Consider the following 143057-nt stretch of genomic DNA (forward strand, 5'->3'; position numbering starts at 1 on the left):
CCTCAGTCTGCATCGAGACCTCCCCGGGATCTGCGGGCCCCTGCACTGTACCCGCCATCACCCGGAGCCGCCCTGGGAGGCCCCTGAGGCCAGGCCAGCCCAGGGTCTTCTCCTCGGCCTCAGCCCGGCCGCCTCCGCCCTTCGCTGCCAGGGGCTGGCGGGGGGCAGCGGCCCGCGGCGGCGGCAGGAAGGAAAGGTGCTAAGGGGGGTCGGGCGGCGGGGACAGCCGTGCGGAACCCGGACTACAGTTCCCGGCGTGCCGCTGGCGGCCGCGGGGCGGTGCCAGGGGAAGGGAAGGAAAGGGCAGGGCGCCGCGGTGGGGGACATAACATGGGCGTCTGAAGCCGGGGTGAAGGTAGGGGTGGGCTGTTGGCTGGGTTGGTGGGGTGTTGCGGGCGGTGTTTGGCCTGTGGGGCGAGGTGCTGGGCGGGTTGTGCCTGGCCCTGCCGGAGGGCGAGGGCCGGGGGACTGGGGCGGCGGCCGAGCGCGGCCGGGGCTGGGCACCCCGCCCCGCTGCCGCCGGGGGTGGCTACCTGTGGCCCGGCGCCTCTCAGCCCCTCTCCCGCGCAGTCGGCTGTAGGCGCTGAGGAAGGCTGAGCCGAGCCCGCTCCGCCGGACGTGGCCCGGCGGCCGAGCAGGAGGCGGTGAGGGGACGGGACGGGGACATGGCGGAGACCGGCTCCGTGCACGCCACCAGGTTCGAGGCGGCCGTGAAGGTGATCCAGAGCCTGCCCAAGAATGGTGAGTGCGGTCTGGGGAGGGGGCGACGGGGGAAGCCCGGCGGCCTCGGCGCGGGGCCTGGCCGGCAGCTGGGGCCCACCGGGCGGCCCGGGCCGGGGCAGTAGGGCCGCCCGCCCTCAGCCGCCCCGGTCCGGCCGCCCGTCAGCAGGCGGCGGCTGGAGAACCGCTTGGAAACCTCGGTTTTGGTGCTGCCGTCCGCTTCTCCTCGAAGACACCCCGCTTCGGGGGCTTCCGGAACTCCTCAGGCCGGTGCTGGGAGGAGGGGGCCGGTCGGCTCCTCCCGGCCGGCGGCGCCGTGCGGAGAACGGCGGGGAAGGGCCTCGGCCGCTCCGCAATCGCGGAGCCGGTGTGGCGGCTGCGGAGCTGTCATCGTGAGTTCCCTCTGCTGAAACAGTTAATGGAAAAGCAAAAAAAATCAGAACGTGTCTTTTTGATAAGAGTAATAAAACCAGAAAAGTTGGTTATTACATTAAATCTGTGTACGTAAAATTCTGGTGTAAGTAAAACTGGGTTTGTTGAGGGGCTAAGATACTGTCAACTTTTCCTAATGACGAGAATCGAACCTTAAAGTTTTTGATTTATCGGACTGCTTATGAATCTTCCCTGACAGCTGTTATGGTTTTGTAAACATTTCCTACCTCTAGGGAAGTGTGTTCCACAAGGAAGAAGAGAAAAGAAAAACAGGAGAAACAGTGAAACTGTTATTGAAAGTGTTGTCAAATACCCAAAGTAAACAAAAACGGTGCAGAAAGCTGTGTTTTGGGTTTGTTGTGTTAGTTTTATGTGGGGGGCGTTGTGTTCTTTTTTTGGGTGGGTAGCTTTGTTTAATTCTGGAGTCTGTCAATAAGTTACTGTTTGTAACAGTAAAGTGACTTGCAAGATACTTTGTTTACTAGGAGCTAAAACCATTCCTTTAAACTAGAGTGAAAGGATGCTTGCTTTGTTACTCATTATTTTTTTTTTATTTAAAATGTGGAGTCTGACCTTAGTAGTAAAGGTTATAGTCCCTTAAACTCAATCTGAAACTTGCTGTTTGTAAAGTAAATATTGTCAATGGTGCTGGTTCATGGTAGATGAAGTGAAGATATTCTCCATTGACTTTAATTGTACTGCTGTGAATCGGGCTGTAACAAACTGCAGGCTATTTTCTCACAGAAATACTAAGCTTGTAAAATACTTGTTAATATTCTCAGTCACAATTTAATTGTATTTTAAAATGCTTTCACTAGGTTCATTCCAGCCAACGAATGAAATGATGCTCAAGTTCTATAGCTTTTATAAGCAAGCAACCCAAGGACCCTGTAACATTCCACGACCTGGCTTTTGGGATCCAATTGGTAGATATAAATGGTAACTTTTAATGAGTTGTTCTATTGGCTTTGGGGTTTTTGTTGTTGTTGTTGTAGTTTTTGGGTTTTTTTTATGCTTGGAGTGGAGATGTTTAGAAGAGTGGCGCTCGGAGAAAGAGTTTATTGAGTTTATTTCTCTTTCCAAAAAAAAGAACATTCACAACGTTTGATGCTTGAATTGGTTTTCAGTTTTATGTTCCAACTTTCTATCTCAGATAATCTGTAACTTCTCAGAGTTGCAGGTGAAAACATTCCCTCGGGTTTTGCAGGTGGGCAGGTTTTTCTTGGGCAAGCACCTTCATGGTACCTCTGTAGTGTTTATCCCATGTTGTAGAACAAAATTGTAGGTGCTCTGCAGAATGAGTGATGTGGATGAGTGTCTGGGATTCTTCTGTATCAAGTTTTCATGTATGATGTGAGCCTGAAGTAAAAAAGTGCTCACAGACAGCCATTGATATAGCTTCAAGCTCTTGGGGAGAGGTCTGGTTTATGTGTTTTTCTGGTTTGTCTGCTTAGTGGCGGGGCTTCCCAATGTCTGTATTTTCCTTGTGCTGGGAAGATTTCTGATTCACCAAGTTGCTAACATCTAACAAATTGCTTTGCTTATTAGATTTCAATAATGACTTGTCCTGAAGAATAAGTATTATTGCTGTCTTTATGGTCATGGTCTTCTTATGATCTGTGAAATTATTCCTTTGACCTTCCCCCCCCATCCCCCCGGCCCCGTCCCTCTAAGTCAGGGTGAAGGGGGGGTATGTTTGCAGAGGACTAGGGCAGTAAGTTTCCACCCTCCTGGTTGGTTGTAGCTGAAATGTGAGCCACCAGCCTTGGGGTTTTGCTGTAAGTGGGACAAATACGCTGGCAAGGGGAAGGGACAGTGTCAAGTCAAGTGCAAGACTGTGTAAGGAAATGTTTTATTACACTCTGTGTTCTGACAGATTCCTTGTGTAATGCTGATAAATTTGATTGGACTTTTCTGTCTTGCAGAGTTGTAGGGGGGAGACTTTTTTAGGTCAGAAGTAGCTCCTGTGGTAACGGGGTGATGATAGAACTATTTCCCTACTAGACTGATGTGTCTTTCCCCAGTTGCTAAACTCAAAAATGACAGATTTTTCTTGTAGCCTGTTCTAACTTGCTGACAACTGTTTGTAAGTGCTGTCTGAAGTGTCTGTGCCTGCTCTTTTTCTGCAGCAGAGGGTCATTAAAAAATCAGTCTAATCAAAAGGGAAATGTGTGTGTCTCATATCCGGGCTTGTTAACAACTTACCAGGTACAAGATCATAGCTGGTCAGTGAGGAACTCTTCAGTCCCTGGGCTATTCAGTTTGTTGCTTCTTTGTTGATGTTCCACTATGTGATTATCCTAGCAAATTATATATTTGGACTTCAAAAAAAAAAAAAAAAAAAAGGTTGTGAATTGTTGTTGCACTTTATTTGTATCAGAGAAACGTTGGGCATTACATAACTAACCTACTTAATGCCAGGCTGAAAAAAATCAAGTAGGCCTTGAAGATACTGAAAATATATGTGACTTTCCTAGGGATGCTTGGAGTGCCTTGGGAGACATGTCCAAAGAAGAAGCCATGATAGCCTATGTTGAAGAAATGAAAAAGGTAAGTTTACTCATGAGAGGAGGGCATCTTCTAGAATAAATGTTCCAGAAATAAATTAAGGAACATGAGGAGGTTCTTGCTGACTACTACTGCTAAAGCTACAAAGGAGTTATTCCATATGTGAACTGTTAGATTTCAGTACTATGCCATTTGGCCTGTGGGGAGAAGAAAATTTTGTAGTTCCTTCCAAAGCTATAGAATTTGAGTTGTTTTCGGAGAAACATGAGAGCTCTGGTTGATATGAAGTTTAAATGACAGAGCTAAAGAGAGTGAAGTATTGAAATCATGTAAAGGGGGCAATGGGGAAAACACTGGAATTTAAAGTACAACCAAAGAAAACCTGGTTTACTGCAAACTGCCTCAGTTCTCAGAGTTCAGAGAGGTAAGTGACCCTAATCTTGGAAAGGGGAAAATAACCCTCCAGAAGGACTTCAGGAGGAAGAGTCTCACTTTTATGATGGGAGACATGAGTATAATCAAATATGTAAGTTTAATCATCTTTGATTTTTCAAGAAGAACTCAGCAACCTGAATTTTCTGTATTTGTCATTAAAATATTCCCTGTATATTATAGTTGCAGTCAAACAGTTAGAATTGAGTCATTTGATCTGTCTTTTTTGGAATAGATGTGGAACTTGGAAACAGTCATAGTTACTATATTGAGCAGGAATTGGAGCATTAACTAAAGTAAACATTCATAATTGAAGTTTCTAGTCTCTTATTAACTAACCCTTTTCACTGCGGTCTTTTCACTGAAGCTCTTCTAGGTGGTCTTTCCAGTTAAAAGATTATTTACTGTCAATCTGGATAAAAGTATAATTGTAATCTATTACTATTATGAGGTTAGCATCAAGGAAAGAAAATATAAGTTGTACTCCAAATACACTTGCTTTTTTCCTAGGCCACTATCTTGACATTGAACTCTTAATAAGTTTAATGATTGATACAACAAAAACTCTTACTAGGCAAGGAGCTGGAGTCTGACTACTGTTCTTTTTCCTATCTGCAATTTTGGTAATTTAGTTACTGTTGGTATTACTGTAGCTGCTTTAAAATGAAAAAAAACTAACTCCAAAAGCCACAGGAGGCCAAATATTCATTTGGTGGAAAAAAATCACACTGAATTTTAAAATTCCTTTTCCATGCATACCCTGAGATTTAGTGCTTCATTTAAAATCTTGAGTTCAAAATGTGTTAATATTTCAGTAGTACCTTATTTATTTTTTTTCAGTGCAGTAATTGGATTGGTTAGGATACTAAAACTACGTGAAACTGCAATGTTTGTTCTAAAAAAATTCTAGTAAGTCTCCTGTGAGGAAGTCTAATTACTTGACCCTAATGAAGCACAAATATTCTGCCTCTGTACAGATTACATGTAGGGATTGGAGAGCAAATGACTTCTTTCCTTGCTCAGCTTTGAAACTGGGGAATCTGTTTACCCTGCTTTGGTGCTGTTTCAGCTCTCACATTTGAAATATTAGCTTCAGCTTTTCCAACCCAATTGATTCTGCTTGAAATGTCAATTGGAAGTGCATTTCAAATGGATTCACCGGGTTGTTCTATCAGCACATACTGCACTAATCCTTGTGGTGTTCCTGTGGGCATTCCGCTGTTGCTGCATGGGTATCCATGTCTAGGGGGGCAAAAACCCCACTTGATTACTGATATCACAGGACTGTGTTTATGGGTGTATAAGACTGTCATATCCTCCCCCCGCCTCGAGGGTGTGTCCCTAGCATTTGCATATAGTGTTTGGGCTACACATGCATCAAATGACCCTGTCACAGGATACTTTTACTGTAAACTCATTTGGTATTTTTTTTTTCCTCTTTGTGTGGTAGCCTTGAAACTCGCAGCTGTTGAGGAATGTGTCTGGATAAGGTTTTGAGGTGCTGGTGGGAGATGACCAAATTTGTTCTAGTCTTAGCTAAGATGAATCTGAGCTCAGGTGCCTTTTGTTTAAGGTTAATTTAACTTCCAAGTAGGCTTTCTGAATTTTTATGTTGCAATACTGTATAGACTAATTTACTTGCACTTCAGATTTATTGTTTTGTTATACATTAGGAATGAGTCATACCTTAGCATAAAGAGGTGTTAACACTACATGGTGTTTCTAATTTAAAACAAGAGTGTTCATATATTAATTGTCTGATATCCAGAGAAAACAGTAATTCAGGATACATAATATTTTGCACTTTCAAATTTTAAGGCTGCAATTTATGTCTAGTGGCTGTATAAGTAAGCATTTGATTTTGTTTGTGGAAGTATTTGCTCTTTTCTTGCTCAACTAAAAGCCAGCAGTTACAAAACTCTGACAGAAGCTGCGGTAAGATTCTAAGAATTGCTTCAAGTTGCAGAGAGTATATTGAGGTCTGTTTAGAACAGATGAAGAGCAGTTATGTGCAGACATAATACAAATGGACGTATGAAACAGTTTACAGTGCAGACTATAGAAGTAAATATATATCAAATACAAGTGTTATTCTAGAATAGGTTTCTTGTTTCTCTCAATGCTATTGAAGTTAAACAAAAGTGGAAGAAAAAAAAAAATGACACAACCGTCCTGTCTCTGATTCATTTACTGCTCTGTATCTGAGCACTGAGTATTTCTCTCTAACGAATATGAAATGAATTATAACCACTGAATAGATCAGAGAAGCGGCAATGAAACTGCAGTTTGATAGGATTGTTGTCTTTTGGTATCCTTGATTGGTTTGCAGGTGTTGACTTGTTACCTGCTAGCCTGCCTGGAGCTCCTGCTTTGTGAAGTAACGCTATAGCTTTTGCTTCTACTACTTAGTGATGTGCTTGGGGCTTTTGAGCAGCGTGTTCTGTGGCAACTTGTACCTCCATCTGTTGCTTTCTTGGTGCTCTTCTGGAGGCAGAGGTGTACTGTAGCTAATGGTTTGCTTCTACCTGAGTCTTTTCCTATAGCTATTACCTCCTTTAAAAAATAAATAAGTAGAAGATGAAAGAAGAACAAAGCTATTGGCAAAAAACTTGGTTGAAAGGACTTAAACTAGAATGGGACAATAATATATCTTATGCTTTTAAAATAATATTCAATTATTGAATCTCTTCTGTTCAATCTATTTTGAATTTAAGATTTTTGCACTCCTATCAGATGATCAAAGGTATTGTTTTTGTAACTTAAAATTAAGACATTTTCATAAATGGAAGAGCTTTAAATGACTTCAGGACCATAATATGGTTCTAGTTTGCTCTGCTAAGTATGTCCTTGCCCTGTCCCAGTTCTGCTGTATTCTGTCCATTTTGTTGTTTGGGTTTAGATGGATACAGCAGGGCACTTCTGATCTGCCCCTTACGTTCCATTAAGGATGGCAGGGTTTGACAAATACACAGAATCCTCTAAGAAAAAAAGTCTTTCGGTTTCACTTTCTCTGTGGACAGACTTGTCTATAAAATAAATTGTATCAGATAACAGCAGCCCGTTGAACTTTGAGTTGGTTTAGTTTGAAATTGCTGAAATAATGGATTTCAAGTTCTATTAATACTGTGCTGAGGCAGTCCTTTGCTGATGGTAAATGCATTAGCTTTAAAAATCAGAAGTGACTTAGTGAAATGTTACTGAGTTTACAATGACCAGCAATTTCTAAAATAATTTGAAATGAATGAATCATTGAAATGCTGTTTCATAAGATGCTTCATATTTTGGACTTGTGCAGATTCTTGAGAGTATGCCAATGACGGACAAAGTTGAAGAATTACTACAAGTTATAGGCCCGTTCTATGAAATAGTAGAAGATAAAAAGAACAGAGGATCTGACCTAACCTCAGGTTCGGACAAATAACTTCCTTTATAATACTAATAACCACAACTCTAGATTTTTTTGGTGGCTTGTCTTCTGTAAATGATTTTTTTAAAGCTAAATATTGCATCTCTCTGTTCATTCTCCTTACCGTATGGCAGTTCGAGTGGAGAAAGTCTCTAAGTATTTGGAAGGTAGGAATAATAAATCATGTGTAAGTCCATCTTTTCCATTGTTTTGGTGCTGTAGTAACTTCCACTTCTGGGCTTGCCACCTCATTAGGCTGGATTTTGGTTTGTTTTCTTTTTTCTTTTGAGGTAAAAAACAAAGTTAGACCTGGGAAGTTGCATGTTTAGTCTTGTCTACAGGCTTTTTGAGCTGCTTAAGGAAGCCTTTACCTGAAAAAAGGAGAGTATTTAAAACAAACAACTCCCCCAACCAAATCTAGTTTCTGCCTTTCCATTAATAAAAGGAACAACTATTTGAAATGGGTACTTCTACATCCTGGTGTAGCTGTGGGTTATCAAACTGCATGCAGAGCTGGTAATCCATCTCTCACCTGATCTAAAAATAAAATCCACAATCAAAATCCATGCTTTTCTAAATTGTGATTTCTCTAATACATACAGAAGCTAAGATGGGTTTGAAGTGAAAGTGAAATTTGAAAGTGAAACTTTCAAATTAAGTTTTCTGAGGTTCAAGTTCATCAAGGGAATATCTATTTAAACATTTTAAACCTCTGGCAAGTGGCAAACCTAGTGGTGTCATAGCTGCATAAAAATCAGTGTGGTGATTTCTATTGAGCAATACCATTGTGAGAATGTTTTGATAATAACAGTTGTTATTTTACAGGTAATGTGTTCATAAGGTTGTAATATAAGGCTTACAGTTGTTTAAATCTGGCTTAAAATTACAGTTAAGTTTTGCCCTGTTGCACTTCAAATTTTGAAATAACTTTTAAAAAAAAGCAAACCATTGCACAAATTAGTTGGTTTAATATGTTCAAGAAGTAGGAGTCAGCTTGTTAAGTTGCCTTTTGTGTGTGGCTTTTTTCCCCCCCACCTTAAAGGAACATAGTTTTGGTATCAAGTCTCAGAGAAACAGAAATAGTTTTTCATTGTTTTTGAGGAAAGATAATGGTAGAAGTTTTTAAATGTCCATTTTGAAAGCTGTAAGACTTTTTTCTCAACTAAAACAGTGTATGCTTCGTATCGCATTTAATGAGCTTGCCTGACAGCTGGATTGAAGGGCAAGATTGTAAGAGTATCAGTAGATTCAGGTCAGTGATCTATGTAATAAGGATTTACTTGGACTTGGTGTCTATGGCATAGTGCCAAAAGCCACTTCTTAAAAAAAGTTACTTATCTAGGCAAACGGAGAATCATGGAAGTTAAACTATACCTGTTTCAATAACAAATTTAGCATACTTGTTTTTTAAAGAGGCAGCTTAAATATAAGGTAATGTGAATAAAACAGATTTCAGCTTTATGTTGTTCTGTCAGTGTTGCAATAAATCTGGTGACATGTTATCACTCATATGGCTTAAAGCTGCAACATCTAATTATGCCACAGTGGATTAAGGCAGCATTTTCACAAAGTCGTATGTCATAATTTTACCATTGCATTTAAGACTTCGAAACCCTTTCCTCAGTGCTCTTACCACTTCTCCAATTAAAAGTGAAGCTGGAAATAATTATTATTGTTTATAGTATAGGTCTCAAAATATTTCATAGAAGTATGGAAGCATGAGTACCTTCAATCTTCTAGATACACACTAAAGAATAGAACCAATCTGCCCAAGTCTGTGAGATACTGTAGACACTGGTGACAATGTGGTTAAAAATTTACATGTGTTTATGTTTTGTGGTAGTTCCTCCAGTCCTGTTTCTTCCCCTGCCTCCAAGCCCCTACTCTTTGTAGCTTCTGTTATAAAATATTTTTTTTTTTTGGTCATGGGCAGGCAATTGGTACATTCTGGTTACTGGAACCCTTCTCTTGAGTCTCTTACTGTACTCCCCATGTCTTTTGGCCCATTCTGTTTTGAATTCACCTTCCATTCTTCCATCAGATTTTAATCTGTATGAAGATAATTATCTAATTGTGTAAGAATTGCATGCCAGTTCCCCGAAATCAGCAGTATTTTTGAATTAGTTGAAGAGATTGTCTGGAAGATTAGTGTATATCAGCTATGGCTGATGTATTGTCTCTAGCAGATTGGCCTCAACAGAAAAGTGTAGCCTTTTAAAATTGAATTTCTACTCCTTGTGGTTTCCTTGAAAACGTTAAATACAAACAACTAAAATACTGTCGTCTTGAATCAATAGAGTTTGTGTCTCTCCTTAATAAAGAACACTGAAGCCTGAGAAGCCAGCATTAAAATTACTTGTAACATCTACTAGACAACTAGGACAAACTTGCCGGATCCATGGGTTACAAATGGTGGTGGTGAAGAAAGGGAAACAGAAAATTCTCTCCAACAGTCTGAGCGAATCTGAGGCGTATTTCAAAAGCGTGTAACCTGGGTAGTGTTTTGAAAGCTCATCCTGCAGCTGTGTGAGATGCTTTGATTCTCTGGAAAGTTCAGTCAGTAGTCTCTTTCTGACAGGTATGAAGTACTTCCTTATAGAGAAAATTATTGACAAATTATTTTCAGGTACATAAAATACTAGACATCAAAGAAGAAAGTGGGCTCTTAGCTGTCATAGCACTGCAGAACAGAATAGATAACTGTTCCAGTGTTACAGAAGGACCCTTTTGTTTGCATCTACTGGAAGAGTAGAGGGAGGACTGTTGGGTAGAGGTAGGGGGATGCTTTACAAGAACAACCTTTTAACTTTTTGCACTTGCTGATAAACGTACAAGAAATCTGATGTCCAAGTTAACGCTAAAAAAACCAAAGAAGCTTCAAAATATCATTGCTCAGTGAATTTGACATTTTCAGAACGGGCATTCAAGACTTCTTGTTGTGCTATACCTGAAGAAGCCAAAGGTGGGCTAGAATTGGCACCCTACTGATCTGATACTGGGTGAACTCATCCTTCTGAATGGTTCCTTGGGAACGTTTGTGGATGTTGTCTTTTTTCTTAATGTGAGTAAATCCAAAGAGTGGCAGGAAATCCTTACCTGACAGGCCCACGCTAAGTTATCTCAACAACTAAGCAAAGTATCTGGAGATCGTTCACAAGTTCTTCAGTAGAATTTTCCTGTGTATTCTTTCTGCTTTGTGACAAGGCATTTAATATGTTTTAAAATCCTACTAAATAAAGATGACCCTTTGCCTTTATGCTGAGTGGTAGTACTCTTTAAAAGCCTTTGTGAAGGCTAAATGTTGCCTCCAGTAATGACAAGCGAGGCATTGCAGAGGCTGTGGAAAATTTCATCCTTGTAATACTCTTAAACTTTGTCATCCTAATGAGTGTTTCTCTCCTGAAAACTTTGCTCCCAGCTCTATTGCAATTGCACCAGATAAAGCCCTGTCGAATCAAGGTGACTCATATTGCTGTGTATGCTGGCTTTGGGCAGCGCTGATTGCAGCGCAGTGTGTCTGCTCTAGAAGCCCACACAGGGCACTGCTTTAGTAGCAACTTGTGTGAATGGCAGAAGTTGGCCTGGCTCACAGGCAGATACAGCTATTTAACAGTGTCTTTCTGCATCAGATATGGGAGCTAGGCTTAAAAGACAATATTCACTGAGGTCTATGTGCTATTAGAACAAGTGAATACGTGTAAACACTTCTATTTCAAAGGCAGTAGTTAGTACAGGACATAGGTAAACTTGGAATGGATTGCACTTAAAAAAAAAAAGTGAGTCTGTTTTTAATTATTACTTTCCAGGTAGAAACATTTATTCTTGCTCTTAAAATGCAGTATATTTTCCAACTGTGCTTCTGTAGATTGCATATTATTAGTTTCTCTTTTCTAATAGTTTTATTTTCTCAAAGAACTGATGTTATTTTCAACATCTTTGCTTTGCAATGGAGCATTTGGTGGCGCGCTCTTTCTGCTTGTGTGTGGGGCTCTTTTGTGAAATACCCTCTGTTTGCTTGATAAGCTCACTTTTTTATTTTGGTTTGACTTCAAATATACTTGCTAAAATGCTTTCCTTCCTTCTCCTTCCTCTTCCTCGCTATGATTTTTTTTTTTTAAGGAATTCAATGGCTGTGCATTTTCTTGATGCTTTGTAAGAACAGGGAAAAGGGATAAAATCTCTATTACTCTTAAATTGCTGTGCTTTAGTAGGATATGTTAAATGGGTGGCAGAACCACAGCTAGGAGGTTCGTTGAGGCAGAGCACACGGGGGGCAGAGGAGCTGGTGGGTAGGTGAGAGATGTGTTTAAAATTCCGTCCTTTAAACTTTTTCTCCACTTCTAGTTTCCAATGATAAACTAACAGCCATAATCAAGGTTACAGATTATATTCAGGGAGGCTAGTGTGAAACTTACTGTACAAATATTTTTGTTAATATCTCAGTAGTTTAATAGTTTACCTTCAGAAGCATCTAGAACATTCTCTGCAGCATTTGCTGCAGGATGGGATTATTATGGGATTAAGGGCTGGGCCAGCAAGTGCCAAAGTCAGTGGAGAGTCTCAATGAGATGTGTATCAGTGTCTCAACAAGCTGTGGTTTGTTCTATTGCAATACATACCTGCTTCAGGCTTTCCAGTTCAAATCTGAGCCTACTTTGTGATTTGACTTCAAACAGATGTTTTTATGCCAGTGCTGTCTAGCAATGTTGGAAATTAGGGCAGAGCATCAGGATAGCTCAAGCCTGAGGATATCAACAGCTCCTCTCATACAGAGTAGTAGAGAATATATCTCCACTGGGTAAGCAGTAGAGTATCCAAATGTGAAAATAAAAAAAATAAATAAAAATTATATCTTTCAAAGTGGAGGAAGCTAAGAGAAGCTTTCTTCCATAAAAAAAAAAGCCTGTCTGTATTCTGCTTCATGGTGAATTGAGTCAACAGAAAGAGAGTTTGTGCATAATTGGTCGTTGCACCTGGATTTTTTTCTTCCAGCCAGTCAACAGTTCCCTGCAAAAGGGAAAATAAGTTGTCAAAAGCTCTTCATGTTTTGAGAATCTAGCAGGTGTACCCACTTGCTATAAAATGTTGGTGTCTTACATTTTAGAGGTCTCACTTGTAGTTAAGATCTTGTGATGAGAGAACTGAAATCCAGATTTCTCACAGCTCTCTTCTACAAAGTAGTAGTAGACAGTGATATGGGAGACTGGGGAAGAACAAATGTAGGTAGCTGTATCTTGATTGCTCTCAGAAAATCAGTAGGCATGGGCTGGTGTTTCATGCATAACTTTGTTGTAGCAAAAATAATTACTTTAGTCATAGACTCTAAGATGTATGGAAAAGCCATCTGTGTTATCTGTGAGGCTGTGTTTAATATGGGCATTGTAAAAGGCTGTTCAACTGGTAGGCTTGGAGTAGGTGGCAGGAGAATATAATCTTAATGTTATTTCCTGTTTGTTTGTTTGTTGGGTTTTTTTCTTGTAGAGGGCAAAACAATTTTTTGATTTAGGCTACAATATTATAGACCAGAGTTTCTGGACCATAGGTGACTCAGCAATATGGTTTTCTGTTGCTTTCAAGCATAATTAATTTTCTTCATGGGGTTCTGGGTTTACTAAGTTCATGTTTTGCATTTTCTGGGACAAAACTCAAGACTCTAATGCTCCTCTCTACTTGCCATGCAAAGTAAAAGTTCTAAATGTTGACTATCTGTTCCACACAGAAGAGACCTTAGCAAGCCCTGCTCATTCTCCCAGAGGGAAGTAGTACCAGACATGGGGACATCCTGGATCCTGGAATGATCTTACTGTTCTTGCAAGTTACTATAAATATCTAAGAAGCAGTTATTCTTCGTGTTCATTCTCACATGTGATGGTTGGCTAAGGTGTTGCCAGGAAGTTGGTAAAGCCTGGATTCATTGGTCTCACTGCACATGCACCATGTAACTGAGCAGCATGTGCTTGGTGGCCCTGTACTCTGGATGTCCAGTGTCCTTCGTGGAATTACCTGCCAGTGCTGAGGATGCCCATGAGGCAGCTGCTGTTCTCCCTGAGCTGCCCTCTGTCTGGACATCCCAGGCAGGTTGCCTCTACTGGCAGAAGGCTCAGGCGTGACAGGGAAGAGGGAAATGTATCTAAGTCAACCCAAAAACTTGGTAACTTTTATTTATATGGAAAATATTCTGAAAATTCAAGGGAACAGGTGCTGATGATATGGATGGAGATGAGAAACTCCATAGATATTAAAGAGAAAAGTGTGAAGGTCCAGGATGACTAGTCAGTAATCCTAAATACCGTACTTGCAAGTTAATATAAATATCTGAGAAGTTGCTATTGTTTGTGTTTGTTCTTATCCATAAACTATTGTTTTGATGTTTATAAATAGTAAATAAAGACATGAATATTGTTGATTAAATTGTATGAAATACAGTGGCATCCCTTTGAGTGTAACACAAAGAGCATAAAGCACATAAACAGGGAGGAATGCTGACAAAACAAGGCTTTAGTCTTTTGGAGTATATTAAAAGAAAAATAAAAAGGAGGGGAGGCTTCTTTTCCTGTTATAGTAAAGTTTAGGAAGACAAAACAACAAAAAAAGAAAACTGTATAGAGGAAGATCTGGCTGCCATGATCTGTGTGCTCAGGGAATGCATTTTTCAGAGAACTTACACTTAATGCACTTAAAATTAAAAGTGATAAAACAGTGGTAGTTAAACTAAGGAATTTTATATTTTGTCTCTATTTTTGACAGACCCTTCTAAAATCTCTTTTTGTTTGTGATGGCAGCTCATTTGAGTATTGTAGAACAGATGTTACAGAGCAGGCTGGGCCCCTGGAAATTTTCTTTGTAGTGTGCTATATTAAAAAGAATGGAAGGAAATGAGGGTTATAGAAATCTTGCTCTTCTAGCTGAAGAGCTTATTGGTCCCAGATGCTTGCATGTACCCCTCCCTCTCGCTGCAATCAATCCTTGCAGTATTTGGATACATCAGTTTCAAAAAGGAGGTGGAGATTTGTGTAACTGAGTGTATTGGATATGCAGAATGTGGTTGCATAAACTTGGAATTGAAGCAGGGAGCCTGCTTGGATCCGTAACAAAAATGAAACATCAGGTTGTGATGGCAAGAAAAGAATTCTGTTACCTAATTATCAAAACAATTTTGTACAGCATATAGGTGTCTCTGAGACTTAACATAAAAATTTTGACAAAGTTTGAGCTTACTTAAATGTAGGAGTTCAAAGAGATCCCTATATAAGGTGTAGGTCATGGAAATAATCTTTTAGTGGCTAAGATTTTGCTGCTCTGGAGCAGATAGTAAAGTTATGGTATTTTACAAAAGCACATAACTTTTATTAAATGACGAGGGCCTACACAGCTAGTTAAATGGTTTTTGATGCTTTACCTGCTGTCGTCGACTGTCTCCTGATCACTGGTATTTGCAAAGGGTGAAAGTGGCTGTAGGACTTGTGTGAGGATACTGCGTTTTTCTGAGCCAACCATCCATACAGCTCCAGCAGTGCATGTTAATTTTGTGTAAGAATTGTGTGCCTGTTCAGAAAACCAAAAATACAAGGTATTTGGGAAAAACATGCTAGGCTAAGTTTTCTTTGTAAAATGACTCTTGAGTTGGGGCAGATTCACAGAGGCATTTAAGTTCCTAACTCCCACCTGAGTAACAAAAATCCTTGAAATATGTGCGGAGTTAGAAATCAAATACATATTTTTTGAGAAACTTGGCCCGTTATACAGGTTATTGAGAAGAATTTTAGTGCTGCCTTTAAAGACATATACTTAGAATTGCTCTTAGAAAATCTCTTAATAGAGCTGACCCAAGAAAACAAACATCAAGTGAAAGCTTGTAGAGAGCTGCGTGTCTGTTCTTCGCATCCTTTCCATCTTTCTGTTTTCTCTTGTTAATCCTTCTTCCCTCTGTTTGCATGTTGTTACTGCTAAACAGCTCTTATTATATAGCATTAATAAAAAAAAAAACAATCCAGGCTTTTACAGAATATAACTCCTTGTATGGCTATGGAGCAGTACAGCTTTGATTTAGAAAACTCTGTCACAAATCTCACACTTTGGTATTGTAGGCAGGGAGATGAAAATCATAACCCAAGAGGGATTCTATAGCGTCTAAACCAGAGCAACAGAAAAAGCTGCTAACATTTTGCCTGCAGGTGAAGTGGGTAAACAGAAAGAATAAAGGGGTGGGTGGCTGGGTGGGATTAAAACAAAGCAAATAAGGTTTTAAAAGCTTGCTTGGCTTGTTTCATTCGTATTAGAAGATACATTTCCCAGGGAGCAGCCATTAACCTACCAACAGGGACCGTACAAGTCACTACTAGTTGGCTCTTTAACCCTATCACCCCCAGTATTAGTCATTGCTGGTTTCTAGCAGATACTCAGAGCAACAAGGAGGATGGCAGCAAACTGTTTTTACCATGTAGTAAAAGCAATTGGGGATGGGCCTGAGGAGGATAGCAGTGTAAGGGTTCTGAGGAAAGGTACACCATTAAACGTGGTATTTCAAGTGGCCAAAACTCTGTACAGTGTTCTGTTCTTCAGAGCCTGCATCAAAGCGACACTTCTTCATGGTCTTTAGGAGCACTGTTCCTAAGAATGACTTTGTGGAAGAAATACAATCCTGATGGATTTCAGTTTTTCAGGTGTCCCATGGCATGATACCATAAATCTGTTACTGTTGATACTTCCTCTCAGTTCCACCTCTTTGTTTAAATATATAGAATTAATGCTCTCCTTACTGAAATTAAGCAGAGAGAGAACATGCTTGAATGTTCAAAGACCTTCCCTTCAAAAGGAAAAAAAATTAAATCTTAAGAAAAAAGCTTATGATATAGCTGGGGCTTTTTACAATATCCTTGGTAGGGTGAGGAGGTTTACAGTTTTAATTTGCCTTCCTTCACAGCTAAGTGTTCCTCCTAGTCTTGTCTTTCCTGTTTACTCCCACGACTGGGTAGGACACATGGATGATTGTGCCCCCACTCCCTTTTTGTTCCAAAGGGAAGGGTGATGTGTGCCTTACCATGCCAAGGGAGCTGTGTCTGTGCTTAATGCTCATGCTGTGAGGACTGAACTGCTACCTTGTCCTCCTCACACTGCTGCTTCTCAGAAAAACACCTCAAGAATTGGGTTTCACAGTAAAAGAAACATGCTTATGAGAAATAAACTAAGAATATGGTGGGATTTTTCTTTTGTGAAACAATTTTCCTTGCAAATAAGGAGCGTTATTCAGTGAGGAGGAAATGAGCATGTGATTGCTTATATTCTTGTAGTCTACAAGAAAGACAATAGCTTATCCAGTTGTCTTTTACAATAAAGAAGCATTTTTTAAAATACTCAGATGAAATTTGGATTAAATCAATCCAAAACAGTGATGCAGGGTGCCCACAGAAATGTGACCTTGCAGTAAAACTAAGGTGAACAGGATATTTAACATATTCAATATTTCTATATGATAAGTTAAGTTATTTTGCCTTTTTTTTTTCCTAAAAAAGCACTATGGATAAGCTTTGAAACTAGAGGAATGTGGGAAGGCTCTTCATTGCAAGATTAAAGCAGAAAGCCCTTAGCTCTAAATTACCATGCAGGAAAGAAAGTAGCGGAGCTGGTTTGTCAACTGCAGTATAATTGGATATTATTTTGCTGTTTAATGTTAAGCCTAAATGTAAGAATTAATCTTTCAAGATTCTGACAAGGGAACGTAGAAATTATGCAAATGGAATGCTGTGGTGACAATTAAAACAGTCAGAATGCAGCCTTGGAGTCAATATGTAAACTGTGCTGGTGTCTCTCAGAAACTGTCCCCTCTTTGTACCTTAATCACTCTGTCCTAACATAGTAGGCTTAAATGATCATCAGGATGTATTTAATCATATATTTTTTACAGGACGTGGTAGAATTGTCCCTTAAATCCTCAATATTTTTTTAAGAATCTCTGTCTTGTAATTTTTTGTACAGTCAGAGTAAATTGTTTGTGATCCTTGGAGTGATCAAAGATGTGGAAAACAAGGATTTAGCAGTTACTTTGACTATTTCAAGATTTTTTTTTTTTAATATTTATATAATTAGACATGCAAAGAAATGCTTGGTGTATTTATTTTATCATTCTTTTCACTGAAATCAGAGAATTTATATCCGTATTCCCTTTGCTAGATAAAGATCTATGTAAACTTGAGTCTTCTTACCACATTTTGCATCTGCTTAAATTGCTGCAGCAGAAGATACGTGGTATATTGTATTTATCTTCTTCAGAATCCTGTTCCTCACATAATTGAATAGAATGTTTCAAAATTTGACTTTGAATGGAGAGCAGTTTTGAAGCATTTCAGCCCAAAACGGAACGTCTATAAAAATGCTGGCTTCTGGGTTTAAAAGAACATGTCCACATCAGTCCAAGATAAAAAGTTACTGAAGCTATAACATAAATATGGGTAATAGCCTTGGTCTGACACTCGGTGGTGAAAGTGGCCTGCTGTGGCTTTCCAGTAGGCTTTCTCGGAATCATTGAGAATCTCTTCACCAGTAGCCAGGCACTCTGTGGTGAGCCACAAGAGAGAAACATTAAACCAATTAAGGAAGAGCTTACAGAAAGAAAGCTGGCATTATTTGGTACATCTAATATGGAAATACTTTCCTAGAACAACTATGCCTAAGAGTTGGGGGGGGGGGGGGTTGTATGTTTGTTTCTTTTAAAATACATCTTTTTTTCCTTTTTGGATTTTTTCTTAGACCTTAGTAATGTCATGAATTCCACTCCAAATATAAAGGCTGTGAATGGAAAAGCTGAAAGTAGTGATAGTGGAGCAGAATCGGAAGAAGAAGGGCTTCGTGAAGAGGAGGAAAAAGAACTGCAGCTAAATGGAAAGGGTATGTTTTCTGCGCTTGGACAATTGTCTCTTCCAAAGTTATTCTTAACCACCTAAGTGCCAGAAAATCCCAAAGGATCGTGAATGCCGTACTTCTTCAGGAAAATTAGATGCAACTACATGTGGATGCGTGTGTTAAAAACAGCAGTTTCTCAACCTGGTTTACAAGATTTAGAACTAGTACAAATTTGTGAGCTATGCCATATAATTTTTGACTTAGCTAGAAAGTTCTGTACCCTGTATTGTTTTGGTTTTTTTGTTGCCAGTGCTGTTTGTAAAAGCTGTGAATGGCTACATGTAACAGTAGAATTGAAAATTACTTTTTTCTCTTCAGAGAAAATTAAACAGAACTTTCAGTGAGATTCATTTAGGGGGTCTATAAAGAGTTTTGAGAAATACCAGCATCAAGTGAAAACCAAATGAAATTACGTATTTAGAATTTTATACAGGTTTTTTCCTCTAAGGACATTAGGATAATTATTTAACTTATCAGAGAGACCTACATTGGATTTGCTTACTTATGTTTTAAATATCATCTGCTCTTTATGCAAATTACATTTTATATTTACAATTTTTACAAGAACAGAACAATCCCTGCGAATGTGAATCTAGGAGCATTTATATATTTTGTTCTGCAGATACATTATGCATATAGTCTATTAGAAAGTTAGCTACTTGAAGAAATATGTTTTGAGCTATTAGGTGCTTAGTTTTCTATTTGCAAAGTTTTCTTGTTCTTTTACAGACTATAAGAATGTGAAACCAGAATCAGCAGCTGCTAAGGATTTGGAAGGTATTGTTACTAATGGCAGTTACACGGAGAGCTTTATCCCAGATATGCAGAATGGCATCCAGACCAAATCTGCCCTGAATGGCTTGAACCCAGAGGAAGAAATAAAGAAAACAGAGCCAAGCATAGAAATAGCTAATAACGATGCTCACCAAGGTATTGTCCTTGCAAGACCATGTTTTCATTTGCACATGTTTTTCATGGAAAATATTTCTTTTCTTGCAAGCTTAATCCTGGGATTCAGAGACTAGCAATGGTGTCTTTCAGTTATAGAAACCTGAAGAAAGAATACTAAAAAAAAATCAAATTTAATACCAGTTTAAAATAAGCCTTTCTTTTAGGATCTCCTCCAGAAAGAGAGATGAATTCAGAGTCAGAGAGGCCCAAAACCACAGAAATATAATTGTTTTATTTTAAAATCATTATACTATCTATGCAAATACTGTTTGCCTTTGAAAGCTAATTCATAGTGAAATGAAAATCACTAATATTTTATTTGTCATTCTCAAAGGCTGAACATACTATAAATGCCAGTTTGTTGAAACTGATGTCTAAATATATAATTTTAAAACTAACATAACTTTAGGCAAGACTGCTTTATAATGAGCTTAGATAGGAGAGTGAAATGAACCAGGTAAAATTAAAATTATCAACTTATAATGCAGAAATGCCAATATGATGTATAGTTGTGCCTTGGTAAAAGTTTTATATAATTCCTATATTAATGTAACCTCTTTATTTAGAATCTAAGTTTAAGATGACAGTTGTAGATAAAAGGGCCATGAGTTGAAGCTCACCTAGACATTTTAACTCATTGCTTTACTCTTTGCCAGGATTGGCTCATGTTTACAAAACATGTGTGTGTATCTCCTTTCCATACAGGTGTAAATGAAGAGAATACTGAAGAGTTCTCAGCAACTCAGCACTTAACCAGTGATTCAGACAGTGAAGTTTATTGTGACTCTATGGAGCAACTTGGACTAGAAGAGGTAGAGGCTTAGTATTCCTAGGTGTATTTTGAAACTGGTATGCTTATTTTTAAATAAGTTCCTATCTGTCAGGTGAACCTGGACATGCAGAGGTGAATGAAGTAACTCATGCATACCTTTCTCCTGTTTGGACTATCGGTTTTTTGTTCTTTTTGTTGTCAGTCTTTTACAACTTGGTTACTACTGATCCAAAAGCCCCTGGAGAATTTATGTGAGGGGAAGGTATTGAAAACAACAGTACAAAGAAACAACTGTCGAAAACAACAGTACAAAGAAACTAAGGGCTGTGTCCACAAATGAATTTAGGATCTCATAACATATGTAGAGACCAGAATCCAGCTATCTCTAAGAAGCAGAGGGTGTCATTGTGACAAGGAGGTTTTTGTGTGATCTTTTTCTGGAGTGATGAATCCTGCATTTGTTTCTTAGAATAAATAAAGAGTAAGCCTTAGCAGGTGGCCTGTAGGCCAGTGCCTGAAAGTGGCCTAAGGTCTAAAGAAGTGTGAGACAACAATGATTTCTGGATTCTCTTTTAGCCTCTTCAGCCGTAATGTACATCTCTGACTTTCATATGAAAGGTGGGCACCAACTGTGCTGGCTTAGTTTTGACTGAATTTGTGTTCCTGCTCATTGTATTAACTGTAATCTTAGTTGACTTACTGGCTTGGACCTCCTTCAGAGATCCATTTAGGTGTGGACTTTGTAGATTGTACTCAAACACCTGGTTTCCTGGTTCTGGGGAGGAATATATGAATGATGCATGGGATCAGAAAGATTAGTAAGCACTCTAATATTGCATCATTCTCTTTTACAGCTGTTTCTTGAGGACCTAGAGAATTCCTTTTGGCAAATAAAAATTTTACCCAGTAATGAAGCATGTTGAGAAAGGTGATTTAGTAGACACGCTGAAGCTCTTTTATCTAGGTGGTTTCCCAATCATCTTGTGCATCGTTCGAGCTTGTTTGAGGTTCTTTAATTGAAGTGGGTGGATAATTTGTCAGAATTTCACAACCTGCACGAGAAAAGTTCTAGTTTTTAAGAAAATAACAAATGTTCAGGTATATGTAAATGAATACACAAGTAGAACTACGGATGGATCAGTTCAAACTGGAAGCGGTTCATTTACAGAATTAAATACAGCTTTTTATTGGAAAAGATATAGCAAACACTCTGTCTTCAGTTCTGATGATACAGGTTTATGAACTGCTATTTGACAGTATTTGGCAGCAGTTTCCATTTCTTTGCCCCTTCTTTTGGTTATTTTGGCTTTTTCATGGAGTTATTTTTCAGCTAGGTGAGGTCCCCAGTCTGCTTCAGCATAAACTAGTCCAAGTGCTTGTCCTTACACTGAAAAAACGGTTGCTTGAACCACCTTAAGACAATCCTCTTGCAGAACATGTAATTGTGACCTGATCAACACGTGTTTCATCCATTTTTAACATCTTGCTACAGTACCACCAATTTTGAGTGAGAAGTTGATAGAATAATGTGCCCTTCTTTCATTTGATGAGAGGTACGGGGTGCAGCCAAGCTGTTTTGAACAGGTTGATAATAAACAACGTGACCTCTTTGCCACGAGTGTAAACACTGCCTACTCATGGTTGCTACCAGCACGTGACTTGACAGTGTGGCGCACGAATCCAAGTTAGGATACCACTTCACTGTGATGATACCACAGTTAGGATACCACTAGGAAGCAAAGCCAATTTTACAAGGGAAAACTGAATGTTTTCAGATCTTAATGTTCTGAGTATTACTGTATGTTGGAAATGTCTAAAGTAATTCCAAGTGGTATAGCTGTTTTGAGAATATTTGCCTCAAATGCCTTTTCAATCTGAAAAGGACATTAAGACAATAGTAAGCACAGCCTACAGGAAAACAGCTTCTCCTGTTAAAAGAAAAGTCTTAATTCTGGGTGAACCATTTTCTTAAAGTGAAAGTAGAGATGATGCTTCTTCCTTTTTATTAGTTAACTGTCACATTTTACAGAATTTAATTACTTGCTAATGTTAATTTGTAGCCCTTGGAGATCATCACATCAGCTAAAGGATCTTTAAAGCATTCATCCCATTTCTTGGATGTAGATCACAGTCTTCTGTTAGAAAATACGGATTTTCCAAGGAACACTTGCATGACTTATAGGAATGTCCAGCCTGGAAATACTGTAGAGGGAGCAGCTCTAGAACAAGGCGAAGTCAAGTGTGGAGGAGAGGATGGCAAGGCCAGTAATGGGGGCCCTCACAAAGAGAAGAAAGGTGGAGAAAAGGCGGATTTCTACAATGTCAGAAGAGGGAGAGGTACTGTGCATGCTGCTTTTGTTTTCCCCACTCTCCTGACTGACATAAGTCACTGGTACGCTTGTCAATATTGTTCAGTAAGATAGTCATGCCTTATAGTGCTTCTGTCCTTCACAATAAAAATAAATAACAAAATCCTAATTACAGTGGGTAGCAATCAGTTTTGTCTTCAGAGTATTTATTTCATTCGTAGTAAGTATTACAAAATTATTTTCTTACGCTACAGAGGTCTTGTATAAGCATATTGGCTTCTTCTGTTTTGGCTTACCTTAAAATTCAGTTGCTGTTTATGGCACCTGTCTTTTTAGAAATGTAATCTTCAAAACCTGTCTATGCATGAGAAGAGTTTCCTTACAAGTTACATATTTATTTTTAAATGCATGTGCATTTATACCTCTGTGGTGTCCTATTTGAAACCATGGAACATCTTGGAAAGGTATCAGTGACGTGTTGTTTTCTATATAATTGGAGTGTTAGCCACACCTTTGAGTGATTCCGATGCTATCTATTATGATTCTTAAAACTTAATGATTCTTAATCACGTTAGTCCAGATGTTCAATTTATGTTGGACCTCTGCTCTTTTTAATTCCATAATACTTCTAATATTGTCACCTAGGAGCAGCACTATATTCCAGTGGTATGGTCTGTAAAGTCAAGGATAAAGCTTATTTTTCTTGTACTAAAAAAAAAAAAAAGTCAGAAAGTATTTATATATAGCGTGCCTTTTTGTATGGCATCTATATGTGATCAGATGTTGCGGCAACCTCCCAGTGCTTTCAAACTGTCTGAATATAGCCTATGGTCTGGAGCACTACACTCACTTTGGGAGGGAGAGAATCGAACAGTTAAAATCAATCATTTTCAATAGAGTTGGTAGCCCATTCAGTGTTTTATGTATCTATTTCTTCTCCCTCAACATAGGGCATAGACTTCAGCCTCTAGGAGACGGTTCCCAAGGCGGACAGATGGGTAGTGGAGGGGACGGAGAGCGCTGGGGATCAGACAGAGGACCCAGGGGTAGCCTCAACGAACAGATTGCAGTAGTGCTGATGCGGTTGCAAGAAGACATGCAGAATGTCCTTCAGAGGTTGCATATGCTGGAGGCAGTTACAGCATCACAGGTATTATTCATTGAACTTATCTGATTACCTTTTTAAAATCTCCTTGGATATTTATATGTTTTTTCAGATTAAAAAATCAGACAATATTTTCTTAAACTGTAAAGGCATTTCATTTATATTCTGTAGTTTATTCCAACTTAAAATTTCTTATTGGTACGTACTCTCAGAAACACAATTCAGGACTCTTGTACATGTGAGAAAAATGTGCATTTTGACCTAAAAATTAACCATGTGTTATTTTACTGATTTGTGATCAGACTGATCTTAGCCATCATTATTGATACATATTACACAGTTGCTATATGGAGATTCCATAGTTAATTTTAGTAATACACGATCACACATAATTTCTTCATCAGTAGATCTCAAAGGATTTGCAAAGGAAGTAAGGAATTATCTCAGTCTTCCAGATCGGTAAATGTTTGCAGGCAGAACTTCTGATTCCATTTTTCAGTTAGCAGAAGACTGATTCTTCATAGCATTCTTTCCCCACAAAGTAATCCAGCTTTCTTGGATTTTCACATCATGTATACAAGATAGGCAAAAGAAGTCTTAAGAAAGTGTAGATATTTATTGATGTAGTGCTTCTTTTTCCTTCTGTTTCAATGGAAATATCGTATATTCGGGAGAATAGAATATGCTGTGAATATAGTTGAACCAGCAAGCTAAAAATGTTTGGTTTTGTTTGAGTTGCTTATGTATTTTGGTCTACCTGACAATGAGAGAACTGTACAAGTAGTATCCTATGGGATGCACGTACTCCAAATCTAAGGCAGACAGGCAAAAGGATTTATTAAAACTATGATTTCGCTCCGTCACAGCTGCTCAAAAATCTGATGTGTGGGTACAGATTGATTTTCTTTTTTTGCCTGAGCAATAGATGAAGAAATAGTAAAAGATTCTTCCCCAGCAGTTCATGCTGTGCTTGCTACCCTTACCTGAAGAGAAACAGAAGCTTCTGTTTCACACTTACATAAATTAAGAAAGACCTAGAAAACCGACTGCTTTGTTTTTGTGGAAGCACCACAACAGTGTATGGGAATAGTCTTGAAAAGTTTCTGGTACTACTTATGTTCTGGATAGCCTGGAAGATTTGGAACAGAATATTCTCTTTCCTTTATGCTGTTAGACGTGCCTGTAGCTATGGCTCAGGGCAGACTAAAACAGTGCTTTTTGCCTTTGTATAGACTAGTGTCAAAACATGTAATCATGCAAATTAATCTGCTGGGATTTCTACTCTGGGTTACAACTGCTAGGACTTGACCAGAGTTGAGGAAGTTCTGATGACAAGTTGGGCAGGGGGGGCCTTGTAAACAGGTCCAGTAAGTGACACTGATTCATTTTTTTAATACACGGAGATGTGATAAAAATGCTATGAAGAGCAATGGAAACATGAGAGGTAAATTGGAAACTAAGTGGTGAAAGGGGGTTGCACGGGGGTGATTCTGTTCCTTAAATTTCATATATACAGATTGCAAAGCCTTCACAAGATGAGAAACTTCATATTCTTATTTTGTGAAGCGGAAAAATTTTAATTGCAGTTTCCTTTTTTTATACTCACCAGCTTTTGTTTGTATTTAAAGGCAAAATCTGCAACACTACAGTCAAATTATCAACCTGCCTCCTCTGAGAAGGTAAAATATGTTTCTTTTCTATTTGTAAAAAGCAGTGTGAATGGTGAAAAAAGATGAGATGAATATTTTATATCTAGCTCTTAGTATGTTCTTTTCGTATCATCCCTCACTTGACTGGGAGATAAAAAAAATCTCTGTCTGAAGAAGTTATTTGATAGATTAATCTTTTTTTCTGGTCTTACTCGTATATTCTATTTTGATACTGTGGCATTTGAAGTGATTTGAGAAGTATACATGTGGTATTCAATAAGTGCACACAGATTGCTGACTATGTGTTTTTTCTGTTTTCCTTAGAAACCATCATGGTGGCCCTTTGAAATTTCTCCTGGTGTTTTAGCTTTTGCTATTGTTTGGCCATTTATTGCCCAGTGGTTGGTACATGTGTATCTTCAAAGAAAGCGAAGGTAAAGACGTGCATTCAATAGGGCATATATACTGCATTTCATCTGTTTAAACCAATACGTAGTATATCGTGTTACTTAGGATATAAAATACTGCCTTCATGCATAAGAAGAACGCAAGGGTACGCTCTTGATAAGGCTTTAACAGTGTGTCTGAAACATCAGGTCAGTATCAGGGAACTTCATAATAATTGCTTTGATAAATGCTGTTTCCTTGAGGTCTTTGTTTCAAGATGTCTTGCTTAATGTTCCATTGCATGTATCAGTGACTCACAGCTCTGAAGATACCGGGCTAAATCAGATTGTACATAGAGTCCTTGGTATGGTTATGGCAGGAAGGTGCGTGTTTTAGTCCCAAGAACTCAAGCCAAATGCGCAACAAGAAATTCTGGAAGCTAGTAGGAGTGCTGCCCTTCCCTTAGCTGGGAATTCTAGGAAGAGACACGCATAGTTTTCTTTGCCTTGAAAGTTTCTCAGCGTAAGAAAGTATTGGTTAATTTGACTTTATATGCGGTATGCTGTATATGTGGCAATTTAGGTTAAATCCATGAAATGTGATGCAGGATAAATCATTTCAGTGAGTGTACACACGTGGGTGAGGCTGGATAGCTTGGAAGTGTCTCCGCAGCATTCTTTGACCCTCTTGCTCTCAATATCCTCTTGAGCTTCTAGACTCCCTAGTCCCCTCGTGCCTTGAGAAGATTTTTTCCTATCAAATCCTTTGCAGAGTCCCATCTGTCACCTATTTCTTATTTTTTTATTATTATTTACTTATTTTTTATTATTACTTACTAGCACCTTACTATGATATCTAAACTAGATATGAGGGGGGAAGGGGAGATAACTGGGCCTGTCAAGAGTAAACCCAAGGGAAGTATGCCAGGGCTTGAAGGATGGTGGACTAGTGAGGACTCTCGCTCTGCCATTTCATTTGAGAGAAGGGATAGACGTTTAGAAATCATGGAAGCACCTGAGAAGGGTCTGGTAGGAAATGGGGCCCATACTCACAAAAAGGTGTTGGAATTATTAGCTCATCTGAAGTGCATCTATACCAATGCATGCAGTATGAGCAACAAACAGGGGGAGCTTGAAGCCATGATGCACCAGGAAAACAATGACATAGTGGCTATCACAGAAACGTGGTGGGATGTCTCACACGACCGGAGTGCCACAATCGATGGCTACAAGCTCTTGAGGAGGGATAGACAGGAAAGGAGAGGTGGTGGAGTGGCCCTGTGTATTAGAGAATGCTATGAGAGCTCGGAAATCAAGTATAGTGATGATGGGGTTGAGAGCGTTTGGATTAGGTTAAGGGCCAATAAAGCTGATATCGCTGTGGGAGTCTGCTATAGACCTCCCAACCAAAGCGGTGAGGTGGATGAAGCTTTCTATAAGCAGCTGGGGGAAATCTCGCAGTCACTTGTCGTTGTTCTTGTGGGGGACTTTAACCTCCTGGATATCTGCTGGGAATACAACACAGCAGAGAGGGAACAATCCAGGACGTTCCTGGAATGTGTGGAGGATAACTTCCTCACACAGCTGATAAGTGAGAAGACGAGGGAAGGTGCCCTCCTGGACCTGCTTCTTGTGAACAGGGAAGAACTTGTGGGGGAAGTAAAGGTTGGTGGCCGCCTAGGGCACAGTGATCGTGAGATGATTGAGTTTTTGATTCTTGGAGAAACAAGGAGAGGGGTTAGTAAAACTGCCACCTTAGACTTCCAGAGGGCAAACTTTGACCTGTTCAGAAGACTGCTGGACAAAATGCCTTGGGAGGCTGCCCTGAAGCATATAGGAGCCCAGGAAGGCTGGACATACTTCAAGAGAGAAGTCTTAAAGGCACAGGAGCAGGCTGTCCCCGTGTGCTGAAAAACAAGGAGACGGGGAAGGAGACCGGCATGGCTAAATAGGGACCTTTGGTTGGAACTCAAGAACAAAAGGAGAGCCTATGACCTTTGGAAGAGGGGGCAGGTCTCTCATGAAGACTCTAAAGATGTAGTGAAGCTATGCAGGGAGAAAATTAGGAGAGCCAAAGCACAGCTAGAGCTCAACCTAGCTACAGCCGTTAAGGATAACAAAAAATGTTTCTATAAATTCATTAACAACAAAAGGAGGATTAGGGAAAATCTCCCTCCCTTATTGGATGCAGAGGGAAACATAGTCACAAAGGATGAGGAAAAGGCTGAGGTGCTCAATGCCTACTTTGCCTCGGTCTTTAGCAGTGGAACTAGCTGTTCCCTGGACACCCAGCCTCGTGAGCTAGGAGACAGGGAGGGGAAGCTGGACGAGGTCATCACAATTAAAGAGGAAGTGATCAGTGACCTGCTACACCGCTTGGATGTGCACAAGTCTATGGGACCAGATGGGTTACATTCAGGAGTGCTGAAAGAGTTGGCAGATGTGCTCGCCAAGCCACTTTCCATTATTTACCTGAAGTCATGGCTAACTGGGGAGGTCCCAATGGACTGGAGGGTAGCAAAAGTAGCACCCATCTACAAGAAAGGCAGAAAGGAGGATCTGGGAAACTATAGACCTGTCAGTCTGACCTCGGTACCAGGGAAGGTCATGGAGCAGATCATCTTGAGTGCCATTACGAGCCATATAATGGACAACCAGGGGATCAGGCCCAGTCAGCAGGGGTTTATGAAAGGCAGGTCCTGCCTGATGAACCTGATCTCCTTCTATGACAAGATGACTCGATTATTGGGCAAGGGAAAGGCTGTGGCATTGCATACCTAGACTTTCAAAAAGCATTTGACACTGTTCCCCATAGAATTCTCATGGAAAAAAATGACAGCTCATGGCTGGATCTGCTGGATCAAGCACTGGCCGCATGGGCAGTCCCGAAGAGTGTGGTGGTCAATGGAGTTAAATCCAGCTGGCGGCCGGTCACAAGTGGTGTTCCTCAGGGCTCAGTGTTGGGACCACTTCTGTTTAACATCTTTATTGATGATCTTGATAAGGACATGGAGAGTATCATCAGTAAGTTTGCAGATGCCACGAAGTTTAGCAGGAGTGTTGATCTGCATGAAGATAGGGAGGCTCTACAGAGAGACTTGGATAGATTGGACTGATGGGCCAACGCTAATGGAATGAGCTTCAACAAGGCCAAATGCTGGGTCCTGCACTTGGGCCACAGCAACCCCATGCATCGCTACAGGCTTGGGGAAGTGTGGCTGGAGAGCTGCCTGGCAGAAAAGGATCTGGGGGTTCTAATTGACAAGCGGCTGAATATGAGCGAGCAGTGTGCCCAGGTGGCCAAGAAAGCCAATGGCATCCTGGCTTGTATTAGAAATAGTGTGAACAGCAGAAGCAGGGAGGTGATTGTCCTCTTGTACCCAACACTGGTGAGGCCGCACCTTGAGTATTGTGTCCAGTTCTGGGCACCTCAATACAAGAGAGATATTGAGGTGCTGGAGCGAGTACAGAGGAGGGCAACGAAGCTGGTGAAGGGCCTGCAGAATAAATCTTATGAGGAGCGACTGAAGGAGCTGCGACTGTTTAGTTTGAGGAAGAGGAGGCTGAGGGGAGACCTCATCACTCTCTACAACTACTTGAAAGGACATTGTAGAGACGTTGGTTCTGGTCTCTTCTCACAGGTAATTAGCGATAGAACAAGAGGGAATGGCTTTAAGCTGCAACAGGGTAGGCTTAGGCTGGACATTAGGAAAAAATTCTTCACAGAAAGAGTGGTCAGACACTGGAATAGGCTGCCCAGGGAGGTGGTGGAGTCACCATCCCTGAATGTGTTTAAGAGTCGTTTAGATGTGGTGTTAGGGGACATGGTGTAGGGGAGAACTTTGTAGCGTGGGGTTGATGGTTGGGCTCGATGATCCCAAGGGTCTTTTTCAACCTAAATGATTCTATGATATTTTTGTAACGTCTACTTTGACTTCCTTCAGCTAAAGGACAGTTGTACTCTCATCTTACCTTTTCTCAGTTCTCTAAGCATCAGAAGATCAAGTGAATGTTCTCTAGTTGATACCTACTTAACTCAGCCTCACACCTGACTTTGTTAGCTTAGTATGCGCTTACCTTTTAAGCTTTTTCCTCTCTGTCAGTCTGCAGAGAGTCTGCATGCGTGTAGATCTTACTAGAATTAGCTTTAATTGCTCTAGCTTTTTAATGTTGGACAGTTTTCATGGTATAGTTTTCTCTCATACGGTAAAGCACAGAAACACAGAATGGCTGAGGTTGGAAGGCAGCTCTGGAGGCCATGTGGTCCAAGCTGCCAGCTCAAGCAGGGATACCTAGAGCTGGTTGCCCAGGACTGTATCCAGACGACTTTTGAATATCGCCAAAGAGGGAGACTCCACAACCTCTCTGGGCAACCTGTTCCAGTGTTCATCTCTCCTCATAGGACAGATGATCCAGTCCCTTAACCATCTTTGTGGCCCTTTGTTGGACTGTCTCCAGTATGTCCATGACTCTCTTTTACCCAGAACTGGACACAGCACTCCAGCTGTGGCCCCTCCAGTGCGGAGTAGAGGTGAAGCATCACCTCCCTTGACCTGCTGGGAGGGATAACGCAGCCCACAACACCATTGGCCTTCTTTGCTGCAAGGCCGCGGTGCTGGCTCATGTTCAACTTGGTGTCTACCAGGACCCCCAGGTCCTTTTCTACTTCGCAGCTGGGCAGGCCCCAGTGTGTACTGGTGTCTGGGATTGTTCCTCCCCAGGTGCTGGACTTGGCACTTCCCCTTGTTGTGTGAGATTCCTGTCAGCCCATTTTTCCATCCTGTTGAGATCCCTCTGGATGGCAGCACAACCCTCTGGCGTATATTTGTGTAATCTGCAAACTTGCTGAGGCTGCGCTCTGCCCCATCATCTAGGTGATGAATAAAGATGTTAAGCAGGACTGGACCCAGTACTGACCCCTGGCATACACCGCTAACTACCGGCCTCCAATTAAGACTTCTGTCACTGATCACCACCCTCCGGGCCCAGCCCATGGCGTTGTAAACAATGCGGTGGCCACAAAGGCTTCTGGCCTGCTGGGGAGTTGCCCGTCTTAGAGCTGTCATTAGCAGCACTGGTGTTACTTGCACACTCTGATGAAACCAGAGATTTCACTACTAAGGCTTTTAGGCAGTTACACACATTTTCTGCACTAGTAAATGGAGATTTTCATTTCATCAGCAAGGACAAAGTTTTTTAAAATCAATACAATTTTTTTAGTATCTTATGTGAAGCTCCTATGAACTTCAGTATTCTTTAGCGAATAGCTCTCAAATGTCCATGGTCTCTCTCTCTCTGAACAGTATGCTGTCCTTATAAACCTTTTTTGATCACCTGTGACGTCTGTAGCACCCTTGATCGATTCACAGGTTCAGTCAGAAATCAGTTTTTAGAAAAGCATCCTTTCCAGCAATTTTTCTAATATATTGTTCAAATGATTCAGAGCTTCAAATGAGTAAACAAATGGTACATTATTTTTAGTTTGGATTGGTCTGTCTTCACCTTTCATCCATTGGATTTTCCTAGGTCTTTATCTACTTGACAAAGAACCTGTGATATGTTTTCCATGGGTACTTCATTGCCATCACCAGGTCAATTCCATCTGGAGTTCCATCTCCTTTAGCAATGAGTAGGAACTTGATGAAGTACACTCAGAGAGAGAATGGAATTGCAAAACAAGAGTCCTCTGTTGTCCCACTGCCAGTTTCAGTTTGTGCCCTGTTAAGGTGTGTAAGCTTTTAGGCAGCAGCTGTACATGGTACATATATTGACCATATCAATACACTTGTGGTTTTAAAATATATAAACTGTCCTGGAGCAGAAACCAGGAGTGTGAAGTTTTCTCATCGTGAAGCTGTGGAGCCATGACTCCTGAGCGCGTTTGCTCAATGGAGCAAATTCCATGGAACTGGTGGAGAGAAGGGCTTCTGTAGTCAACAGCCATGTGTTTAGCTCACGTCCCTGGGAAGGGGTAGCTCAGCTCACTCTTAGCACCCTTCGGTGTACGGCGTTCTAGCTGGTTTAGGTCTTCTTCTGAGCCTCTTAACCTCCCTCATTCCTTTATAGGGAACTTAATGCTGAAAATCTGGGTGCTCGTATTGGAGCCTTCACTGAAAAAAGCTTGAAAACCTGAATCCTGAGAGTTCTAAAAGCAGATGACAGATAGATAAAAACCAGTTCATAAGCATAGCTCTGCTGTGAGCTCGCAAACCACTGGCTGACGTGGTCAGGGACTGTTCTGAGGAATTTCATCTGCAGTTCAGAATTCTTAGTGATATTTTGTACTCCTCAGTGCGAGTTGTGCCAGTTCTGTAAGCTTGCAGATTGTTTTGTAAGTTAAGAGGGCAAATTTCCAGGTATCTTGAAGCAGTGTTGTATTTTAATGGATTGGAAATCATTCACATGTAACCTGAATTGATTTGTTTATTTAGAGAAATAAAAAATCGTCTCATATGTGAAGGTACATTAAACTAATTTATTTGGTTCCTCTTCTAGAAAACTGAATTGAGAATTCATGACTTTCCTTAAGGACTGCTAGAAGATGGCCCTGGAAAGCGAAGGAATTCTGAATTCTCATAGAATCTCAGGATCTGGGATGACGTTCCTTCTGTTATCGTAATATTTTGTACTACCTTTGAGCTCAACATTTAAGGACTAACATTATTGAAACTTGAATGATTCACAGCTCCTAGGTTACAAATAAAATAAATTTAACAATTCCATCCCCAAACCCATATGAACATTAATTATTTTGGAATGTGCTAGTGGATGGACCTTCAGTAATTACTGGTCTTGCTGATGCCAGATGATGAAGAGAATATCATCTTAGCAAAAGAGTAAGTGAAAATATGTAAAACTGTCACTTTAACGGAGAAATAATTTTACAGTCACAACATCCCTGCCTGTTTTTCCACAGGGTTACACATTATCAGATGAAAGCACTAATAAATTATGAATTCAATACATTGTAAGCTGTTGGGAAAATACAATATAGCTCTGAGGAATTCAACTGGTTCTTTTTGCTGCTAAACTGGTGTGGGGCAAATTTCCATGTAAATTGGTCAGAAATGAAGTTGAATCCTTCACTTATCCTTTAAGATTGTAAAGGAGATTTGGGAATTGATAGATGTCTTCAACAAGTTAGAGCCGTTAATAACAGAGGGGCTGTCAAATATAAGTTTGGAAACAGTGTGTGGTACAAGGGATCCATCTAAAGAGGCTGCACCTTATATTTTTAACTTGGATAATTGTATTCTTGTTGACAACAGCTTGTTTAACTGAAATACATAGTTTAGGCACAAGGTGCTTTAAAATGAGATGAAAGCTAGCGCTGTAAGTGTAGCTCTAAGATTTTAAAAAGCTTGGTGCACTGCAAGTTTTTTGTTGTCCGTTTATGTCAAATTAAAATAAGATTTAATCTAGCCCTAATCTATTGTGGACTTTGCCCAACTCACATTAGGAAAAATATCAGTTCTAGTATTTCTTTCTCTCTTTTCCTTCTACTTCCTTTCAAAACAAAACTTTTCAGCTAATTTTGGTGCTGATTTTTTTTGCCATGGACTATTTATTAACCAATATACAGACAGAGTTACAACCTTGTGAAGTTTGCTTGATTAAAGCACGCTTTACACTTAATTTTAAAATAAATTAATATATAAGTTGTCTAAATCTCTGGAAAGTAGAAATGCACTAAAATGAGATTTGACAGGAAATTAAGAATTTCATTTCCTATAACAAATTACATCATAACATAATCCATGGTTAAGGTCTGACTCTTCACAAATTTCACAATATTATAGATGTGCTTTCATTCTCTACCTGGACTACATATTACAAATAATTCTTGAGGAAAGTTATTTTTTGTCCTTCCTGAAAATCTTTTATAGTTTGGAAAACATTTTTCATACAAGTTATACTGTATAAAAATGTAATCACAGAACTTAATGTTTGTTTTACCAGAGCAATTTTAATCTTGTATTTAGTTAAGTGTGTTTTTTTTTAAAGTTACTTTTCCCCTCTTCTGATTTTCTTATTGTAAAGCTGAATTAAAAAAAACACTCAGAACCTGTTTGAAGACTGTTGTAACACTCAGATGGTGAGTTTTGGCATGAGATGTACTGAAAACTCAGGTTTGAGCAAAGCTTATGCTGGAAGGGAAGTTCTGCTGTCACCGGAAGCCATTGCACCTGTAGCTTGAAGTTCCTAGAGTGATTTACTTCTTATCATAAAAGGATAGAAATGATTATACAGGAAGGATACTCTAGCTGGAGGGTCACTTTAAAAACAAAAGCCTCCTGAAGCAGGACGTCTTCTGACAGGATGAAGCACACTGGAGTGCCTCCTCCCCAGTTCATAACCATGTTAGATGTAGGTGTCTCACTTTTAGAGACAGTACAGGCATTCTTAAAGGTACTTAACTTTTAACTTCCTACTGAAATAAATGTAGGCAAGTGCCATCCTTGTTATTTATTCATGTTTCAATAAATCAATCCCTTAATATTTTGTATTTTATCTTGAACTTTCTTAATGTTTAGTAAATGCTGTATGTCGGATGCTTTGGCTGCTGGCTACATTTTGAAGACATGGTCTCAATCTTAAAGTTGTAATATAGAACATCATCACTTTTATAAACATTTATCTGCAATTCATAACTGGGCCTCAGCTGCTAGGGGTATCTCAAACTCACCGTAGTTCAGACAGTTTTCTAGTTAGCTGGTATTCCATCTTAAAGGTAAGGACAAATGATTAATTTTTATAGCTTGCCCAAATACAAAGATACACAGCTTTAACTTGGAGAAAGTGACATAAGCAATTCATTGGTGCTCAGAAGTAGGACCTGCTGTTCTAGCTGGTGCTCTCCTCAGGAGGGCTGGCAGTCAGAACAGTTCTGCATAGCACTGGAAACATCTTGACCCAGCTCAAAATTCCACTTCTGAAGCAAATGTCCAGCTGGTTTCCTGCAGTGAATCAAACTTCCTTCAAAAAAGCATAGGTGTGCTCTGGCTGATAGCAGATGGAAGACATTCCGCCTACTTGTAGGTGCTCAGCTTGGGGAAACCAGAGCAGAGACAGGTATTAGTGGGGGGGTGCTGATGTTCTGGCATCAGGGCCCTCTGTCTCTCCTCCTCTGGTCCCATGGCAGCAGAGCAGGTGGTGGTGGAGACAGAGCTGCTGTCTTTGGCTCTCTAGTTACCACAGAGGAGCAGACTCCACCTAAGAGTCTTTGCTCTCCTGCCACTAAATACACAAACGTAACTTGCAATAAGGACTGCAGGAAGGTGTTAGCAAGTCATGAACTGAAGGGCATAATGCCTGTATTAGGTGTTTCCCTACTTACAACCACGGTCTTTGCTGGGGCAGGGGCAACAGTCAGTGTTTCTTTGTGTAAAAGTCCTCCTCCCACTCCCCCAGCAGGATCAAAAGTTAAGACAGTTTAAAAGACAATAAAATGCAGAAGCAAGCAACAGCAGGACTGCAGTATTTTATTTTGTATATTTACATAAGTGTGCAAAGTAAGTTTTTTGAGAATGTAGTAGAGAGGAAAAAAATAAATTTCACTGTCAGAGTAACCATAGGTGAAACCTGATCATGCTGGAACTGGAACCCAATAGCTCAAGAACAGCTGGCAGCATTTCAGTATCTTGGCTCCAAACATTGGGCAGTGTACAGGTGAGCCTAACAGCAAGTTAGGGGTAGTAATAGCTGTCCATGACTGCTCTTTCTGTAGAAGCAAATCTGGACAGAAGCGTGCTAAGAACTGTAATAGCAGATAAACTCTCTCCCAAGATAACCTGGGAGCTACAGAGTTTCTATGTAGGTTATGCACATAAAGAAAGTTTAGGCCTTCAAGAAACACCACGTAACAGCTAGAGCACTTCCCGAGTGGTATTCCACAGCTTCTAAGGACCAAAAACTTTTGCCAAATAGTTGTAGTTGATCACTAATGAGAAGAAACTTTAAATCTCCTTCAGCTACTACATTATAGCTTTTTGTATGTTTCCCTGTAGCATTTCAAGTCTAGCAATAAGTGGGGCAAAACTAATGGGACAAGAAATTCCATGTTGAAGAATAAAGCTAGGATTCACCTTTTTAAACAAAAGCACAAAAAAACCCCAAGAAACAAAACCAACTACAACCCCCAACAGTCACCTTGTTAAATTCAACTCCACATTTGCTATGATCAGGATAAAAGCAAGATACTGAGGAGAACAGCATATTGCAAGTCTTCAGTGTTAACTGTGCAGAATCTAACAGATCTGGACAACAGTGTAGCGATAACTGTTTAGATTAAACATTCCAATTTGACAACATTTATTGTTCTACAGAATTTATGGGTTTGTATTGTTTTATAAAACTATAGTAGAAGAACCATAATTTTCTTTTAGAGTAAGGTTTTTATAAGAAGGCTTGAGGTTTTCATAAGAACAAAACAGTAACTTAACAAGATTCTTTATGCCTAATATTTTGGTGTACTATCATCTCTAGCTCTATATACACTAGCATTAGATAACCTAAAAGACTTTTAAGCAGTTCTGTAGTTCATTGTGATTGGTCAAGAAAAAGTTTAGATAAAAGCTTACTTGACCATTGCAGCTGATTAAGAATTATTTCAAGGGGTCAGAAGTTCTCTTTACATTGTCATGCCACTGTAACTGATTTTTTTCTGCCTTGAAGGGAAGGGAATGTACAATACTGCAAAGTGGGCACAGGTTGTAACCATCTGTAAAGTACTGAAGACAAAGAGCTGTTGTGGTGTTCAATTTACAATATTTCCTAATATTTTTAGAGTATTTTCCTCGGCATGAAACTGAGATTCATTCTTGTAAAACTAGTTTTCTTAAGCCAGATTACTAGAAATGGAAGAATAAATAATGTAAAATATCAGTGATTACTTTAATTAAGGTATTCTCCCCCATTTTATATATTCTAACTATAGACAGGAAAAATGCTAAAGAACTTCTCAACATTTTTAGAGAATGTTATCTATAGATACTGTTTCAGTAATGTATTACATTTGATTGCTTACACCTTTTTCATATAACATTAATTTCATTCAGATTCAACAATTTAGAAGTTTTCTGAAACTGAAGTCCCTAAGCAAAGGGAGTGAGTGAGCATCACTATGTTTTGCAACTTGCCAAGATTCTGTTTCACTACATTTGAGTTATCGAACCTAGAGTCAGGATTTATCACTCTGAGCTGTTGAGAATTAGCTCTCTCTTGGTCCCTCTAGGAAAACTTCCTTTTTCTCCACCATTCCCATTCTTTTCCCAGCTACCTGAGGGGACACAGCAGGAAGCCCAGCAGACACTATTTGCTCAGAAATCCATCAATAAATCTTGTCTTCCAGGAAGCAGGGCAATGAAGGGACAACTCAGTCCCCCTGTAAGAAGGGTCAGTTCATGAGACTTGAAAGTCACTTGGCAAAAATCACTAGCAAAACGCTTGGCTTCTAGCACATGGCCACATCTAGCACAAGTGATCTTTATCTAGCAAGTATGAACCTGAAAACTAAAAATCTTCAGTCAGCTAGCTGAGGAAGATACCTATTCAAGAAAAATATTGAAGATAATAATAAACAATAAACAATAACAAATAAACCGCTAAAACTGAGCAGAAGCAAGTTTTGTGTTGCATTTGAAAATAGATTTAAATATACTTCCCCCTAATTAGCATTTATAATACTTGTAACTTAAGTTCTAGTAAAATCAAAGATCTGGTTTTGAGTTTACAGAACAACAGTCTGCTAATTTGCAATGCATTATATTCTTTAGTATATAGCAGCTTCAGTATGAATAATACTTCACTTGTTAGATAATACTCAGGTGATTTTTGTTTGTTTTCTATCATCTGACATGAGTGAGCACAAACACAGATACTCAGCATTTTCTATTTAAAAAAATTACTAAAATGTACACTGTACAGTCCATCTTCCTACAGTGTAAGTGGTTACAATGCAACAGTTTAAAGTGAAACTGCACATGCTGCAGCCAGCCAAGTCAGCTTTGAACAACACTGTCTCTTTCAACCCTTCTTGGGATAAGACAAACAGAAGACAGATGTTTCAATGCTGCATTAAGATTGCAATTTTCCACCTTGAGTAAAAACATCATCTTTGCACTGTGGATATATATTCAAACTGGTCAAAAAGGACTACTCCCAAACAAGACTGACGTTACACTGAACCACCAACTGGTAAGTTATAATTAGATACAAGTAGCATGCATTTATGTCCTTTCCCTATTAAGTTTAACTGGGAAATAACTTCACACATCCTAACTAGAGTAATTCATTGCTATTAATAAAGCCCCATCACTGCCAAGTGTTATTAGCTCCAAGAAATACAATGCTCTGGCGTCTTAGTAAGGTGCAGTAAGTGAGATAAGAAGTAGCATGAAGGCACTTGACACCAGCAAAGTTTCGTACAGTAGTTTCACTTTAGAATAAAGGATACAATAATAAAACCAGCCTGATAACTTAAAACACACTCTAAATTTGGCAAGGAAACTTAGTTAAGACCAAGCTAGTGTTACAGAGCAACCTGTAAGTGTGCACAAACATGGAAAAAGTTCACTTATCTTGATGCTATAAGCTAAATCCAGACACAGTCAGGTGCTGAGCATTATTCCTTGCTTCAAAGTAAGAGGTATCAGTTTCATCATCCGGCTGAGGTATAAACGGCATGGTTTGGTTCTGTAGATTATCCCAGTCCACACCATGAAAGAGGGGGTGATGTTTCAGTTCTGCAACAGAAGTTCATATAAGCGTTATAAACTTTTTTTTGTCTATGCCATGTAGTTACTTTGTTCCCTTGATGCACAGCGATCAGTAATTTGCTCTTATTTTGCTGTTTTGGAAATTCACAAAACTGCAAATTGCAATTGGGTTTTGATTACCCCCAACCTCAGTGGGATCAAACTCTTGTCATGCCAACTGTCTTCCCCCAGCTGGAGAACCTATTCTACATAGTAACACAGTGGATCAGAGATGCCCTAGGGGCATTTCTCAGCAGCGCACCACAGACGTTTTAAGCATCACTTCAGAGTCTGTTTCTAATTTTGCCAAAGTTCTCTGCTGAGTAGACATGTGGGAGTCACTCTGACCCTCCTCCATTCCAGGCCACCTGCCTTTTGCCAGCTCACAGAGGAACCCTCCTCTGCTTTCTACAGTCCCCTCTGGCCCCACCACCAGACACAGAAGTCTAAACACCATCATGGTGAAGTTACCACAGACCACCAGATTCCTCTTTCCCAGCCTGAAGGTGGGATAACTAACAAAGCTGCAAGACTTTCCGACTCAAGAGCTCCCCCGCCTCATCCTGACCAGAAGGTGACTTCCTGGCACACAGGATCTGATGTGTCTTTTGCGTAACCTGGAAATACCACCCCCTGATGAAAGTGGCTTTGCCACTTTGATTCAATCCAAGAAAGCACCTTTTCAGCTGAGTGGGATACAAACCCATGTTTTTAATCACTTGCACCATGAAAAAAATCAAAAGCAAATAGCAAAAAATAATAGGACAAGTTAAAAAAAAATCCACATTTAGAAGGAGGTGGAAGTTCAACCAAAACAAACATTCACTACAAATTTAAATTCTAAGCACATACTACAGGCTTTCTTTAGCTGATAAGACAGTAAGACATTAACATTTGTTTATTATCTCTACGTATCCTGATCAAATAATATAACACAGTATTAAAGTTTATTTTAGACAAAAGGCAATAAATCAGTCTTCTAATAGCCTCAGCAACCATACACACAGCAGGACAGTGCACAGATCCACTATCTCAGAACTGTATGTAGTTCTGCTCTTAAAGTTCTCACATACTGAAAGCTGTTTTCAGCTGAAAGGGTGAGCAGACTTCATTGTCTTTTCCAAAGAAATATTAATATGTACAACAGCTGGCAGTCAGCTTCTGCCCACCTCTCTGAAGAGGGGAGTGAAAAACAAACCCAAAAACTTTGGATACCCGTGTTCTCTGCTAAACACTGCTTTAAAGCTTCTCTTATCTGGGAAGACTGAACTCATAGAAGCACAACACTAGGACATGGCATAACTGGGATTTCTCATTAAGTCAGGCTTCACACTGGACAAATAGAGAGAGGGAGAGCGTATGTGTTGGGGAGGGGGGAGAATATAACAGACCATGATGAAAACTCAATTACAATGAGGGAAACTTAACGGTTGTCCTGAAAGCTACTCATCCAACTTCACTTCAGTGGCATAGAAATTGGATAGAGATTGGATATAGTTAAAGGTCCTGACAAAGAATGAATTTCCAAGAGCTTCAGATTGGAAGAAGCCTTTATGTCATCTAGTTTAAATTCCTATACAGGACATACAATTAGATTTCATCCTAATATTCAGGAATAAAGACAATAACTTGTGTTTAAGAAGACCATCTTCAAATCAAGATATTAGATGCTTTTAGAGAGACATTAGAGCCACAGAATTCCCCATTGACATCATGATCTTCATTTACAACCATGTGCCCTCTCTAACTTGATTTGGCCTGGTTTCAGCTTCCAGCCTTTATTCTCTTTACAAATAAGAATTTACATAATAATTTCCCTTCCACTAGAAAACTATGGATTTCTTGGGCAGTTTTCTCACTCTAAGCTTCCTTTGCTTTATTAATTTTATGTTTTTTATATAAATTATAGTCATTGTTACAGTAGCAAATCATTAAGTCCTTCTACAAGGGAAAAAAATTTATATAGACTTTGTCTAGTATATACTGTCTAACTCTGTGTTCCCCTGTACATTCAGTAAAGAAAGGCTGATTCCTAAGAAAAAGCTCCTTTGAAATAACTTTTGTAGGAGGCTTCTCTCCCAAACTATAGGCTTTTAATCAAGGTTCATAAAATCAGTTAGGTCAAAAAACCCCAAACAGTTAGATGAGTGAACTTTGGTATATCAGATGTCAAACACTAAACACCAACAGCAAAACTGCATTAAAGCAAAACAAAAGTTCAATTCAAAAAACCAAAACATCCCACCTCCCAAAATTTCCTAATTCAAAAGGGCAAAATCCCACAATACAGAAAATACCACAACTTAAGCGTTCAGGCACTATACATGGAACCTAAATAGACATTAAAGTTTATTAGTCTAAGTTTCAGGAGGAGAACATCACCACATTGAAATTTTTAATTAGTTGCAAAGAACAAAAGAGAATTTTAATACTAACCCTTCAGTCCAGCTCTCTTAGTACTGTCAATTGTCAGAAGAATATCTATTGCATTTTGGGCATTATCAGACAGCTTTTCTTCACCCTCAGGCCAGGGAATATCTACAGACAAAGATATAGATGAGTCAGAAACTCAAACCATAAAACAGATGTTGGAAATACATACTTTCCCTGATTACTGAAACAGGTTACCTCTTTTCAAAATATTTTGAAAGACTTGTGCTGGTGTTTCATCATTAAAAGGTGGAATTCCAGTTAGAAACTCATACAGACAAACTCCAAGGGCCCACCAGTCTACAGCAGAACCTGGTAAGAGAAATTCAAGTCATTACACTAACAAAGGTTTAATGATATTTGCAAAGATTTGAAGATTAGCCATGGCAGAAATTGAAGAAATTGTTTAAATCCTGAAAATTTTCATGGAGTTGAAGGAAGAGACAAAATAAGTTGTATTTAATAATCATGCAGAAGATTAAAAACATATTAAAAGGCTTTTTTAAAGCCAGTCTGCTCATTAATTCATTATAGATAATACCAGGGTATAAAAGCAAGGGGGCTCTTAAGAACAATCTAATTATCAACTCCCATCACAGAGAATCCAGGAGCCAAATTCACCAAAAGATTTTTTTGTGATAAGAAACAGTTGTCTTTAACAACTGCTCTAGAGCCTGGATGAATGCTCAATGTTGTAACCCGTATCCTTCTCTTGGTTCTTTGTGAAGATTCCAAGAACTCAAACTATCGAACTTTGTTTTCACTTGCCTAAGTTTAGGTCAAAATATTGAAAGATAGCTTGCAGAGATGAGCCAACATGCAAGAAGCTGGAATTACTTTCCATTATACTAAAGTTGGTTAGGGCAGCGTGTAATTACGTGTAATTACTAGCTATCTCTCCTTTGTTATTAAATAATTTTGGTTTTCCACATTCCAGGTTTTGTTTGTGATTTTTTTTTTTTCTTTGCCAAACCCATCTTATTAACTCACTTAAAAACAAGCAGGCAAAGCAATCCCAGACACCACTGCACACATTCTAAGCTTTCTGCATCTTTAGGCCATGCCCACTCCACTATATAAATAATAGATGCCACACTTGCTGAAAAAAAAAATAAATTTCGAAGAGAATAAGTGTAGTTTTGCTTGACTTTGTTGGCATATAAAAAAAATAAAAACACCTCCAAGTTGAGAAAACAAGTGTTTTGAGCCATTTCAAGAGGACTATTGACTTTAGTTTAGAAATGCTGAAAAATGAAATGTATAACTATTAATCTAATGCACTTTTAGCAACTTTTAACAGCAGTAAGTGCGCCCCACCAAGCTAAGCGTACCATAGCTGTGATATTATATCCACTGTTGTTAGAGGTACTTGGATGTTCAGCTAAAATATTACCAGCTTCAGTCAAGGTCTAGTAAGATAACAGCTCTGAAGAATGCAGTAACCCAGGCTTCAGCAGCAATTTTTCACACCCAAAGTTTAACTAAAGATTAGATTAACTCCTATCATATCCCTGCTAAACCATGCCTATCAGTGTTTGAAGCAAGAATCTGAAATACCAGGTCTTGAGCATCTGAGCCTTCTTCACCCATACACAAAGTAGTTCAGACTGACCACAAAGTGAAAGGAAGCAATTAAAAATTGTCTCTGGTTTATTTCCCGTTATACAATATCTTTAGGAATGCTGACTTTTCTCCTGAAGTATAGGCGTATGTGTGTGATTTCTGATAGCCTAGTCACAGTGATACTGATGTTTCCTGAATCTTTTGTGGAAGCATCACACATTCTTTTGCGGAGTGCATATTGGACATATCTTTCATATAGAAACATTGTTCACCCAAACCACTTTTCTTTGAAATTGTCATCTAGTTATATTTTGACTGTTTACAGTTATGCTGAATACTCCATTTCTGCACAGTATATAGCAAACTCACCAGAGATCAGAGTCCCTGCATATGAAAAGACAACAAAGCAAGAACATTACGATTATTGCAAAACCCCCTAACAAATATAAACATCAAATATTAAAGCATGTTCCTCTGAAGGCACAGGAATGCAGATTTTTTTTTTCTTAAGGTAGTAACTCAACAATAAAGAAAGATGGCAATGTTAAACCTAAGTTAGAAACAGAAATAGTTTTGTAACACAATTATAGTTTAGGATTACAACAACATTTACAAGCAAGTTAACAACAACAGAACTATTTCATGAGGGAAAGTTTTGAGTTCCAAAGCCAGAAAACCCTGGCTTCATTGAAGGTAATGAGATATTTGACATTTCCTGACATAGAACCCAGACTCTTTGCAAGTTATCACTGAAGTCCTGAAGACACTCAATAATTGCATGAAGTCACCTCACAACCAACTATCACATTGTCTAAGTAGCATTGATTATATTTCCAAACTATTATCCAGTTTTAACGCCTCCCAAATAATTCCCAAATGGGGAGTGCACAACAGCTATGTATGTTCAGTAATTTCAGTTGTCACAGTTAACTTGTTCATGTATATTGGCTGCACACAGCAGAATTTTACTGTGCCACAGATTAGTAATCACTATTTCTCAATGAAAATCTCATAATTTTCTTAAGACTATTAGCTCTACAAAAGAAGAGTTCAGGGATACATTGCACTTATTTTTTGTTATTGGTTCTTGCAAGTTAGCAGGAAAATATTTCAGACTTTTTGTTGATCTCAGTAGCACTCAGGATTTGAGCCAAAGAAACTTATGCACTTCAAAGTTGTGCTATTTTATTTTCTTACAGTATTTTGCAGAAAAAAAAAATATTTTATGTGTACTACTGCCCACTTATATGCCAGAAATCTCGAGTGGTTCATAAAGTCAGTGAACTTAATAACTGATTTTAATGCAGCTTCATGAACTTGTCTGGATGCACGTAACACTTTAATATCAATAAACATGGAATACATTCTAAGAATAATTGAAGGCTTAATCCTTTCATACTAAACTTCACTAAATTATGTGTCTGTGTCATTGCTTACCCCCTCCCCAACCAAGAATCTTTAAGGACACTCAGGATGACCAAGTTATGATTCCTAAGGCACACACAAGTCTCAGGCTGCCTAAGCACAGCTTCCAAAGCATTAGATTAGCAGCAGGCAAGACTATGCGAGACAGTCAAAACCTCTGGCCATTGGGAAAAAAAAAGAAGGAGCAGCTGAAGCAAACACAGCCACCCATATTGGCAAAAGCTAAGCACTAGGTATTTTTAAAGAATTCACTATTGTATTGCTTTAAAGGGTCTAGAGACTCTAGAACCTAGAGAGCCTCTAGCCTAGAGGCTCTAGAACCTTTTAGAAGTGTAAATATGTCACCTTTCAAGTATTTACAACCTCCATGGTTTGTTTGTCTTACCATGAGGCTTTGTCAAAAGCAGCTCAGGTGCGAGGTAGTCTGGGGTTCCTAGGATGCGTTCACCTTCTACTGGGGCAGCTCCTCTTCTTACGCTCTTTGGAGTCCTATATGGTGTGCCAGCATCTCCCTGATGAGGTGTCTTAAAAGATGCAACAAGGATTTCAGATGTCAAACAAAACTAGCAGAGAAATTCCCCTATCCAGTTTTAGTAGTGGGTGTAACTGTTGATATTTAAGTTCAAGTCATGCCACAAAATGCACACTCCTGGAAAAGCATGTGTGAAATGTGCTTTCATTTCTTTATCTCAACCGGTAATCTAGGTCTACTCTTTAAGACACTTTTCCCTAAGTTCTTCCTCCAGTGTCAAATCCACAAGTAATATCTCCAAAAAAGGAACCAACCCAACCAATCTTAAACTCCTCTTTCAAATTCAAGTGTGAAGATAACCTACTAAATAGTGTCAAAATAGCCTTCCATTTTAGCAGTTAGTTCTTAATATTAGCCAATGAAAAAGCAAGCCTATATATCAAATACCTGTAAAATAAAAAGGAGAATCTTGATTTTTCTCACATATTGCATACCAGATGTACTAAAAAAATATATTAAATGAACCCATTGTTTAACCTGTATCCTATGGGTTGCATAATGCTTGCAGATAAAGTCCTGCTCAAGTTAGACTTAGTGACTGTTTACAGTTACACAAACCTTCTGAAAGTAATTGTGACATTATTTGAAGACACAATATGCAGGCTTGCAAAGAGGTCAATATATTCTCATAGGCAAAGGCTGACTGCAATGAAAGATTTCTGTTATGACCTGGCGATACTACTATGTTATCTTGCAGAGACTCTTGCTCTTCATTTTTCAATATACCCTTAATTCCCATATAACTTGTATAATTTTGTTTCCAACTTCATCTTCAGTGCAGCAGAGATCAATTTGTTATCACTACGCCATAAAGGCTAGAAAATACACTATTAAAATAGGGAACAGGTAATCAGGTTGCAATCATGTGAGTTTAAAGAGAATCACAAAAGTATATGAAAAAGGTATCCTCCTGTTCAAATCTAAGTTACAAAACCATATAATGCCATCAGTAATTTATTTCTCAGGAGATGAAGTGCATACTACTCTGTCTCCATTTCAGCTGATTGCAAGCTATGTTTCATAGTCAACTAAGATTTTATGCAGATGAAACAGAAGCTAGTAGTTCAGCAAAAGACATCAGAAGAAAGGGTTTCCCAAAAAATTACATTTTTAAATGTCACCTTTTGGTACACCAAATCATTCAACAACACACTGCCAGTTCTGTCAGAAAGCTTTAAATCCTACAACTACAACTTAAGTAGCTGGATGAAGGTCTTATAAAGCTACGCCAAAACAAAACAGGATACACTGATTGAAAGTATACTTTCACTTTTCCCACATCAGGGCTCCAATTTACTTCAGGACACTAAGATTTTTACTTACTATCAGAATTCTAAAAAGGTCAAACAAAAACTTCGTAACCTGCAAACAGCTATTACTATTTACGTCAGTCTCTGTAATAGGCTTGTAATTGGCACTTGAAAGTACACATTACACCATCACTTTTATCAGGATTAAAAAAAAGAAAATAGCAGGCATAATAGCAGTTACTAGCAGCTGAACAGCATTTGCAGACTGTCTTGGGAGGAATGTGGGATAAAAAGAAAAAAGGTAAAAAAATAATCAAAGACTTCCCACTACATCAGGAAATGTATAATTAATCACAGAAAGTATCACATTGCACTAAAAGTAGGATGAGATTAAATACCACAGACTTTCTTTACCAGTTCACTATAAGAGCTAAGAATTTCAGAGAGGTGACAAGCAATGCATGTTGAGCCAGAGGCAAACCAGTGGACATACAGTTATTGCTAAGCTCTTACAGAAATTATAATTTTGGCCACACAAGTGCAGTAAGTGAAAGCCTGTCAGCAAAGGTCATTTTGACTGATTAACTCAAACCACTTCAATTTTCCTTAAATTAACAACTGAAATCATTTCAGATCACCAATGTCTAATGCATGCACAGTTTCTACGTGTGTCCTTACGTACCTGATAGACTCTATAAGGTCTTCCTTTCTGTAATGGAGTAATAGCTGTTGGGTAAGACCCACTACAAGCAGGTGAGAGATCCATTATATCTAAGGAAGCCATGCTACATGGCTCAGATGCATTGGATATATTAATTGAACTATTATAACTTCGAAAAACAACAGCATTTTTTTTAAAGAGATTCAGCGCTTCCATCATCTTTTCTGAAGGAGAAGAAACTGTGTCAAGATAAGTTTCCTTCATGTGCGTTTGGTCGTTATCCTTTTCATGATGTAATGGCTTGCAGTCCTGGATAGTATGTGCTTCCCCTCCATTTTGTGAGGCATCTCGGGACTCTGGTGATGTTGTTAGTATGCTTTCTGTTTTTGGCTCCTCAAAGGAGAGGTCTCTAACACTTTTGTCCAAATCTAAAAGCTGCTTTTCTAAATGGCTTTCTGTAACAGACACTTCAGGAAGTGATAAATCAGAATCTGCACTGAGGATTCCTAAAGGTTTTTCATCATCAGTGCCTAGAAAACTTGAGTTCATATAGTCCTTTTTATCACCCTTTTCATAGTCTGCATCCAGATCACACATAAGATTTTTGGCTACAGTTGGAGTAAGTGATTTTTCTACTGTTTGCTGGTTACCAATAACACTCTCAACTTCTTCCTTGCTTTTGCAGGTGTCACGTTGGCATCCATCATCACAAAGCATTATGGATTCAATTTCTGTTGTCAAACCTGTCCTTTTGTTTGCTGGAAATTCTGAGATCTGACAGCCACGTTTATATTCAGCGTTGCTTTTTTTAACGTAGTTAAGTTCCTGACAAGGACTGGTATCAACTAATTCAAAGCTTCTTTTTACACCTGGCTTTTCAAAAATTTCCTCTTCTTTGATAGGCTTGACAGGCTCATTCTGCCTTGAAGGTGACTGTTGCTGATTGGAAGTCTCTGCTGTTTCATTAATCATATCTCTTTTATTTATGAAGAGTTTCTCTTCCCAAATCTTATTTCCCGAAAGACATTTTCTGACTAAGCCTTTCACATCCAGCGTGGTCACAGGAGTATCTGTTACATCAGGATGTTCACTTCCCAACTTCTGCCTACTGCCAGAATCATTGCTGCTGATGGGAGAAATGGCAGACTCCAGTTCTTTTTTCTTTAAAGCTTCAATACTTTTGCTATTCGGCAATTCTACATTCGAAAGGAGAGCTGACCCACTGTTACTTGGTTTGACTATTGTAGAACATAGTTCACCTTCACTTTGCTGCAAATGAGCACAATAAGTTTTAATTATCAAGAAAAATAGGATTACAGCATTATAGAAACACGTCCTTTGAACTACCTTGTTTCCACTTCCATAAAAAACTGCAAATTGGCAAGCATTACTTAATCTTTATAACTACCAGTAGTGACAAACCTGACATAACACATTAGACAAAACTAAATTAGGGATAATTTGATTTGAGTTTAAGAACATAAAATAAGCTTGCTGGAATACAACAGATAACACAATATTTTTAAATGCTTAAGGATGAAGAAGTATAGCAATTAAAGTTGTATTTATGATTTTGTTAAGAAGTTAAGCTACAGAAGTTCTCAGTTTCCAAGAAATGCCAAACCAAAGAACCCCATCATAGTACCCTGTGGCATATTATACTTCAGAGATGCCAAAAGGAAAATCTGATATTACTACTATTTTGGTAGCACAATACTAAAACCAAGACCTTGGGAAATGAACAGATAAAACAAAGAATTATAAATTGTTTTAAACAGAAGTTTTTGTGTGAGATCTAAATAGGAATCATGGCAAGGGACTAAATAGCACAGCAGCATTTTCTTTTAGGTTTGTATTTGTACAGAATTTCATCGACAGTTTAAAACAGGAGAAAGTATTTTTGTATCAGCTATAATGTTAGTTAATTGATACAAAGCCCTTCAGTAATATAAACCTTAAACATTTGCAGTTTTTAATAGCTAGTAGAAGTTTGAAGTGTGTATTGCTTATTATTTTTCCCCAAGTTCTGCCTTTTAAAGAAATTCTTTTACCTGCATGCTGAGCTAATAAAACTATAGGGACAAGGTCAGCTTTTGAAGATCCAGTGCTCCCAGTATTCCCACCTCGTGAAAAACAGGGCTAAACCAGTGTTGTTCAGTATAGGCCTTCTCTTTCACTCCTTTGCTGCAGGCTACATGGCATTTGCTTTTCCTGCTATATTGCAGAGGACTACTATTTGTTTGCAGAAAAAAAAATAACACTGGTTTGATCCAAAACTCCTATTTGGCAAGGATTACAACCCCTGTTCCTTCTCCTGTAGGAAGGCTTTTCTACATGTGAAATAACTGGGGGAAGGAAGTAGAGGATCTAGAACAGTGCATATACAAATACAAGCCAATTTTAATTTACAGTGGGAAAATGAAACAGTCCTGACCTCTACATCTTTCTCCCACCTGGGGCTGCTGCAGCATTCTGATTCCATACTGGACAAGTATGTGTGCGACTGACTACCGGCACTGGAGGTACCAAACCTTTTTCTTGGCTGAAGTACAGTAGGAGTTAAACTTCTCACTGGCATCACAGGAGTTAGTTGAGAAGTATCAAGATCTTGAGGTGAAAAAAAAAATATAAAGTAATCAAATGTTGATACATATAGGCAATATATATTAACCAGCTTCACACTATGTCAAACTTTCACATTGAAGAAAGTTATGGAAAGCTATACATGACATCATAATTTTTCTTGTCATCTTTCCTGTATAGTCAATTCACTCTTTTTTTTGAAGGAGGGACTTGCCAAGAATTTAAAAGCAATATGAACATTAGCACCATAATAACATTCTTTCTCATTCCAGATTAGAAATAAGAAAGCAACAAGATAAGACAATTTAAATGAAAGCATGTGTTGCTATATTAAATCAGTTTCAGTGAAAGTGTGCCAAGAACTGACACCATTTCTGTAAAATCTTAAAGGGTCATCTTGAATTCAGTGGTTGCACATTTGAAGAAAAAATTAAAAGATGACATAAGTAGTGTAGGTGAAAAAGTGTCAGACCTTAAGTACTGGAGGAACAGTACACAGCAAGACACTGATGGAAGCATACCTTCTATTGAGTGGGTCCAAGCTACTCACATAAAATTAAAAGACCACAACCTTACAGCCAGAGTATTAGTCAGTATAAGGCTTGATATACTCACATGTTTTGAATAATTTACTTGAAAGAGGGGTATTTTCCTTTTGGACCATAGGTAAGGGAGAAGCCACTCCATGCAGACTGTCAGATGATTGACTTGAATTGCGCTCTGGCATCTTCATTCCAACTGGAGTATACTATCAAGCAGTAAGAAGCATAGTTAAATGTTAATAGAGCCTGAACAAAACATCCAGGACAGAGAGCATGACTTCACATATTATGTTTGCATTGGAGCTTAGCCCTGCCCATTTACCAAGTTTTTTGAAACACAACTGATAGTCAGCCATTTGAAATATAGTCCAAGGTAATCACTTCAGAACTTCAAGGTACTGGAAACACCATAAGTCATTCTACCAGCTGGCAGAAGAGGTGCAATAATAGCCTTATAACTCCTACTATTACATTTAAGATAGTAAGTAAGTTAAAAGAATGAAATACTTCAAAGATAGTGAAAATTACTTACAAAACCCAGTGAACTGATGAGGGACAACAATTGTCCTGGAGTACGTGAGTAGTCTTGTTTTGGCTTTGCCATTGATGGTGTAGTAAGGATATCTATCATATTTATCTCTATAAACAGACAAAAATATGAAGCGGATCAGGTTTTCCTTTTGCTACTGAATAAGCAAGATTACAGACTTAAGTAAACTTAAAGTTAAATAGAACTTAAGTTTTATAAAGGGGGGAAAAAAATTTACTCACATACTGAACAAAGATACAAAAGAAGCTACCAAACCCAAGTGAAGACATACCTATACATTCTTATTCAACACAAGCTCTTTCTTCCTGTACATCCTTCATAAAATTACAGTTTATGAATACAGAAACTGTAAGAGTCCTATTTCTTTTCTGACACACTATGCTGGAAGCGTTACATTTCCTAACTTGATATCAGCTTTGATTATTAGGTAGGAATTCCAGCCTATGGTAAGTTTGATTCAAAGCCTGTCTTCTCTCACAAAGACATCTTGAAAAAAAAACCTACAGACAAATTTTTCATGGCTGAAAATTTAACCTTAGATGCCATCTTTTGCTCACTACAGGTAAGCAGGCTTGTAGCTTACATATCATGTTCAACTAGACACAATAATCTGTCCCACCAAAACCTATCAATTAAAGCAGTATATTACAGAAAATACAGCATACTTAAGATTTTCCTCTATATTCTTAAAACCATGAATCAAACTCCATAGACAGCTCTGAATTTCTACGTTCCTTTAACTACATAAAAAGAAAGTACCCACTAGCAGCTGTCACAAAAGCTAAACTGATGCTGTACAGCATTAGTTTGGCTGATACAACTAAGGGGGTTGGAGGTGCAAACTAGTTCAGGAACTGGCTATTCACCTTAAGACCTGCTGCCTATTGCCTGTGCCAGACAGTCATTTGACTATTGAGCTATATTTTCTGCTACTTGAAAACAGCATGTTCATACACTAAAGCACTGATTTATAATCTTCTGTTAGGGACTCGCCACCTCCCCCATCCCTCATATTAATGTCTGGAGAGTCCCAATTCAGATTGGAAATTAATATCTGTAAGGACAGAGAAACTTGAACTGCAGGACAGAATTAGCCAGAGGTATACCAAGAAAAAAGCCAGAATCATTCATTCACCCTTTGAATTCTCTTAGTGGACTTCATAGAAAACTTTGAAATTCATACCCCTCAAGAGAAATGGCTGTAGATCATATTTCATACACCCTAGTCCCAAAGAATAAATATTTTAGCTTCTGACATGCAATGCATAGAGCAGACCCTTTACCAGCATGTACCTTATCAGTATTTACCTATTAGAAATCAGGTATTAGTGCAGCATTTAGGCTTATTTGATTGAAAGCTACCCTCTACAGGGATTTAGAGCACTCAAGAATATGGGAAGGTGACACAACAATATATTCTAATACAACCAAAAAAGACACAGACAACTCTTACCTCTGTTCAGAGTAACTCTGGAAAGCCCAAAGTCTGTCAACTTTATATGGCCCTGATTAGAAATGAGCATGTTGTCAGGCTTCAGATCCCTGAAGACATAAATACAGTTGAAGTCAGCAAAAAGACAACTGAGCAATATTAAGAAAGTTACCTGTCCAGAAACATTCAATACAAAACATTGATTATAGCTGTTTCTCAGTTACACCTCTTAGTCAGCAGAAGATTCCAATTGGAGGGATACACCAAACCAAACATATCTCATATTGTAAAACGTCTCAGGCCTTGTAAAACCACCATGCATGTCACAAGAGTTGCACGTGTTGCGTTTTGGCAGGTTTAACAAGTGCTCTTGATAAGCACTACCATCACATTTATAATATGTAGCTCTTGCTCATGACAGTACATGTGACAAGCAAACCTCTAGTATAAGTTCTCTTGTTTGTTCTCTACAGCGCTACTGAACGCAGCAAAGAACTTTCACTACAGGGGGAGCATTAGAGTAGTCAATGTCCCTTTGTCCTATAGTTACATGCTTGCAGTATCCAGAGAGTTCCCAAACTAACAGTCATTATTTAAAAGCCACAGGGAGAGGGGACCTAGAAGGCAGCGTAGCTGCTAATACACCACCGTACTGGGTGAGAGCAGGCAGAGGAAAGCAGTGTCTATTTGTCCATTTAATATATATGGACAGATTCTATTTTAGGTGTTGTTTCATGACATTGCTGCAGCATACACATGCAAAAAGAGTGTCCAGAAGCTCTAGCAAGTGAGGTAGCTGTTACTATGAAATGACTAGTTATGTGTTTGAATGAAAAATTAAAAACCCAAACTACCAAGTACTTATTTGTAAGAAAAAAAAAAGAGTAAGTTTTACCTGTGGATTATCCCATGCCTATGAAGGTAGTCAAGAGCCAATGCTGCTTCAGAAATGTACTTAACAGCCATTTCTTCATCAAAATATCCATAAATATGAAGAAGAGATTTGACGTCTCCACCAATAAGGTACTCCATCACCTGCCATTCAAGTGTTTTAAATTTAACCTTTTAAAACACATTTCAAATTTCCAAATGAAATATAAAATGGCTTTCACCCCTAGGAAAATATCATTTCCAAGAGTGGAAGCTGATAGAAGCTTCCTTGTGTGAACTTCATTTCCCACACAATACTTCTCACTTGCATAAAATTATTAAAGCTTCATATGACAGAGGACATGAAACATTTTATTTTAATAGACCATTTACCTATTTTATATTATTTGCCTAGCCTACTTTCTATAGTCAGCTCTCAAATAACTACTGTAGTCAGCTTTTTAAATTAACTTCTGAAAGATTTCTATATTATAGAAAATAAACTGCAAAGCATTTCTGTGACATTCAAGGCTTGAAACCAAAGACCACTGATATTTTGATTAGTATAGAAGTGGTATTTCAATTATTTTATTTTGCAAGTGTTTATACACAATATTAAATTCACACCTGAACCTTGTGAAATGAGTGCAAATTTCCAGAAATGTATGCAGTGAGAGTTACTATGCACTTAAGACATGAAAAAGAGTGTTTAAAAAAACCCCACACACATCCAAAAAGAAATCATGCAAATCCACACATTATCATGGTCCACGTCATATACAAGAAAGAATGGAAAGTCAGTGGAGTTTCAGAAACTCACTCTTCAGTGACAAGAATGAATTTAAGGGGTTTTGGTCAAGAAATCTCCCTAGTACTTAGATTCCAATATACAATACTATCCATATATATGACTAGCATCTCCTTTACAAATCCTTCACCCTGAACACCTCTACTTCAAACAGCAGTTAGATTCCAGGAAAAGCAGCCTTCACGTACACACAAAATGTGTTGTAGGAGTGCATAGCAACCTCACCTCAGAATTTAATCAAGCTGTTCACTGTGTGTGCTTACAGCAAACCAGACAAATTACACTAGACCCTTTGTAGACAGTCTTAATCCATATTACTTTTATGTGAAGGCAGTATATAAAACCGTATTCAAGTCTTACTGTACTCCACATGGACTAGCACTTAGTTTTGCTCGTCATCTAGGCCAACTACCATAATGAATTTTGAGCACAGGTAACAAGTAAAATAGATTTCCTCTTAAGTGAGCCACAAGGTATCTTTCAGTCACTTGGATTATACTTGAACAGAATGGTTTCTTGTTTTGTTTTCCCCAAGATTTCTAAATATTCCTAAAACAGACTAGATCTTAAAAAAGATTCTCCTGTAATAAAAGAGAACACAAAAGACTTCAAAGGTACCAGGGGAAGAGTTCAACCATTTCGCTTGTTCAACCATTCTGAGGAAGAAGAAAGTAAAAGTGACTAAGAAACACACTGCCATAAAAATATGTTTTCAGACACAAATATAGTTCTGCACTCCATTTTCAACACTACCATAAAACACCACAGACATTTATTTACTCACTAAATAGATGTTGTTAGCCGACTGAAGTGAGTAGTACAAATGCACAATGAAAGGACTTTTACTGAGAGCCAATGCATCCCTCTCTGCCTGGACCTGGTGAACCATGTTTTTATTGATCATGTCTGCTTTTTTCATCACCTGAAAAAACAAAACAAAGTCAAGTAGATAAACATTATTTTCTTGACTCAAGCCACATTTCTTCAGTCAATTCATTAATCTCTATACTTCAAACTTGCATACATATATACATATAAAACAGAGCTGTAACTTCCTATACATATAGAATTTTAAACCACAGGTTATTAGAGAACCTTTTTCATTGCTCTCCTCCTAATTCAGTCCTGAATGGAAATCACACTAGCAATATTCACTGCAATTGCACACACTGGAAAATGAGGGTTTAGGCTGCATCCAAAATTAAGCTGCCCTGAGTTAATCCTCTTATCCACATACACAATTCAGAGCCAAGAAAGAGTGTTCAATGCTTAGATAGACACTTGCTGAACAAGTCTTTCCATCTCTTCAGAGGCTGAGATATATGGTCTGAGGATTCAAAACGGAGTACAGCAGTAAGCCATCCCATCTTGGTATCCTCAGGTGGAAGACTGCAACTATTCCAGCCTCTAATTCTTAACTTTGCAGAGAAAGCAAGTGAATTTTTGCTAAACTTAAGATTTACAATCAAGTCACACAACAAATATTGGTTTCCTAGGGAAGAAGCCTCAAAGGCATGCAACTCACAAGGAAGAAATAACAAGCTTAACTGTGAATTAGGCTCCAGTTCCTGTATTGAATTACTCTACTACACGTTGATGCCCACTCAATATTAGTCTTGAACAGAAGATGCATAGTAGCACAGATGATAGGTATTTAGATAAGCATTGCATACACATTGGAAGTTTACCCACCTTAATACCTTTTTGTCCAGTATGTACGGTGATATTAAAGCAAGTTTAATTTATCCATTCTTTATGGAACACAACTGTAAAAAGTTGAGTCTACAGCTACCACCACCATTCAAAAACAGAACTTGATAACATATGAAAATAACAAGACAGAAGAAGTATAATTTGATACCTTTTATGTAAGTATCAACCTTAACTGTAAAAATATTTAGCATATGTTAAATTCAGTTGCTTGAATAACCCATAAGTCACACTGCGATAGGGATAAAGGATTTACACAAAACCTTTTAGGTCACAATAGTTTCAATAAACTTGTGTAATATACTAAAGTAATGCAATCAAACCACTTTATATGCAGCACCTAAACTGTAGAAAATTAGTCTCCATTACTATAATCAAAGTTGATACAAAAAAATTTCCAAGACATACACAGAATGTTTAGAACACTTATTAAAAGTGCTGACCTTAACTACGCAAATATTTAGCACATTTTAAATGTTATAGCCGCAAACAATCCATAAACTTCACTGCAATAGTGATAAAGGATTTACACAAAAGCTTTCACCTCAAAATGCTTATAATAAACCCACATAAATAGATGCATATAGCTCTGAAGAGCAACGTCTATTTTGCATGCCTGTTTTTACATTTCATTTTCTCTGTGTACTATGCAGCTGATTATAACCCTTTTAATTGCAAACTCAAACTTGCACAAACCAGCAGTAAAGTTGTTACTACTGACAAGCCTAGTTTTTAGTCTTTGTGTATCAACATAGGAAGTGCAGGTTTTTTTAAAAAAGTTTACTCAGCAAAAATCCTTTTTATAGTTTGCTGTCTTTATACATCTCAGAGGCAGACTATTCATTCACACACAAACGCGGGAACGCCCTCCCAGTGGCTTGACAGCTGAAGGTCTTCCATTGTAACAAGTATTTACAGGCATGAAGCAAATTGCGCACGGACGCTTTGGAAGGCTTTTGGTGTCGTTTCCTCAACGTTTACGGCATTTCTAAAAGCAGTTGCCGCTATTCGATGCCTCCTAACCAAAGCCTCCAGGCGAACAAGAACGCGAGGAGGAAGCTAAACACATCCGTACGGACAACAGGCTCCTGACGGGAAGGCGGCAACCCCCCAAAGCACCAAGTGCAACCCACGAGCCCGCCCTCCGCGGGGGCCTCCCTTTCACACACGGGGTTAAGGCAAAGCGGAGGGCGGCAGCGCCGCAACACCCGGCAGGGAGGAGGCCCCGAGGGCCGCGGCCCCTCACCTTTACGGCGTAGAGCCGGCCCGCCTTGCGGCCCAGGTACACCTTCCCGAAGGCGCCTCGGCTGATGGGCTTCACGATGGTGAACTCCTCGATGGAGGGGGGGCCGGGGAACCTCGATGCGCCGAGAGCCAGCAGGCGCGGCAGCGGCGCCCCCGGCGCCTTCCTCCAGCTGCCCCTCAGCCACAGGCTCTACCGTCCCCATCTCTCAGCCCAGCGCCACCGCCCCGCGCTCGGTTCAAAGCGGCGCGCGCCCCGCCCCGCCCCGCCGCGTCACCGGCCAACGGGCGGGCGCGGGGAGGAGGGCGGGGCTCTCGCGAGACCCCGCGCGCGGCGGCCGTTGGGGCAGCGGGGAGGTGCCAGTCGTGGCGGCAGGGTCCCTGAGAGGCCTCTCGCAGCGCCGCCTTGCCGGGCGGCAGGCCCCGCTGCAGGCAGCTCCCTCCCTCCCTCCCTCCCTGCCGCTGCCGAGCAGCGCTGTGGCGCTTCATGAGCCCGCTCTGCAGGACGACTGTCGCCATTAGAGACGCCATCGCTACGCAGGCCTCTGTGTGATGGCGGGTGTTGAGGTGCTGGTGCCCGCCCTGGAGTCTCACCCCCGTGGTGTGTGGTGAGCAGTGTGCGCAGTTTTGCTCTCAGCCAGCAGGAGTTAAATGTATATTATTGACACAATCCGAATAAAGTTGGTGGTGATGTTACTGTCGATGTTTGTGAGCATTGCTCTGGTGCCAATGTTTCTGATAGGCTCTTGTTGCTATCTGGCTAAACCACATTGCCTCATTGCAGCCTTCTTGGCTTCACCAGACTCCTTAAAAATGTCCTCATTATTGTATATAGCAATTAAAAGAATCCTACAGCATTCATTCTATGGTGGGTTTTGGTTTTGCGTTTTTTTTTTTAAGAACATTAATTATGACAAACTCAATGCTTTGATATGACTAATAACTACTCAAGTTGTCATCTAGGTCCCTAAGTGGGCAGTACGTTGTTACTTGCTATGAGCAGGTAGTCTGTTCTCTCATTTCCGTGGGATGCTAGAAAGCATAGGAATTCAACAGAACTTGGTGTGAGAAATTAAGGAACTGGAAGGTAATATTTATTTAGAAAGAAATACCTGATTTTGGCTCCATGTACTCATTTTCTCATGTGCTTCATGTGTACTGACATTTTCTCACACTTGGCACACTCTCAGGTTCTGAGAGTTGTGCGTCTACGTCAGGATGGCTTGTGTGCAGGAGTACGCTGCCTCTCCAGTCCTTACTGTCGCTGCTGAACCCTCACTATGTCTTGGCATCCTTGGGATTGGTGATGACAAACTGCTTTGTGGGCAGGTATTTCATGATCAAGCGTTAGAATAATGTGATCTCTTGCTTCCCTCCAACTCTTGATTACTTCAGCCTCCATGAATCCTGCGCAGGGTGGCTCCCCAATTTCTTTGATTCCTTATTTTGTATATTTCCATGTGACAGCAGGGAGAGGGATGGCATTTACAGCCTGTTATGACCTCGTGTCCATTCTCCTGTTTCCAGATTGCAGACCTTCTGACAAATCACCGGTGACAGCCTTATCAGAGTGCAGGCCTTCTGCTCTCAGTTTACACAGCACCATCCTCTGTGTTTACCAGTTTTACCACTCCCAGTTGTGCTCTTTGGTCCTTTTAACCCTTGCCTTACTGCTTTTATGTTGCTTTCACATACACATTGCCGTTCATAATTCATTATCACTAATTTTAATTGTTCTGTTGCAGTTGCTACATTGGCAAAGAGCTAGCTCTGTAGAGGTCAGTGTAGAACTATGGGCCTCTATTAACACAGTGGATTAGTCTCATCAGGCCCTTGTTTTGCTTTAAGATACATCACTTATCATTGGATACTGCACAGGGAGGCCTTGCTTGTGCTTGTGAAGGAGTGCTGCTGTCCCACAGATCCCAGCAATAGATGCATTTTAATGAGCAAATGTAGGAAACGTGTTTTAAATTAGCTTTCTATAATGGTATTAAATACAATTTATCACTGGCTGTATTTGCGATTTAGCTCTGCAGCATTAATTTAGTTGTGTCTCGGCAGCGGCAATTTCAGCTGAGAGCAGGAGGGATGGCTCCTTCTGATGGGATCATCATTACATCAAGTAATGCCAGTTGTGAAACTCCACCGTGGGGCAGCCTGTGTTCCACCGCAGCCTGAGCCCAGCCAAGAGAGGACCTACCGTGTTGCCTCCCTTCCCTCCAGGCAACAAAAGCCCTGGTGCGGCTGCATGGAAAACTGCTTCATGGGGTGGATCCAGGTAAACGTTCATCACCTTTTAGCGTTTGGGGTTTTTATGTTGTTGTTGGGTGAGGTTTCTGCCACATCAGCTATCTGAGCCACATGACTCTGATCATGAGAGTGCAGGGGGAGGCAGCACTGCGGCTGCACTGACCTAAATCTGTGGAAGTTGGTGTGGGGTGGCACTTCATAGAATCATAACATTATCTAGGTTGGAAGGGACCTTTCAGATCATCAAGTCCAACTATCAACATTGACAAAAACCATTACTAAACCGTGTCGCTAAGCACCTTCAGCGAGGAAAGGAAGAACAGTGGTCAGGTAAAAGAAAGAAAACTATAATAAAACCCCCAAATAATTGGAGACCACATGGAAAAATAGCACGAGGGATGAATGAAAAGGGATGACTATCAAAGATGAAATTCTGCCATACGTAGAAGCATGTGCCCATAATATCTGGTTACTGATGCATGTTTTAATTTGTAAAAGTTTATTTCCAAATGTGGTATACTCTAACTCCCTGCAAAATATTTTCAGTACTTCAGGAAGGCACCTTGAGTAGTCATTGTAAGGGATGTGACCTAAATGACATGTATTCATAGAATCACAAGAATGGTTAGCATTGGAAGGGACCTTAAAGATCATCCAGTTCCAAACCCCTGCCATGGGCAGGGACACCTCCCACTAGACCAGGCTGCTCAAAGCCCCATCCAGCCTGGCCTTGAACACCTCCAGGGATGGGGCATCCACAGCTTCCTGGGAAACCTGTGCCAGTGCCTCAGCAACCTCAGAGTGAAAAATTTCTTCCTAATATCTAGCCTAAATGTACCCTCTTTCAGTTTAAAATTGTTACACCTTGTCCTATCACTACACTCCCTGATAAAGAGATAAAGAGTCCCTCCCCATCCTTCCTGCAGGCCCCCTTTAGGTACTGGAAGGCTGCTATAAGGTCTCCCCGGAGCCTTCTCTTCTCCAGGCTGGACAACCCCAGCTCTCTCAGCCTGTCCTCACAGCAGAGGTGCTCCAGCCCCCTGACCATCTCCGTGGCCTCCTCTGGCCCCGCTCCAGCAAGTCCACGTCCTTTTTTCTGTTGCTATTCCGGCAGTTTGTCCCAGGTGCCGTGGCTATGCTGATGGGGATCCCGCTGCCCACGGCCCCCCGGCGCGGCGGGCAGCTGCACTGCACAGGGCGTGGCCGGGCACGTCTTGCTCTGGGGATGGTGCGGCCGCCCCGTTTCCCACTCCCACATTCCTCTTCCCCCCGGGAATTCCTTCCCGGAGACCCCCGCCACCAGGGTACCGGTTTTGAGGAAGCCCTCGGGCTCCAAGCGCCCCTCCTCCCTGCCCGCCCCGCCCCGGGGGGGTGGTTTGCCCCTCGCCCCCCAGTCTCCCCCGGTCACCGATGGTTTGATCCCGCGCGTGGCGTAGCCGGGGACGGTGGGAAAACAAGAGTCCTGGTTGCCAGGCGGCGGCTGCGCGCGGGGTGTGTGCGGGAGGGGAGCCAGAAGGGAGAGGCGACCCGGAAGCTCTACCATCTCCAGCCGCTTCCGGGACAGCTTCCGGCCCGGTCACTGCCGGTCGTGGGGCGCGGCCATTTTCCCCAGGAGCGGAGCCGTGGGGCGCTCCCGCTGGCGACGGCGGCGGCAGCTGCCACAGCGACCCAGCGGCGCAGGCTGACAGGCGGGCACGGCTTCTGCGTCTGGGCGGGCAAGCAGAAGAGGCGCCTGTGGTCGCCGCCGCCGCCGTCCCCGCCGGGAGGATGTTTTCCTTCTCCACCGTGCAGCCTCAGGTGAGGGGGGGGCGCACCGGCGGCGGCCCCGGCCCGTCGCGGTGGGCAGTTGGCCGTGCTCGGGACCCCCTCTCCATTGGGCTGCGGTCGGGGGTCCGCTCCGTGTGCGGGTGGAGGCAGCGGTGCCGGGCGGAGGCAGCGGGGAGTCCCCGGGGTTGCGAGCCTCCGCGGGAGGAGCCGAGATCCCGGCTGCCACGTTTCTGGGGCCTTGTCGAGTGTCAGGCGGGCGTGAGCGATGGAGGTACGGGGGGTACAAGGCGGGGGCGGCACCGGGGGTCCCGGGGGAGAGGGGCGGGGCGGGGCGGCGCTGCAGCGGCCTGGGGTCCTGTCTGGGCAAAAAGTGCGTAAACGGAGGGGAAGGTACAATAAAAGCTTGTAAAATGCGAAATGAAAAAGTTAACCTCGAGGTGGCGCCTTCAGTATCTGTTTCTAAAGTAGAAGCAAGGAGGGGTGTGTGTGTTATTACAGCTAAAGTTAAGGTGTGCTGTTAATTGTTACAGGTTGTTGCGAAAACTGAAAAGAAATTACGTATAATTTCTAAGAGTTAGTAGAGGGAAAGTCCCTCAATTATCTGTTATATAGAACAGTTTGGGGGCAGTCAGAAAGGCATGTTTTATGAGATGGTGAGTAGGATGGGACTTGTGGGTTTTGTGGGCTTTGATGCAAACCAGTGGTTTTATGTTTTGTGTTAGGGGGATTAGTATGTGATAGTTTTAACCCACAGTGGGATTTGATTGTTCTTTCCAGATGTGGAAAATGTGTTAATTGTTTTTGTTAGTATAGTGAAATGACAGAACTTGTGAAGATATTTTTAGGAACGTGTCATCCCACCTTTTCATAGTGGGAAATGAAGGAGGAGAGCTTGGTTAGTGGTTAGAATGCTGGCTTTGACCTCTGGAGGCTTTATGGTTTTACCACAAACTTCGAGAGTTTAATTATAACTTTGGGCAGTTAATTCAGAGGCAGTTTTCATGTCTCACAGCATTATCTCTCTTAATCCTCTGTCTAGTCAACACAGAGGTGGAAGCCTTGCAGAAGGACATTCATAGGCAGAGGTTTAGTCAGGTATTGTTCCAGCAGCAAGAGTTGCACCCCAGCTCTCTTCCCTAGTGTTGTGTAATGGGACTGAGGCATTTTGGAAGTTTTGGAATTATTTGTACCATATATTCACAATAGATATAGTTATATGATAGAGGAGGGGCCGTGATATGTGGTGCGCCCAGGCTTCTATACTGATTCATGAGGTGGCATAACTGAGCTGACTTGAGCGCTGCTGAACTGCGGAATGGGCTGTGATATGTGTACATGCTTTGTTTAGGTTAGTTTGATACTTAGGTAGGTTGCTAAAGTGGTATCCCAAGGAAGAAAACATAAAGGAAGCTTTTTGGAATAACTTGTGTAATGCAGGAAAAAATACAGATATTTCAAGTTCTAAAAACGTTACTTTATAGATGAAAATAGGTGTTGTTTGGAAAATAATACAAGAGTCAGTAGTACTCAAGAACGGTGATCTCTGAATTAGTAAAATGTTGATTCAACGCTGTTCAAAAGCAGCTACAGAGCTTTCTGTTCAAGTCGGTTCCAGGGAAACCGGCTTGATGAGATCTGTTGCTTGGATAACTGTCCAGGGATAAGCTGGAATTTACTATGTTATAATATTTCATATTAAAGTCTGAAATTCAGGCCTACCGCTAAATAGATGGACTACCTCATCTACCATTCTTTTTCTGTTTATGTTGTTTAAAGAACATTACTTCTCTTCAGTGGCTGTGTTGTGAAGTCTTATCAGACTGGTGATCTTAGTTTTGCCTTGGCAAACACCAAGACAGGCTCAGGATTATTTTAAGTGAACACTTCTTCCAAAGAAGAGAAAGTTCCTGAATGAGAGTAACTATAAACAGGTTTTAAAGATTTCAACAGATGGTGTCAATTTGCATGCTTTTCAGTGTCGAAGTCATCTATTACTGTTTTTCCTCTTTTTCTCCCCATGTTACTTGTGTTTCATTTTTTGTCTTTTATTGCTATGTGAGGAAAAAAACACCTATTTGGAATGTAAATTGATTGATTGTGACGGGGGGCTTGTGACTACAGAGGAAAAACATTCAGTTTCACACAGTTTTGTATTTTATTTGCATTAAGTGATTGTTAAGTTTGTAATATTTGTCAGAAGACAGCAACAGTCCTTACTGTTCTGTCATCTGGTTGCAACAGCGCATATGTAACACAGCAAACAAGTCATACATTAAAAAAAAAAAAAAAGGAAAAAAAAAATATTCTGAAGGAAGTGTTGAAAGTGGTAGCAATTTTTTCCTCTGCTGTTGCAGCTGAGAACAATGCATTAAAAGTTGTCTGTTATTTTTTTTTTTTTGTAATTGAACATTGTCTTAAGTGCAAATTGAGGGCAGTCTTTGCATCTCCTGTGACTTGTACCTACTTCGGTATTTGCAAATCTGGTGATTATTTTCTTTAAACCATGCTTATGTTTGAAAAGCAGGAAATGTAGATGTGTGTCGTGTCCCGTCCCCCCCCCACCCCGCCCAGGCTTTGTGAGCTTCTAATCTGTCATGCATACTTAAACTTTCTTTTTTCTTTAAACAGATATCAGCTAACCTGTGGTGTTGCAGCTAAGTTCATGTGGTTTATTATGAAGTCTTCAGTTAAAAGGCAGTGTGCAAGATACGCAATTATAAGTCAGGGTTTGGAATGGAGGTTTAAATAGCTTAAACAAGCTTAAATCATTACCTGAGGTTTTTTTTTTTTTCCTAGGCTACTGTTCCTCTGAGTCACCTTATCAATGCCTTTCATTCACCAAAAAGCTCCACTACTGCTGCCAGCACAGCATCTGTACAGCCTGTCCAGAGGGACGCCTCCCCGGAGCATGATCCTCAGAAGAGTGAGGTACTAAAAACCTTTGGGAAAAGTGGTAGTTTGCTTTTAACTGAAATAAACCCAAATAATGTCAATTTAAGTGAATTTAATATTTGACTTGTTTTATAAAATAATGGGATGTGACAAAATGAAACAGAATGTTGACACATAGAATGTAGCTTTTTCACAGAACTTCAGTCAATTGGTGCTTTGGCAGTAAGGATTCTATGAAAATACAGTATTTTGTTAATAAGAAAAAATGCTAGTACTTGTCTCATTAGCAGTTTGCAAATGAGGAGGGGATTTGTTTTCACTTTCAACTTAATGTTTCTTGCTCCAAAGCAACAATAACTTTTCTGTTAATAAACCCCTAATTACCTTTTCACTCTGAGTTCTAGCAAAGTTTGTTTCATTATAGCTTATGAGAAAACAGACTGTAACTTAAAATATATTGGGGTTTTTTGAGAAATTAAATAGCATATTTGCATGTTTTCTTATATTTCTGTGTAAGTATCTTTCATTATCATTAGGTATTTTTTGTTCTTTACATTGAAAATCAAGATACAGAAAGTGCAAAGCAGTGTCAGATCTTGCCACTTCTCTTTCGACTCATTTCTTACAACAAGTTTTATGACTGAGGAAATGTTTGGGACAAAAAACATGGAGTCTTTCACTAACTGCAGAACTCTTGGAAATCAGCATGGATTGTACTAATCATCCCTGTGTTGTGATTCCATTATTGGGTGGGGTTTTTTTGGTGATTCTGTGTTTGCTTCTAATAGTAAAAATCGATTTCAGCGAGAGACATGGATTATTTATTCAGTTCTGTATTTGTCTTTCTACTCAGCATGAGAATCCTCTAAATACGGAGAGTTTTTCATATTTAATACTTCCTTTCTAATTCATCATACACCTATTTGCTTCCTCCTAGCATGATAAAAGTATAAAAATAATAATTAAAAAAGTTTCTCTTAATTAAACTATTTTTAAAGACAGTTCTTAAAGCAAGTTGATTAGACTACAATAAACCTAAATAAACTTAAATAAGCTCAAATTGAAAACCGGCAAATACTGACATACTACATGCAGTTCTAATATTGAATAAAGTTGAACTATTAGAATGGCAAAAATCATTATTTGAGAACGTGAAGCCTCTCTGCTGTGAAGTTAAAACTGTATTTGGAAGTAGTAATGTTTTCTGAAGGGTCACAGAAAATGTTACTTTTTAAATTCTTTTTTTAACCCCTCCCTCCTTCAGTAACTTTCCAAGCAATTACTAAGCTGAAGTAGGAAGGCTTGATCTACTCTTTAAACTATGTATAAAAGTCAGATGACATTTAAAAATGTATTTGTACTTATTTTGAATATAAATGGACAGGAAGCAATCTACCCTAGCCTTTAGAACAGAATACTTTGTTTACTTAAGAAATCCATTTTAAATTATACATTTTGAATATGGTGGTATTCTGGATGCATCTTGGAATCTGTTCTAAAAGTGCTTCTTTTGACATTTTATTCGAGTATTTTTCATGTATGTCGTTTTATTGGAAATCTAATTTTACCTTGAATGTAGATAAACATAAAGCTTGCATAAAAACAATTTAAGAAAAAAATATAATTCATAATGTTCTAACTATCAAAAATTAAATACCTGCGCAAATACATTTAGAATACAATATTTACTTCTCAGTTAAGAAAATGTTACTGCAGAAGCAATATTGAGAGGCTAATAGATATTTTAAAGGATCCAAACCAAACAGTATTTTTAAAACATAGTCTCCCATAAAAAGATGGTTTTCTATCTGTAAAATACAAGACTAAAATTACTTTGATCAAGGTTAGTTATTTAGTAACTCAAGTGTATGTGTCGTATCTCTTTGGTTTTTTTCATAGTTTCTTTGCTTTGTAGGAAATCCCAGATCTTAATACCCTTTTCTCTATAGAAGCTTTTGCCTTTCATTGTGTGTCTGCCCAGCTTGTGGCTCTTTACGATTCTAACTCTGGGTATAGTTTTTAAACATCCAGTCTTTGTGCTGCTAAATCTGTGCTAGCTGCAAAAAGGCAAAAAAAAGAGATTGGGGGATTTTCCTGTTTGCTCACTTGGATGAAGTATCGTGGGTGGATATTGCTGTACACCGTTCCCCCTTGCACTCTCCATTTGCTCTATCATGAAGAGTAGAAAGTGTTGGAAAATTGCATTTTCTTCTGTGTCTGCTTCTATCAGGGAGCAGGAAGGTGTTAAAAAGACTGAGTTGGGAAGAAAATATATTTGTCATAAATGTACTGTGACAATGAAAATATCAATGCGTGCAAATGGAAAAGTTATTGTGCATTGACAGTAGCAAATATTCTTTCTTTAATCATGTCCTTTCATTCATTTATCTTCATTTAGAAATTTTTTATTTCAGTCTGAACTGTGAAATATAGGTGCTGTATTAAGCCAAAATTCTTTTTTTTTTTCCTTAACGTAATCTTCAGTAAATTTTGAACAATTATTTCTATTTTGCAGTCTGTACTTAATTTAAGAGATCTAGGACTGTCTGATTTGAAAGCTTACCACTTCAAAGAACTGGTGAACAGGTTGCTTCCTGGCTACTGTGCAGAAAACAAGATCTCTTCACAGTGGCATACATCGTACATCTCTGCTGAGTCCTTCTTTGAAAATAAGCATGGTATGTTTGAGTAAAGTGCTTATGAGAATTGATAAGACTTAGATTATAACGGTAAACACAGTTATTCTTTAATCTTTTGTGCTGTAGATAACTCATAGTTTAAAAAAATCTTTAATAAAAAGAATATTAATGTGTTTTTTGTTGTATACAAGTTGCCTCTGGAGTGGTGCTTTTGAATCTTAAAAATGTTAGAAAATTCAACCCAGATTTTAGAATTGTTTCTTCAAATTTGGAATTGAAGTTGTATGCTATTAAACTTGTCTGAATTAGAAAGGAATTCAGGGTGGCTAACTGTTAACAGTCCATGTAAAGTATTTAATTGCTGAAATAAACCGAGAGTGGTTTATTTATTAGCGCAGAGGCAGTTTCCTAAATGTGAACAGAAAAGTTGCAAATGCTTCAAAGCTTTCATAGATGAAGGTAAAAGCTCACCGGACTGGTTGTTTCATTCACAGTTGAAAAGGCAAGGTTATAGGTGGAAAACTGCCACAGGCAAGGGCGGTACTAAATCTTCAAGCGTGTACCTTTGGTGTAGGTGACACTGCATGCTATCAATGACTGTTATTATTGATACGTGTTTGTGCGTAATGTGAGAAGAGTGTTTGTATTTTTTTTAAACTAATGTGTTCATAATTATGTTGTATTAGATTATCCAATATTCAGGATTGTGGAATATACAGCATTGTAGAATTAGTAGCTAATCTATTTTTTCCTCCTTCCCATAGTGCCTCAGTATTTCAGTTGTTAGCTTGTCAGCTGTTATTACAATTGTATAACTTCAAAAAATGCAGTAGGAACATTCAGGGTTCTTTTTTGCTTTCCTAGATGTGTCTAACTGATGTAGGAACTTTCTCAGAATGTATAAAATAAACAAAAAACCACACCCTTCTTGTGATTACATTAACTTCTGAATTATTATGGAAGAGAGCATACGTAGGCTTGCCCTCAGTTTTTTCCCCTCTCCCACTGCAGGTCTCTGATGTTTCTTAAGTAATTCTTACCTGCTAAATGAGGATGAGTTCTTTGAACTGTTAGTAACTAAACAACAGATAAATGAAAGTCCACTTTACTTACAGTCTCTAGTGTGCTTGAAATAGAATCTGCTAATAATTTTTTCACTGTGATGCTCATTTATTTATTTATTCTTGTTTCTGCATTGCTCAAGGACTGTACATTTATGTAGACTTAGTATAGTTTAAAATGTTTTCGTATGTTATACAGTCTGTTTTAAAATGCCCGTGAGCAATCTCTTCTTTAAAGCCTTTGAAACTGAATGATTGCTTAAATGCTGGTCCTTGAGTTTTATGAAAGTCTTTGGATTCCTGTCCAGTCTAGATAAATTTATTCAGCTCTCTACAGATGCGCAGAGTTTTCCCTCCCAGATACAGCTTCAAATTCAAGATTCTGCATACTAATATTTTTTGGAAATCCCAATTAGAAAAAATTCTGGTGTTATGCAAAGTGCCTGACGTAAGTTAACTGTCTATGTACTGGTAATGGTTAATTTAATTACAGATGCCTGAAGGACTGTAGTAAAATGGAATGAATATTTAAGAAAGAAAAAACAAGCTATGTAAGAAGCAAATATTTAGTTGCCATTTAATGTAGGGTGTACTTACACTTTGCTGTATCTTTTTACAGGCTTTGTGGATGTCTTCAGTGTTTTACGCTCATCTTGTTTGTACAGACAGCATCCTAATCCCCTCCAAAATTTCTGTTCAGATGTTCGGTGTTGGCCAGGTATAAAACAATAAACTATGCTATTTTTAATCTCTATAGTATCTTTTTATTCTGGGAGAGTATTTTTACTTTTGTTATAGAGGTGTCACTCAGGAAATGCTGGTAAACTTCCAGAAGGAACTTTACATTGATACTAACACTTTAAATCATGAAGTTATTTTTGCATTTGAGTAGTGTGTTTCCAGAATTAAGTTAGTAAACATGGTGTAACTATAGAATCTTGTTCAAAGATGTCAGTATTTGTGGAGTGTGTTCTTAAAAGATGATAGATGAGCTGACTGCTTTTGAATCAGTAAATACGTTGAATCTGGTATTCATCCAGATGAACTTTCTAAGGTGTTTGGTGACTGGTTTAAACTACTCCTGGATGTATGATGGGTAACAACAGGACTGCATTAGCAAGAACATAATCAGGAACTCGGGGAGTTCAGGTATTGTCCTCTCTTCAGTTCTTCTAATGCTACATTGGGGTACTGTGTCTGGTTTTGTGTCCCATAGTTGAGAGACAGATGCTGACAAAATAGAGATAGCCCAGTGATGGGCTATCTGGACCCACAAGGCAGGGTCCAGATTTTCAAGCATTTAATGTATGGGGAAAACTGGAGGATCTGAGGTTTTAAAAATAGCAGAAGAGAAGGCAAGGAGTGATCTAATTACTCTTGGAGTCATATTAGTTACCCTTCTCTTGTACACCTTAAAGAAGAGGCAACAATTAACAAGTAAAAGCAAAGGAAATTCCTGTTGGAAAATTTTCACAATGAGAATGGCTAAGTTCTGAGACAGATTGGCTGGAGAGGTTGTGTTATCTTAATCATAGTATTATAGGATGGTTTAGGTTGGAAGGGACCTTAAAGATCATCCGGCTCCAAACCCCTGCCATGGGCAGGGACACCTCCCCCTAGACCAGGCTGCTCAAAGCCCCATCCAGCCTGGCCTTGAACACCTCCAGGGATGGAGCATTGACAACTACCCTGGGCAACCCGTGCCAGTGCCTCACCACCCTCATAGTGAAAAATTTCTTCCTCGTATCTAATCTAAATCTACCCTCTTCCAGTTTGAGACTTGGAGACTTTCAAAACTGAGCTGGATGAGGTCCAGAGCTACCTGATGTGATGTTGAAGTTACACCTTTTTTGAGTAGGGGTTTGACTAGGTAACCTCCAGAAGTTCCTTTTATCTGGTGCTATTCTATGATAACAGAAGGCTCAGTTAAAACTATGTAACTGGCTAATATTGGTGATTATTTGAAAACATAGTAGTGAAAGGAGATGCGTATTATTGACGTCTGTGATTTATGTGATAAAATCTCTGTTGCAAGGTTTCTGGTGTGATAGAATATGACATGTAGTGCTATAAGAATATATAATAATATATCATTATATATTATTTTTTATATATATATAAAAAGTATATAAATGGTCTCATTTCTTTTATTGGTTTCTAAGTTAACAGCACACGTAAGCCATTCCAGTTCTCTTCAGGGCACCTTATCAGCTGAGCTTTTAGACAAAGCTTATCTTAGAGCAGGAACCTTCATTCCCATCCTTCTGGATTAGCTTCTGAATGTTTCATGTTTGCTAGCCTGCCTGGATTTAATTCAGCCGTATCTTTCTGTTCCCTGAGAGGGTGATGGGGTTTATCTATAATTCACATCAAGTCCTGATTATTTTAACCAAAATTTTTATGGGAAAAATATATTGCAAAACAGTAAGCATTGTGCTTGCAAGTTTAGATTACAAGTTAGATGACCTAACTATCCATTTACAGTACTAAAATCTTTATTTATCCAGTTTATTACTGTTAGATCCAGAAGTACCTTTCATACAGGTTTCTGTTTTTTTACTTTTTTGGTCAGGCATCTTAAACAGATTGCTGTTTGCAGTTCTCTTCACTTTCTACTGTGGATATTTTTGGAAATTACATTCCGTTCAATCACAATAGTCTTTTTAATATAACAGTTTCTGAAATCGCTTAGGCTTTTTTTTTGTAGTGGTAGTAATGGATAGTTTTTAACTTTTTTATTATTATTGTTTTAAGTTTACATACAGTCACGGTCCTTTAAGACTTTGAGATCAAGAGCAAGACGCCTGCAGTCAACATCTGAACAATTAACAGAAACCAAAAATTCACTTTCTTCACTTTTGAAGGTAAATGTGAGTAGCATTATGAAGTTGTTTTGGACATATTCAGACCATCTTGTTCTCTTGAATAAACCTTAACAATTTACCAAGGATGTTTTGTTTCACTAGTGTGTGAAAAAACTTCTTAATTCAAAACTTGAGCTAATGACAACATACTGTTTTTCTTATTAATACACAGATTTGCTTCATGTATCATAAAGATTATTTGAATTTTTTAGGATAGTAGTTTCAGAGTTTTAAACTCTAGAAGTAAAATTCTTTTTGTATTCTGTTTTTGTGTCTTGGTTAAAAAAAGCTTGGAGTCAAATGAAGTATATGTTTTAAACAGAAATACAGCTAGTTTAACATACAAGAATGTATTTTTTTTTTTTAAGCAGTTCAGCCTGTGATTGATGCTCTAAGTATGAATTTACTTGTGGCTAGGATATTTTTAAGATACAAAACTTTTAAACTCAGTGTTTCTATGGGTTACAAACTCACACATATACTTTTAATTGAGCAGATAATTGTCCAGGCTTGGGGTAGCCAAGCGCTTAAGAAAACCAAATTAACCTAGGTACTCTTTGCTTCTAATAGATTGTACAGAAGTCAGGCTAATAAAGCATTTGATCTGATTGTGTGTGTAAATTAGCATTGAATTCTCCCCGTCTTCTAGGCATATGTGGTTTATTTCATCTGTGGACTAAGTGTACCATGGATGAAGATAAACCAGAGCTAGCTCCATGCGGTGCTGCTCTTGAATTTGGTAGGGTGTATGAGATGCATTTGCTCAAGCTCTATCAAAACTATACTTAGGAAGATATTTCACATTTGGAAATAATTTAAGTTGATTACATGAAGCAAAAACCTTAAGCTAATAACTCCCACGGAATCCAGTGTACAAAGCTAGCTGTACAAATCTGCCTTAGGCTGCATTTTCTGTTTGGAACTGGGGTTCAGGAGGGCTCTGAACCTGATCCGTTTGGCAAAAATCAGGTTGCCCCTGCTTCGAACCATTGTGATTCCACACTCAAGCTACTGCCCTGTGTCGTCTAACTAACTCCATAGTGTCTGAATTACGTGCTTTTTTTAATTTATTTTTTTTTTCCCCCTCACCGATGCTAGCCAGGTAGTAAGCTAACTGCGTATTAAAACTTAGTGTATACTAATGCTGCTGTGGCAAATATTTCAGGGCTTTATCCTGAGGAAGCGAAGAATTGATGTTGAAAACTTAGATACGCTAATGAAAACAAAAAACATCCCAGAGGCACACCAGGATGCTTTTAAAACTGGTTTTGCAGAAGGCTTTTTGAAAGCACAGGTATTCCTGCAAAAAACACTTGGTAAGTTGTTTTAGTTCATGTATCTTGTCTTTGCATTCAGAAAGTAATTTTTTTCAGCCCATTTTAAAACTCTTTTTGTTTTCTTTTACAGATTCCTTAAGAAGATCACGTTTGCTTTCTTTCTTTCTCTTTGTTCTTTGTTTTTATCTTGCCATATATTCGTCATTTTTACCTGGGAAAGGCTCCTTTTCTGATGCTGGTTAGTTAACTTTTTTTTCCCCTCTGCTTCACTTGTGTTGTTTCTTCCTGCAAGTTTAGCACAAATTAAATGTGTTTTGACATTATGATTGTTTTAGGATAACATTTCAATGTACTAATGAAAGAGAAGAGTTATTTATTGCTTTTCAGACAATAGTGTGACAAAATTATTATAGCGACAAAAAATTTGTCTGTTAATATAATTATTTTAATCCTTCTGGTGAAAAAATAGAACCAAGCAGAGAAGTCAGACTGTTCACCAGTTATGTATTTGTCTTTGAATTTAGGTGATGCATTTTCTAGATCAGCAGTAGGCAAAATGGTTTGATTTTTTTTTTTTATCGTATTCACAGCGTAGTTTATAGCAACTAGGTACTTGCATGGCCAAATTGTCATCTTAAGAAATCTGTTGGAAATAGCGGAATGATCAAAGGCTGAGCTAATGTAAATGGAGAATTTCAGTTTCATGCGAAGTTGTTGCCTGGGTCTCAAAAAGGGTATGTGCAGAAACTCTGAAGAACAACTGCTGGTTTTGTGTATCTGCTTTTGGATGCAGGGCTTTCTGTACGACAAATGGCTAAAAAGCACTTGCATCACTGAATTAACTGCAAATATTGTAAATATTTGGGTTTTTTAATAAATCTTACTCTTGCTAGACACTTGTCGGAAACATGCCCCTTTTAAAAGGGCGTATGTAAAGTTAGTGGCTTAATGGTATGCATTCAATGCAAAGTTCAGTCTTGGAATGAAATGACTTCATATGTAAACTTGTTCATCATCTGCCGTTTGCTATTAGTACGCTTTCGAACATCGAGTATCTTTGATGCAGCGGTTGATCCAATCCAGTTGAAAAATGTCACCTTTGAGCATGTAAAAGGGGTAAGTTCAAAAGTAAAGTGTGTGTGAGTTCTTGCTTAACTAATCATTGTGAGCCTGAAGGATGTCTTATTCTGTTGAAGAAATTTCTTTGTATGAACTGAAGTCTTATATGTATTCACCAGTCCAAGATCAAGGAGGGTTTAACCACTCTTGTTCTATTTTATATCTTTGTGGCATTTAATACCTTATAAAAGGTGCACCCTCGACTTGTTGAATCACATTTTTAAAGGCTAGAATAGCAAAAGGCAGGCCATAAGTACCATGTGAATCTATTTTTCGCAGAAGCTGACCAATACAAGAAGATGGTAATGCCATTTGATCGTTTCTCTCTTAGTACATTCTCTTTCGGACAGCTGATACTAGGACAGAAGATACAGAGATTCCCAGAAAGAAGTGGGCATGTCACTGCTGATGGGATAGCTTTATTTTTTCTATTCAGCTGTTCTTTGTCTGTTAGTTTCTCCTCCCCTTGGGCAGATAGGATTAACCTCTTTTTAACTAATTAGACTAATATCTTGATGCAGGATTTTTGATTCTGTATTTATCTTGTTGGTCAGATCTGGTCTTGACCTGTTTGGTTATTCCTTCAGTATTACTAACTTTAGTGTTTACTGATTCCTATGAACAGTTCTAGGAAATAGGTTGAATTAAACTCATGGACACGCGGTATCCACACAAATTCTCCACTTTCTGTTGTGTATTTTTGATCAATATGCAATTGGAGACTTAAACTTGTCTAAGTCTCTAATACAAAACTCACTTAGAAAAAAGATGCAAAACTTTATAAATGCTTAGTTGTGTTTTGTGGCATGTTTTTAACATGTAGGTTGAAGAAGCTAAACAGGAATTACAAGAAGTTGTGGAATTCCTGAAAAATCCACATAAATTTACTGTACTAGGAGGCAAACTTCCAAAAGGTAAGAATCATTGCTCAGCAGAAGTGAAAATCGTATGTAGCCATGGCTGTCTTTGTAGCTTTGTTCTATGCTGAATGACTAATTTACAGCCTAGCTTCTGAATGGTTTTTTCCTTAACTTAAGGAATCAAAAAAGTATATAACCAAAATGGGCCTCCGTACTACTGTTGTATTTAGTTTGTATCTGGGAAAAATCGTGAAATAATGTTATACATAGGTAGTAGATTTCCCTGTTTGCTTAAAATATTTTAGGCACAAACAAATCTTCAAAGAGAGTTGTGAAAGCTTCTTTATTAAAGGATACTCTTAAAAATGAAGTACTTGGGGGTGCGGGAGTGGAGGTGAAGGTAGTTACGTTGCATGCTTCCTGTCTTACCTTCGGTCCTCCATATGTAAAAATTAGTCATTACTGCCTGTCCCCATAGAGAATCTGAGGTATCTGGGATACTCAGAAGAAGCAAAGATGCCTGGATAGATCTTACATGTGGTAGAAGTTCGATAGAAACGTTAGGGGTAATAAGCTATGACAGAGCAAAGCAGTGGACTGTACATTCCAGGCAAAAAGCCTTTCAAAAACCAAAGCTGTGTTTATTGTTGTTAGCAGCCTTCTTTGCAGGGTTAAGAATTGGTATTTCTTTTGAAGTCCCAAGTGAACCTTTTAGAGATGATGTACTGAACTACAAAAATTCTTTTACTTTGTCACTGAACGTAACATAGTATAAAAAAAAAATTACTGATAAAGTTATGTATAATTGGTGTTAATGCCTTTTTGAGTAGAACTTTATGTAGCCCAGAGGTTTTTAGGTCTGTATTTTTTTTCCCCCCTCCTTTAACTGTCTCTGTAGGGATATCTTTTTTTTTTTAAAGTTAACAGCTTCCCGTTACAAAAATCTTTAATTCTGTTATACCTCTTTTCATCTGAGAAAGATCCATAACAGAAGTTTAGACCTTATTGCAGCCTTTCTGTACTTAAAGGGCGCTTATAAGCAAGATGGGGACAGACTTTTTAGTAGGGCCTGCAGTGATAGGACAAGGGGTAATGGCTTTAAACTAAAAGTGGGAAGATTTGGACTAGATATAAGGAAGTATTTTTTTATGCTGAGGGTGGTGAAACACTGTCCCAGGCCGCCCAGAGAGGTGGTAGATGCCCCACTCCTGGAAACATTCAAGGTCAGGTTGGACGGGGCTCTGAGCACCCTGATGTAGTTGAAGATCTCCCTGCTCGTGGCAGGGAGGTTGGACTTGGTAACATTTGAAGGTCCCTTCCAACCCAAACTATTGTGTGGTTCTATGATAATGCAAAAATGTCCCCAAAAGAACCTGTATTGCCCAAATTAATATGTTGGGGTTAGACAAAACTTACTGTGCCTTAGTCCTTTATCTTGAAAGGCAGGGGGTTTTTATGTAACTGACCTCTTATAAGGCCTTTATTTCTTCTGTACAGCTTTCAGCACCTTTAGTGCTTGCTAACTGCTTTAGACACTTCAGAAACAGATGTTTTTATTTAAAAGGATGATAAAGTTTGATCATAGTAGAAGGCTAAGTGAATCTGAAATATGTAAACCTGATAAGTCTGTTCCTGCTAGTGCTCTACACTGTTTAAAGTCCGTTATTTAAATTAAAAAAAATTTATTTAAGTAAAAAAAATAAAATAGTAAAATTCTACTTTCAGAAATGGCTAAGAAAATGTCAGTTTGAAGAAGACACTGTTAGGGATTCAGATGCTAAACTCAGAAGTGACTTTGTAGAATACTTCGGGCTTCTGTTTTTATTTGATAGTCCTACGAATCTTTGTCATCGTTTCAATACAGATCAGGGTTTATCTCGATCTGTTACAGGAAGTTTCCTCAGGCTGCAAGTAATGAGCAGTATCTGAAATGGAATGTTAATGGCTTTTTGAAGCCAAGTGTAAATTGTTTCTTCTAATGCACAGAAGAAACAGTACTTGTATAATAAGACTGAATGGGTTTGGTGGTGGTGGTGTTTGGTTTTTTGTTTATCTTTTTAGGTATTCTGTTGGTTGGACCACCTGGTACTGGTAAAACTCTTCTCGCACGGGCTGTAGCTGGTGAAGCTGATGTTCCATTTTATTATGCATCTGGATCAGAGTTTGATGAGATGTTTGTTGGTGTAGGAGCTAGTCGCATCCGAAGCCTATTCAGTAAGTTAAATATTTGTGGTTTTGAAATCTTTTAACATGTGAGATTAAGTATTCAGTGTTGTTTACAAGGTTTGATTAGGTACAGTTCTGGTTACTGGAAAGTAGTAGTGTATGAGGCTAATAAATAAAACTTTAATTGTGTAGGTAAATCTCAGAATCCTGGGAGTATCCATTAACGGTAGAATCTTGTTAGCTGTCAGATGAAATTGTAGCAGAAATTATAACTGATCTTACAACAACTCCCAGAGAGAACAGAAGTAATTTAATTAGAAATGTAACGTTCTATAAACTAAATAGAATATTTTAAGTTGTAATTTGCTTACTGTCATGTGTAAATTACTGTAAATTTGAGTTAAATTCTAAACTTAAGATAAAATATAGTATTAGCCTTCTCAGTTACTTCCCTCATACTTTTATATTGTCTCTTTTCTTTCTCTGAATTACAGCTTTATGGGATCACAGCGATCCCAAAGATGAAATCTCACCAGGCTGAGACTTCCTTTCTTATGCCCATCAACAGGCTCAGAATAAAGGGCATTATAATGAAACTTTAGAAATTAATATTTAGATTAATAACTTTCACAGCAGAGGCTTTCTATTTTAGGTATGCAAATAAATATTATCAGGAAGGGGGGAATCCACCTTGTCTCTTAAATGGAAGAATGAGAGTTTGCATTTGTAGAACTGATTTCTTCACATGGAACGGATGCAAAATGTAACATGCGTTGTACCTTAAAATGTGCATTGTGCATTTCTTTGTTGACTATAGAAGTTTAGATGACTGACTTGTACATGACTGCCAATGTCACAGACATGCCTAGCTGGGTGAGATGAGTTGCATCCTGGTATGCATGTACCAGTCAGTGGTCTTAAATTTTATTACTGCATTTTTATTCTGTGTTTTTTAATACCTGTAAACTTGAGGGTGAGGTCTTCACTGTTAAATCACAAGCAGGTTCTATTAAAGTAAGTTCACAATTAGACCCATCACATTTTGTATTATTTTTATTTAATAGATTAACGTTCTCTATCCAAGCCTATGAAACAAAGTGTTGTAGGGAGTTTATACAAAATACAATGAATTTCTTAATCTGTTTTACTAATTCTTTTTTGTAGCATGATAAGAATAAACTGATGTGGAGATGAAGAACCCTGCTTCTCTTTGTATCGCTTAATTTCAAAAATATATTTCATTTCTTAGGCTAGCATCAAGACCATTCTGGTGATGTCTAATAGGACACGTTATAATCCAAGAGTAATAGAAATGGCAGAATCCTAAATTACATGATATACTGTTTGTTCTTTTGTGTAGTTGAAATGTCCTTCTACTATTCTTCTTCTGTCAGGGGAAGCAAAAGCAAATGCACCATGCGTTATATTTATTGATGAGTTGGACTCTGTTGGTGGCAAGAGAATTGAATCTCCAATGCATCCCTATTCAAGACAGACCATTAATCAACTTCTTGCTGAAATGGATGGGTAAATATATGGATTCTGAGGGCATAGAAGGTGCTTGACTGACTGGTATTTTGAATATTTGGGTGAATTTTTCTTCCTTGACAGCTTTGTTTTTTGTATATTTTTTTTAATGCTTTTAAGGATACAAATTTAAGATGCTCTTATGACCACTTTCTAGTACTGCCAACAGTAGTATTAATGGCCTTACTGTAAAGAATATAGAAGCTTCTGAGTTGTAGTAATACAATAGCTGCAATTATTTTAAATAATTTCTTCTTTTTTAGGCTGGCTATATATCTAAAGGTAGCAGTTCAACTCTGAGATCAGGGCATGTTTTTAACCAGTTGCTGGGTTTGTGTTCATTCTTGGATCACATGTTGTGGTTTGACAGTGTGTTTTTGACTGCCCAGTTGAGCTCATCCAAAATAAGAAGCAGTAGTAGTTATTGACCAAAAAAAAAAAGTAAATTCTGTCTCTAAAAATGCCCCCCCTCCAACATTCTCACCCTTCTTTTTTTCTATACAGGTTTAAACCTAATGAAGGTGTTGTTATTATTGGTGCAACAAACTTCCCTGAAGCATTAGATAAGTGAGTATAATGTATTGATCACTTCTACAGAACATGTATTAAAAACAAACAAAAAACCCCCACAACAACAACAAAGTTGCTTGTGATAATCTTCAAGTATTAAGTGTTATAGCTGGGGTTTTTCCTTCTTAAAAAGGATGTTTATTGACCAGTTTTTGGCATTTAAAAGGTTGTTGAGTTAAATATGGAGAAATAAGTAATATGCCTCTAAGCATCTAAAATTTCTGGAAGTTTTTCTACTTAAATTGACTAGTTGCATTCCTTGTTTGCAATGCAAAATTTTCAAATGCAAAAAACCCCTTCAAAATGGGTTGGTAATAAACATCTTTCATCTGTCTTTTTACAAATGGATAAGAAAAATGCATTTGCATGTGCACACCAGACATAGTCTATGTAGGTGTCTCTAGAAATATCAGGTGGATTTTTGTTCCTTATATATGTTAGAAACAGTTTACCGCAGCATTTTTAAGTCAATGTATTAAATTGTCTTTTCCCTTAGTGCTTTAATACGTCCGGGTCGCTTTGATATGCAAGTTACTGTTCCGAAGCCTGATGTAAGAGGTCGTACAGAAATTCTGAAGTGGTACCTTAATAAAATAAAGTATGATCCATGTAAGTAAATATTTTACTGTAATATCTCTTTATGTAACAGTTTTTATACTGGATCAGCCCACTCATGTAATAGTCCTTTATTCCATCAGCAATTGTGGCTTTACCATGTGTCTCAGTAAAGAACACAAAAAAATGCCTAGTATATAGTGTTACAAAAGTTTTCTGAGGGCAGCGTTTCCTTCTAGTTCCCAGCAGTTCATAGTGCCTTAATAATTAGGCTTTATTTCTTCTAAAGTTGAAAATGTTTTGTTTAACACATTATTTTTAATGGAACATGATTCTTGCTTATAATTTTATCATTTCGTGGTATTTATTCATGATACAAGCTTTTTCAGGAGCAATATGTACCCTAATGACAAGTTTGTTTGTTTTTCCCCACAGCTGTTGATCCAGAAATAATTGCACGAGGCACAGTAGGATTTTCTGGAGCAGAGCTTGAGAATCTTGTAAATCAAGCTGCCTTAAAGGCAGCTGTTGATGGAAAAGATATGGTTACCATGAAAGAGCTCGAGTTCTCCAAGGACAAAATTCTAATGGGTAGGAATTTATAGTAAAGACATACATATGTGTTACAGTACACAGGGGTTTTCTTGATTAAGATTTCTTGATTTTTTCGTGATTAAGACTTCTACAGAGAAAGAGAAATTTTTATGCTGTTGGTTTTTGTTTTTGTTTTTTTTTTAAACAAATAAGTCTTCTGTTAGTTTATTCTGAATTAGAACCTTTTGAGACCAGAGAGTAGTACGTAAAATTTAGAATGGGATAGATTCTTTAAGGCTTGATACTTTTTTTTTTTTAATCAGAAACGCTGCATGTTGGTTTTGACCCTAGAGGAAGATACAAGCTTGATTTCTTACCTTTTCCCTACTTATTCCTAAAGGAAAGGAGAGAATAAATGACCAGAAACCTGTAACTTCTGTTAAACTAACTTGTCACATGATAACACAAAACTTAAACATCTGAGATATATACGCTAAAAATCTGGTCTGCTCATACTTGAGAGAAGAAATGGAATTTTCTCAGATACTCAGACTGAATTTTGAATCTTTTCCTTTAAAAGCAACTTGTCAGTGGAGTATATTTAGGTCCACTGTAGACATTAAAATCCTACTTGTAAACATTTTGCCCTTAATGAGTGTTAGTTAATTTTGCTTACATGGCATTTCCTCAGCTACTTTGTGTTCTGTGTGAGTAAATGTAACGTGTGGATTGTGGTAGTCATCTGTACAAAGTTTATTTAATGTTCCCTCATTTAAGGTCCTGAACGTAGAAGTGTAGAAATTGATGAGAAAAACAAAACCATCACCGCTTACCATGAATCTGGACATGCTATCATCGCATATTATACTAAGGATGCAATGCCCATCAACAAGGCTACAATCATGACACGAGGAACAACACTTGGACATGTGAGTATTTCTAGAATTTTATGTTGCTTTAGTGCTGTTGAGGAATTTGCCAACAATTCTATTTGTTGTAATTATGTTAGTGCATATTGTAATATGTTAAAGTACTTGGTTATGAGCAATTTCTTGCAAAACTCACTGGTTGTCTTTTCTGTGTGATAGAAAGCTGTCTTCCTTCAGTTTGAAATAAAACAGCATATGCTAGTATAATAGTTCACATATACAAGGAAAAGAAAAGTAAGTATGATTCTGCTGCAGTTGAACTAGCACCCAATAGCGAAACTTTGAAGAATGTCTAAAGGACTGGAAAGCACAAACATTGCTCAACTGTACTTTTAACAGAAGCATCCTTTATCAAGTTGTTCCTTGTCCTGTGTGGCTCTTTCTAAACCTAAGTGGTTATCTACCATGTTTCTAGCATAGATATCCCTAATTTTTTCTTTTCTGCCTTTAGCTGCCAAGCTTTTGAACAGAAAAATATTTCTATTATGTCTGTGTTTCTATTGAACTTCATCCAAGTTAATGTGTTCAGTTAAAGAAAACTGGCCTGAATCCAGGCAAGTTGATTTGGGCCCAGTACAGGTGTAGTGAATAAGGAGAAATTGATAGAATAGATTGTTCTATTTCTTTTGGTGTTGGCTTAAGTGGCTTAATTTTATATGGTGCTCATGGCCTGTAGGAGGCAATTTCAGCTGGTAGACTAAGCACCTCCAAGCAAACCTGATGATTGTGTAGACTAGGAGGCCCACAGCATTCAAATTGTTGCATAAAAGTCTTTATATCTGCTTTGGATACAAACAAGGTATTTTTCAGATTATTTCAGTATTTCTCCTCTTTGTTGTTACCTGACCACGGTTCTGTATCTTACAGGTATCTTTACTCCCAGAAAATGACAGGTGGAGTGAAACCAGATCCCAGTTGCTTGCACAGATGGATGTCTGTATGGGAGGAAGAGTAGCGGAAGAGCTCATATTTGGAAGTGATCACATCACAACAGGTCAGCTGACTGGTAGTTAGAATTTTTGATCAGAGCTTGTGGACTGGCATGTTTACCTTGATTTCAATAACTGATTTAAATCTGTTTGCTATCTAGGTGCTTCCAGTGATTTTGACAACGCTACTAAAATTGCAAAACTGATGGTGACTAGATTTGGAATGAGTGAGAAGGTAGTATCATCAGCCCTGAATATTTGTACGGCACAAAGAAATATTCTGTTCTGTAACTAACTGCCTATTTGTCTGCCAGTGGTCACAGAGACTAAGTAGTTCTGACAAAAAAGAAAGTAAGCCTTATGACTGGCCCTGCTACAGAGAACTCAACTTAAAAACCTGTATATTTGACAGTTTAAAAATTAACTTGCAAGATCTTCACCTCAAAATTACCTTGAAAATTACTAATGTCTGCAGAAAATGTTTATAATAAAACCAAACATTTTACAATTGAGGATTATCTTGGGGTTGGGGGGGGTGACAACACTGAGTTTTCTAGGCTTCTAAAGAAACTTCTTTAGTCATCTTTATTACCCATTAAGTGTTGGTAGTCTAGGGATTTGAGTTTTTTTAAATAAGAAAACGCTTAATTGGGATCTGTACTGTGACCTGTTGAAGTCTGCAGTAACTATGTAGTTGATGGATAGGCTGCTTTGCTTGTTTCTGTCACAAGCACTTCAGCAAGCATTTGATTAATGTTTTTATTTTTTTGCAAGTAGAAGCAATAGGTGATAAAGCTGTTACTGTGTTTTATGTGTATTACTGCAAAAGTGGAAGATACGAGATTTTTTTGTTATTGTTTAGCTGGGTGTTATGACCTATACTGATACGGGGAAAGTTAGCCCTGAAACTCAGTCTGCAATTGAACAGGAAGTAAGAACACTTCTACGGGTAAGATTCTCTCTCGTCCTCCGCTCTGATGCATTTATTTTGAGATGAATTGAGCATCAGCTTACTTGATTATTCAGTTTGGTGATGCATACTGGTGAAAAGGCACAGGTGTATGGAAGTATTCCCAAGCCTTTAATGCAGGTGTAACTCTGAATCTCTGCATATCAAAACTTTTTGGTGATTGTCATGCTCAAGTAGTGAGAAACAAGTTGTTGGTGTTAGGTTTTTAAATATATTCAATTAATAACGTATTATTAGAAGAAAAAAAACGTATGGCTGTAAATTCTTTTAGAACAAATGAGAATCTTTTTGTGTTACTCTTACATTTCATAACTTGCAGCTAAATATTTTTGTATAGAATCATAGGAATGGCCATATCAGATCAAAGAGTTGCCTTTTCAGTATCCTCTTCCTCACAGTGATCAGTGTCGGATGCTTAAGGAAACTTCTAACATTTGATAATCACAGAACTCTAGATCACTGCTGTGGTAATCTGAATTTGTTTGGTACAGGCAGGAGAATTATTTATATCATAACATTTAAACCATTTAACACTTTTGCTGTAGCTGTTTTAAACTGACTCGGTCATGTAAGAACTATCTGTGTAGAACTAGAAGTTAAAGTTGAAGCTGGTAATGCTGGCAATGTGCATCTGCTTGCAGCAGCTGGGACTTGGGTAGCTTTCAGCTTTCTAAAAGTACATAATACTTCGAGAGTTTGATAAGCTTTTAAAAACATGAGTCTTTGAGGAACATTCCTTGAATGCTCATAATGTAAAATCAAATACTAATTTAATTGGCAACTTTTCAAATCATTAAGTCTTCTCCAAGTCATATGTAAAAACTACTGAGGTTTGTCTCAAGGACTTTATTTTTAGTCCTACTTCTGTAAAATGCAAAGGTGGTATAAAGTTTGGTTGTTTGTTGTGGCTTTTTTTAATTAATTATGTCAGTTAGACTTTAAACCTTTGAGAGACAAGAGCTGTGCTAGCTATGAAATGTAAGGCACAACTTTAAATATGTGTTTCATGTTGTATTTACCTGGAAACAATTTTTAAAGTGGAATCTTGCTGTTTTGTTCTGAAGTCTCAAAATCTCCTTCCACCTTTTTTAATATTAGGACTCGTATGAACGAGCAAAGAACATCCTGAAGACTCATGCAAAAGAACACAAGAATTTAGCAGAAGCTTTATTGAAATACGAGACTTTGGATGCCAAAGAAATCCAAATTGTTCTAGAGGGAAAAAAACTGGAAGTAAGATGATAACTTCTGGGATACAGCAACTGATAATTTGAAGAATGTACATCTAGCAATGCAGTAGTCTTACGCAGCATAGCCTTCTTTTCCCCTTCCTGATGTGTGTATGGCATTAGTGACACTTTAATATTATTCTGTCTCTTGTGAGCTTCTGTTACTCATCTATTTGTTGTGTCTAATCAGAGTAAGACACACAAAATAAAGCAAGTTCCTCATCCTCTGCTCCCTGTACTCTTCCCACAAGAAGTTATTCAGAAGGATAAATCTCAGGGTTGAATTCAGCATTTTGGTTTAGTCAAATGTGTTGAAGCTGTAAAGAAAAACATGCAGATATGCTGGTGTGTTTTGGCATAGCTTCTTGGGTCATCCTGCTGCATGTGCGTTTGAAGTGATACCCCACAACACGAGCTGTGGAATGTTTTATGGATAGTGACAGATTGATTTGTAAAATAGTAGTACGTAGTCTAACCCACGCTCATACTCTGAGGCTAGAGATCACTTTTAAAGAAGACTTCTTACTTAGAAATGTAACAAAACATCTCTAAGAATGAAGCGGCTATACAGTGCATCTCTATTAAAGGGAATTGTGGGAGCTCCATGTTAGAGGAAAAAAAACATCAGTGATTGTTTTTTCAGTGCTCTTGGGGTTAAAATACACACGTGTATGGCTGGGAGAGAAATTTTAATGCAAAACCAACAGGCTAAACACGTCTAAGCCTCTTTGGACCACGTTTTGGGCAGAAATGTGGCAGGGATAAGAGAAATACCTGTGACCTCTGATGTGCTGCTGACAAGATTTAGATTATTTTTTTTTATTACTGCAGTAGATGGATGACAGTGCTTTGACAGTGCTTTTACACTGCTGGAGATTCTACAGAACTAGTTTCTACTAATACTATGTACGGGCGTTTGATAATCCGACAGATAATTTCTTCAAAGAGGGCAATATTGCTCACTAAAGAGTAGTTCAGAAAATGTTTGAAGTGTGTGTTGTTTCAAATAACATTCCCAGTTCTTTTCTACAGTAGAAGTAGGGAAATAAAACCTTTTCTTTCAGCCCTTAAAGAAACCTCTGGAAATTCTAAGATAATAAGTTTTTGAAAACAAAAGCAGTTTCCAGTCAAATGAAAGTGATTGCTAGCAATTATATGCCAGTATTCTGATCTCATGGAACTGGTTTTTAGGAATAACACATCTTGATCATAATCTTTCTGCACAATTAATTGTCGACTCTTGGGACTATAAACTTCTGTTGCAGAGAGGGCCTTTATTAGCATATTAATGTTGAAGGTTACCATACTTGGACATTAAAATAGTTGGGCTGGTGCCAATAAATGTGAATGGAAAGTGGTAGCTACACTTAAAACTAGAAAGTAACATAGTATTTTAGAATTTTCTGAGTGTAATGCTTGATTATTACCTAGTTTTTTTTAGTAAAAGCACGTGCATTTTTTTTCTTTTGAAACCAAGATAACTTTCTATTTGCCTATTTTGTCAGCTTACTATAGTGACATCCCAGTGCAGTGTGGGAGACCTTCCAAATGTTATAAAACAGTATACCAAATGTCTAGGCTGACTAGTTACAGTTGTACATGTATTTTAGAAATATGCCAACAGAAACAGAAATATACTGCATATTTGGCATCTGTTTTGCAGTAATAAAGGTTAATTTTAATTATGCATATTGGTTTTCTTTTTATTCACTGTAAATTGTTATAAAATGTAATACCAAGTTCCCTACTATGTAAATTGAAGTGTATAAAACATTTAAACTTGTAAATAAATTTAAGAATGATGGCAAAATTGCACTCTCTCTAATTAGATTTCTAGGGAATGTTCTCCCTAGAAATTCAAGAGCTTTTTTCAATTACTGCTTCAGTAGCGGGACTTGGATGGGAACTTTCCCAGCTAAATCATGCGAATCTGCATTTAGAAACAAAAGCAAAAAACTTTTTCACTTTTGAAGTCACTAAAATCTCTATTGGATGATCTGGTTTGGGAGGTCTTATCTTTCTCATTCAAAAGCTTCTTGCTGTATGCAAAGAAGTGAGCACAGTCTCAAAAAAGAGTGGTGTATCATTGGGTCATGAAAGAAGACCGTTAGAGATCAGCCATCAAGTGTAAAAGGTATCTCCGTTTTCTGGCCAATTTACCAGCAGGGGTGTTATTGAAGAGTTTACAGTTACACCTAGATGGTTGTGTGCATTGCAGTATCTGTGGGGTTTCAAAGAAACTTGGCTATTTAGGCATTGGGTTTGACCTCTGGTGTTCTCAGGTGCACCTAGGAGCTGAAATTCCTCCTTGCAAAATCATTGGACAGAGGCAGGAGGCCACAAAGGCAGCTTCCAAAACATCAGATGGTGAGAATAACCTGACTTTTGAGTACACAGCCTCATGTTGCTGAAAATGGGTCAGAGTGAGGTGCTTTGATGGATTGTTTGTTTTTCAAATAGCCATCACAAGCATGGTGGCACATAAAATAAGAACTTCAAACTAGAGCATGATTCTGAATTTCCTGCATTACCAAGGCTGACTTATGCCAAAATTCTGCCATCAAGCTTAATACAAAGAAAATGGAAACTTCTAGTGAAAGGTGTGGTCTGCCTTTTCTGGCTGCCTACTACTGTGTCATGACCTGAGTCAGCTGAAATGTCACAACAGTTTTCTAGAGCTTGATCCCTTAAGCTGGCTGTGAAAATAGAGTAATCAAGCCACTCCGGTGTGTCGTTTTCATCTGTTCAGAAACATTTCCTAGAAGCAAGTAGAGCTATTTTTGCTTCTAAAACATGGCCGGAGAAGAGGGTCAGAGGGGTAAGAGTACTCACTAAGCAGGCCACTCACTCAGCTTTCAGCAGATTTCCATTCTTTTTCCAGGACCATGACTCCCCTTTGTTCTCTCTAGTATTTATGAAGATTCCTTCCTTTGGTGTTGGACAATATGAGTGCATTACCTGCTCCTTTGGCAGCTTTGTCAGTGCAGAAATGGCTGTATCATTTGCCACAATAAAAGCACAAATATGGACGCTGAAACATTTAATCATAGAATCATCGAGGTTGGAAGGGACCTTTATGAGTCAAACCATTAACCTAACATTGCCAAAACCACCACTAAACCATGTCCCTCAGCACCACGTCTACCCATCTTTTAAATACCTCCAGGGATGGTGATTCCACCACTTCCCTGGGCAGCCTGTGCCAATGTTTGATAACCTTTTCTGTGAAGAAATTTTTCCTAATATCCACCCTAAACCTCCCCTGGCGCAACTTGAGGTCATTTCCTCTTGCCCTATTCCTTGTTACATGGGAGAAAGGACCAACCCCACCTCGCTACACCCTCCTTTCAGGTAGTTGTAGAGAGCCATAAAGTCTCCCCTTAGCCCCTTTTTCTCCAGGCTAAACAACCCCAGTTCCCTCAGTGGCTCCTCGTAAGACTTTTCTCCAGTCCCTTCACCAGCTTCATTGCCCTTCTCTGGACACGCTCCAGGACCTTAATGTCTGTCTTGTAGTGAGGGGCCCAAAACTGGACACAGTATTCCAGGTGGGGCCTCACCAGTGCCGAGTACAGGGGGACGATCACTTCCCTAGTCCTGCTGGCCACACTATTTCTGATACAAACCAGGATGCTATTGGTCATCCTGGGCACATGCTGGCTTATATTCAGCCAGCTGTTGACCAACACGCCCAGGTCCTTTTCCTCCGGGCAGCTTTCTGGCCACTGTCCCAAGCCTGTAGGGCTGCATGGGGTTGTTGTGACCCAAGTGCAGGACCCAGCACTTGGCCTTGTTGGGACCTCATACCATTGGGCTCAGCCCATCGATCCAGCTTGTCCAGGTCCCTCTGTAGAACCTTCCTACCCTCAAGATCAACATTCCTGCCCAACATGGTGTCATCTGCAAACTGACTGAGGGTGCACTCGATCCCCTTGTCCAGGTCATTGATAAAGGTATTAAACAGAACCATCCCCAATACTGAGCCCTGGGGAACACCACTTGTGACTGGCCGCCAACTGGATTTAACTCCATTCACCATCACTCTGGGCCTGGACATCCAGCCAGTTTTTTACCCAGCAAAAAATACATCTGTCCAAGTGATAAGCAGACAGTTTCTCCAGGAAAATGCTGTGGGAAACAGTGTCAAAGGTGTTACTAAACTCCAGGTAGACAACATCCACAGTCTTTGACTATCGTTTCAAGAACGGCTTCTCCTTCTATGAACAAAACTTGCTCTTCAACTCGGAGCATTGAGAGAGACTTTTTCTATAAACATTTACCCATTATTACAGAGCTACTTTCACAGTAGAATATTCGGCCACATTCGTGATGAAACAACACACCCAGATTTGATTTGAGTATCTTTCCAGGTAGAAAGGTTCCACAGAAAAAATAGATTAAGAAGGAAACATAATATTCTTTGGAGATAGAAATTTGCAGGAAAGTTTGGGATACCTTTTGCCAAGAATTTCATGTAAGAAAGAAGTCTAAAGCTGTCATAGGTAGAGGGGTGGGTGGTAGTGCGATTGGTGGTGTTTGTTTTGTTTTTATCTCCGCAAAGCAAAACAAGCCTATTGCTCTAGGACCTAGGGATAAAAGTAGGTATGGAAAGCCACATCAGCTGAAGCGCACTTTTGTTTCTATGCACATTAAGTACTCCTCCAAAAAACAGCTTCATGCTTGATTTCATTTTGCTTTTACAAAGGGATATATGACATGTCTTAATAATGACTGTAGTTGTTACTCTTCAGAGCATCTCACTAAAGGTTTTATTTTCATTCACCACTGTAGTATCTGAGCAACATAAAGTAGTATTCATCTATTCATAGTAAAGATTCAGGTAAACTCCATTAGGTCTCTGGCACTTTTTTCCCCCCACAAATTTGAGAGGGTGTGCTCAGAATCAAAAGCTTTTGAGAAGTTTTGGGGTTTGACTTTAATTTCCTTTCTTATGGTAATTTGGTTGTTAACAGCTTTTGGACAGAAAGTTGCCAGCGTTCTTCGATACTTTTGCTGCATTCCAGGTTCAGCCAATATTGAGTAACTGGTCACACAATTTCTTTAAGCTGATGCAGTGGTCAGTGTTTATAATAACTTTAATACATTCAGTAAACAAGTCACAAAAGAAAAAAGGTTTAACAAAATGGAAGTGTTAGTCAAGCACACACAAAAAGGAGCAATGCAAATCCATTCTGGGCATTTTTATTTCTTCTGTTATCTTTCTTGACTGGCTTTTCAAAAGCCTTTCCTTTCCTGTTGTATTTATTTTCTGTCCTTTGTTTCCTTCATTTCTTATATTACCTAAAGTCACTGCATTTTAATCTACATATAATAAATATATAATATATTACATTTAACTTAGTCACGGACAATCTTTATCATTTCTAAACCTATGCTCTAGCTTTTTAGATTTGGTATTGTGGGGTGATCTGCCAAGGTTTCCAAAAAAGGTTAAAAACACTGGAATAAAAACAAGACCGTGAAGAGCCCCAAACAAAATAACAAGGAACATGATCTTGAAAAACGTCCTGAAGATGTAGGTTTTTGCTGCAGCCAGGACAGCTACTCCTAGTATAGTAGAAACTGCCCCTTGTAACACCGGGTAACCTAGCAGGGACAGAGCTTCGATTGCCCTTTCATTGGCCGATGACTCTCCGCTCGTAACGAAGGCATAGGAAATATGAGCAGAAAAATCTACTGAAAACCCTATACAGATGACCAGGTTGATCATGGATATGGAATCTAGATTGATGTTCCAAAATGTCATGAAACCAGCAACACCAACTATAACAGAAGCTATAGCAAAAGTCACCCACAAGCAACACAAAGGGCTGGGAATAAGCAAAAGGGAGACAACGAGCATTGCCCCAGCAGCAACGGCAACGTTCTGAATGGTGTTCTGCACTATTACCAGGTACTGATCGTAGTAGATGAATGCTGGGTGATACACCATCAATGGAATACTGCACTGCTTGGCCGTCTCTCTTAACTGATTGAGAAGATTCTTCTCATCGACAGCTGAAGTTACATTCACCGTCTGGATGAAGAAACGTGAAGCTTCAATTCTATCTTGAGTCTTGTTAATGTCCCACTCAAAACTGGGAACAACTTGGAACAGTATAGATAAATTCTTAAGGAAAAGAGTCTTATTGTTTATATTTATCAAAGCACTTTTGGCAAGATCTGTGTATACTGTCAGCCATGACTCTGAGAGGTTCTTATCGATGTAGGAAATGCCTTCTAAATTCTCTGTGCAGTTCTCAATGCCAAGACGAACAGTCTCATTCCAGTAATCTACGCTTTCAGTAATGACAACCATGACCCTGGGTCCATACGCTGAGAAGTATTTGTCTTCATCATCATAGTATGGAATAATATAAGAGTCATCACTGGCCAGATTTCGAAGATCGATGCCTTCCCTGATCTGAATGCATCCATAAATACTGCCACCCAAATATACTCCGTACAGCAACACCACAAGTACCTTGACCCATTTATTTGTGAAGAAAGGGCCATAATACTTTTTAAAGAATATGCTCATTGGATGTTCGCTTTCTGTCTGAGATGATTCCCCAGAACAGCTGCCGATGCAGCAAGCATTGTACAAGCAGGACTTCTCAGCCTGACCCTTACCTACTCCCACAGGCATACAAGTTAGCCAGTGTCGGTTTCCTTGCTCCCTTTTATGATTTAATACAATAATTGCCCCAAAGAAGGTCAGGGTATAGATATAGCAGAAGACAAAAGCAGTGCCTGTATAGAGGCAAAAAGATCTCACGGATGGAAAAGCAGTCCAGGTGCCAATGAAGAAGGCCAAAACATCCGTGAGAGTGGTGATGGTCACAGAAAGTGCTGCTTCTGCATAAGTCTCGGCCAACCGAGACTTAACATCGGATTTCTCTTTTTTTCTTGAACTTTGTTCCCAGGAAGCAATCATGATGAACATGTCATCAACACCAACTCCTGCAGGAGGAGAAAAAGTTAACGCTGCATTGCAAATGGCAGCTTCCACTAACATCCAACAAAAGCACAAAATGAATCGCGTTTAAGCCTGCATAAAATTTTGAAAAAGAAAGTTAGGCAATTAACATTGCTTTAGTACTGATGCAAGTTAAACAGATCCAGGAAAACAGATCCTTTGTGTGTAGCTGAATTTATTACATTTCAGAAACTCCTGGTGACCTGATGGGTTGTTGGTCCCTCACCCTCCTCTGCTGAAGGACCGAGCACACCTAGTCCCTTTCTGACAAGTGTGTTGTATCTGCTGCCCAGGTGCCCAGGGATGTAGATTACACACATTCAAATACATCACTTACTCTGATGCTCAACTGCCCTTACCACCTTACCCCCATTATCTCTAGAATCTCTTCTTCATCACTGCAGCAAATTAGACCAGTAATTTCTTGCTCCGCCTTCAGCAGACAGGGAGAACAGCTGCTATCACATGGGAGAACAGCAGTCCCACTTCTCCAGTGGTTTGCTTTTATATGCTCTTTGCTCTCCACTGATCTTCTCTCTAGTTTATCTTTGAGCATTTATTCATGATTTATTACTCATTTATCTTCACATTGATACTGATGTGCCTGCATATATTACCCACCGGAGCCTTGGGAAACCCTGCCAGGAAGACTGGGTCCTGGGCTAGAGTTTTTGCTAAGACACAAGAATAAGTGAGCCGAAGTCTGAAAAGGAAGAGCCAATGTGCTTCCCTCAGCTCTGCTGACTCTCGAGATTTTAATCACAGACCTTTCAGTATTTTGCCTGTGTTACTGTACCAAGGGCTCTTCTATTCCCTGAAAATTAATCACACAAAAAAGGGAAGCAAGACCGCATGCACAGAGGAGCAAGCATAGATGGTACAGCTAAGCATAAAAGAATAGGTGAAATCACTATCTGCTGCCTGAGTAGGCAATTGCCAGTAGACATGCAAAGATGAATTAAGCAGCAAGTCAAAAGGTATTATGGGATGGCAGCGAGCCAGGCTGCTTAGAGAAAGTAGGCAGGCTTCAAAGCAATTGATCTAATGTTCTGATAATTTGTTTTCTTAATGCAAGGAAGACAACAAAAGTGTGCATGTTATTTATAAAGATCTGAAGAGACTGGCTTAAGCCCTTCCCCAGGTACACAAAAATGGTCTTTCTGAAATTTAGAGCCTGTGCAATTGATAAGCAAACAAACGCAAATACAAAATGCATTTGAATTATGCAGGAAACAAAGCAGCAAGGCGTGCCCTGAGGAGCATTTGCATTAGACATCTAGTATGATGCAGAGCCTCTATCAACCCGAGAGTTCCGTGTACTTTCCTCAGCATGAGAACAAGACCAAGAAAACATCACACAAACTTACCACATAGGAGACCAGGTAACGATTTTAAAAGCAGTAATTTATTTGCAGGAACATTATCTAATGGTATTTGGAAAGGCCAGCACTGGCTGTTAAACAGCCTGTGCAACTTTGATGCCGTAATACTAACTTCCTTGCATTTTCGGGGGAAGCTGGTTGCATGAATGGTGCATCACTTCAGTTGTATAGATAAACGAGACTTTAGTACCTAGTCATTATATTGCAGAGGAAATTTCACATCTTAACAAAACAAGATGGACTTTGTATTTGAAATTACAGACAGTCCTGCTCACTGCTAAAGCTGTATTCAGGCCCAGTTTTATCTGACCAAAGACTACACTCTGAAACTGGCATACAAAAATTTACGGTAACTTACTTCCCATATTCACCTCATAATACAGGTGCTGGATGAAGTCAGTGCTAGTGTAGCATGAGCTGCACACTGGACACATGTTCCATGGTGCTGCTGTTGAGCTGCTGCTGAGGCTGACTAACAGCAGAGAAGTAGGGAGCTGTTACTGTACTGCAAAAAGAGGTGGTTGGTTTGGGGAAGACCGCTGCACCTGCTTAAATTGCTGACAAATTCAGCAGTCCCATAGAACAGTACTAACAACAAACTGTTTTGGAGTAGACAAACTTACCCACAGGTAATGACGTATGTAAATGCTTATAGTATGCCCATAAAAACAGCAGAGGATAATACAGGGGAATGTGGTGACAGAACCCTGTTGAGCTCACCTCAAGTATTAGCACTGATATGATTACTATAGCAATAAATAATTAATTAGCATGATTAAATTACAAGGAACACTAGAACAATGCCAGAGGTGTTAACTGTACCACCCTCTCATTTATAGTTTTCATGTCATAGAAGTCGAACTAGGGTAGGCATCATTTTTGGGAAAAAGCTACCATTCTGCCAGAGATCAGCTCCAGTCCCAGTGTGGGTACACTGAGCTGAGCGGCTCCCCTGCCTGTAGGAACTCAGAGGGGGCTGCACCTCCAAGTGTCTCCTCCCCTCAGTGCAGGACGGAACTGTGTATGATTATAAAAGATGGCTCATATCATAAAAGAGGAACACCATCAGGTTGCTTCAAGGTGCCTTTAGTTTTCATATCTGATCCCGATTTGCTTTCCTACTTACCTAGAATAAGAAATGGTGCATTTCCTACAGTGACCACAAACGGCACTCCACAGAAGAGCATCAATCCAAAGCTGCTTAGTACAGCTAAACCGGCAGAAACCACTCCACAGCATGCAAGCCAGACATTATTTCTTACACAGCTCAGTCTGAAAATATTTTAAGGAATATCTTAGTTACATGTCAAATATTTCCCCAAGGTGTTTGGCATGACAAGTGAATATTATGCATAGATACCGATGGTATCCTGTCTGTGAAGAGAACTCTTGATGAAAGCTGCTATTTGCTAGGAGATCTCCCAGGTATCAGCATTGACAAGATTAATTTATATAGATTGTGCTAAATACATTATTAGTCGGGCTAGTTACATACCTAAGAGAAAAGATGTGTACTGATCTTTGCATCAATAACAAGAGAGCTGGCAAAATATGCAGGCTCTACTAGTGACAGCCTAGATTTAGGGTGATCCAAAAAATGATGAATTGTTAGAAGCTCTTTCCTTTTCCTGTAGCATATCAGTGCAGTATGGAAGCATCTCCCAGGCGGTAAGTGCTGTGTAGAGAAGCTCTCTCAGCAGACAGATTGGCTACCAGCCATTTGCCAAGACACCTCCGAGGGCTGTCTCAAGGCTTCCCTATGAAACGCTCCCAGTAGGAGACTTTGCACTACACCAAGAGGTAGAGAGTTGCCTCGTCTGAGCAGTAATCTTTTCCAGGCTCTAGACCATTACTGAACTTTAAGAGAGTTTCTCGCTTCCAAGACAAGAAGCATGTGTTGGTGGAACCACCCATGCTCTCTCCGCACTCACAAATGACTGGGCGTGAGACAGCTGATAGCCAGAAATTGTATAGCTTAATGGGCATGATGCTTGATGCAAGCACTACATCAATAAGCTCACCCTCCAAGTAGAACTTTCTTTCTCAAGCGCAGCACACAAACACTGCCATACGGCTGTCAAATGTACACTGGTTCCCCTTCCACCAGCACAAAGAAGGGGCAGGCAAAGTTCTTTGTGGACAACATATAAGGCTCAGACTCTACTAGCAATCAGAATGCCTTAAGTGGTACCAAGACTTGCAGTAATCTATGAAGCTAGTGCTCATTCATCTGTATCTTAACTGAGCAGGTGGCAGAAAAAAGCTGCAAATGGATGTTATCGTGGTATACTTCCGCCTCCTCCCCTGCTTTCTTCCCTTTTTCAACTGATCTTTACAAAGAATTAGTATCTTGTGAGCAGGATGTGGATAGAAGCTACAAATGAAACAAGAAAGCAGTAGAATAACCTTAGCAATAGCACCGCTTGTTGCTTCCCTCCCTGCAAAGGACAACTTTCCTGTTTGACTTTTATCCATCTTTTTGGTGAAATGCCTCCACTGGGTATGCCAAGTTGAGCTTGTAAGATTTATTCAACGGAGTGTTTGCACAGAATTCTGCCGCTGCCAAGCTGGCTACATTATGCTTCTGGCCCCCTCCGCACACAGGGTAAAGTAGAACCCTTTAATAATTAAAAGTGTTTACTTTGACACAGTGTTTTTCAGTTGCAAAGCTACAGCACCTCAGACCTCTTAAGAAGACAAGGGGTCGGGGGTTGTTTCAGTTGTTTAAATAGTCCAAAACCCACCATCTACAAAAATTATTCTGATGAGGGGGGCTTACAGAAATGACTGACTGATGGCTTCAGAGAACAGATGAATGGATACTCACATTCAAGCTGGGCGTGTCTGCACTGAACACTTGTTCAGGTATTCATCTGGTACTTACCATGAACCCCATGTAAGCAGTCGGGAAATATGCACAAGTAGCAACAAAACAGCAAAGAAATACATTTTGACTATTATTACATGGAGTCTGCAGGTTCAAGAATGACTTGACTCAACAAGAGCAGAAGCCAATTTAGGCAAGGTAAAGAAGAGTGGAGGTCAATTCTCTTTGATCCACAGCGTAGAAGACATTTTACCTTAGGCAGGAGACGATTGAAAAGGTTACTGTCAAGAAATACGTTATGGAGAAGAGTGGGATCACGCTCTTGGCATTTCCTTCAAACTCCTGTTGTCTGGACAGCGAGGTAAAGTAAGTCACCTGTTGTTAAAAGAACAAGGAACGAAAAGATGAAGCACGTCTACTCTTTTTCTTGGTTTTTCTACACACGCACAGGCAATGCTAAACAACACGTTCGCACCAACGCATTTCCGTGGTCCTCGCAACCTGCAGGCCATCCCCGCCTTTCCCCCCACCATCTCCTTTCCTTGCGGGCCATGGGGCAGCCAGGGCATTTCGGGTCTGTCCCCACGGGCCCCAGACGACTGCACCCACCCCTGCGTTACCTGAATGTTCTTTAACGCCGCCAGGTGCGACGGCACCTCCTGCAGGAAGTCTTCCAGCCACCGCCGGCTGTCCGCCGCCGCGGGGCCGTCCTCCTGCAGGTAATACACCAGCTTCAGGGCCCGCGCCGACAGCACCCGCCCGCCGGCGCCCGTCCGCACGCCGCCCAGGGCGGCCCCCAGGAAGCTGCCGTTGCTGACGGGAAAGGTGAGGTTCCCCAGGGCGGCGTCCGCCCCCGCATCGCCCAGCAGCAGCGGCAGCAGCGCCCCGGGGCAGGGGTCGGCGCAGGTGTCGCCGCTGCGGGCGCAGAGCTGCTCGTAGTGACGGTAGCCGCGCACCGCCTCGTCCAGCTGGTGCAGGTCGCGCCGCGCCGCCGAGTCCAGGACGGAGCCCTCCCCCGCCGCCACGGCGATGAAGGCGGCGTAGGTGCCCTCGGTGGGCAGCCGCGGGGCGGAGAAGCGCTCCGAGTCGTTGGTGGGGAAGTACCGCCGCACGAAGTCGCGCTCGGCCTTGGCGGGACCCCACGTCGGCGTGAACTGCCCCTCGATGTCGTCCGCCTGCCGCTGCGGCAGGAAGACGAAGCCGGCGCCCAGCCCGCCGGACAGCAGCAGCGGCACCAGCACGAAGGGCCAGGGGCAGGCGGCCACGCATCTCCCCAGCCCTTGGAAAAGCCTCCTCAGCGGCCGCTCCAGGCAGTCGGTGTTGCGGCAGGAGCAGCCCTCCGCGGGGCTCCGCGGCCCCGCCATGGGTGAGGCGGGGGCAGGGGCTGCCGACGGCAACTCCCCCGCCGCGGGCGCGCTTCACGCCGGGACCCGGCAGCACGGCCACTTGCCGCCCCTGATGACAGACGCCTTCTGCCCGACGGAGCCGCGAAGGGAATGAGCGTTCCTCCGCGGCGCGGTCAGGGCCCTCCCGGCGGGGCAGGTAGCCGCGCCCTCCGCCGCACCCTCCCCCTCAGCGGGGCTTCCGCCGCCTCCCCGGGACAGGCAGGCGGGGACATGAGGCTCCCACCGCCCCCTCGCCTCCCCTATCCGCTTTGGCCCTGAGGGGACCCTGTCCCGCCGTGGCCTCGGGGCCATTACAGCGCCCGTCGAGCTCAGCGCTGACCGAAGCCCCATCCTGCCAATGCCACCGTGCCGGCCGGCTCCCGCGGGGCAGGCTACAGGCCCGGCATGGCCCTGCTCCGCTTTTCTGGAGCGGCGGCGGGGCGGGGAGATACCCCCTCAGCCTGTGGTGATGGTGTTTCCAACCTCTCTCCGCCGTCCACACACGTCCTGCTTATGCAGCTCAGTTCCTGCTCCAGGCAGCTGCCATGGCTGTCTCTGAAGCTACACCAAAAGCCACGATCTGCAGAATGATCTGCAGTGAAGTGAAACAAAGTGTCCTTTTGCAGAGGAGAGGGTGAGGCAGACTCTGCTGCTGTAGGTGCCATGTTGTTTGATGGCTGTTGAAGCTGCTTGCTGGCACTGTGGAGTCTTGCCAGCCAGGTGCCTTCACTGCACCCTTCCCTCTTGCTCAGGCACTTGCCTGGCGCCTGGTTTAGCTTCACACTGTAATCCTGCAAAAAGAAAGTGACTGTGTGTCTAATGAGCTGACCGAACTCAGTGGGGGGGATCGGGCAAGTGTCAGGCCTGTGCAAGGGGGAGGGTGAGGTACGGCAGGAGGAAAGAGCACATCTGGGAGCAAGACTGTGATGTGCACAGTTGTCTCATGAAAGCTCACGCGTAGTGGAGAGCTGGGATTATAAGTAATTTTGGAGTTTGCATTTGGGATCTTATGTCTTGAACTCCCTGTGGTAAACAGGATTAATGTGATCCTTGGGTATATGAACAGAGAACAGGCCTAGGGAAGGGACTCCCATGGTATATAATGGAAAAGATTAGACTGATGTTACAGTATTAAATCCAGACCTAGCTTCTGCGTTGTAAGAAAGAGGCTGCAAAATTAAAAAGTGAGGGATAAGTTGTAGTGATGCTGAGCAGGAGACCATTGCATATCGAGGAGTTAAGAGATCACATAGCAGTGAGCCGGTGCTGTGCTGCATGCCCAGCGTGGCCCTCGGGCTGTGCTGTGTGGCACCCATCCCTTGGCCACAGGATAACCTCATCCAGCCCATGGCAACAGGAGCATGCAGGCAGCTCCCACTTTTTGTACCAGCAACTAGACAGCCTAGACTTCTTTCCTGTTTTTCCCGAATCTGCTGCAGTCATTACTTTGACACTAAGGATTATTATTCTGCCTGGCAGCAAAACACAGAAAGTGGTGATGGACATCTTGCTGTATTTGCACTCTCAGTTAACAGGTTTACAAAACATGGGAGTGAGAGCTGAAGAAATAGAAGACTTTGAAACAGGGTTTAGTGATTGCAGTGGGCAATGACTAAATGAGGATGGTGAGGCACTGGAACAGGTTGCCCAGAGAGGTGGTGGAGGCCCCATCCCTGGAGACATTCAAGGCCAGGCTTGATGAGGCTCTGAGCAACCTGATCTAGTTAAAGATGTCCCTGCTTACTGCAGGGGGGTTGGACTAAATGACCTTTAAAGGTCCCTTCCAACCCAACACATTCTATGATTCAATGATTCTAAGCCACAGCAATCTCAGTGGTGTGGTACCCCAGAGCTTTGTGCAGTAACAGTGATAGGAAGCACCTTTCCAAGTCCAAAAAACACCCTGCAGCCTGGTATTCTTGACACTGGTAAATGACAGTGATTTGAGTGCCTTCTGGCTGAGGAGAACAGTAGGCTCAGATGTGATACTTTTGGAGAAGTGTCACTTCTTTTCTCTCTCCTTCTTTGCCTATCTTTCTGAACAGCTTGTAGCCATCGATAACCACACTACAGTCACGGGATTCATCCCACCATGTTTCCATGATGGCAACTATTTCATAGCTTTCCTGCTGCATGATGATTTCCAGCTCCTCCTGTATGTTCCCCATGCTGCATGCATTGGTGTAGAGGCACTTCAGCTGGGCTTTCAGCCATGTCACCTTCTTCAAGGAACACCCCTTAATTCCTTTGAGGTATTTCCCTGGTGATTCTTTGTTGGCTCCCATTACCTCAGGAGCCCCTGGCTCATCTCTGTAAGACTTCAGGTGTGCTGCAGTGTAGGCAGCACATCTCAGAGCAACAGGCTGACGGCTCTCACTACCACCCTGTCACTTTAACCGTGGCATGTCATCCCACAGCTTTTCATGGGCAAGCCTGATATTGCCCCCTTGCCTCCTCAAGCCTGGTTTAAAGCTCTGTCAATGAGTCCCGCTAGCTTGTGAGCAAAGACCCTCTTCCCCCTTTCAGAAAGGTGAATCCCATCTGATGCTAGCAATCTTGGTGCCGTGTAGGCCATCCCATTATCAAAAAACCCAAAATCACGTCAGTGACACCAGCCACGGAGCCATGTATTAGTAGACTGGACCTCTCTGTTTCTTCCAATGCGGTTGCTCGCAACTGGGCAGAGAGAGGAGAAAAATAACCTGTGCTCCTTATTCCCTTACCAACCATCCTAAGGCTCTGCAGTCTCTTTTAATCACCCTTGGATTATGCATTGTGGCTTCATCACCACCCACATGGAAGAACAGTGATGGGCAATAGTCCGAGGGCCCTACCAGCCTAGGAATTTTCCTTGACTTGGGCCCCAGGGAGGCAGCAGGCTTCCCTAAGAGGAGGGTCTGGCCAGCATATTGGACCCTCTGTTCTACTCAGATGGGAGTCACCTACAACTATAATCGGTCTTTTTTTCCTCGTGGAGGTGGTCTTGATATAGGGAGTAGGCCTTTCTGACCTTGGCAACACCTCTGATGTAGGTAGTCCATCATCGATATCATCTATTGACTGGCCTTCCACACCTAGAGCCTGATCCCTGTTGGACAGAGGCGCCTGGGAAGGCGAGGTGGGCAAGGAGGGTGTTCGCCTGCTGCCCGAGTGTGGACTTGCCTCCATTTGCTCTTTTCCTTTAAGCTACTGCCGTCAGCCTGGTGGGGGGAGGATACAGGATCCCCTTGATCGTGTTTCTTTTCTGGTAGCAGTTCCTGTTTCTGTCTCAGGGAGGGCAGAGCATGGTTCCACCAGTCTTTTTCAGACTTCCTGATGCTCCTTAACCTTTGTACTTCCTCTCATAGCTCTGCCACCAGGCTGAGCAGATCGTCCACCTGCTCACACCTCACAGAGCTGTTCTCACTAGTGCCATCCATTACCAGCGAAAGGCTCTGGCACTCTGCAGCCTGAGATCTGGGTGGCTGCATGTTTCCATGGGAGCTCTGTCTGGGTTGCCACATGCATTCTGACGAGTGCAGAGGATGTCTTTCCTCTGGGTGGATACCATAACGAAGCTCCTTCTGAGAGAGTAACAACCACTGATGGAACTCACCTCTTGAGTTGGTAGGGTGACTATGCCCTACTTGTGCAAACTGCCATGCAAACTGCCACACAAACTGCCGTGCAATGCCCCAGCTGACGCACCACGCTCTGTTTGCCCACTCTGGTCATTTGCGCTGCTTTTTATAGATGTGGGGGTGGTCGTGGTTGCTCTGGCAAGGCTCAGGCCTCGTCAGCATCTCCTGCGAGCTGCTGGCTCCTGGCAGGTCTCTCTGCTGCCCTGGTGTTTCCTTGCCTCAGGAAAACCCCCTGTGCACCCTGTGCTATTGATGGCACCAGCTCCGGAGAAGCTCCCCTTGGTGATTGACTGCTAGTTTCTGTTAGACAAATTACACATAAATTGGAGATATCCTTGCCATGAAATAGGCCATAAAAAATTATTGAAAGACTGTCTTTAAAGTAACAACTCGATTTGATTTGTTCTTAATATCAACAAATCTGAACTAGTGTTTAAAGCCCCATCTATTTGTTGGAGGCACCATTTGTGAAAACTAAGCACAAACTATGAACTTAAAACCTTAGTTTCATGTTTGATTCCACAGCTGCATTCTTTTACTAAGTAGGAGCATTTAAATATGTAAGCATAAAAAGCCTTGTCAAAAGATAAATAGTCCCAAAATATTTCTGAGTCCACCAGGACATTAAAAGCAAAATTGAGCTTCCTTTCTAAAAACTGCTATCTTCTTAAAAGCAAAACAAACAAAATATCCATAAGTAACCTCTGAAGGGATCAAGTCCAGTAGTCTCAGCTGGAAAGTTCTATAAGATCGTTTGTAGCTATACTAGTCCATGCACCAGTGTATGCTGGGGGCTGCCCAGCTGGAAAGCAGCTTTGCAGGAAAGGACCTGCAAAGTATAACTACAATGGTATCTACAATAGATCTGTTGTGTCTATACTAGATTTCAATAGCTGCACCAGGATTTAAGTGAATGTTAGGCACTTAAAATACAACTTGATTAAAAAATAAGAAAAACTTGCTCACCCAGCAGCCATCTAATCTGGAGGTGAATTGACAAGATGCCTCTACCCTCAACACAAAAGATCCCTTGTAGCCATCCTGTTCACACCCAGAAGAGCTGTGGGCACTGGTAGGTAGAACTTCTTCCCATGCCTTAATCTCTGCATTTATTGTTGGTCAGCCTTCTGAGGCTCTCGTCTCCTCATCCCACTGGGGGACTATAAACATCTACCTTTAGCTCCTGGATTCACTGCTGAAGACTGTAGACCTATCAGCTAGGTGAGTGTCCACCAGCAAAGTCTTAAAGTGGACATACCCACCAAATGACAGTTTATCCCTCTTTCTGGCTATAGTCTTCCTTATAAATCCGCAGTTCACTTCAGTAAGCAAGGTCAAAATGACGTAGGTCCCAAAGATTTTGGTTTACCCTTCCCTTCTCCCAGTAGAGTCAGTAGAGGTCTGCCAACAGAATTCAGATAGTGCTGGGAATATTTGGAAGTTTCTGCTGTGCAGGGGTAAAAACCATTCTGCTGTGCTGCACCCAAAGTGCAAGGCATGATTATGTTTTTCTGCCCCAATCACTGAGACACTGTATGCAAATGGATAGAGGATTCTGATGAGGTACAGTTAGGGAGCAATTTCTCTAAAAATTCCCAGTTCACCTGGGACAAAACCCAAAATAGAAGTGCCCATCTCCCTTGCTGAAGTTTTTTAGAAAAGGCTAGTAATAGTAATAACTTCTGATTTCTTCAGAAATGGTGTAGACACAGTACATCCTACCCTGTGGAGAGCAACAAACTGCTGACCTTTCCAATTCCTTTCTCATGCTATGACAACATGACAGACGTCTTTCTACCTCACAGAAGAAACTGAACACTTTTCAGAAGTGAAGCACAATGAAGAAAAATCTCTGTGCTAGATTTCCAGAATGGGCAGCAGAGCAGAAGTGGCCCAGCTCTGCCCCTCATAATATGAAATTGCAGAGATCAATTCTTGCTGCCATAGCAAAGCTAGACAGTAATTTTTCTTTATAACTGGGTAAATGTGACAGTCTATGGTGCATTGACCCCAGCCATCAGTTAGGACCCCACCCAGTCACTTGCTCACTCTCCACCCAGTGGGATGGGGGAGACAATCGGAAAAAGCAAATTAAAGACAGTTTAATAAGTGAGGGAAAAGGAAAGAAAAAACAGGTGATGCAAAGGCAATCACTCACTGTCTCTCATGAGCTGACTGATGCCCAGCCAGTCCCTGAGCAACGCCTACTTTGGAGAAACTTCCCCCACTTTTATTGCTGAATGTGGTATGAAATATGTGTTTGGTCAATTCAGGTCAGCTGTCCCAGTTGTGTCACCTCCCAGCCTCTTGCCTGCCCCCAGACCACTGGGTAGAGTGAGAAACAGAAAGACTTGATTCTGTGCAAGCACTGCTTGGCAACACCCAACCCCCATTGGTCACAAATCTAAATCAGAGCACCATATAGTCTGCATGAAGAAAATTAACTCCACCCCAACCAGACCCAAGACATGGCCACATACATATACAATGCACCAGCAGAGCATAGAGGTCTGCCACAGAGCATAAGGACTTCTGGACGGAAGAAAGATGAGTAAGACAAAGGCTGTGTCCAGCCTTGAGATAAATAGTAAAGAGGAAGATCTAGGTGCCTCCCTGTTTGTACATGTAGCTCAACAGTCACCCTGAAGTGGGTGGTCAAGGGCTCTCAGGCAAAAGATGCAGCAGTTCTGCAAGTTTGACTTTCGGCATTGCTTGTAAAAATGAATCCTCTTAGAGCTCAGACCTCAGCTGATACCAATGTTTTTCTACATAGTATATCATATAAAAGAAAAGAGCCTATGGCTTCCCAAAGTGTCAAAAATTCACCGGCAGTTTTCACCTGTGTGGGGCTTTTTCTGGGCCAAGGTATGATTGTGGATGAGACAGAGGCTGGACTGAAGACAAGGACTCTCTTTGCTGCATTCATAAAACACTAAGAAATCACTTTATGCTGCCTTGAAGACCTGGGTCTGTCCCATGTAAAAAAGTTTCTCTTTGAAGCTAAAATAAAGTTATACCATACTTTAGTTTACAAATTGTATGGGGCATACAATTCCAAAGCACTCATAATGTTCAGTATTGATATAGCTAGTTTTAAAGTTCAAAAATATCATAAACATATAATTGCCCAAGACCATAATTACAGGCTTTATTCCAGTCACATAAAATAAAAGAGCTTCCTGAAAAGATACCTTATTATTTTCCTTTATTATTCTGATATTTGAGCAAAGTTCAAACAATTTATGATTACTTCTGAAAGCTATAGAAAAGGTTCAAAGTGTAAAGTGAAATGGCATTTCTTATCATCTCGTGTCATAGAAAATTAACCTAGAAGAAAGCATAATGTAATCTTTGTCACCTGCATATTTTCCTGAATGAACTAAAGAAACACCAACAAAAGAACACGGAGAATCAAACCCACCCCTTTCAACCTTCAAAATCACAGAGAAGATCCCCTTCAGAGACAGGTATCGTGATGTTGCTTCAAATGAAAACATAAGGAAGATGACGTATTCTTGACCCACTTTCCCGTAAAGGTGAATTACCTTGCTTATCCCTCAGCAGGGCACTCCCCACCAGGGTTATGTTATCTTGCATATCTTGCATGACAAGAACTCTCTGAGTGGACAGTCACAAAGCTGAGAAAGGAGACTTTGGGAGAGGACCAATAATGGACTGCTGTGCCGAAACTAATCACTCTTTTGGTCTGCCTGCCTGTTGAGGTTCTGTTCCACATCAATATACAGCCCTCCACAGTAAAGAATGGGTTGTTGGTCTTTTGTTTATTGATTTTTTTTTTAACTCACCCCATTCACAATAATGCATGAGACCTCAAAGGGATTAGAAATAGAATCATAGAATCATAGCACGGGTGGGGTTGGAAGGAACATTTACAGGTCACCTAGTCCAACCCCCCTGCAATGAGCAGGGACATCTCCAACTTGATCAGGTTGCTCAGACCCCTATCCAACCTGACCTTGAATGTTTCCAGGGAGGGGGCTTCTACCACCTCTCTGGGTAATCTGTTCCAGTGTTTCACCACCCTCATCATAAAAAATTTCTTTATTCCAGTCTAAATCTTCCCTCTTTTAGTATATAACCATTACCCCTTGTCCTGTTGCAACAAGCCCTGCAAAAAAGCCTGTCCCCATCTTTCTTATAAGCTCCCTTTAAATACTGAAAGGCTACAATAAGGTCTCCCTGGAGCCTTCTATTCTCCAGGCTGAACAGCCCCAACTCTCTCAGTCTATCCTCACAGCAGAAGTGCTTCAGCCCTCCGATCATTTTTGTGGCCCTCCTCTGGACCCACTCCAAATGGTCCACGTCTTTCCGTGCTGAGGTCTCCAGAGCTGGAGGCAGTACTCGAGGTGGGGTCTCACCACAGCTGAATAGAGGGGCAGAACCAACTCCCTCAATTTGCTGGCCACGCTGCTTTTGATGCAGCCCAGGATACAATTGTCTTTCTGGGCTGCAAGCACACATTGCTGGCTCATGTTGGTTTTCATCCACCAGTACCCCCAAGGCCTTCTCCACAGGGTTACTCTCAATCCCTTCATACCCCAGCCTTTATTGATACTGCGGGGTGCCCCGACCCAGGTGCAGGACCCTGCACTTGGCCTGGTTGAACTTCATGAGGTTCACATGGGCCAACTTCTTGAGCTTGTCCAGATCCCTCTGGACAGCATCCCATCCCTCAGGCAAGTCAACTGCACCACTTAGCTTGGTGTCATCTGAAAATTTGCTGAGGGTGCATTCGATCCCACTGTCTATGTCATTGATGAAGATATTAAACAGTACCTGGTACCAATATGGAACCCTGATGGACAGCACTCGTCACTGATCTCCATCTGGACATTGAACCGTTGACCACTACTCTCTGGATGTGGCAATTTGGCTCTTCCTAAAAACTTGTTTCTGTAATCCTGTGATCTTAAAATGAGCCAGAAGAATCTGGACAGCCTAACTTCTGCTTTACCGTCAGAACCATCCTTTATAAGAAATTATTTTTCTAAACAGACTTTATGGAAATGGCAGATAGGCACATGAACCGTGAGGGGAGAGTCTGCTGCAGACTTAAATACTAAATGTAGCACACATAAATCTTTACCTAGAATTGCCCACCCACTCTACATGGTGATAGTATAAGCATCTGCTGACACTGGAGATGAGTGTCTACGTGCCTTCTACAGTTTATGGAGGTCTGGTCAGCAAAGGCAGTGGACCGTTGTAGAGTGTTGGCTGTTTGACCAATGCAGGTGGCCATTGCACTCCCACTGCAAGTGTGAGCAATGAGCACTTGAGGAATGGCCTGGGAAAGGAAGGAAAAGGACTCTTACAGCTAGAGGATGATTCCTATCCAAGAAAGGGAAAGAAAGAAGGCCATGATTACATTTGTTTTTTACAATTAGTAATCTGAGAAGATTGCTAACTGAACAGGGGTGATTTCCCTAAACAATATTCCAGTGACCAGTGAAGAAAAAGAGAAGGGTGAATAAAGATGAAGGTACCCGTGGAAGACCAAGGTGGTATCAGGATGCACTCTGGTTCATTTATGAGAATAACTAACATGTCTGTCACTACTCAGGGACCAATGAGGTCTTTTCCCAAGGACATGCAGTCTCTGTATGACATGTTAACGTTCTAGGGAATGCACTGCCAAGCTGACAGGAGTTGAAGAAGCTGAAATTCTCTATAGGTTTCTAGTATATTGCATGTAAAGCAGGTTACCCTAGTTCTGACATTTCTGCAAACATTTTGGCTTCCCACAAAAGTTTAAATCCACATGTAGACAAAAACATAGACAGACAGATAGATCCAGCAAGCAGAATTCATGCATTTATGTGTGAATCTGCATTAAAATAGTACGTGGCTCTGATAGATAAGGCCGGCAACAATTAGTAAAGACAAAAGTCAGGAGACTCTGGACTGACATCATGAGAAGGAGCGTGCTTCTCTTAACACCCTGTTGGCACACGGGTCGGCTGTTAAGTTTTCCGGGTCTAGACCTAGATAAGGAGCCATGGTCAAATGCAGGCAGTTTCCACGTGCTGGGGGTGGGTCCTGGCCACAGCCTCCACACAACCCCTCTGAGACCCTTTCCCCTCCTCCCCAAGGAATGGGATTGCCCTCAGCTGTGCCATTGTGCTGAGTGCCTGAGGCCCTGGCAGTCAAACCTCTGATGAGCTCACACAGGGCCCATACAAACTCTTTGCTCATGGTTATATCTCTCACTCAAAATCTGCGCAAGGGCTAAGGTTTCAAACTGGAGGGGCTTTGGTGAAGTTCCTCACCTTGCTGTCTCTGTCACTTATGTTTCAGGCAGGGTACAAATCTCCTTATCAGCTTTTATTTAGTTGTCCATGTGACTTCCCACAGTAGCTGATAGTCCTCAGCACAGGAAGGACATGGATCTGTTGGAGCGGGTCAGAGGAAGGCCATGAAATTTATCAGAGGGCTGGAGCACTTCTCCTATGAAGACAGGCTGAGAGAGTTGGGGTTGTTCAGTCTGGAGAAGAGAAGGCTCCAGGGAGACCTTATAGTGGCCTTCCAGTGCCTAAAGGGGGCCTACAGGAAAGATGGGGAGGGACTCTTGATCAGGGAGTGGAGTAATGGGACAAGGGGTAATGCTTTTAAACTGAAAGAGGGGAGATTTAGATTAGATATCAGGAAGAAATTCTTTACTGTGAGGGTGGTGAGACACTGGCACCGGTTGCCCAGAGAAGCTGTGGCTGCCCCATCCCTGGAGGTGTTCAAGGCCAGGCTGGATGGGGCTTTGAGCAGCTTGGTCTAGTGGGAGGTGTCCCTGTCCATGGCAGGGAGGTTGGAACAAGAAGATCTTTAAGGTCTCTTCCATCCCAAACCATTCTATGATTCTATGGCAGGACATTTATGGCTGCTTCTTGATGTTAGCTTAGCTTCAGCTTTTCTTTCTTACTTTGTGTCAGGTAAAGAGTGGAACAGGAACTTTGCCTTAAAACAGGAACTTGATCTACTGTCAAAATATTAACTGTTTCACACTTCGAGCGCTCCCATGAAACTGTTACTTTACAAAAAGGAACTGTACAAAACCTGTCCATTCTCAGTGTACCACAGCATACCTACACAAAACAAAGCTGATACTGAAGTATACCTAGAAAATGTACTTCCTCTCTTAAAGAGAAAAGAAAACATATAGAACATGAGACAGAAATCCTTGATTTGACGCATACAAGTATCTGTTGCTACTTAATTAGCAGGAGGGGTTTAGGAGCTGTGAGGCAGTAAATATCATTGAAAAGGAAGATAAACTGAAGATCAAACACTGAGATTTGTAAAGTGGCCCTGTACTAGATGTGGTCATTCTATTTGCTGATGTACTGAGCTGAGCTGAAAATCCTGTGCTTGTGCCAAACACATCACCTACACATTGTAGCCAACACTCAGTTACTATGAGAAGTCATGACAGGAAACAGAGCTGCATCACAATATTTCCAAGAGAATAAACTTCTGCATATTAATTGAGATGAAGAAGGAGCAGTAGGCACAAGAGATCCAGGAAGACCTTGGGTTTGAAATCCAATACTGCCTAGGGATCTTCCTTAACCTAAGTTTGAAAATAAATGCTCCAGAGGATAAGTTCAAATGGGGGTTCAACTCAGTGCTCTCTCAGTCACAGGATTTCAAGAAGCTGAAATTCTCTACAGGCTTATGATATACTGTCTATAAAGCAGGTTACCTGGGTACTGACATTCTGCATACATTATGGCTCCCCAAAATAATTTAAAACCACATGTTGATAAAAATACATAGGCGTAGACACAGATAGAGAAACACAAGCAGACTTCCATGTATGCATCGGCAACAGAAGAAGATATTACTCTGATACACACACCCATAATAAATAAAGATAAATGCCAGGAGAGCCTGGATTGACGTGAGAAAGAGATAACTTCACTAATATCCTGTTGGCACAGAAACACTGGTGCAGAAGGGCAATGATTACATTGGTTGTGTGGTTGGCAGAAACTTTCCATCTCAGGGATGTATAAAATTACCTTCCTGTAAATGAGGTGAGGAGAGTTATGAAAGGTCATCCCTTACATGGATAACAGAATAAATGCTCAAGTAAGCCCCTTTGATAGCTTTGTTGTGTATCTGAGCTCTCCTGAATCAAAGTTTAGTTCATGCTTAGATCAGTATTCTCTGATACCTAAATATTAAAAATAATAAGTTAGCATTTCAAAAAACTAAAAAAAATACAAATAAAGCCCGAACAGACATTGGCTGATCAAAGTAAGAGTAAGAGAGAGACACCGCAGTTTTACTCTGCAGTTTTTCCCCATAAATAACATGCACTTACAGTTCCTGAGGATCATCAAGACCTGACTGACCATTTTATGAGGAAGCTTATAAACATGTATGTAATAAAAAAGCAGCCTGCAAAGATAACATACTTCTTATTAATAAGACATGGATTAAAGAGGCAATTTTTTTACAGTTCTCACGGGAGTAAGCTGTGAAATCATTTATGTGAATTAAGGAAAGTGAAATTTTGTGGACCTATAATAAGGCAGTGCAAATACAAAAGTCGATTAAGTTCTTCAGTAGCCTTATGTTACATTGTACTCAAAGCGCTATAGGGTTTAAAAGTATAATTTAGAGCAGTCCTCATGGAAAACCTCATGATTCTGAAATCATGCTGGAGACAGGAATTTTTCTTTATGTCAGATTGAAAAGAAATATTCCCAGAGATAAAGTATAAAATATAGCAGCTCATCTTGCCTTTCTGGCATCCTATACTGATAAGCTGAAATTCTGTCCATCACTATAACGTACAATAGAAAGAGCATACCACCCAGTTAAAATACTTAGGCAACTTAATTCTTCCTAAAAATAAAAAAGAAAACTCAAATGAACATAGAAATTCCTGAAGAGCCTCAGAACATGCTTAACACATGTTGACAGCTCAGAGACATCATGTAAGGCAGCGACAGCTTTTTGCACAATGGCTGCCTTTGTGTTGATGTTGTCCCCTCCTACATAATGCCTAAGGTCACTGTATTCACAGCAAATACAAGTCTCATCATCAAGCAGAGGAGCAGCAGCCACTCATCCTGTCAGCGCTCAGCAGATGGCAATTTCACGCTCACTGTGAGCTCCTAAAGTGAGGAAGAGCAGACCTTCAACATGAATAAACATCTGTTAGTTCCGGGTCCTGGTGTTAGAATAACTTCTGGGTTTTCTTTAGAATCATATATTCTAAACTGATAAGCTGCCCTGGGGGAAACCAGGAATTCACCTCCCATCTGGCTGTCCTCATCCCAGGTCACCCCACATCATTCCTTTGTGGGCATTTTCCTGAAATGTGATTCTTCCTTGCACACTGGCTAGTGAGGGCACAGAGGGCACACGTCTCCCAGCTGACAGCCCACAGTTTGACAATCAGACTGCTCACTTTGGATATCAGGATTTGAGGCAATGCATTTCCCGCGTCATCTGCAGTCATGTAACCTCAGGGCCACAGACTGTCACTGCCTAGCACAGGTAGCAAAGTCCTGGTGTTCCACCCAGGCATGCAAGCAAAGAGAGGCAGTAGTTAGGCAGCCCACAGAGCACTCCTGCCTCAACCAGATGGAGGGAAAGGAAAGGACAGGACAGGATAGGAAAGGATAGGATAGGAGACAACTTCCCTGTCGTTATCTGTTGGGTACTATGGTGGGCACTGTAAAGAACTGGTTAGTCAAATTTCCTTCAGAAATGGCACAGGCATACCTGATGCTGCATTATGGTAGAAGAAATGGGATAAAAGACTTCTCGATGTCACCTTTTTTTTTATTCTAGGGTCCATTGCATCTCACACAATTGTCAAAGCACTTTCCATGGGCAGCCTGGATACAGAAATGCCCTTCTGTCCTGGAGTTCCAAAGAAAGGCAGAGATAAGCCATCTCTGCTCTGAGAATTTGAAAGTGCAAATATACTTGTCCTGGGACAGGATAAGGACCAAGAGTCACAAATTGTATCGAGAGACATTCCAGTAAGATTGGCAAAAACGGTTTACTTATTCAGGGAATTTCCATGAATGTAATTTGTTTGCCAGATAATCTATTAATTAGTGATCCTGGGATCAAAGAAGACTGAAAACAACCCACCAGCCCTTAGGAAAAACACCCCTGCTTCCCTCCAGACACCCCTTTCCCCCGTCCTTTTTGCTCTTGAGTCCCCTCGCTACCGTCATGCTCAGCCCTGTTGGTGAGGCGGCGGGCGGTGCAGGAGGCTGGGGCCAGCTCGTGCATGGCGGTTCCTTCACCTGCAGCAGCCCCTTTGGGGCTGCACCTCCCAGCTCCTGCCCAAGCAGCCCCTTGGCTCCAGCCCCTGCCCAGCCCGTGGTCTTCTCTTTCCTCCTTCCTGCTCCAGCCTGGCCTTTTTTCCTGCTTCTCCTGCTCTGGCCTTGTTTCTCCTTTTGCTCAGTGTTTACCACCCTTACTTTAGGACATTTTCACAGAGGGGCCACAGACTCCCCCGAGGATGGGCTCAGCCCTGCCCTGCGCTGGGTCCGTTGGAGCCGGCTGGAACCGGCTGTGACTGGCTCAGGGCAGCCCCTGGCCTCTCCTCAGAGGCCGCCCTGCAGCCCCGCTACCAAAACCTTACCAGTTATGAGGCGGAAAAAATCACAACGAAGGTAGTCAAACACTGGAAAAGGTTGCCCAGGGGCTCTGGAGTCCCCATCCTTGGAGGCAGTCCAAACTGAGCGGGACAAAGCCCTGAGCAGCCTGGCCTAACACCCACACCAGCCCTTCTCTGAGGGGGGCCCAGATGAGATGAGTGCCAGAGGGCCTTTCAAACCCAGGATATTCTGTGATTCTACAAACTGTTTTAATCACAGTCTCAGTAAATGTTTGGAAGACACAGAAATACAGAGACAGACGAGAATATGCTTGTCTCTGCATTACTGAGGACAGCCTGCCCTTCAAAATAAATAATTGTTCTCACAGATTTTGTGTGCAAAAAAGACAGGCAGGAGACGGATCCTGTTCTAAGTAGAGGGAAATTGAGTCTCACCAGCCAGGCATATGTTGTTCCTTCATTTCAAAGCACTGTGCAGAAAGTCCCACATGCTAGAAACTGCATGTGCTCTCCCTACCCTGCTGTCTCTTCAGCCAGGAGCTGGTTCAGCCCTGGAGCCATCATGACATTGGAGCCATGACCAAAGCCTTGCCTGCATCCGCGAGCCTTCCTGGGCTGTAGCTGAGGGAGATCTGGGCTGAATTCTCCTTCTTTCTCCTTGCTTCTTGCAGGGTACAAGCACCCCAGCTGGTTGGTGGACCCCACTATGGAAGAGCGAAGGTTCTGGCACCTCAGTTTGAGGGTGGGGGTGAACTCGGGTCTCCTGCCCTCCTGGGAAATGGGATGACCAGGGGTGCTGTGCAACAGGGAAGCAACTTAGTCACCTGAACGGGACCTGCTTGTTTGTCAGTTGAATTCTTACAGCTGCTCTCGACTGGTTTATGTGGGCCTGAAGTGGACGATGTACTTGTGTTAGGCACATTCTGACATCATCTCGAGATGAGGCCATTGAGACTAGAAATGAATTGATTGTATTTCTGAGTCCCCACAGATCTTATCAAGAAGCAGGCATAGCACCAGCTATCCCTCTCAGCTGTCTTCTTGGCACGCCCAGTATGTATCTGCTTTGCTTGTCACAATTTCATTAGCATTGGGAAACACAAATGTGGCATTGTGAATATTTGCCTATGTGGCAATATTTCCGAACAGTAATTTAATTCCATTGAAATGTCCCTGGGCATTTCATGGCAAAGACACAGGCAGTGCCATGCATGCCTATGATGAAATCACATCTGCATTTTGTCACTGTCCTCATGAGGTGCTTTCAATTTGTATTTGTCAGCTATGCAAATTCAAAAATGTACTGGGTACCCTGATTGGTACCCAGTACCAGGCCATTTCCTACCGCCTTATCATTACCAGACCTTGCCTCCAGCTCCTGAGGGACCAGAAAGAAACTTCAGCAAATCCCTGAGAACACATGAATTCCTAGAGCCATGACAAGTGGTCAATTTTTATTTTCTGCCTTGTTGAGCTTAAAAAAGTCAGTAACCCTTTACGGCTGTTTTTTACAGAGAAAGCATTTAGCCAGACACTATCTTTTCATGTCTGCTGCAATGTCAGTGAATCATCTGCAACCTCGTCCACTGCCGGGTTATCCTAGAAGTCTTCTTGATGTCTGGCTAGGGGATGGGTGTATCACTGTAGTTTATTCCCAGGCACAGGTCTATTTTTCTCTGGAGTTATCTGCAGTTAAGGGTGGCGATCTTTTCCAGCTGGGTAAGTCTTTGACTAGAATTCATCCATTGTCTACGTGACATCAAATAGATCACTCCTTTTCTCTAAGGATGGATTCCTCTTATGTGAAGAGCTTTTACTCTAACACGATGTCATGATTTTGGCTGGATTGGCCAATCAGAAAGATGGATGGCCCTCCCACCCCCACCTCTCCAAAGAGAGGAGAGGAAGAGATAAGGAGATTTATGAGTTTAGAAAAATAACTAAACTAATGAAAATATTAATAAATAATGAAATAATAAATAATTGTAAAATAAAATTTTTAAGAAGTATACAATATATACAAAACCATATCCATCTCCCAGGTTGATGATTGCATCACCAGCAGGCACAGGGGAAGTCCCAGACTGGAGTCAGTGACACACAGGAGCTGAATTCCGGATCTGGAGTCAGGAATGCTTGGATCGGGATCAAAGGCAGACGAACAAACAGGGTCCTCCTCGGACATCAGCCATTGAAGAAAGATCCCTTAGCTTTTATACTGAGCATGGTGCAGATGGGATGGAATACCTCTGTTGGTCAGTTTTGGGTCACCTGTCCTGGCCGCTTCTCCCTGCAGGTGTGACCCCTCTATGCATTTCCGCTTCTGACCCTCCAATGGGGCAAATAACGAAGTTAGCTGACCTTGGTTGTTATAGCAATAAGTATAAGCAAGAGCGTCTGTGCATACCATTCCTTGGTATAATCAGGATTTATCACTCTGAGAGTGAACAGTTTCTGAACAATATGCTGTTAATTTCAGACTTTAGTCAGTTAGAAGAGGCCCAGCTAAAAAGTAAAATTACAAAACATAAAATTGGTTCTGTTTCACCTCAAACCAGGACACACGATATAAATCCATTCAAGGAAACAGAACAGAACATGAGAGAAGCTGTTGGTTAGGATTCAAATTCATTAAAAAACTTTGATTTCAACAAGTTAGTTGCCTGTCTCCCACAGAGATATTCAGAACTGATGTACCTTCCTCAGAACACCCGTGCACGGAAAAGGGGATCACCAGGATCCAACCTGCGCTAAATGCTAGGCGCAGTGGGAGATGTTTGAGGGACGGTGTGCTAGCAAGGTCCTTCAGTCTGCTGTCTCGGGGGAGGTAGGGGATGGAGATCCTTGTGGCAGCAAAGACACAAGGGTTATTGATGTGTTAAAAACCACAGAAGCACATGAAAATGGTCACGTAGGAATTAGGGCTTCTCCTCCCAAAAAGGTGATGGGATCAATACCCCTAACTGAAGTGCCTCTACACCAATGCACACAGCATGGGTAACAAACAGGAGGAGATGGAACTGTTGTGCAGCAGGAAAACTATGAAATAGTTGCCATCATGGAAATATAGTGGGATGACCTGCACAACTGGAGTGCTGCAAAGGATGGCTATAAACTCTTCAGAAGGGGTGTTCAACGAAGGAGAGGTGGTGGGGAGCCCTATATGTTAGGGAGTGGTTTGATTGTCTAGAGCTTAATGATGGTGACGATAGGGTTGAGTGTTTATGGGTAAGAGTCAGGGAGAAGGCCAACAAGGCAGATATCATGGTAGGATTCTGTTATAGACCACCCAACCAGGATGAAGAGGCAGATGAAATATTCTATAAGCAGCTGGGAGAACTCTCACAGTCACTAGCCCTTGTTCTCATGGGGGACTTCAATTTACCAGGTGTCTGCTGGAAATACAACACAACAGAGAGGAAACAGTCTAGGAGGTTCCTGGAGTGTATGGAAGATAACTTCCTGATACAGCTGGTGAGTAAGCTAACAAGGGAAAGCAGCCTGCTGGACCTCTTATTTGTGAACAGAGAAGGACTGGTGGTGATGTGACAGCTGCAAGCTGTCTTGGGCATAGTGACAACAAAATGACAGAGTTTTTGATTCTCAGAGTAGTAAAAAGGGGGTTCAACAGATCTGCCACCTTGGACTTCCGGAGGTCAGACTTTGGCCTGTTCAGGAGACTGGTTGACAGAGTCTGTTGGGAGGCAGCCCAGGCTGGACATTCTTCAAGAAGGAAATCTTAAAAGTGCAGGAGCAGGCCTTCCCCATGTGCCAAAAAATGAGCTGATGTGGAAGAAGACTGGCCTGGCTGAACAGAGAGCTTTGTCTGGAACTCAGGAAAAAAAGGAGAGTTTTGGAAGAAGAGACAGGCAACTCAGGAGGATTACAAGGATGTTATGCAGGGAGAAAATTAGAAGGGCCAAAGCCCAACTAGAACTGAAAACAGCTACTGCCGTAAAAGATAATAAAAATGTCTTATAAATACATTAGCAACAAAAGCAGTACTAAGGAGAGTGCTAAGGAGAATCTCCATCCTTTATTGCATGTGGGGGGAAACATGGTGACAAGGGATGAGGAAAAGGGTGATGTACTTAGTGCCACCTTTACCTCAGCCTTTGCTAGTAAGACCGGTTGTTGTCTGGGTACCCAGCCCCCTAAACTGGAAGACAGTGATGGTGAGCAAGCAGAATGAAGCCCCCATGATCCAAGGGGAAATGGTCAGCAACTTGCTACACCACTTAGACACAGATAAGTCTATGGGGCTTTGGGATCCACCCAAGGGTACTGAGGAAGCCGATGGAAGTGCTCACCAAGCCACTTTCTGTCATTTATCATCAGTCCTGGATAACTGGGGAGGTCCCAGTTGACTGGAGGTTAGTAAATGTGATGCCCATCTGCAAGAAGGGCTGGAAGGAGGATCTGGGGAATTACAGGCCTGTCAGTCTGATCTCAGTGCTGGGGAAGGTTATGGAGCAGATCATCTTGAATGCCATCCCATGGCACTCCACTGTGAATGAAGTTAAATCCAGTTGGCGGCCGGTCACAAGTGGTGCTCTCCAGGGCTCAGTATTGCAGCTGGTTCTGTTTAATATCTTTATCAGTGATCTGGGCAAGGGGATCAAGTGTACCCTCACTCAGTTTGCAGATAACACCAAGTTTGGTGGGAGTGTTGATCTGCTTGAGGGTAGGAAGGCTCTACAGAGGGACCTGGACAGGATGGATCAATGGGCAGAGGCCAATGGTATGAGGTTCAGCAAGGCCAAGTGCTGGGTCCTACACTTGGGTCACAGCAACCCCATGCAGCCCTACAGGCTCAGGGAAGAGTGTCTGGAAAGCTTCCTGGCAGAAAAGGATCTAAGGGTACTGGTCAACAGCTGGCTGAATATGACCCAGCAGTGTGCCTAGCTGGCCAAGAAAACCAACAGCTCCTGGCTTGTATCAGGAGTAGTGTGGCCAGCAGGACTAGGGAAGTGATCGTCCCCTCACACTCGGTGCTGGTGAGGCTGCACCTCGAATAATGTGTCCAGTTTTGGGCCCCTCACTACAAGAAAGACATTGAGGTGCTGGAGCGTGTCTAGAGAAGGTCAACAAAGCTGGTGAATTGTCTAGAGCACAAGTCTTATAAGGAGCAGCTGGGGGAACTGGGGTTGTTTAGCCTGGAGAAAAGGAGGCTGAGGGCAGCCCTTATTGCTCTCTACAACTACCTGAAAGGAGGGTGTAGCGAGGTGGGGTTGGTCTCTTCTCCCAAGTAACAAGCAATATGATTCTATGTTTCTATGAGTAGAGGAAACAGCCTCAAGTTGTGGCAGGGGAGGTTTAGATTGCATATGAGGAAAAATTTCTTCACTGAAAGGGTTGTCAAGCACTGGGACAGGCTGCCCAAGGAAGTGGTTGAGTTGCCATTCCTGGACATATTTAAGATGAGTAGATGTGGTGCTGAGGGACATAGTTTAGTGGTGGGCTTGGCATTGCTGGGTTTGCGGTTGGACTTGATGATCTTAAAAATCTTTTCCAACCTAAATGATTCTATGATATCTCCAATTTATTGTTTTGCTAACTGTAAGAAGTTAGATAAGACGGGGATTTTACTCTTGGCCTGGTGTAAAACCTGATTTCGTCAAGAATTTACTACTTCAGGGAAGCAGTTTTGAACTTTAGTCGGGGCCACTGACTAATCGCATGACTCATTGCCTTTTTTCCCTTTGAAAGGCGTTAGCATTTTCACCACATTCTAGCATGCGTATTTGAATAAGAAACCTCACAGAACCCTATATAAATGACTTCCAAAGACTCAGCCTATTAGTACACCCTACTGGGATGATACAAGGTAAGAGTTACATAGCTCACCTGGTAACTCTATAGGTGCCAAAGATTTATATTATGTTATAATTGCAAGGGCCTTATTTTTCTCTTATATGCTATTTAAGTGCTAACAATGCTTTAAAGTACCTTTGTGATAAGAGTATCTATGTTGGGCTTTGCAATATTAGGTTAGCAATGAAATATGAAATAGAAGAAAACATAGAAATCATAGACAATTTTGAAAGAACTAAAAGAAAACTATTTTCATAGCATTTTAGAATTTGTGTTATTGGTGAAATAGACTTTACTCCTAGAAAGCCAGATTCTGGTCTCCTTATTTTTGCTAGATGGCCTGTTAACTTTCTCCGGAACCAGGAAGTAAATTTTTCAAAGTGTGACTCTGAGCACTTGTTTTTAATTTCATGTTTCAAAGCAAACCTCCAAGAAATGCTAACTATGAATGATGTGTGGGGCTGCAAAACAGCCTCATCTCTGCTTAACTGCCATGAGTCAATAACTGAGATGGGCTTTTTGGGACCTACTGTGGTATCACTGAGGCGAGAATCTGTCACCAGTGCCAAGAATCCCCCAAAATCCCTTTCAACATGAATCTTCTCCTCTTTGTGGGCTGAAGCAAGTCCAAGAGGACTGAAGGGTTCCGAGGTGGGCATTCTAGTGAGTTCTAATTAATTGAATTGAACTGATTTTTATCTCACAAGTTCCCTTCCCAGAATTAAGGAAAAAAACCAACCAGCTTTAAATTTTATACTGAGGTATTTAATTTCATCTCAAACAATTTTTTTTCTTTGACATCTAACTTGTTGAAAAACATCATGTTTTATTTTGAGTTGCTTCAACAAAAAGCTTTCCCTGCGAAGCTGCAGATGAGGTGAATGGCCAGTTGTTCGTATGGCTGTAGTGGGGCTCCCTGGAGACTGCGCACTGTCAGGAAGACAGAGATCTTGCAGCTTTTGGTGGCTTTGAGCATGGTTTGTGAGGGTTAATCTGTGACTATAGATGGAGCTGATTTAGAGAAAAGCTAAGCAGCCTTGGGATCCAGCAAAGCAGAGCTCTGAATAAGGTTTTGCTTTCCAGGCACTTTTCCAGCGTGTGGAAGACGCATCTTTTGTTCCTTCAGCTACTTGATTGTCTGTTACCTGTTTACACGGTCTGATTTTAAGAGGTAATTTGCAGAGTCTGTTTGGCAGATCTGCTTTATGGATAGAGAAGATAGGGCTGAAAGCGTGCCTTGGTCAATGTACAATTCACTTCTCTACGCGAGAAGCGAAGCAGCACTGATCTAGGGAGAGGCTCGAGAGCAGATCAGCTGGTGGCAGGAGTAGCAGAGGTTAACAGAAAAAAAAGGCAGTGTCTGGGAATGAGGGAGCCTGGGGAATAATCAGAGGTTTTCCTCTAAAAGTAGAGACGAGAAGAAAAATACCCTGCAGCTCTGGTCACCTGTGAAGAATGTCATTTCTCATCACAACCAAAAGCAGATCATTCAAGATTAATCAAGTTTTTAGCAAGTATGTGTGCCTGTGGGAAGTTCACCTTTTAACCTAACATTTATTTAATGCTAAGTGCATAATTGTTTGAGCTGGCTGACACTTATACTTGTATTGTACAGCCCAGGAGATGGAGATCGAGACTGCGGATGAAATTGCTATTGTGGGAATAGGATGCAACTTTCCTGGAGGTAAGTTTTGGGTAAAAGCAAAGCAGGCTGCCGAGTGAACATTGAAAAGCACAGTCATTTATTAATGTTGAAATGGAGGAAAACAACATGTTCCGCGCTCACTTTTGTAGAATTCATTGCTTTGCTACTTGTAGGGTCTTTTTAAAAGGTCACGCTGTGGTGGAAACTAATTGGTTCAAATCTGTCTGCCGACAGAGAGACCTGCAGTGCTGCCTGCGGGCAGGGCACTGAGCTGCGCACGCGAAACTCATACCCATGAACTGGGTGGGCATGGGATGGTTTGAGCTGTCTGCACGCGCGCTGGCTGGATGGCTGTGTGTTGTTGCAGGACTGCGCATCCACAGGGACAGGACAGATCGAGGGCCTGCCAATATCACCAGCTCTGCCTGTAGTATAAATAGGTTGGGTCTTACTAAAAGAAAGCTTCCTCCTTTATTACAGTGTTCACTTTGAAAGGTGCCAGAAGAGAGCAGAGCTGGATAAATACAGCTCTGTCTCTAGTCCAATTCTGCCTCTTACAAATACAAACCTAAATACTGCCTCTTGTACGAGATGGGAAGCTTCAGTAAAGAACTAGTGTTGCCTACCATAGTAAAAGACAGCAGCCTGTATTACAGTAGTCTCATATTTACAATCGTAGTGACAATCGGGCCTTATGACAGTGACAGCTGACTTTATATTCTGAGTTTAGATGGTTGACTGAAATTAGATGGGTGGAGATGTTCAGATCGCTGTGAGAGATCTCTAGGTTCTGGCTGCTGCTGTCAAGCTCTCCATGTTCTTTACATTAGATAGATGCAGATTTTAAAAATCTAGAAATGATCCAGGCAGTGGAATACGGTTCTGTTCTTGCAAGTAGGTGTTCAGCCCTAAAGGTGACCACGCTAGTCTCTCCCTTTTTCTGTTTTCTTTCTTGCCCTCACCACGTTTCAGTTTCTGGCTTCATTTTGTACAAGACTCAATAGGTGTATACCTAATGTATCCATGTGGCACAGTGATAACTATGTGGCCCATAGCTAACTGTGGGCAAACGTGAATGGTTCTGAATCTGGTAAAGTGCTAGTAAATACGCAGCAGCAGTCTCTTGCCCGAGCATTAAATAGCAATTTGGTGCAAGCCAGCCGTTGGTCCAGACATGCCAGTAAAGGGACTCTCTTCAGAAATGTTGTGCTTAATTACCTCGCCATGCAGTAAGCGAACATGTGTCTCATGCTGCACTGTGCGTGCTCAGAACTGCATTTCTGGCCTTGCCTCAAAAGAACCGTTGAGTGATGGGAGCTGATGAAGTACCCCGTGTGTGGCTGGTGTCTGAGGCTGTGTCTGTGATGATGGACTCACCATGGGAGTGGGAATGCTCTCCTGTGGTCACTGTTGCTGTCTGCTAGCAGGGTCCCCAGCCCTGTGTCGGTTAGAGCTCTCCTGGTCAGTGCTGGGGCATGGCACAGGTTAGCAAGGGACTGTTTGCAGAGTGAGTGGGGGTGCAGCCAGTACATATCTTGGGTGAAGTGAAAGCTGGGAGAAGGAGAAATGTGGGCCACTGTGTGGATGCCATGTTCGTTGGTTTCAGGGCTAAGAAGGCGGCCCAGACTTACCCTCAGTGCCTGGAGCTGAAGCTCTGGATCAAAACCAGTGAGGACAGCGTCCCTCACAATCCAGTAGCGAGGTGTTTGATGCTGTCAGCGTTGAATATACACGTACTTTTATGTTTGATTTAGGTGCCCTTCTAGCATTAGGAACAAAGGATAATGCCTCTGGCATTTTCCCAGTATTAGTAGGCTCAGTCTGTCTTCAAAGAGCTAATGTCCAGAGATGATCTCTTGCTGCCAATGGAGCTGCCTGAGGAGCGGTGCTGTACAGATACAGAAAGACCTCATCGTACTTGTGTGGTCATTAAGGACACGCTGCACGTATATAGTAGATGCAGTGACATGGTAGGGAAATGGGGACAGCAGAAAGTAAAGGATTTTGTGCGGTTCCTCTGCTTTTAGGCAAGCAGTGAAGGGATCCGTCTTGCCTTTCCATTTTCCTCTCACCAAAGAATGATCGTTTCTTTCTCTGGTGATTCTACTGGAGCAACCTAGATTTATTCACGGGAGTTCCTTGCAAGTGAGCGTGCATTTCTGGGTCTGCATGGGGAGGGGGAGCACCTAATTTAATCTACTTTAAAACCTTCTGTACAACAGGTGATGGAGTTGACAATTTCTGGAAAGTCCTGGAGGAAGGCAAAAACTGTACAGTAGAAATCCCCCCTGAGAGATTCAATGTCAAAGACTGGTACGATCCGGATGATAACAAGCCAGGAAAAATATGTACAACGCGAGCTGCTCTTCTCGATGAGTGAGTCTGCTACTATGCAGTGCCCCTGATTTTTTTTGTACTTAGATTAACATGTCCAGCCTTTCAGAGGGTGCAAGGCACAAGGAGAGCTTATAAATGGGACCTGGGAACCAGCTTTCTTTATCTCACATGATGAACATGCAGTTGTCAAACTGCAGGGATTCCTGGTGTGTGACACCGATGAGCAAATTAAGGTGCAGGCCATGTTAAGCACATATGTACCTGGCTGGGAACACATATGACCTTTGATTACATCATTGAATGTGTATGTATGTACCCACCATATGTTGAGATGTCACCTGCCATGTGATGGGGGCATTTGCATTTTGGGTATACAGACGTACACATGCATTATGCCTGAGGGGGTGTATACTGGATCTGAGGTGGGCTCCAGCCTGCCAAAGAATTCATACTGTCTGTAGTACTATGGACTATGGAGGAAGGTGTCAAGAGTATGCGGGCATGACAATTCAGAGACAAAGTAAGGAAGTCTGGTTTTGCTAGATAGTCAAGAAGGGGATCTTGTGCTTAATTTGAGTTTTATGCTTGCTTGTAAAACTGAATTATTCATAATGTCATAATAATCTTGCTTTGCTCTGGGCTCACACTGTCACGTCTGAAAAAAACCAACTTTTTCTTTATTCTGAGTCACTCCTCCATAACACTGAGGGATTATGTGTGTACAAGTATCAGGTAAAGATACTAGTGTAAAGAGAAAGTGTGGAGGAGCAAACTACAGTATGCATTCCTTCACTTGTGTCCTCATGTCTCATGTCAAATTATCTCAGAGATATGGGTACAGCTCTACAGGGGCTATGACTAGCGCAAAGAATAGCAAATTACAGTAAGATCAGCATAAGTGTCTTTTATTTTAAATCCACATTCACCTTAAATCCTCAGGCTGTAGACCTTTACTCAAACGAGAAGTTCACATGTGCAGAAGCAATCTTACTGGCTCTGGAGAATAATGCTTAGAAGGTTTGAATCGTAGGACCCAGAATTACTTCAGTGATTACTCCCATGTTAGATATTGAATTCTCCACTGAAATCAAGACAGGATAGAAGGCCAATACAAATCTGATCTTGGGATACAAGATTAACCCTGGGATTGGTTGTTTGTAAGCATGGGCCTACTTTCAAGGTTTTTTTTAAAGATAAGCACACACATACACACATAAAATATTTTGAATTTATTATTGGAGAAGTTGGGGTATCTCTTGGAAACATTTGAGCTGATCCTCTACTTATTGGTTTTAAATTGTAAAGCATTGGTCTATATTGCCCTAAATAATTTAGAAGACAATATGTGTTTAAAACTTGTTGGCTAAAACCACATTACAGCAGAGGGAGTCTCATTCTGCAAATTTTCATAATCCGAGGAGTCCTGTTGGTACTAGTGGGATAACCAAGTGAATAAAAATTTCTAGGAGGGGGGCTCATAACTCTGGAATGCAGAATCGTTGATAAAAACACATATTTTGTGGTGGGACATCAAACATCCTTGGCCTATAAACATTTTCTTCTGAATTTCATAAATGGGAACCGTGGCCTAAACAGCAGTTACTGCTTTGCTTTTCATGAAATTGCAAAAAATGTGTACTTTGAGTCTTCTGGTATTGTATATGTATTGTACCGTTTTCTGGTCTGTGTATTTTAGATTTAATTCGTTTGACAACCACCTGTTTGGGATTAATAATATGGAAGCTGAACGCATGGATCCGCAGCAGAAGTTATTGATAGAATGCACATACAAAGCCCTGGAGGATGCAGGAGTCCCCATAGAAGCTATCAGTGGCACCAAAACAGGTGTTTTTATTGGTAAGATGAATGTTTCATGGTGAAGAAAGTATGTTTGAACCTCACAAAAATTGGAGCACTCCTTCATAAACTTTACATGCACATCTAGCACTGGAGGTCTAAGGCTACTGTGCTGTGACGCTACTGGTTATTTTTGGTAAGGATTACCAGGCTACTCTAGAAGTTCATGATATAATTCACGTATCTCTTTAGGTGCTCCTCTTAGTGTCTTCAGGCACTGAAGCTAAATCAGGAAATAGTTAAAGTGGCTACCCAACCCTTCCCAGGAACGATACTCTCAAGACAAACCTACACTTTTTTCCACTATACCGTTTCCCAGTATAGCATTTGTTAAGGTGTTGTAGGGATTAATATCCTTTTAAACCAGCAGAAATCCTCCCGTAGTTATTAGTATGCTACCAAGGTGCACTTGTCCAACTGCTTACCTCAGTACCTGGAAGAGTTATGGAGAAGATTATACTGGGTGCTGTTGAAAGACGTTTAAAGGACAATGCAATCATCAGGAACAGTCATCATGGGTTCCCAACCGGAAAGTTCTGTTTAATCTGATATCCTTCTACAATCAGGCCACCCACCTAGTGGGGGAAGAGAAGGCGGCGGATGTAGTTTTTCTGAATTTTAGTAAGGTTTTTGATCTTGCCCCTCACAGCATCCTTCTGGACAAGTCCAACTGTGAGACGACCAGGTCCAGGCTGCACTGGGTGAGGAACTAGCTGAACAGCAGGGCTCAAAGGGTTGAAGAGAATGGGGCTACATCTGGCTGGTGACCGGTCACCAGCAGTGTTCATCAGGGCGCATTTCTAGGGCCAGTTCTGTTGAACATTTTTATCAAGGACCTGGATGCAGGAGTTGAATGCACCATTAGTAAGTTTGCTGATGATACTAAATTGGGAGGTGCTGTTGACCCTCTCAAGGGACACGAGGCCGAGAGGGATCTAGATAGATTGGAGCATTGTGCAGTCCTCAGTGGCATGAAATTTGACAAGAACAAATGCTGGATTCTGCATCCGGGATGAAGTAACAGTGGACACAAGTCTAAACGGGGAGAGGAGTGGCTGGAGAGCAGCCCTGCAGAAAGGGATCTGGTGCATTAAATAGAGTGTAACCAGCTGGTCAAAGGGGTGATTCTCCTGCTGTATTTAGCATTGGTGCAGCCTCACCTTGAGTATTCTGTGCAGTTTTGGGCCTCACAATTTAAAAAGGAGATGTCCAGAGGAGGGCAACAAAGCTGGTGAAAGGGCTGGAAGGCATGTCCTATGAGGAGCAGCTAAGGACTCTGGGTCTGTCCAGTTTGGAGAACAGGAGACTGAGGGGCGAGCTCTGCTCTCTATGGCTTCCTGAGGAAGGGAGGTGGAGAGGGAGGTGCTGAGCTCTTCTCCCTGGTATCCTGTGACAAGGTGTATGGGAATGGTTCAAAGCTGCGCCAGAGGAGGTTCAGACTTGGCGTTAGGAAGAATTTATTTACAGAGAGAGTGATCAAACACTGGAAGGGGCTCCCTTGAGGGGTGGTTGATGCCCCAAGCCTGTCAGTGTGTAAGAGGCATTTGGAAAATGCCCTTAATAACAGGCTTTAACTTTTGGTGAGCCCTGAATTCGTCATGCAGTGGACTAGAGAATCACTGTAGGCCCCTTCCAACTGAACTATTCTGCTCTGCTCTGCTCTGCTCTATTCCATTCCATTCCATTCCATTCCATTCCATTCCATTCTATCAAGGAGCTAGAATAACAGCACATTTTTGCTGATGTAACCTGTGTCCCTTTTAAGAGGAATTTTCAGGGATGGTTAGGCTGATGAAACTATAGGGGCAAACTGTTTAGATCATCTTTTAGTCTGAGACACGCTCTTCTTTCACAGAGGTGACTATTCCTTGCTCGCTGACTTTTCTGCATTTTCCACACATGCCTGTAGACTTGGGGATCCACTTTATTTCGAGCACGTATGCTCCCAGAAAGAAGACACAACTCCTCTCACAGGCCCTGTTCTTTTCTATTTCTGTCTTACTTACTGTATCACAGTGAGCAATCCAAAGATAAATAAAAAGCACTGGAGGTAGCTTATGCTGTGACCTTTAACTTGGAACATGCGAAGAATTGAAGCTAATGTCCTGTACATTTATATCCCACCTATCCTCATTGTAACTTCTTAATATCTATTCTCATAGTGAAACAAACCCAACCACTCTCAAACTGAGAAACAGGGGTCTGAAGAGGCTACACAGAGCTTAGCTGCATCATACAATGAGTTAAGCAATCAGGAAACGCCCGTCATTTACTGTGCAGGTAGAAATGTCCAGTGTTAGATACGTTTGTGTAAGTTGGGTCCAGAGGAATTGCTGGGAGTTTTGCCTTGGACTTGCATTGAAACAAAGTTTCACCACAGGAGCACTGACTTCATGTAGTTTACTATTAAAACAGAAACCCAAAACATGCTGTCAGGTTTAAAGCTGTACATCCCTTTTGTTTGCTTGGCTTAACGTGACGCATATTTAATATTTTTGCAGGTCTTATGAATCAAGACTATGAAATTGTAACAAGCAGAGCAGCGAGTGAAATAAATCATTATGATGGTACTGGAGCAGCAATGAGCATTGCTGCTAACAGGGTCTCATTCACTTTTAATCTGACTGGACCATCACTGACGATTGACACTGCATGTTCATCTTTTCTTTTTGCTCTACACTACGCCTTGCAAGCAATTAAATCAGGTAATGGGACTGAAGAGAAGCTGGACAATGAAATTAGACTTGCTACTGTTTCTGTGCATCATCTTGGTCATCTCAACATGAGCGTCTTTCCATTTTACTCCAGGAGACTGTGAGGCAGCAATCTGTGGTGGAGTGAACTGCATAATAGATCCCCGCACCTTTGTGTCTCTCAGTAAAGCAAAAATGATCTCTCCCGAGGGAATAAGCAAACCCTTCTCCAAAAAGGCAGATGGCTATGGAAGGGGAGAAGGCTGTGGTGTTGTTTTCCTCAAACCACTGAAAAAGGTAAGGTTGCTTGTGAAGCAGCCTAAAGTAGGACTGGTTCCTTCCCTGAATTTCATACCTCCAATTCTCATAATTACTCCAGAAAAGATTTTCCAATTCAAGTTTAGGATTAATGAAGCACTTACTGAGCATTAAGCATTTATACACTTCCCCTACCGTGGGGAAGGGATCACACATTTAAAAGTCAGTATTATACTCTGTCTGTTCGTTGTTTTGTTGTTATGTTTTGGTTTGTCCTATACAGGGAAAGCATGGGATTATTAAAGATAATTTTACCTTTTTATGAAACAGGCAAAGGAAGACTACAGCAAAATCTGGGGTGTTATAAACATCAGTGCAGTAAATCAGAACGGTAGGTCCATGACTCCAATCACAAGACCGTCTCAAATAGAGCAAGAGAAGTTACTGCGCAGCATTTATGGAACTCATGTTGATCCCTCAGTTGTGCAGTACATTGAAGCACACGGTACAGGAACTGCCGCTGGAGATCCTGTTGAAGCTGAAAGCCTGGGTAGTGTCATTTGTAAAAACAGGTCTTCACAAGTTTCCATTCTGAAAATGGGTTCCGTGAAAGGAAATATTGGCCACACTGAATCAGCTGCTGGAGCAGCAGGGTTAATCAAAGTGCTTCTGATGATGCATCATGGAAAGATTGTTCCCTCCTTGCATTACTCAAAGGAGATGAGCAGCATCGATACAGAGAAGTTGAACCTTGCAATTCCCACAGCTGTAGAGCCCTGGGAAGAATCCCCTGAGCATGGAAGAGTAGCTGGCATCAACTGCTTTGGATTTGGAGGAACCAATGCTCACGTGGTAGTCAGGCAGATTAAGCAGCTAGAGCCTCTTCCTGCCTTTAAGAGGCCCCTTGAATTAGTTCTGCTGTCAGCAGCGTCAGGTAAGTCCCTTCAGATGACAATGGCCGATACAGCTGACCAGCTGAGCACAAGAAACTCTGTAACTCTCCCAGGCCTGGCCTACACGTCTGCCTGCAGAAGAAGCCATGCCAACTATAGGTACCGAAAAGCGTTTGTCACAAATTCTCTCCAACACTTGCAGCAAGAGGTTACATCGGCAGCGAGCACTGAACTTGCCGTGTCAAAGGTGGAACCACAGCTGGTGTTTGTGTTCTGTGGCAACGGCGTAACGCTGAAGGAGTTCAGCGAGGTACTGCTGAGCTCAGAGACAGTGTTCAGAGATAAGTGTGAGGAAATAGAAGCACTTTTTCAGAAACATGCTCCCATCAGCCTCCTGCCAGGAAGAGGCCATAGCGCAAAGGATTTGTTGGATCCAGAGCTTTCCCAGCCCTTGCTTTTTACCCTGCAGGTTGCCTTAGCTTCCCTTCTGAAATACTGGGGCATTAAACCAGTCACTGCTGTTGGCCACTCGGTAGGGGAAGTTGCTGCTGCGCATTTTGCTGGGTACCTTTCCCTGGCAGATGCAGTCAAAGTGATTTATCACCGGAGCCGGCTGCAGGCAAAGACTGCCAGTGGCAGAATGTTGGTGGTTGGAAACATCCCTGTTCAAGAGATTGCTGAATGTCTGCATGGCTACTCAGGAAAGGTGTGCATTGCAGCTTTCAACAGCCCAGTTTCCTGCACCTTGTCTGGGCATTCAGACTCTGTGGATGCTGTGCAGAGAGATCTAGCTCAAGCTTTCAGCCAGAGAAACATCTTTCTTCACGTTTTAAATGTCCCAGCTGCGTACCACAGCCCCAGCATGGATATGATACTTGGGGAGTTGGAAGAGAACATAAAAACTTTAGAAAAACAAAAGGGGGAAATTGAAGTGATCTCAACGCTGACTGGGGTGGCTGCTTCTGAAAATGACTTTGCTCAGGGCAAATTCTGGGCCCGGCATACTCGTGAGCCTGTTGCTTTCACTCAAGCCATCAAAACTGCAGCTAGAGACAGGGAAAACGTGGTGTTTGTGGAAATAAGTCCTCACCGAGCGTTGCAGCGAAGCATAAAGGAAACTCTAGGAAAGGGCACAAAGGTGTTCTCTTCTTTGCAAACTGATGCAGAGTATCAGACACTCTTCACCCTGGTAGGAAATCTGTTTGAACTGGGATATAATCCCAACTGGCAGCACTTTTATAATGGGTATCAAAGCGCTCCGGTGGCCATTCCGCGGTATCAATTTGATCGCAAAAAACTCATGGCCTATCTGGATATCCATCAACGAGCAAATCAAAGAAGTGTCAGCTCCAGTCATCCTTTGATTTATGGCATAAACAGTGACAACACGGAGTTTGGCTGCCTGCTGTCTCAGGAGACGACATCGTACTTATATGAGCACAAGAACAATGGTGTGGCTTTAGTCCCTGGTGCTTTTTATGTGGAGCTTGGTCTGGCCTCTGTGATGAACAGCTCAAGACCTCGAGTGCCTCTGAGTACTTGCCAGATGAGCATCAGTTTTTCTGCGCCGTGTGTTCTCACACAGAGTTCGCAAGTCTTGAATATCAAGCTGAGTCCACAAAAAGCAGTGACAGCCTTTGAGATAGTCTCTTCCTCCAACGCAGTTTATGCTACGGGCCATGTTGTAAAGGGGCCTGAAGCTGTGGTGGAAGAAAGCACCATCCGCGTCCAAGACATCTATCAAAGATGCAGGTCAGTGGTTAGCAGAGAGGAGGTTTATGAAGCACTGTCTGAGATTGGCTTTCAGTATGGTTCCATGTTCAGGCAGCTCAGTGACGTGCATTATTGCCAGGAACTAAAGGAAGGTATAACAAACATAAAGGTGAACAAGGAGACTGTCAGAGAGATGCACAACTACTGCATCCATCCAGTGCTGCTCGACTGTTTTCTGCAGATGACTGCTATCATGACCTCAAGGACGGTCCAGTCCAGAGTAGGCTTTCCTTCAGGGATAGGCAGCCTGGTGGTGCTCCGACCACTGGAGGAAGAAATGATGATATATATGAGAACAAGCAAATCCATTGGGAACTGCCTAGAGGTCTGTGGGTGCTTTATGGACAAACATGGCTCTGTTTTGGCTGAACTCAAGCGCGTTGCCATCACTTTCATGAAGCAAGCATCTTCCAGAGACAATGAATTCATGTTTGAAAACAAGTGGAAAGAAGTCTCTCTTTCACAGACGATTGGATATCTGGGGGCTATGCCCAGGGTCCTAGTGTTTGCTGACAAATTTGGGATAGCTGAGCAGCTCAAAAAATACTTGCATCCTGATTCAAGATATGTTATGTATGAAGACTGGGAAGCCCTCTTGGAAGGCCATACACAGAATAAAATGAGAGCAGATGTTGAGTATTATGATGACATTCTCTTCCTGTGGGGAATTCAAAAGTTAAACGAAGACTTCCCAAACAAAGCAGTAGACCAGTTGGCAAAATGTTGTGAAGCCTATCGCCAAGTTATTGTGGCATTAAGAGAGAAAATGTCCCGCTGTTCAGTCAGAGTTATCACCTACAGAACAACAGAGAGAGATGTGGACCATGTTAACTGTGGGTTTGCGTTGCATGGCATGACCAGAACTTGTGTCACTGAAGTTCCAGAAATCACGTTTCAGATGATTGACCTCAGCTCTTCCAGTTCCCTGGACATCTCAGTGCTAGCAGATGTTCTTGTCAAATACAAAAGTAGGGACTATCCAGAAGTTCGCATCAGCCAGGGAAGAACTTTTGTGGCTGAAATCAGACGCACACCTTTTGTAGATGCAGATTACGGCCAGCGTGTAAGATCTCTCCAGAAGTCAGAAACATTCACTTTGTACACTTCTGATCCGTACACAGCAAAAGACTTGTCTGCTGAATTATCCCCCAGCACCGCTCCGCAGCTTGAGAAACAGAGCGTTGAAATTCAAGTGGATAAAATATGTCTCCACTCAGAAGATTATTTTCCCATTAGTGTTTCTAGTCGTAACTTTGGTAATACACTGTATTGGAATTCACAAGCAGTAGGCAAACACAGACTTCTGGCTCTTGATTTCAGTGGCACAGTAACAGCAACAGGCAATGATGTGAAGAAACTTAAAGTGGGAGATCACGTGGTTTCATGTTATCCAGCTGCTGCGTCATCCAGAGTTCGGATTCCAGGAACAGTTTGTTTCAATGTAAAGAAATTCCCATGCTTTCAGAACGTCCCCTGTATGTCATACTTTATCCTTGCATGGGAAATCTTCAGTCAGAGGTTACCCAAGGGGAAAAAAGGCAGAACATTGGGTATTATTTCTACAGAGCCATCATCGGTTTTGTGCCACGTTCTTTCAGCGGCAGCAGAAGAGATGGGTTGGAGAGCAGTACTTGCGAGGCCCACTCCTGATAAGTTTCAGTACGTAAACTTATGCAATGCCCTTGTTGTTCTTCCTCCAGTAAACAGACTGTCTCAGGAGGATCTGTCCCACATGTGCTTTCTTAAAGATGTGGTGATAGTGTGTGGCAATCGACAGTCTGACTGTGTCCAGAATGACAGCGGAATTGATCATGAAAATGTCAGCTTCCATATCCTTACACTTGCCAGCATTTTCCAGAAAGCATCTCTAAAGGAATTGCAGAAGACTGTGCATGCGTGGATCAATTCCATGGATATGAAACGCTTTAGACATCTATCAGGTTCTGTTTTTCAGCAGACTGAGAACTTGGAAAGGATAAACTCTGTGACGTCTTATTTTACCTGCAAACCTGTCCCACTTGCTGTACTGAGAAGGCAGAAGGACAACACCATGCTTTCAGATATACTGTTGTATGAATCCCAGAAGAAGTTGTTTAAGCAGAATGCTGTTTACGTAGTAGTCGGAGGGCTCACTGGACTTGGCTTTGAAACGGTGAAATTCATAGCCGAGAATGGAGGAGGGTGTATTGCAATACTCTCCAGGAAAAGTCCAAGCAATGAGAAGCAAGAAGAGATGAAGGCTTTGCAGCAGCAGTATAAAGGGAGCAAAGTAGTGTTTGTGCAGTGTGATGTTACTTCGACCAGTGATGTTGAGAAAGCTTTCCAGTCCATTGCAAACATCTTTGCAAGGAGTCCAATCAAAGGAGTATTTCAAAGTGCTGTTGTTTTACATGATGGCCATGTTGAAGCTCTGACCTTGGCTGACTTTCAGAAAGTGCTGAGCCCAAAAGTAGCAGGGACCCTAAATCTTCATTGGGCTACCAGAGGCCAGGAGCTTGACTACTTTGTGTGCTATTCCTCTGTAACTTCGTTTCTGGGAAATTCCACCCAGGCAAACTACGCGGCTGCAAACTCTTTCTTGGATGTCTTCTGCCTCTACAGGAGGAACTGTGGGCTTTCAGGCCAATCCATTAACTGGGGTGCTTTGAACCTTGGCATACTGCTCAATCAAACCCATATTCAGAACATTCTGGAGTCCAAGGGCATAGACATTCTGCAAGTGCATGAAATTCATGAGTATCTCAGGAAGAGCTTACTTCTGAATAACCCGCAGCAAGCTGTCGTCAAGTTAAACTTTCAAGCTTTATCGCATCATGTTTTTTCTCGCATTCTTTCACTCAAAAGTCGCTTAATGTCACTTATATCAGAAGAATTCAGGAACCAGCTTGAAACCCCTGAGGAAACTCAAGTCCAGGATACTGCCTTGATCAAATCTGAAGACTATATCACCTTACTGGTGAGTGACCTCACCAGGTTGAACCCAGATGAACTGACCATGAATACACCACTTTCATCGTTGGGCATGGACTCTATGTTAGCTATGACAATTCAGAACCGTGTCTTTCAAGAGAGAAAGGTGGACATACCTCTTCTGAAACTGCTCGATCCTCACACAACTCTGTCAAATTTAGTAGTAGTTTTAGAAGAAACAAGCAACGCAACTGGCAAAGCGGAGAAAAAAAAGGCTGCGGATGACAGTGCCGAAAATGGGAGCTGGCTATAGGAGTCTTCTCATTCAGGAACTGTGTAACTTGGCAGCTACCTGGAGGGGCCCTTTGGAGTATCTCAGAATATGTCGTTGCAGACAGGGTAGAAGATCTGGTGATGCTGAATGTACTCTTCTGCATCGACCCAGAAAAACTCACACCAGGTTCTTCTGCCATTGCACTAGCTGTATTAATTTCAGTCAATTGTTTGAGTTGTTACTTTCAATACTTTTACCTTCATTTTTAATTTTTTTAAACTGGAAATAGGTAGGTTGATACATATACAATTTCCTTTGGTAAATTTACATATTCAATGCGCATTGCATTTTTTAGCCCGTTTAAAAGTCTTGATCAAAATGGTGTGTTTGCACTTCTAAATGATGTCTGCACCTGTAAAGCAGCACAGGTTTATCACCATTTTTGTCATCATTATGTTCTTACTGTATTATTCCTTTTTTGAATATTATCAGATGTGTATAAATACGTGTGTCATTTTGAAGGTCTTCTAGATGTTGTGAATTTCAAAGGTTTCTTCTCAAAAAATTAATTTTTTCCTTATGTCTGCAAAAATATTAAAAATTTACCAGTTGAAAAGCATACAGTAACGCAACTGTTTTTCTTTATTAAATAACCATCTTTTACGAAAGCTCTAATAAGCAAGAATAGTAAAAAAGTTTAAAAAACAAAACTTAAAGTGTATCTGTCATGGTTTGGGCCAGACTGACGACTGAGACGAATGACAGATGGCCTCCCCCACCTCTTTCTCCAAGGACCTCAAACCAGGAGAGTATCTTTGTCTTATTTTAATTTTTTGTCCCTCATCTGCTCTCCAAGTTTAAATTTTCCTTACCCTGACATCTGCCCTTATTTTACGCCAGTGAGGAAATACAGACTTTTCCCCAAGGACACTGAAGGAAACTTTGCTTATAGGCTTGTGATATGGGAATAGGGTCCTTGTGTTGTTTCTCCCTTTTATACCTAATTAGCATTCACCCCAAGATGTCCCTTGCGGGTCTGGTAGTATTCTCCAGTGCATGGAGTGTCCACGGACTATGAGGTCCCCCTGAAACCACTTCTTCCCCAGGCTGAACAAGCCCAGTTCACACAGAAACACAGAATCGTAGGGGAGGGAAGGGACCTTCTGAGACCATCTAGTCCAACTCCCCTGCCAAAGCAGGTTCACCTAGAGCAGGTTGAACAGGAATGGATCCTGTTCCCTCAGCCTCTCCTCATAGCTCTGCTGCTCTAGCCTCCAAGCATCTTGGTGGCCTTCTGCTGAACCTTCTGTTGAACTTACTCAAGCTTATCTATACCTTTCTTATACTGGCGGGCCCAGAACTGGACCAGGGTTCCAGATGTGGTGTAATGAGTAAAGTGTGGTGAACTGGTGGTGTACCTTACACCACAACTGTGATATAATGAGTAAAGGTGAAGAATCACTTCAGTCGGCCTACAAGTTATGCTCCTGTCGATACAGCCCAGCCGGCTGTTAGCCTTCATTGCTGCCAGTGTGCGACTCGTGCTTAGTCCACTGCCCATCAGGACCCTCCGGTCCTTTTCATCCAAGCTGCTCCCCAGCCAGTCATTGCAACATGTACGAGCTCCCCAGCTCGTAACATCGTGGGGCTTAGTCTGTCGCACGTGCAGAACTGGTGCAGGGGGCTAATCCACCCCAGGTGCAAGGCCTTGCATTCCCCATGGTTGAAATTAATGAAGATTCTGTTAGGCTATTTGTCCCTCCGAATAGCGGCCCTCCCCTTCAATGTGCCAAATGCTCTCACCTCGCTTCACGTCCTCCATGAATTTGCTGAGGGCAGAATCTGTCCTGTTGCCTAGGCTGCCAATAAAGAGCCTGCGGGATGCTGCTAGGAACTCACTGCCAGATGGACTTTGCACTGCTGATATCGTCACCTTTTGGGCCCGATAGGCCAGTAAATACCCCACGCATCTTATAGTCCTCTTTTTCAAACTATCTCACATCAATTTGGCTACAGAGATGCATTAGGAGACTGTGCTGAAAACCTTGATGGAATCAAGGTGAATAACATTCTCTCTCCTCATCCACAGAGCCTGTCTTTTCATTCTTTCTTTCAAGGTAATCAGGCTGGTCAGGCACCACCTGCCTTTGGAAAATCCATGCTGGTTGTTCCCAACCACTTCTTCATTCGTGTTCCTTACAGCCTGAATCATTCTGGTTCTGTATGAGCAGAGATCCCCCGTGACCTTGCCCAAACATCTTGGAGGGAAGCATGGTAATGTAGTGAGGAGTAAGTAACTCTATATGTATACGTATACATACATGTACACATATGAGGAGATGCACAGGGAAGATTTTAAATCCAGAGTGGTTCTGGTGCAGCAGAACCTGACCAATAGCCAGGGAACTCACAGAGCAGGGAAACAAACACATTAATTTTGCTTGTTGTCTGTGCTGTTTCCTGTGCAAAAGCACAAGCACCTTGCAGCACTGGTGGCAAGGTCAAAGCAGCGGCTTCACATAGCAGTAGGTTAAAGGCACGTTTGGAACTATGATACAGAGGGTGGAAGACACTCCAGGACATCGCTCTCTGGTTGGTTGATGGCTTGAGGGACACACTTTGGAAAGTGTGATGCCAAGGCCAGTTGCTGTTAATTCAAACATGGCCATTAGTCACAAGAATTGTGCTGACCGATGTGTGAACCAGGGAAGTAACCAGAGCGAACAGCAGTAGCTATAAATGCCCATACCGGTGTAACGCTGTGACAGAAGGAAGCAGAAGTTTCCATTGCCTCAGATGACTGTTTCTGCACTGCACCATATGCCCACCTTGCCAGAGGCAGCAATACCACAAACGTTGCACTGTGTCATCCTGACCACCTGAAATAATGTTTGTGTGAATAATTAATGCATCCCACCTGCAAAACAGCAAACTTTTTGCCTGAATGTTATGCAGCACTGGTGAGGCCACATCTGGAGTGTTGTGTCCAGTTCTAGGCTCCTTAGTACAAGAGAGACATGGACATAGTGGAGAGAGTTCAACAAAGGGCCACGAAGATGGTCAAGGGACTGGAGCATCTCTCCTATGAGGAAAGGCTGAGAGAGCTGAGAGTGTTCAGCCTGGAGAAGAGAAGGCTCACAGGGCATCTTATCAATGTGCAGAAATACCTGAAGGGAGGGTGCAAAGAGGACAGAGCCCGGCTTTTTTCAGTGGTGGCCAGCGACAGGACCAGAGGCAATGGGCACAGCCTGAAACACAGGAGGTTCCCTCCGAACATCAGGAAACACTTTTTCACTGTGAGTGTGACTGAGCACCGGCACAGCTTGCCCAGGGAGGTGGTGGAGTCTCCCTGCTTGGAGATACCCAAAAGGCATCTGGACACGGTCCTAGGCAATGGGATCTAGGTGTTCTGGCTTGAGCAGGGAGGTTGGTCCTGTGACCCCCAGAGGCCCCTTCCAACCTCCACCGTTCTGTGATCTGGTGAAAAAAGAAGCCTCCAAACCTGTAATCAGTTGTGCATTCCAAGACCCTCAGACTATAAAAAATCTCTTTGGGAAGAGAGAGGGAAAAGAGAGAGAGAATTGACTACCAACAAACCACGTCTCCTGCCATGACTGGGCGTATTATCTATCACCTCTGTGTGGTATCACGCTGCTTAAACTTCTATGTTTGCTGTGTCTCTGTACATGGATAGACCTATGAGATATGCTTTTATACTTTTGCTGAATTTGTATCATGAGACACCTTTCAATCTCATAATACAGCAGCTGCTAAAGCTAGCACTGCAGGGCCAAGCGTCACTGAGAAATCTCAGATTCCACAGATTAGGGCTCTGCTATGAAGTCTTAACAAGTATTTTTCCAGCTTCCAACAAATCAGGCCTGACTACAAGCATGGCCCATATATAATTTCCAAAGAAGAATTTTAGTCTTGATAAGGACAGGTCCCATTGAGTCAGGCGTGCAGATACGGATTTATGGAAGACAAGGGCTACAGTATCTCTTCCTTAATTGCCTGGCATCGGTATGGATTAGTGTGGTGAGTTTCCATTTGACAGAGCAACCTGTTCTCCCATCACGGCCAGCATCAGAATTGGATCTTCTGCCGAGGTGACGTTCCTTGTACCAAGGGAGCTGACTGATGATCTTTGGAGAGACACAGCTGATGAGAGAGGAGGGAACTTCTGGTAACTACCTATGGTAACTGATTCTGTGAGACCGAAGCACCAACTTCGCTGGCTGCAGCCGGTGCTGCTCTTCGGCTTTCTCTTGCCAAAGCAATCACTGTTCTGCTAGCACTGCCTGGCCACGCACTTCTCTGAAAGATGGGTTTTCATCATCTACTGATGGCGCTTGTATTCCGAGGTCTTGTTGAAGGCTCTTGTCTCTCCTATGTGCTTTGGTTTTGACCAAACCTATGTGCTTTGGTTTTGACTGCTTCTGTGGAACTGCCGTACACGTCCCAGGGGCCAGAATATCTGAATAAAACCAAGAGCACTCCCAGCCCCCAAAAGCATAGTGAGAAACCTCATCTTGAAAAATGCCCTGGCAAAGCCAGTTGGAGCTGCAGCCAGGGCAATTAGAACTGACTATTCCGAGAGCAGCAGTTTGTAACGCAGGGTAGCGCAGCAATGGCAGAGCACTGACTGCTCTTTCATTTGTGCCTGACAAATACGTAGGACATGTGACCAGAAAAAAAGCCTGTGGGAAATCCACACAGATGACACTTTAGCTCAGAGATATGTTTAATGTCCTGAAAGCAGCACCCAGCTGGAGGAGCAGGAAAAAGTTCCCCACAAGCAACAGAACGGACTGCAAAAACACAGAAGCAACTCGCAGCGCTGCAGGAGCAGCGACAAAGTCCTGAGTGCTGTTCTGTGCTACCAACCATCCGAACACATAAACAGGACCTTGCAGTTCTTGCTTAGGCCTCTGATTCAGTTTAAAAGGGTTTTTTTTCTTCATCAGCTGCTATCAAATGTGATTGTTTGAAGAAAGCTGTTGCTGTCGTTTCCTCCTGAAAAACGATGTTCTGCTCAAAATCTGAATTGTAATTAGATAAATGACTTGTGAAAAAAAATCTGTATCTGTGTTTGAGAGAAGGCTTTTAGTGACAACGTTGTTTGGACTTTGCAATTAATCTCAGATAGAGCTGAGATTATACATAGGTAGAGCTGAGAAAATACACAGGGTGTATTTTTCAAGATTCTGTGCTCTCGGTCTCCAGACTCGCAGTCCTGTTATCACAGGAAGGATCCCATTAGCAGGATGCATATTCAGTAATAAGATAATCATGACTCTGCCACAGCACTTGGAAAACTATTAATTTTTCCAGTCAGGGCCTGAAGTGATACAGCATTTAGCCAAACTGCTCGAACGCCTGTCTCCCCTTCTCTGAGTACAACCATAAATGCAATTAGACAGATATGTTCTAAACAGCACCGACACAAATAGAGATTTAACGGCAAAGATCCCTAATGTTTCTTTGGAAAACGTGCTCATGGATGCACGTTTTCTCTCTGCCCCTGGCAACTCATCAAACCATCCCCCTGTTGTGAAAAAGGAGCTTGCAGGTTGAACTAACAACTTCATTTTCCTGCAAGTAAACTGATGTCTGTTTCTTGTTTTTCCCGCACCGTGTAATGCCGGATAACATGCATGTTGGCCCACGGTTGTGTTCTGCACCCAGATCAGGGGACACAGCCTGGCTTCGGCAGGATCGGGACACAATGGTGGCCACAGCTCTGGCAGGGGCCAGGTGATGGAGCCTCAGCTTCCAAGCACTTCGCTATGACCGGGGCAGGCTGTGGCCATGGCCTCCCCGCAGTGCCTTTGGGAGTCTCTCCCCGTGGTCTCGGCGGAGCTACCTCGGCCCTGAGGCCAGGCAGCCAAAGCTCAGGATATTAAGAAGCCAGCCTGTGTCTTCTTTTTCAGATAACATCCCAGAGAAGTAGGTATTTGGTTGATGGAGGCAATATTGCTGCTAATGGCTTCCCTCAGTCATAACTTGTTAACACACAAAACATCGATTATTGCTGTGAAATAAAAATGCTGTAGCCTAAACGTAGCTATGTAAATCTTTAATCGATGTAGCCAGCAGATTAAGATGAATCTTACTTGACAGCCTGTTCCTATGATGCTGGTGGAATGTAGACCTGACTCTGCTACTTAGTGTTGCACCTGTGACCGCAGAGAGGGTTATAAGAAATGGTGGCGTTAATAACAAAACAAGACATACATTTTGCAGAATCTTTGGAGAGCTACGGCAAAGCTCTTCAGACATCTGAGGCAGTTGGGATGATTAAGGAACTGGAGCACGTCACGTAAGAGGAAAGGCTGAGGAAGCTGGGACCGTTCAGCCTGAAGAAGAGAAAGCTCACAGGGGATCCTATTAATGTATAGAAATACCCAAAGGGAGGGTGCAAAGAGGACAGAGCCAGGCTCTTTTCAGTGGTGACCAGCGACAGGAGCAGAGGCAATGGGAACAGCCTGAAAGATGGGAGGCTCCTTCTGAACATCAAGGAACACTTTTTTATTGTGAGGGTGACCAAGCACTTCCACAGGTTGCCCAGGGAGGTTGTGAAGTCTCCATCCTTGGGTATATTCAAAAGCCTTTTGGACATGGTCCTGGGCAACAGGTTCTAGGGGTTCTGGCTTGAGCAGGGAGTTGGTCCAGATGACCTCTGGATGTCCCTTCCAACCTCGTCCGTGCTGTGATTCTGTGAAATCCATCGGCAGATGGATTTGATCATCTCTGTTACTTCAAATCTTGGGGAACGTTTGACATCACCACATTAAACAGAGCTGCATGAAAAAGAGTGATCAATTCAGAAGCCTCTTGCCCCCTAAGTCCCTCTTGACCACCCACAACAGCATGTGACTCTGGAAGAAAGAAGCTGACATGTTCTTGCATCATTTTCAAGGATGGACTTGAGAGTGAATTCCTCAGTGCAAAGTTAATCACCCCCGGCCTCCCCGCCCTTCCTTCCCCAAAAGAAACAAGAGATCCTATCCAAGAAAAAAGGTGAAATAAATTTGAATCAGGACTGATAACTCCCCTCTCTAAAATACCCGTTTTCCCCACTGGCAGCAGGAGGAATCCAGGGCAGTTAGCTCACATAGTACTCCCTTGGAGACAGCTAGGCTGATTTTGTTGAATATTCACAGAAGTTCAACCTACATAGGCATGGATGGAAAATCTTTAGCCGTCTGGCCTGCATTTGGCAGAAGTCTGTGCAACTGGACAGGGGGCTGAGTATGGAAAATGTCAGACAAAATTCGTTACGGTGTTAGTCATGTCACCTCCAGATGTGTCAGCCCCCAGCAGAAGAGCAGCTTGTCCATGCTCGTGACACGGATGACAACTGATGAGACCACTTGAGCCAAGTACTGGTTTAGAAAGACACCCTTACATTTCTCATATAGCAGTAAAGGAAGATTTCATCCAGACCGTGGATTTCTTTTCAATCCTCAGAATATGAAGAAGAGATGCTTGTGCAGAACCGTAGTTTCTTGTCATCGGTGAAATTTATTGCCAAATCATTAGGAACTCCAAAGAATGCAATATTTCATAATGACATATGGGACTTTTACTTCCGTATTGAACTGAGGAGAAAATAAATAGCTGGCTATTCTGCTTTTTATGTAATGAAGCCAATAGGTGGTGGAACTGATAATTTCTGGAAACAGACAAAATTAATTTGATGGAAATACCATTGGAAAGATTTCATATCAAAATATTATGCACACAGGGAAAAATGTGCACAACGTGAGCGGTCTTCTTGATGAGTAAGTCTGTTACCGCGATCTAAAACTTTAAAACACATTTTTAGCATGCCGACTCTAATCCTCTTCTCCCTGAAGTAAATAACATTGGCTTTCACGAGTTGTGGAACAGTGCCCAGTAAGCATGTAGAGAGTTGTTCCTTTGTTTCCAGGAATTTAACCCATGCTTTGTCTGGTAAATCTCCTTGGCTTTAAATCCTGGAAGTGCCATAGGCAGCAGTGGTGATGACAGGAGCGTCTCTCTTGTGTAATTGCCTGGACAGTTTGTATTTTAGAAACTTTCCTCGTCTTTTTTTACTGTCATTTCTGGATTAACAGTTCTACACCTCAGCTGTTATTTGATAAAAGCCTCTGTTACCAGGGCAGATGGGCACAGGGCAACGGTACTTGTGCCTCCACCTCCTGTGGTGGCTGCTGTGGCTGGACGTGGCTAAGGGGACAATGCGGAGTCCCTTTGCGGCCAGAGCAAGTTCCGCAGAACGCTTCTTTGGCAACAGCTCAAATGCACATTTAACTTGTTGATGCTGCGACCCTTTTTCCAAATCAAGAAGCCACCCTCTAAGCAGTGTCACAGTTGCTGTGTCAGCGTTGCTTTAAGCAAGACCTGTTTGTGAAGAGAGAAGTTTGCAAGATAGGACTATCTCTGATGATGGACTCTGAGCCTACTTTAAAATGAAGCAGCTCTTTAAAGAGTAAAGGTGGGTGTTGGTGTGCACACCGACACGTGTACATGTATTATGCTATGTACCATACCTATGCGAAATATTTTCTGCCAAAACACTTGTTCCCAATTATTTCAGTGAATAAGGACTTGAGTTGCCTTAAATGTTATTTAGAGAAAATATCTGTTTACAGATTGCTGCTGGAAGCTGCACTACAGCAAATAGAAACCTTTTATTAAACTGAGTAGGGCTGCTGAAGCCAACAGATTTATGGTGTGTGTCAAAACTCCTGCGGAAGGTGCCTAAGGTTTAAAAAAGCTGGCCTGTGATTAGCAACAAGGTACTTTTTTTTTTTTCTTTTTTCTTTCTTTTTTTTTTCAGCAGGATAGTGAATGAAATAGCCCAGGTCTTCAAACACAAGGTTATGTTTTTCAGAAGGGGATTTCTGACATAGTGGCAAGCTCCTCTTTAGCTGGTGTTTAGACTAGAAATGAATATACAACAATTCCCGCGGCACTCTCTGGTGGGAAGATGACACTGCAGAAGTCACATATTTTTCACACACATAGCTGCAAGACATTTGGAATTTGTGACATGGGGACCAAACATAGAGACCAAAGGTTTTTTTGGTCATAAAGTCAATAGTCTCAGGGTGAGAGAAACAGAGGTTTTTTACAACTTGAGACACGTATCCCCACAGCCACATAGAAGTAATTAAAATCTATGGAAACACTAGAGATGTGGAACACTAGAGTTAAAGTCACCGTGGTAGGAACAGCTTCGATAATTCTCATTAACCTCTCTGAATTACTATTATGGCTGTATTTTATAGATGATATGTAATAAATACTAGTGTGGTAAATCAGAACAGACGGTCCCTGCTCCAGTTGCAAACCCTGCTCGGTTTCAAACAAGAAAACTCCTTTTGCTCTATTTATGAAGTTGACCATTCATCAGTTGAGCAGTCTTCATGAGTGCTTATCCGAAGACTGACTTGGCTAAAAATCAACAGGGGTTAATTATATTTTATTCTAAGGATGTGCAATGTTCAATATTAGCATTTCTTAAATATCTGTGTGGCAGAGTTACGAAGAAGTGAAACCTCCTATTTTCAGCATCTCTGTGTAAATGAGAAGCAGCTGGCGAATTTGGGACAGTATGGGGATGAGCTGAGCTGGGTTTAGGAGAAACAAGGTCGCAAATGACTTAAGCAAATACAGGCTGCTCCTCCCCGTAGAGGACCACTGGAACTGTTTCTCCTTTCTGCACTTGAAATTAATACCCTGAATTGACAACAGAAAACACATCTGGGCAGCTGAATGCAGGAAATCAATTGGTCTCTCTGGACTTGCCAAGTTACTTGCCCATACCAATGCCAAGTTTGCCAGTGCTTTTCAGAAATAATTGGGTTTAGCACTCGCCAGAAGAAACGTCTGTCTTTCTCTTTTAAATGGCCCAAGTGTCTTCCACAGATGGAATCCAGCACGAGAAACCACAGGGGAAAAAAAATTTAAAAAAAAGAAAAAAAATAATTTAAACTAACAGAAGTGGATTCAACACTGCCTGGGGTGGCTGCTTCTGCAGAAGAGGTCACAGAGCAATCCACAAAAAGCTTGAGATTTTGTTGTTTTCGGACAAGCAATAGCACACAAATAGGAGAAAACCCGAGAGTTTGTAGGAACGCGTCCTCAGAGATACTCCTCCTTGTGCACTAACACTGCATATCACAAGTCTGTTTGACTTGGGATGTAACCCTGACGGGAGCCCATCTCTGCATCGTTTGCTCTTTACCTGAATCATTTATGAGTGTCCCAGTGGCTGTTCCACAGTACGCGTTTGATCACAAAAAACTCGTGGCCTGTCTGGATGTTTCTGCTGCGGAGAAGTACGGACTCTTGAACTGCCAAAGGCTCTTCCATCACTAGCTCTGGACTTCAAAGGCAGAGGCTGCAGTGGCAAAAATACAAAAGCTAAACAAAAAATTGGCTTTTGCTCAACTTAATTTTCATTATTACATTTGTCAAGTGAAGAGAAAGAACCGGTGCAGGACATCCGAGCGTTAAAATAAAATTTGTTGAACAGTTAGGGTTGCTTTTATGGAACAGAGTGGAAACCTGAAAACAGCGACTACTCCAGTAATTGCAGAGTCGCCTACATCTGTCTCCTGAAACTTTTATTTCCCCCTGGAATCTTTGCAGTGCTCACAAAATAGTGCAGGTAGCCTTGATGGACACGAGAATATGAACAAGTGCTGCCAAGAAGTTGGGTTCGGCCAAGGGTTAACTTGGTGTGCTGGGGTCAGCACTGTGAAACTCCTGGGACACAGCTCTGCTGGACGGGGTGGGGTCCGTGCTCAGGATTAAAGCTAAAAGCACTGGAAGCGTCACTTCTCTTCCAGTCAGTGCAGTGAGGTTGGAGTGTGTTATAGATTGAGGCCCAATAATTGACAGGAACCAGTCCAATTAATCAAATTAGTTTATTAAGCAAGCGGCAACAAGCAAAACAGCGCTGGGCGGCCGGGGAGTCTTTGCTCCGCCAACGGCGCACACCCACTCCCCGAAAGTAGTTGATTATATACTCTTCTGGTTCCCGTATATGTGTCAATCCTGGTATATTCCGTGTCTAAGCGACGTGTTGCTAGGGGGTCGGTCTTGTCCCGCCTCCTGATGGTCGTGAGGCTGAAGGCTCCTCATCTTTATCAGTGTCCTTGGGGAGACTCTTTTCAGCTTATCTCACAAATTAGCTCTTCCCTTTGAAGTGTTAAAACACACCAGATGCCTGTGATTTAGGCCTTGTGGTGTCAAAGTGCACCAGATAACACGCTGGATGCCTGCGATTCAAGTATGTGAAGAGTCGAAACAGTGTAAGTTTTCACCAGCCTTTAAGAAAGCCTGATTTGATTAACAAACATGATTCTATTTATTACAGAGTGTATCTTCGTTTGTATTTGAGGCATTTCTGTGGAAGGGCAGGACGAGAAGTGGGTTTTGCTTTTACTCCAAAGGCAGCAAGCTTCCCCCTCCCTTTCACTGGGGAGCTCCCACTCCCAGAGCCGTTTCTCAGGAACTGTGCCTCCTGCACGTGAGCACTTCCCGGAGGCTGATAAAGCCCTGCTGCGCAGCTGTGCAGGGCAGACCACTGTAGGAAGCCCTCTGCCCACCCTGTCCTGTCTCCAGGGCTGGATGCAGTGTCTTGTTTCCACTGACCTCATGAGGTCCACGCAGCACCGCAGTGGCGTGCTCTCTCAAAGTCTCCATGCGGCGTATTCGAGGTGGGGCCTCACCAGTACTGTGTACAGGGGGACAATCACTTCCCTAGTCCTGCTGGCCACACTATTTCTGATACAAGCCAGGATGCTGTCGGTCATCTTGGCCACCTGGGCACATGCTGGCTTATATTCAGCCAGCTGTTGACCAGCATCCCCAGGTCCTTTTCCTCCAGGAAGCTTTCCAGCCACTCTGCCCCAAGTCTGTAGGGCTGCATGGGGTTGTTGTGACCCAAGTGCCGGACCCGTGTGTGTGACTAAGTACTGAGTTAAGAATGAACCTGCATAACTAAAATACATTTTATCTGAGGAGTTTGTCTTGGCCTCCTGCAGCCCATTGCTCAGCGCTCATGGAGAAGATTGGAACAGCTGAGGAGAGTCAGGGAATGGGTGGGCTTGGGGGCACTCATGGGGCCAGGAGTAAAGACTCTGAGGGTTCAGACTTTGAGAGAGTTCAGAGAGAACAATTGATTTCCTGCATTCAGCTGCCCAGATGTGTTTTCTGTTTCTTGTAGTGAGGGGCCCAAAACTGAACACTGTATTAGAGGTTACGCCTCATCAGGGATGAGTACAGGGGAACGATCGTTCCTCTAGTGCTGCTGGCCACACTATTTCTGATACAAGCCAGGATGCTGTTGGCCTTCTTGGCTGCCGGGGCACTCTGCTGGCTCGTATTCAGCCGGCTGTCGACCACCACCCCCAGGTCTATGAAATAAAAGTATTTTAATCCTCCTCACAGTGAGGGCAGGGTGAGGCCAGACTGCAAGGTCCGAGCTTTGGCTGCAGTTGGGACACACTGTGAGTGCAATGGCGCGCCGAGAGGGCATCTCAGCCACACCGCCTCCCCGGGGACCCCTCCCCGTGACTTCTTTGCCGAACCCGACTGGGGCCCGACCGCCATCTCGGTCCGACCTGGGCCCGTCCCTCAGATCGGCCCGCCCGCCCCGTGGGTGGCCCGCGCGAGCAGCAGAGGGCGCTGGCGGGCAGCGCGCGGGGCCGGTGCCGGCGGGGCCGGTGCCGGCGGGGCCGGTGCCGGCGGGGCCGGTGCCGGCGGGGCCGGTGCCGGCGGGGCCGGTGCCGGCGGGGCCGGTGCCGGCGGGGCCGGTGCCGGCGGGGCCGGTGCCGGCGGGGCCGGTGCCGGCGGGGCCGGGCCTCAGGCCGCGCTGGGCCGCGCAGGTTTCCTCCTCCCCTGACCGCCGGCACCCCAAAGGCTCATTTTCTGGTTTTAATTCACAGTGCGACGTTTATTTGCCACTGAGGCCTTGGCAGCACATTATCAGTTTGAGGTAACTGTCGTGAGGAGAGGAGCCAGATGAAAAGTAAATACTGGAAACACTGGCTGGAATCAAGAGACGTCAAAACTGGGAAGGCAAATGCAAGATGGGCAGCTGACAGAGGGGTTAATGGACAAGCAGCTATAAAACCTCTACATAAAAGCACAGCTAGATCTGAACAGTGTGTGGGAAGGTAGGAGAGATTTGTTCCAGGATTTTCTCTTCTGTTTACCGTATTGAAGAAAATCAAAGAAAAAAACCCTAAGAGATAATCCAAAGCAGGACGTATTCTCCTGAAACCGCTCTTGGCAGATGCTTGTTTAGCATGATCCTTGAAAAAATCCAGCAATGGCAACTTCACGGCACTCTTAAGTAACCTGCTTCAGCATTAATTACACTCAGTGTAAAGAAAGCTTTCCCCGATGAATTGCACTGCTTCTTCATATTTCCCTCTTGGCTGTCATTCTCTGTGTTTTCATGGAATAGTTTTGTTCTTTATTTGTGTGGCTCTTCTGAGGCTTTGAAGCTTTGAAACTCTATATCTGGTTCCTAAAAACATTGAGGCAACTTGTTTTGTTTCATATTTATCACTTGCGGATGACTCAGTTCCAAAATCCATTTTTATTTCCCAAAATTATTTCACTAATGTACATTCATCATGAAACTATTTGGGTTACATATTTTTAAAGCAGCTCATTGATATGAATATACTGCTGTGAACCAGAGGCAGCTGTCTGTGAACCACATTGATAAAATTAATAC

General features: G+C 41.6%; 5 protein-coding genes across 8 annotated transcripts; 3 read left to right on the forward strand and 2 right to left on the reverse strand.

The window, feature by feature from the left end:
* The first annotated feature begins 275 nt into the window (after window positions 1-275).
* ACBD5 (acyl-CoA binding domain containing 5) lies at window positions 276-37145 on the forward strand. Of its 2 annotated transcripts, XM_054192710.1 has the most exons (14): window positions 276-355; window positions 571-741; window positions 1971-2091; window positions 3630-3702; window positions 7388-7499; window positions 7633-7665; window positions 18245-18382; window positions 19127-19327; window positions 20054-20160; window positions 22181-22457; window positions 23380-23579; window positions 25163-25213; window positions 25508-25617; window positions 32065-37145. In XM_054192710.1, the coding sequence occupies exons 2-14, from the start codon at window positions 666-668 to the stop codon at window positions 32075-32077; spliced, it is 1512 nt and encodes a 503-aa protein (XP_054048685.1). In that variant the 5' UTR covers window positions 276-355; window positions 571-665; the 3' UTR covers window positions 32078-37145. The 2 variants fall into 2 exon arrangements, with proteins under 2 accessions (XP_054048685.1, XP_054048686.1); XM_054192711.1 differs by lacking the exons at window positions 276-355; window positions 7633-7665.
* Window positions 37146-37752: 607 nt separating this feature from the next.
* MASTL (microtubule associated serine/threonine kinase like) lies at window positions 37753-56141 on the reverse strand. The gene is made up of 12 exons (XM_054192717.1): window positions 55927-56141; window positions 53755-53892; window positions 52188-52327; window positions 51314-51402; window positions 49843-49949; window positions 49384-49516; window positions 48620-48792; window positions 46207-47454; window positions 44128-44266; window positions 40953-41066; window positions 40761-40862; window positions 37753-38312 (listed from the first exon to the last, which is right to left on the reverse strand). Exons 2-12 carry the CDS (start codon window positions 53887-53889, stop codon window positions 38155-38157), a joined length of 2538 nt encoding a protein of 845 aa, XP_054048692.1. The 5' UTR covers window positions 53890-53892; window positions 55927-56141; the 3' UTR covers window positions 37753-38154.
* Window positions 56142-59736: 3595 nt separating this feature from the next.
* On the forward strand, window positions 59737-83750 carry YME1L1 (YME1 like 1 ATPase). Of its 3 annotated transcripts, none has more exons than XM_054192718.1 (19): window positions 59737-59972; window positions 62739-62870; window positions 65350-65512; window positions 67154-67252; window positions 69289-69404; window positions 70564-70714; window positions 70806-70913; window positions 71709-71791; window positions 72618-72708; window positions 74716-74868; window positions 76215-76347; window positions 76852-76914; window positions 77414-77526; window positions 77908-78063; window positions 78784-78935; window positions 79803-79929; window positions 80026-80099; window positions 80727-80813; window positions 81933-83750. In XM_054192718.1, the coding sequence occupies exons 1-19, from the start codon at window positions 59943-59945 to the stop codon at window positions 82074-82076; spliced, it is 2175 nt and encodes a 724-aa protein (XP_054048693.1). In that variant the 5' UTR covers window positions 59737-59942; the 3' UTR covers window positions 82077-83750. The 3 variants fall into 3 exon arrangements, with proteins under 3 accessions (XP_054048693.1, XP_054048694.1, XP_054048695.1); XM_054192719.1 differs by having other exon boundaries at window positions 59738-59972; window positions 69289-69398; XM_054192720.1 differs by lacking the exon at window positions 59737-59972 and adding an exon at window positions 60027-60213.
* Window positions 83751-87127: 3377 nt separating this feature from the next.
* Window positions 87128-94686, reverse strand: LOC128905972 (patched domain-containing protein 3). Its single transcript, XM_054192716.1, has 4 exons — window positions 93869-94686; window positions 93502-93623; window positions 91548-91693; window positions 87128-89023 (listed from the first exon to the last, which is right to left on the reverse strand). The coding sequence occupies exons 1-4, from the start codon at window positions 94610-94612 to the stop codon at window positions 87423-87425; spliced, it is 2613 nt and encodes an 870-aa protein (XP_054048691.1). The 5' UTR covers window positions 94613-94686; the 3' UTR covers window positions 87128-87422.
* Window positions 94687-114664: 19978 nt separating this feature from the next.
* On the forward strand, window positions 114665-129581 carry LOC128905557 (uncharacterized). Its single transcript, XM_054191798.1, has 8 exons — window positions 114665-114683; window positions 115754-115841; window positions 116286-116354; window positions 118538-118691; window positions 120349-120509; window positions 123011-123214; window positions 123318-123499; window positions 123791-129581. The coding sequence occupies exons 3-8, from the start codon at window positions 116294-116296 to the stop codon at window positions 129347-129349; spliced, it is 6321 nt and encodes a 2106-aa protein (XP_054047773.1). The 5' UTR covers window positions 114665-114683; window positions 115754-115841; window positions 116286-116293; the 3' UTR covers window positions 129350-129581.
* Window positions 129582-143057: the final 13476 nt, after the last annotated feature.

Source organism: Rissa tridactyla, chromosome 2 (assembly GCF_028500815.1).
Source record: "Rissa tridactyla isolate bRisTri1 chromosome 2, bRisTri1.patW.cur.20221130, whole genome shotgun sequence".
Taxonomy (NCBI): Eukaryota; Metazoa; Chordata; class Aves; order Charadriiformes; family Laridae; genus Rissa; species Rissa tridactyla.

Bases quoted from the DNA above. Each gene is read 5' to 3' on its own strand.
- MASTL (XM_054192717.1), bottom strand. From the start codon at position 53,889: ATGAAAAAAGCAGACATGATCAATAAAAACATGGTTCACCAGGTCCAG. The intron at 52,328-53,754 runs GTGAGTAAATAA...CTTGAATGGCAG, and splicing joins CGGCTAACAACATCTATTTA to GTGATGGAGTACCTTATTGG. The intron at 51,403-52,187 runs GTAAAACTTACT...TTATGTCTTCAG, and splicing joins AGGCATGGGATAATCCACAG to GGATCTGAAGCCTGACAACA.
- YME1L1 (XM_054192718.1), top strand. From the start codon at position 59,943: ATGTTTTCCTTCTCCACCGTGCAGCCTCAG. The intron at 72,709-74,715 runs GTAAGAATCATT...TTATCTTTTTAG, and splicing joins AGGAGGCAAACTTCCAAAAG to GTATTCTGTTGGTTGGACCA. The intron at 80,814-81,932 runs GTAAGATTCTCT...TTTTAATATTAG, and splicing joins AAGTAAGAACACTTCTACGG to GACTCGTATGAACGAGCAAA.
- LOC128905972 (XM_054192716.1), bottom strand. From the start codon at position 94,612: ATGGCGGGGCCGCGGAGCCCCGCGGAGGGCTGCTCCTGCCGCAACACC. The intron at 93,624-93,868 runs GTAACGCAGGGG...TTTTAACAACAG, and splicing joins CGGCGTTAAAGAACATTCAG to GTGACTTACTTTACCTCGCT. The intron at 91,694-93,501 runs GTAAAATGTCTT...AAATATTTTCAG, and splicing joins TCAATCGTCTCCTGCCTAAG to ACTGAGCTGTGTAAGAAATA.
- ACBD5 (XM_054192710.1), top strand. From the start codon at position 666: ATGGCGGAGACCGGCTCCGTGCACGCCACCAGGTTCGAGGCGGCCGTG. The intron at 2,092-3,629 runs GTAACTTTTAAT...TGACTTTCCTAG, and splicing joins CCAATTGGTAGATATAAATG to GGATGCTTGGAGTGCCTTGG. The intron at 25,214-25,507 runs GTAAAATATGTT...TGTTTTCCTTAG, and splicing joins AACCTGCCTCCTCTGAGAAG to AAACCATCATGGTGGCCCTT.
- LOC128905557 (XM_054191798.1), top strand. From the start codon at position 116,294: ATGGAGATCGAGACTGCGGATGAAATTGCTATTGTGGGAATAGGATGC. The intron at 120,510-123,010 runs GTAAGATGAATG...ATATTTTTGCAG, and splicing joins CAAAACAGGTGTTTTTATTG to GTCTTATGAATCAAGACTAT. The intron at 123,215-123,317 runs GTAATGGGACTG...ATTTTACTCCAG, and splicing joins CTTGCAAGCAATTAAATCAG to GAGACTGTGAGGCAGCAATC.